Source organism: Macaca thibetana, chromosome 5 (assembly GCF_024542745.1).
Source record: "Macaca thibetana thibetana isolate TM-01 chromosome 5, ASM2454274v1, whole genome shotgun sequence".
NCBI lineage: Eukaryota > Metazoa > Chordata > Mammalia > Primates > Cercopithecidae > Macaca > Macaca thibetana.
In genome coordinates, this window is record NC_065582.1 from 73,587,922 (window position 1) to 73,732,100 (window position 144,179).

Here is a 144,179-nt window from a genome sequence, read left to right on the forward strand (position 1 = left end):
TAATTTAACATTACCAAATATATCAGACCATGGAACATCAAATAGGTATGAAGATGAAATTATAGGGCTTTGATTTCCAATTCTATTACCCTCATAACTAAAATGAGCAAAAATACAAAATGTACAAATTTTGACATACCAAATAGAAATACCAACTAAAATTTTGGTGGTCTCAACAGAATTCACAAGTAAAACGGAGAGTTTAGGGAAGAGTAGACTATGAAATTATCTTTTTTAAATCAACTTTTAAAAATAGCAACGGAATAATAAGACCTTCAATCAGTAGACAGAATAATCAATAAACATGGCAAAAAAGATAAAGGAGAAGAAAGTACAATTGATGTTGAAATAGAAATTAATAGTATCAACCACCCTCTAGGCCATAAAACTAATATATCAGGAATTTGAAAAATAAACACAATCTAAGTCTCTGCCAAATGTATGGTAAATTTTGCTAGATTACTAGAGGAAGTAAAAAATTTGTTTCCCTGATGAGATACTTTGGCACAAATATTGATGATTTTTCTTTTGCTAGTTACATATTCATAACCACTGTAAAAGAGGTGATGAGACCATTCCAAGATGGCTGAATAGGAACATCTCTGGTTTGTAGCTCCCAGCATGATCAACGCAGCAGATGGGTATTTCTGCATTTCCGCCTGAGATACCTGGTTCATTTCATTGGGACTGGTTGGGCACTGGGTGCAGCTCACAGAGGGCGAGCCAAAGCAAGACAGGGCATTGCTTCACCCAGGAAGCCCAAGGGATCAGGGTATTTCCCTTTCCTAGCCAAAGGAAGCTGTGACTGACTGTACCTGGAAAAACCGTACACTTCTGTCCAAATACTATGCTTTTCCCACAGTCCTAGCAAGCAACAGACCAGGAGATTTTCTCCCGTGCCTGGCTCAGTGGGTCCCACAACCATGGAGCCTTGCTTGCTGCTAGCACAGCAGTCTGAGATCAACCTGCAAGACTGCAGCCTGGCGGGGGAAGGGGCATCCACCATTGCTGAGGCTTGAGTAGGCAAAAAAGCGGCCTGGAACCTCGAACTGGGCAGAGCCCACCGTAGCTCAGCAAGGCGTATTGCCTCGATAGACTACACCTCTGTGGGCTGGGCATAGCTGAAGCAAAGGCAGCAGAAACTTCTGCAGACTTAAAAGTCCCTATCTGACAACTCTGAAGAGAGCAGTGGTTCTCCCAGCATGGTGTTTGAGCTCTGAGAATGGACAGCCTGCCTCCTCAAGTGGGTCCCTGACCACTGTATAGCCTAACTGGGAAACACCTCCCAGTAGGGTCCTATAGACACCTCATACAGGTGGGTGCCCCTCTGGGACAAAGCTTCCAGAGGAAGGATCAGGAAGCAATATTTACTGTTCTGCAATATTTGCTGTTCTGCAGCCTCTGCTGGTGATATCCAAGCAAACAGGGTCTGGAGTGGACTTCCAGCTCACTCCAACAGACCTGCAGCTGAGGGCCCTGACTGTTACAAGGAAAACTAACAAACAGAAAGGAATAGCATCAATATAAACAGAAAGGTCATCTACACCAAAACCCCATCTGTAGGTCACCAACATCAACGAGCAAAGATAGATAAAACCACAAAGATTGGGAGCAACCAGAGCAGAAAAGCTAAAAATTCTAAAAACCAGAGCACCTCTTCACCTCCAAAGGCTCACAGCTCCTCACCAGCAACGGAATGAAGCTGGACAGAGAATGAGTTTGACAAGTTCACAGAAGTAGGCTTCAGAAGGTCAATAATAACAAACTGCTCCGAGCTAAAGGAGCAATTCAAACTTATAGTAAGGAAGCTAAAAACCTTGAAAAAAAGGTTAGATGAATGGCTAACCAGAATAAACAGTGTAGAGAAGACCTTAAATGACCTGATGGAGCTGAAAACCATGGCATGAGAACTTGTGATGCATGCACAAGATTCAATAGCCAATTTGATTAAGTGGAAGAAAGGGTATCAGTGATTGAAGATCAAATTAATGAAATAAAGTGAGAAGACAAGGTTAGAGAAAAAAGAATAAAAAGAAATGAAAAAAGCCTCCAAGAAATATGGGAATATGTGAAAAGACCAAATCTACGTTTGATTGGTGTAAATGAAAGTGACAGGGAGAATGTAATCAAGTTGGAAAAACACTTTTCAGTATATTATCCAGGAGAGCTTCTCCAACCTAACAAAGCAGGCCAAAATTCAAATTCAGGAAATACAGAGAACACCACAAAAATACTCCTCAAGGGAGCAATCCCAAGAGAAACATAATCCTCAGATTCACCAAGGTTGAAATGAAGGAAAAAATGTTAAGGGCAGCCAGAGAGAAGGGTTGGATCACCCACAAAGGGAAGCCCATCAGACTTAACAGCAGATCTCTCGGCAGAAACCCTACAAGCCAGAAGACAGTGGGGGCCAATATTCAACATTCTCAAAGGAAAGAATTTTCAACCCAGAATTTCATATTCAGCCAAACTAACCTTCAGAAGTGGAGGATAAATAAAATCCTGTACAGACAAATGCTGAGAGATTTTTGTCACCGCCAGGCCTGCCTTATAAGAGCTCCTGAAGGAAACACTAAACATGGAAAGGAACAACTGGTACCAGCCACTGAAAAAACATGCCAAATTGTAAAGACCATTGATGCTATGAAGGAACTGCATCAATTAACAGGCAAAATAACCAGCTAACATCATAATGACAGGATCAAATTCACACATAACAATATTAACCTTAAATGTAAATGGACTAAAAGCCCCAATTAAAAGACACAGACTGGCAAACTGGATATGGAGTCAAGACCCATCAGTGAGCTGTATTCAGGAGACCCACCTCACGTGCTCACACAAAGGCTCAAAATAAAGGGATGGAGGAAAATCTACCGAGAAAATTGAAAGCAAAAAAAAAAAAAAAGCAGGGGTTGCAATCCTAGTCTCTGATAAAACAGACTTTAAACCAACAAAGATCAAAAGAGACAAAGAAGGCTATTACATAATAGGAAAGGGATCCATTCAACAAGAAGAGCTAACTATCTTAAATATATATGCACCCAATACAGGAGCACTCAGGTTCATAAAGCAAGTCCTTAGAGACTTACAAAGAGACTTAGACTCCCACACAATAAAAATGGGCGACTTGACCACTCCACTGTCAAAATTAGACAGATCAATGAGACAGAAGGTTAACAAGGATATCCAGGACTTAAGCTCTGCTCTACACCAAGCAGACCTAATAGAAATCTACAGAACTCTCCACCCCAAATCAACAGAATATACATTCCTCTCAGCACCACACTGCACTTATTCTAAAATGGATCACGTAATTGGAAGTAAAGCACTCCTCAGCAAATATAAAAGAACAGAAATCACAACAAATTATCTCTCAGACCACAGTGCAGTCAAATTAGAATTCAAGATTAAGAAATTCACTCAAAACCACTCAACTACATGTAAACTGAACAACCTGCTCCTGAATGACTACTGGGTACACAACAAAATGAACGCAGAAATAAAGATATTCTTTGAAACCAATGAGAACAAAAACACTACATGCCAGAATCTCGGGGATACAAAATGAAGGCAGAAATAAAGATATTCTTTGAAACCAATGAGAACAAAGACACAATGTACCAGAATCTCTGGGACACATTTAAAGCAGTGTGTAGAGGGAAATTTATAGCACTAAATGTCCGCAAGAGAAAGCAGAAAAGTTCTAAAATCGACACCCTAACATCACAATTAAAAGAACTAGAGAGTCAAGAACAAACAAATTCAAAAACTAGCAGAAGGTAAGAAATAACTAAGATCAGATCAGAACTGAAGGAGACAGAGACACAAAAAAACCCTTCAAAAAAGCAATGAATCTAGGAGTCAGCTTTTTGAAAAGATCAACAATATTGATAGAGCACTAGCCAGAATAATAAAGAAGAAAAGAGAGGAGAATCAAATAGACGCAATAAAAAAGGATAAAGGGGCTATCAGCACCAATCCCACAGAAATACAAACTATCATCAGAGAATACTAGAAATAGCTCTACGCAAATAAACTAGAAAATCTAGAAGAAATGGATACATTCCTGGACACATAAGCCCCCCCAAAGACTAAACCAGGAAGAAGTTGAATCTCTGAATAGACCAATAACAGGCTCTGAAATTGAGGCAATAATTAATAGCCTACCAACCAAAAAAAGTCCTGGCCCAGAGGGATTCACAGCTGAATTCGAACAGAGGTACAGAGAGGAGCTGGTAACATTCCTTTTGAAACTATTTCAGTCAACAGAAAAAGAGGGAATCCTCCCTAATTCATTTTATGAGGCCAGCATCATCCTGATACCAAAACCTGGTACACACACACACACACACACACACACACACACACACAAAGAGAGAATTTTAGACCAATATTCCTGATGAACATTGTTGCAAAAATTCTCAATCAAATACTGGCAAACTGAATCCAGCAGCACATCAAAAAGCTTATCCATCACAATCAAGTTGGCTTCATCCCTGAGATGCAAGGCTAGTTCAACATATGCAAATCAATAAATGTAATCCATCACATAAACAGAACCAAAGACAAAAACAACATGATTATCTCAATAGATGCAGAAAAGACCTTTGACAAAATTCAACAGCCCTTCATAATAAAAACTCTCAATAAACTAGGTATTCATGGACCGTACCTTAAAATAATAAGAGCTATTTATGACAAACACACAGCCAATATCATACTGAATGGGAAAAAACTGGAAGCATTTCCTTTGAAAACCAGAACAAGACAAGGATGCTCTCTCTTAGCATTCCTATTCAACATAGTGTTGGAAGTTCTGGCTAGGGCAATCAGGCAAGAGAAAGAAATAAAGGATATTCAATTAGGAAAAGGGGAAGTCAAATTGTCCCTGTTTGCAGATGGCATGATTGTATATTTAGAAAATCCCATTGTCTCAACCCAAAATCTGCTTAAACTGATAAGCAACTTCAGCAAAGTCTCAGGATACAAAATCAATGTGCAAAAATCACAAACATTCCTATACAACAATAACAGACAAACAGAGAGCCAAATCATAAGTGAACTCACATTCACAATTGCTTCAAAGAGAATAAAGTATCTTGGAATTCAACTTACAAGAGATGTGAAGGAGCTCTTCAAGGAGAACTTCAAACCACTGCTCAATGAAATAAAAGAGGGCAGAAACAAATGGAAGAACATTTCATGCTTGTGGATAGGAAGAATCAATATCATGAAAATAGCCATACTGCCCATAGATTCAATGCCATTCCCATCAAGCTACCAATGACTTCACAGAATTGGAAAAAACTACTTTAAAGTTCATATGGAACCAAAAAAGAACCTGCACTGCCAAGACAATCTTAAGCAAAAAGAACAAAGCTGGAGGCACCACGCTACCTGACTTTAAACTATACTACATGGCTATAGTAACCAAAACAGCATGATACTGTACCAAAACAAATGTATAGACCAATGGAACAGAACAGAGGCCTCAGAAATAACAGCACACATCTAAAACCATCTGATCTTTGGCAAACCTGATAAAAACAAGAAATATGGGGAAAAGATTCCCTATTTAATAAATGGTGCTGGGAAAATTGGCTAGCCATATGTAGAAAACCGAAACTGGATCCCTTTTTTACACCTTATACAAAAATTAATTCAAGATGGATTGAAGACTTAAATGTTAGACCTCAAACCATAAAAATCCTAGAAGAAAACCTAGGTAATACCATTCAGGACATAGGCATGGGCAAGGACTTCATGACTAAAACACAAAAGCAATGACAACAAAAGTCAGATTAGACAAACGGGATCTAATTAAACTAAAGAGCTTCTGCACAGCAAAAGAAACTACTATCAGAGTGAACAGGCAACCTACAGAATGGGAGAAAATTTTTACTATCTCCCCATCGGACAAAGGGCTAATATCCAGAATCTATAAAGAACTTAAACAAACTTACAAGAAAAAAACAACCCTATCAAAAAGTGGCCAAAGATATGAACAGACACTTCTCAAAAGAAGACATTTATGTAGCCCACAGATACATGAAAAAATGCTCATTATCACTGGTCATCAGAGAAATCAAAACCACAATGAGATACCATTTCACACCAGTTAGAATAGAGATCACTAAAAAGTTAGGAAACAACAGATGCTGGAGAGGAGGTGGAGAAATAGGAACGCTTTTACACTGTTGGTGAGAGTGTAAATTATTTTAACCATTATGGATGAAAGTGTGGCGATTCCTCAAGGATCTAGAACTAGAAATATCATGTGACTCTGAGATCCCATTACTGGGTATATACCCAAAGGATTAAAAATCATGATACTATAAAGATGCATGCATACATATGTTTATTGTGGCACTATTCACAATAACAAAGACTTGGAACCAATCCAAATGTCCACCACTGAAAGACTGGATTAAGAAAATGTGGCACATATACACCATGGAATACTACGCAGCCATACAAAAGGATGAATTCATGTCCTTTGCAGGGACATGGATGAAGCCGGAAACCATCATTCTCAGCAAACTGTCACAAGGACAGAAAACCAAACACCACATGTTCTCATTCACAGGTGGGAATTGAACAATGAGAACACTTGGACACAGGGTGGAGAACATCACACACCTGAGGCCTGTCAGGTGGTGGGGGGCTGGGGTAAGGATAGCATTAGGATAAAATACCTAATGTAAATGATGAGTTGATGGGTTCATCAAACCAACATGGCACATGTATAACTGTGTAACAAACCTGCATGTTGTGCACATGTAACCTAGATCTTAAGCTATAAAAAAAAATTTAAAAAGGTGACGAAATCTTGATGCAACGTTGCTAAGAAAGATTTTCAGTACTCTATCTGCCACTGACTTAAATACTTTCTATACTATAACTATATTGAATTTAATTTAATAGAAAAATTATATGCTGCATATTTTGGGATGATAAAACTCTGTTGACTAACCATATCTATTAAGATGTTAAAGCAGCAATTCTTCAATAAAAATGTGAAATCAACATTTAGTTTAATATCTTCATCCATATTGACAACTATAATAATATTAAGTGAAAATATTATTGTTCATGATCCAGAAGGCTTGTACTTTGAGTTCCATGCTGTGACCATATGAAATTGTCTTTCTTTAGGAGAACCTGACTGCATTTTTTAGTTGGAAGGAGAGTAAACTGAATATTTGAAGACTCGAGGTAAGTCAACATTGGTTTTCAGAGTTGTTCATAAGTATTTTACTTCTCTTTACTTTTTCCAGAAACATGTAAGGTTTTACTATCCAATTGCCTTTTATTTGGATATGGTCATATATAGTTAGTCCCGGACAAATATAATTAGAAAAATTTGTATGTTTGGCATTTAAAATAAGTGGAAATAATATATGTGTGTCATCTCTCAAGGAAAATTTTAAAAACTAGTAAATACATGGTTTCTCATGCTTCCCCTCCCTCTAACACTGCCACATGCAGTATTAGAGATCTTGACTCCTCCATCAATCTGGATCCAAGATTCAAGATAATATGAATTAGAGGCCTTAGCAACCTCTTAGTGGACATGCTATAGACATGAGTAATAATATCTTATCTTCATAAGCCACTAACATTTTTGAGTGCTTTACCAAAAAATATCTAGTATACACTAATTGATAAAATAATTATTATTTTCCAGCAATTGGCATTACCTATATATACTAATTAAAATCAAGCTTATTGGGAGGCCGAAGTGGGTGGATCACAAGGTCAGGAGTTTGAGACCAGCCTGTCCAATATGATGAAATCCCTTCTCTACTAAAAAGTACAAAAATTAGCCAGGTGAGGTGGTGTGCATGTGTAGTCCCAGACACTCAGGAGGCTGAGGTAGGAGAATCACTTAAACCCAGGGGGCAGAGATTTCAGTGAGCTGAGATCACACCACTGCATTCCAGTCTGGGCAACAGAGTGAGACTCTATCTCAAAAAAAAAAAAAAAAAAAAAAAAAGTCAAGCTTAAGAGAAAATATAGAAAGAAAAAATATAGAGTTAAGTAATAAAGTACAAACTATAAAATAAGGTTTGGTAAATGATTATATATGATATACATATGATATATTTTACATGCATATGTTCATAAAAATGTACGTATGAATGGCTGTGATATAAATATATGAATGGATATATACCAAGGTATTAATAGTGATTATGGATATGAAATGAGATAATTAATTTTAGTTATTGTTCTGTTAGCTTCTAGTGTATCATCTAAAGTGTTTCAATAAGTGACAATCAGAAAAAAAAAAAAAAAAAAACAACCTTAAACAAATACTTTTCCTATTAAGCATTCAATTTTTATATCCAAATTAAAACTTTCATTTTCCTTTTTAGGTTTTAGATATTTGGTTTAGCTCAATATATAGAAAAATTGTAGTCTATTTTTATGTATACTTTCCAAAATGAGTTAAAATATTATTGATTTTACTATTTCATTACTTTGATAAAGGAATATATCAGTAAGGATTGTGTAAGTATTATAAATGGACCAATACATTTTTAATAGATAACATATAGTGTTAGAAAAATGTCTTGGGTTCTACTAAAAATAGGTTTTATTTATACAACTTTACTGAGGAAAAAATTAAACTTTTGTGACAATCCTATACTCTTATTAAAATAAGTTTGATTGGGATAAAACTGTATTATGGAGATCAAAATAAATGATTTTTTGTCACATTTTAAGAAAATGCCTGTAAAGCACAAGAACGATGCTGGATTAATGTATGCAGTCATGCAAGAATTGCTTCAAATCTTGAAACAAATGTATAGGAGGTGTAATAAGGAAAGGAATAACTTTAGGCATTCTTAGGACTACTGATGATGTTTTCCAGGCCTGGTCAATATAGTAAACTACAATAATTTGCTGGATCTGCTCCAAAACAAGTGATTAAAAAATTATGAAAGAAAGGAGCAAATATGAATAAGAGAAACTAACAAACCTAATATGAAAGACTCTTAGAGAAAGTAAAGGCTGCCTTGAAGTGGAATATGTATTGGCTAGTTGTAGAAAGTAAAAAGTTTCCTCTTCAAAATTTCCCTTCTTCTTTTTTTTTTTTTTTTTTTTTTTTTTGAGACGGAGTCTCGCTGTGTCTCCCAGGCTGGAGTGCAGTGGCGTGATCTCGGCTCACTGCAAGCTCCGCCTCCCGGGTTCACGCCATTCTCCCGCCTCAGCCTCCCAAGTAGCTGAGACTACAGGCGCCCGCCACCACGCCCGGCTAGTTTTTTGTATTTTTAGTAGAGACGGGGTTTCACCATGTTAGCCAGGATAGTCTCGATCTCCTGACCTCGTGATCCACCCGCCTCGGCCTCCCAAAGTGCTGGGATTACAGGCTTGAGCCACCGCGCCCGGCCTTCCCTTCTTCTTAAAGAATAAATCGTTAAGTGTTAGAAATAATAGTTTCCTGTGATAGTTTGCTAAGAATGATGGATTCCAGCTGCATCCAAGTCCCTACAAAGGACACAAACTCATCCTTTTTGATGGCTGCATAGTATTCCATGATGTATATGTGCCACATTTTCTTAATCCAATCTGTCACTGATGGACATTTGGGTTGATTCCAAGTCTTTGCTATTGTGAATAGTGCTGCAATAAACATACGTGTGCATGTGTCTTTATAGCAGCATAATTTATAATCCTTTGGGTATATACCCAGTAATGGGATGGCTGGGTCATATGGTACATCTAGTTCTAGATCCTTGAGGAATCGCCATACTGTTTTCCCATGTTCTCACTCATAGGTGGGAACTGAACAATGAGATCACTCGGACTCAGGAAGGGGAACATCACACACCGGGGCCTATCATGGCGAGGGGGGAGGGGGGAGGGATTGCATTGGGAGTTATACCTGATGTAAATGACGAGTTGATGGGTGCAGCACAGCAACATGGCACAAGTATACATATGTAACAAACCTGCACGTTATGCACATGTACCCTACAACTTAAAGTATAATAATAATAAATAAATTAAAAAAAAAAAAAAGAAATAATAGTTTCCTTAAAGTCTAACTTTCTTCAAGCCTCCTTGCTTTTTGCTAATAACTCTTTGTTAAGCCCTATTCTATGTAGCTGTTGAACATGCTCACAGGCATGTTTCAGCTCACAGCCTATGTCTCTTCCTTATTTGGAAATGTTATTACTTCTTTAAATCTATCATAAGCAACTTCCTCTTTTCCTTTGTTCTTCCTTACCTTTACCTACTTAAAAAAGTTTCAGGTTGTTAGCAAATCGTGTATCAGTTTAGACTGTGAGGTTTGGCTCTAACCAATGGATGCAGGGCACAGCATTAAGGACAACCCAAATGCGTAAGGGATAAATATATCTGCTTTTTCTTTGTTTGGTGTACTCTTGTGGCAAGACTGCTGGCAAGTGTACTCTTTCTGCAGAAAGTACTGAGAGAATTAAATTTATGTTCTTGCTGACAGAATTAAATTTGTGTTCAAATGCTATTTCTTTGTGGCACCAGGGAACAAGCATTTTGCATTTCTAACATAATGGTTGTAACTTGGAGCCAGGGGCATATTGATGCAGCAGAGAAAGGGCAGGTTGAAGGAAATGTGTAAATGTCTGCCCTTGGCTTTTCTTCACATTGTCGTTAAAAATATTGATTATCTTTTAGCCAGTGGCTGTAGTAAAATCAAAGCAGCCTAAAGGCCCTGCTGGAGTCTTCAGTTCAGATCATCTGGTTCTTTCACTTAACCAGTTTCTCCTTGTCCAAACTCCTGAACCTGGTGGATTACAACATAAAAGGTCCATTACCTTTTACCACCATTTACAAAAGGGTTTAAAATGAAATATCAAGGAGAGAAAAGTGTTCTTCACTGCCTCTCTTTCTAAACAAAAGGTGGCAGTTACAGTATTTTCAGCATCGGAATGTAGACATATCCAATGAAACATCAATGAAGAGAAGAAAGTATTGAAGAAAAAGAGAATAAAATTCTAAGACCTAGAGGAAGATGAAAATCGGCAAATTCAAAAGATTCATTGCATGACAAGTAGGCAAGACAGAAAAAATTCCACACCTAAGACACATAACAGTTTACTTATAAATATGAAGCATATAAAGAAAATTCTCAAAGCTTTTGAGAAACAGAGAACATCATCTTTAAAAAAAAACACTCTTATCAGATGGATATAAGATCTTTAGACAACAACTGTGGATGCCAGTATACATTTAAATTATAGAAAAAGTACTATGGAGTAATCATTTGAAAGCATTAGAATAAAAATATCATTTTAGAATATAAACTAGCCGTTAAGAACACGAAGGTGACCTGAATAAACGCAAATATAGTCCATGTACTTAGATAAACTATATCCATGAAACAACCTAAATATCAATATAAACTCTACCAACATTGCAATTATTTGTTTAAGAAACTTGATCAATTTACTCCAAAATTTATACAGAGAAGCAAATACCCACTAACAGATGAGCTAACCTGCTAACCAGAAAAATAAATTTTTAAAAGAGGGATCATCCAACTAAAGTTTTAAAAAGTTAACAAAAAAAAAGATGAATATGATTACATCAAAATTAAGAATTCATATCTGTGAAAGATATCATTGAAGAATCTAATAGATAGTGATATATTAAAAGAATATATTTGCAATGTCCAAAAGCGACAAGAATATGATACCAAGAATATGCATGGAATTCTTATAAATCAGCAAGGAGAGATAAGAAATTTAAAAATAAAGAAAAATTCATAAGAAGATAAATGCTTAAGACTAGAATACATATGAAGAGAAATTCAAACTCCTGAGAGATAATGAAATGAAAGATGAAGAATATGAATACGGTAATTGTCAATATTTTGATTCCCTTTGTACCAGGTCCTAAAGCAAGGTCTCGTTGCCGGTAGTTGTGGGAATTAATCACAAGAGTGAGAGGGAAGTACAAGTGCAGGGGTGTGGAGAGTGGGCCATGAAAGGGAGACAGTCCAATTAAGTATGTCTAAATGAGTAGGTGACTGCTATGGGGGACTGGTGCTTGATCCTGTCTACAGTTCTGAAGAAGCACATGGAATGTGCTTACGCCGAGGTTACACCAAAGTTACACCAAGGAATTGAGAAGTGTGGAATCTATCCACTAACTCCTGTTTTTCATTTGTTGTGAACTCCCCTGTAGACACCAAATCCCTGGCACACACAGGCTTCATTGAATGTGGGTTAAGCAGATTCCAGTGGCTAAATCCTTCAGTCAGAGGAACATAGGAAGCAGGCACTGGAACTGAGTGCCTGTATGGTTGTTGGTAAACTCAGAGATGAGCATAGAGGGCAAGACATTTATGACAGCTGCTACAGTCTACCTCTTGCACTCTTGAAATTCACTCATGGCCCACAATGAGCCTACTGTGTAACTCTTCAGGCTGATAGCCAATCATTGTTGGGTAAGCAGATTGTTCACTGCATTTCTATACTCTCATGACATTTGTTTCCGACTATCTTTATAAGTAAGGTTTGTATAGTAAAGGACTTTTAATGACACAGGTATTGTTTCTTTCAGGGCAAAGGTGGGGCAGCAAATCTTACTGGTCCCTTTAAAAATATTAAAGTGCTTTAACTTTGGGGTTTCTCAGCTATAACACAGACCCATTGTCTGTGCAGCATCCAAATTGCCCTCTCTGCAATACCTCCATGAATTTGGGAAGCAAGAGGCATCAATATAAATATGAAGTTCATGCTGCTTGTTGTGCTGTGAATAATAATGCTCTTTATCTTAGGCTGGGCACAGTGGCTCACATCAGTTATTCCAGCACTTTGAGGGGCCAAGAAGGGTCATTTGAGCCCAGGAGTTCCAGGCTGCACTGAGATATGATCATATCACCACACTCCAGTCTGGGCGACAGAGTGAGACCCCATCTCTAAAATAATGATGATAACATTTAATAAAAAATTTAAAAAATGCCTTTTGCTTCTAACAGAGGACTCACATATGTTCTTCCAGCATTAGAAAACTGTCAGTTTTATTAGTTTCCCAATAAGGTAGAATCTCATATTTTTCATAACCACAATTTTGAAAAAAAAAATAATCTTATGTTAGGGCTAACGGAAGAATCACATATTCTACAGATTTTCCTGGGTCTAAGGACAGAATTGGTTTTTATCCTCTTCTTCCTCTACCACCCATTCAAGATTCCCTTCACTTTTAGTCACATTATTTTCCAAGTGAGGTGACACAGGCCTTTATCTCTGAGAAGTCTAAGCCACTGGTTACCGTGCTTCCCTCAAGCAATATTTAATACATTCACCCACTTACTATAATTACTATATATGAATGCAACAAGTGGTGTCCCCTATCTTCTGATTTATCAGTTTTACTGGTTTAGTGGCATATCAGTAGAAGGAGTCAACATGACAAGGTGGCCATTGCCATTTTAGGTTGAGAGGAACCCTGTGTCCTCTGCTAAAAGTGAATGAGCTTCCCTCAGCAAACCAATCCAAGAATCAGCACCTAAATCCCTTATAGGTTAAAGCTGCAGAAACGAGAAGCACAAGTTCCTCAAGTGGATCATAGTGAGAGGGGCCCATCTTAAGTTCACACCCTCCTTCCTGATGCATCAGTTTGGTGCAAAAGTCATTGTAGTTTTTGCCATTGAAAGTAACAGCAAAAACCATGGTGACTTTTGCACCAACGTAATATATATTTTAGCAAAGAGAAACTTCATGATATATTATGACATTTGGAAAAGCATATATACCACATTCTATAGGGCTATTCCCAGCTTCATAGAGTGTCATCTCTTAGCTGGATGACCTAGCTAAGACTTTAGAGATTATTCCAATATCTGTCATGCTGGAAGCTTCTGAGTCAAATGAAAATATAATGTAACTAAAGGATTCCATGACAATCTGCACACTGTCTCACTTTCTTTACCTTAAAAGTGTTCCCATTGGTAGGAGACAATATCACGCTGAATGGTATGCCGACATATCAGTAAGTCTGTATTCTTTCTGGTAAATGGCTGTGTACCATTTTTTTTTTTTTTTCTTTTTGAGACAGAGCGAGACTCTGTCTCCTAGACTGGAGTGTAGTGGTGTGATCTCAGCTCACTGCAACCTCCGCCTCCCAGGTTCAAGCGATTCTCCGATTCTCCTGCCTCAACCCCCCAGGCACCTGGGACTACAGGCACACGCCACCACACTTGGCTAATGTTTTGGATTTTTACTTGACAAGGGGTTTCATCATGTTGACCAGGCTGGTCTTGAACTCCTGACCTCAAATGATCTGCTCGCCTCGGCCTCCCAAAGTGCTAGGATTACAGGAGTGAGCCATTGCACCTGGCCTGTATCATTTTTTCTTTTAATCAAGATCAGAATATTTTGTGTTTGCCCCTATAGGTTTATTGAAAAGTTTCTTCTTCACATTTATTTGTTCCCAATATTTCAATATTTTTCCTTCCAGGTACCTGACCAGCTAGTCAATATGTTTATCATTGCCTTAAATTTAATATCTATCACTACCTCAAACTTTGTCTTCCTTCATGAAAAGTTGCTAACCAAGTATACTGCTTGGAATTCAATCCAGTAGGGTATTTCCCCTCAATATTACATTTTAATTCTGTACCTTATGTGGTTGCAGCCCATTTTCAGCTCACGTATATAGTTCACTGACTCTTCCGTGAGCTAGTCCTCAGTATATTCCTCCTCCATGAGCTAATTTATAAACCAGGCTTAGCTGAGGGAAATGTATTGATGCAAGAAATGTAGCTGATGTTGAGTTCTTTTTATGTAGTTTACTTAAGCTCCCTATACCTACTATGGCTGAATCACATGAGTTGGGATAATGTCCATCATATGAGAGATAGTGTCGTCACAGGATCCTTAGGTTGTCCCTTCAGCAGCCAGAAACCTCTGTGGCCAGCAATGCCTCAGGTTGCATTTTGCTTGTGCCTGATGGGCTCCTTCTGCCCACGCAACCCAGCAGGCTGCCCTCACTCACATTACCAACCCAAATCCCATGCCTGCCAAGGGCAAATGAGGTGCAGATCTGCAAGGGGTGTGTAAGCCAGCAAGCGCAGGGTCCAGCCACTGCGCACAGTCAGACAGGCCAGCTAGGGTAGAGTGGTCAGTTCCAGGTGCCAGCACAGGTGCTGGCTGCATGTGAGGCTATGTCTGGGCCAGACGTATCACAAGCAGCTTCCACTGTGGGCACCAGTGTCTAGACAAGGGAAATGCAATGGGGCCTGAAAACTTGGAGATGTCAGGAACTGCAGAAGCTCATAAAGGGTGTTATGGCATGTCACAGTCTTGACTTGGGGAGTCCTGAGGTCTGCGCTTCCAGAAGGGCCACAACTCTTCTCTTCTTCTTGTCCCCCACAACATGACTAGTGGGGGCATGTTTCAGCACTGTTTATGTTACAGCTTTTTCAGTTCCACCATTCAGTGAGTCCCAAGTTCTTGCCGCGAGTCCATGAAGAATGAGGTAAGTGGACAACTGGAGGTTGAGCAAGGTGGAGAGGAGCTTCATTGCGTGACACAACAGCACTCAGAAGCCCCAAAGTGAGCAGCTCCTTTCTGCAGGCAGATCATCACAATGAGTGTCCAGCTGTCAGCCGAGAGGAGACCAGAAACAGATAATGGGTAGCTCCTTTCTGCAGGCAAGTCATCCCGACAAGTGTACGAGTATGGCTGAGTCCAGAGTTTTTATGGGCTTAGAAGGGAGGAAGGGAGTGCTGATTGATCCATTTGTGACCATGGACTGGAAAAAGCACCGTAAGTTCTCACTCTGGGTTGTAGACTCCACCTGGAACTGGCAGCCTGGGACCCAGGCTTCAGGCCACTCCTAGCTTGAAGGTAAGGTTTCACTGAGGACATGTCCCTTCCCTCCTAGGAACCTGTCTACCTTCTGCTGCCATCAACGTGCCATCCATGGCACCCAGGTTGCAGGGACCAAGGGGCACCAGCAGGCCCATGCTGAGCCACCCTCAGTGCCATCCCATCCCTCCACCCTGCCTCTTTCCCTAAGCTCGTGGTTGCCCAAAGTTTCAGAGGGGGCCGAGATGGTGGTGGGGCTGGAGTGTCAACACCAGCCCCCATCCTGAGTGCCTGTGCACCTATCTGGGTCACAATAGTGCCTGGGCTTGGCTTCAACTTTTCTCTGAAATTGAAGAAGGCACCAGGAGTGAGGAGAGGTAGGGAGAGGCCAGGAGTGGGGAGTAGGAACTTCTGAGTCTATGGGGGCAGGGAGGTTTCCTGTGTCTCTGAGAGCACGGGGATGGCCGGGTCCAGAGCCATGACTGGGCAGCTGCAGCTGCCATCAGTTTGGTAGGGGGTGGGACTCCTGCAGGCTCCACAGTGCATGCAGCCCCAGTCATGCCTGCCCCACTGCAGCTGGCACCACCACAGCAAATAACCCAAACGGGCCACTGCTGCCATCACTGTACTCATCTAAACTTACAAATTTATTTATCTGACAATACAGCTTAGGAAGAACAGAAATAGTTTCATAGTTACTTGATGCATCATTTTTAGGTGCTTAGTCTCATCTAGTGCCTAGCAAAAAGCTAAAGACTGCTTTTTAAAGAGTAATGGTAATTATTATTTACTAATAATTTTCTACTGCAGAAGGTATGTCTTTGCTCCAGAACCCTAGTGGTCTGCACTGTAGCCGCCTTTTGTAGTTGCCCTCCACTCCCCATATAGAAACCTGAAACTGTTGCAGATTCATCTCTTCCTCTGGGCCCCATCCAAAACAGGCAGCTCTTTAATACTTCCCAGATTTGATAGAATCTCAGAACAAGAGTGGAACATGCAAGAGGTCTTTGTGTGTGTGTGTGCGTGTGTGTGCGTGTGTGTGTGTGTCAGAAATTAGAACACATTTGCCATATTAATAGCGGCACATCAACTGTTAGAGGCCGTGTGGATAGAGCAGAGTAATGACACTATGTCAGGCCTACTACTCGATCACATTTATATAGCTCACCATTTGCATCAGACTTTTTTTTTTCAGAGATTATACAAAAAAATGGAATGGGGATATAATGGGAACTACTACTACTGTATCCTTGAAGTTTTCTAGGGTTGATCTAATTTCTATGATAAATTTGATTACTCTCCAGGTCAGGGACCCTGACTAGAAAGACCTTAACAAGATCAAAGTAAATCCTATTTATTTTACGTGGTCAAGGAACTGAAGGAATGACTTCAGGTCTGAAATAGGTCTGCTAGCCTATTGGACCCACTATGAAACACTTAGGCCAAGTCTCCAAATATCTAACTTGGACTTACTAATTCATTCATTCAAATGAAAAATCATTATGGCATACATCTCAGATATATTTATTGTTGAAGTCATTTTTTTGTATACTATATAATTATAGTGACAAACGTATTAAGTATCTCTCAGAGAAATGTTGAGGTAATATTTATTTTATATACTTGTGGTATCATTGCAAGGTCCTTCCTTAAGAGATTAAAACTCTAATAAGTGATAAGATCTGTGTCTGAGAAATAGGCCAAATATGGGAACTTGGTGAGAAATAATTATTTTCTTTGTTTATTTTTGTTTTTTTTATTTTTTATTTTTATTTATTTACTTTTTTATTTTACTTTAAGTTCCAGGATATGTCTGCAGAATGTGCAGGTTTGTTACATAGGTACACATAATGAAAATAAGCTCATCATCACTTATTATTAGACAAATGCAAATGAAAACCACAATGAGATACCATCTCATGCCAGTCAGAATAGCGATTATTAAAAAGTCAGGAAATCATAGGTGCTGGTGAGGCTGTGGAGAAATAGGAACACTTTTACATTGTTGGTGGGCGTGTAAATTAGTTCAACCATTGTGGAAGACAGTGTGGCAATTCCTCAAGGATCTAGAACCAGAAATACCATTTGACCCAGCAATCCCATTATTGGGTATATACCCAAAGCATTATAAATCATTCTACTCTAAAGACACAGGCACACGTATGCTTATTGCAGCACTATTTACAATAGTAAAGAGCTGGAACCAAGAAACACATTGATACGTTGTCACTGACACAATTTCTTGAAGACAAAACCTTCCTGGTTTCTATTATTGCTTGCTGACCATTATGGTAATCATATCTGCTTTGCCTCAGATGGTTAAACGCCACTGTTTCTGTTATTCTGAAATAATATAGTTTGTGTCATCAATTTGATGCCTGGTTTTTGGCAATATTTTTACGCTTACAACTAACAGCTTCTCAAGGATGCTGCCAACCCCAATCTTTCCACTAGTGCATTCCTTACAGCTTCAATAAAGGGAAGCCACTTCGACCTTATCAGGGAACATATTCACAGATAGGCTCTCAATTCTCACGTAATAAATGCATGTTATCATGCCCACTTTTCTGAGTTATCTGACTACTTTTGCAATTATTTTTCAAGGCAGCAATGATTACTTCTTTTTCCAAGCTTCAAGGGAGATTGATTATTTGAAAAATGGCTCAATTATCTACTCCTTTCTATACCTACTTCTTTGCAATATGACTTTGCAGCTCCTCCCAATAAGAGGCAGAGTGTATTACTTTACTCCATCAATCTCACCTGCATCTTTGACTTATTGACCAACAGAGTATAGTGGAAGTGATAGTGTGCCTGTATCTAGCATATAGCCATAAAAGATTTTCACACTTTTATTTTTGCTCTTGAACCTCTGCTCACTCATGATCTGAGTGAGTGTGAGTTAATCTCTTGGAGAATGAGACTGCAGGAATCAGCCAAGGAGATGCCAGACCAACTACATTCAGACCACTTATCTGCTAATAGCATATGCCTGAGAAAATGTATTTGACACATATAGGGCCAACCTGGAACAGAAAAAAAAAAAATCTAGCTGCCTCACTGGCTGGTGAATAAATGATTGCTCTTTTAAGCCACTGGGTTTTGTGGTGGTTTTGTTATACAGAATTATTATGACAAGAGAAAATTAGTACAGATCTGTGTCAATAGTGAATTAGAACTGGATAGAGGTATATTTATCAATCCTGACTTATGAGAAATCACAGCCATATTAGTAAACTCTCATGCTAACCAACTTTGTAGTCTTCCTCCTCTTTCTCTGGGAAATGTGATCAAGTTTCACTCCCACACGTGTTCTCCATGTTTCTGCGTTACATGTTGACCAGCTTCTGCAGTTCTTGGAAGAAATGTTTTCTTTTTCAATATAATATAAAGCATACTACCTACATGATACATGCTAAGGCTTTAGGTTAGTTATTGATTTAGAGGTCATAGAGGCAAGAGGAAAAAACTGTGAGGAAAAGCAGCATTAATGTATGCATTAGTCTATTTTATACTGGTATAAAGAACTTCCCTGAGATGGGGTAATGTATAAAGGAAATACATTTAATTGACTCGCAGTTCTTGGCATGGCTAGGGAGGTCTCAGAAAACTTACAGTCATGGCAGAAGGGGAAGCAGGCACCTTCGTCACAAGGTGGCAGGAGGAAGAGAAGGGTGAAGGAGAAACTTCCAAACACTTAAAAAACCATCAGATCTTGTGAGAACTCATTCACTATCATGAGAACTGCATGAGGGAAACTGCCTCCATGATCTAATCATTCCCTTCCTCAACATTTAGGGATTACAGGTCCTCTCATTGGCATACGGGGATTACAATTCGAGATGAGATTTGAGTGGGGACACAGAGTCAAACCATATAAATGTACTATCCACCTGTGATATCATGAGACATATGTATATAGGTTTCTATCCACAGTTCCTGGGTCATAACTCCCATAACCCTGGTTATAGTAAACAGACCAGCTCTCTCTGATGTTTTCCTGCCCTCCTTCCAGCTGACAAAGGCAGAACTCTAATCTGACTGTGGATCAGGAGACCCTCATTCCAGAGGGGGTCTTGGCTGATGCCTTGCAGGAAGGAATGCTGCACAGAGAGGCTGAAAAGAATTTGAACAGACAGGCCTTGTTGGGTTTAGATCATAACTTTTTTGTCCATTCACACTTCTACACAGTTATTAATCATGCCTAGCCAACGAAACCTTTATAAAAGGTCCAATAGGACAAGGTTCAGGGAGCTTCTAGAGAGCTGAACATGTGGAGGTTCCTAGAAGGTGATGCACTTAGGGAGGGCTGGAATCTCTGCATCCTTTCCCATACCTCACCCTATGCATCTTGTCAACTGTGTTCTTTGTTATAGCCTTTGCAATAAGCCAATAAACATGTTTCTCTGAATCCTTGAGCCACTCCAGCAAATTAATGAAACCCAGAAAGGGGGCCATGGGAACTCATTTGAAGCCACTGGGTCAGAAGTTATAGAGACCTGGATTTGCAAAAGGTGTCTGAAAGGGGACAATCTTGGAAACTGAGCCTTCAACTTGTGAGATCTGATGCCATCTTCAGGTAGATAGTGTCAGAATTGAATTGGACGACACTCAGCCGGTGTCTGTTGTGCAACAGATTGATTGTTTGTTGGAAGGGAAAAATCCCCACGTATTTTGGGGGTTACAGAAGTCTGTGTGTATTTATGCTTGTTGTGATATAAGAGCAGAAGTAAAACTGTTTGTTTTTTTTCTAAACACTGTCTTAGATAAGGCCTTGCTTGATCTCCAGGCAGTGTACATTTTGTCTCTTATAGCAAGAGCTAGGGGATCATTTCTACAAGTTTAAAGGACTCAAAAGCATTTGAATTTCAAAGTTCTCAAGTTGATTTATGCAATATTCTTTCCTTGGTCTCCAGTTCCCAGTACTCTCTATCAAGGGCTTAATATTTTTCAGAGAAGGCTAGGGCTGTGAATTTAATAGTTTTGGTGATTCTGCAGCTCTTAAAATCAAAACATGGGTTTTGTTTTCAGCCCATTCTGACTTTTGGCTGCTGACAGCATTGAATCTCTTCAAATTCTGCCAGGAAGGATTTGTGGCTTGCAAAGTGTGCCTTGAATTGATAGGTAACTGACCTGCACCTCAAATTCTCTTTCTTCAAGGTCTTTAGGTCTGTAAATGAGATGTAGCCAACTTTAATATCTTTATAGTCCCTATCACTCCAATATGTTCAAGTGTTAGAGGTATTCAAAAATTGTTGTTTTTCCTTTGTAGTTGTATCTAATTTTATTCTCCACAAATGAAGATCTAAATAATTGTGATGCTTCAGTTCTGAGTACATTATCACCAGCCCATTTCCCACCATCAGTGGGGTACTTGGTGCCTTCTGACTAGTATTTCATCATGATGGCCACTGCTATTACCTTCACGGTATAGATTTTCTTAAAATAAAACAATGAGTAAAAGTTTGGGACTGAAGTCATTCATCTGAAAAGTTATTCCAGGAAGCCCAAGTGAGATAGGAAATGAAGAAACAGGGCTGCTTAATGGGTATGCAAACTGTGCGATCACACAGGGCCAATGCTCAGAAGGACATCACCCTTAGCTCAATACACTGCCTTCACCATATTGAAATTCTTAGTAATTTATCTCTAAACTTGTGTTCTGTGAGTGAACTATATGGAACAATGAAGCATGTACATGAGCCTAAGAGATGTGTGCAATATGTAAGTCCAATGTTCTGTGCTGTCCCATTCACATAGAGCATTTTTCATGTCCCATGAGTACACAATGCAAATACCGCGGGATTTCAATTAGACAGTATGTCTCCTAAGGCCCAAACATTTAAAAAAAGGAAATGGAGTTGAAAATACAAATTCAAATGAACTAAGATATTAATGGAAAAGATAGCATTTCAATTACAGGGGCTGGAAAAGAGGAAAGAGAGGAGGTAGACAGTGAGAGAAGTAGAGAGAGAGAAAATGAGGTAATGAGAGCTTCAAAAATAACGGTGTAACAAGCACATTTTAATTAATAGGTACCACATTACTTAAAATATCTTTGAAAATGCCAGTTTTCTGATGAGCATCTATAATATTTAAGAGTGAATAACTAATAAATTGAACACTTGGTTGTGGAAGAAAATGAGATATTCAAGAAGGATTATTATTTTTTTCCATGAGAAATTAATAAATGATAATACCATAATAAGTTATTAAAGAAAGTCAGAATAGCTTAAAAATCCTATTTTTACCACCTTAATGACTAGAAAAACAAATGTCAACTTGAATTACTATAGAAGTGAAAACAGGTCCAATTTTATGTTATATCACAAAATTATCTTGAATGCAGCAATAAAATAATAAACATGCCTGGGATACAAGTTCTATTAATTCAATATAGTATTCATCTTTAAAGGATGCAAAAATTTAGATATCTGAATAATATGCCTAAAGTAATATATAAAATATTTTTATATCAGATTCATAATTACCATCTTTAAGGAATTATCAAAGAACTACTTAAACCAAAGAAAGGAAACAAAACTCACCCATAATAAAGTCATTATTCAGAAATAACAATTGCTCATTTTGGGTTATATATCATTATAACTTGTTGTAGGCAGAATAAGGGCACCCCTAAAATGCCTATGTCCTTGAAATCTGTGAATATGTTACCTTATATGAAAAAACGGGAGTTTTGAAGATATGATTAAGGTTAAGTACTTGATATACAGAAATAATTCTGGATCGTCCAGGCAAACCAATTAGAAATCTACAGAAGATGAAGACATCAGAGAAATTCAAGATGAGAATGGCTCAACCTGTAATTGCTATCTTCAAAGATAGAGAAAAAGGCCAAGGGCCAAAAAATGCAGCAGCATCTAGAAGCTGGGAACAACTCTCAGTTTACAGCCAGCAGGAAAACAAGGACATCAGTCCATCAACCTCAAAAAATTGAATTCTGCCAACAACCCAGAAAAGCTAGAACCATATTCTCCCCTAGAGCTTCACAAAAGAGACACAACCTACCAATAGATTGATTTTAGTCCAGTGAAACTCATGACAGAGAACTGCAAACTAATAAATGCGTGTGTAAAACCATGTTGTAGTTTGGTACAGTAGCAATAGCAAACAAATAGACATGGCATTTCCTCATCTTTTTCTTCTTGTCTCTGTACAAAATATTGATTGAAAAAAAAAAGGTTGGGTTGTAACTTACACAATATTGTTTTCTGTTTTATTTGCCTTACAATCTTTTGTGAATATCCATCACAAGAAGCCATAATATAATGAATAACAGTACAGCTTCTGGAGCCAGACTGCCTGGGTTCAAATCAATGATCTGCCTTACTTATCAAATCTGGCCTTTTTTTCCTCCTATACAAAAAGAGGAATAAAAATATGCTGCTCCATTGGGTTGATGTGGGAATACAATGTGTCAATACATGTAAAGTAAGTGAAACTGCATTAAGTACACTTTAAATGATAGTGATTCTTAAATTTTATTATTATAACCTGATTTCGTAAATATAAATCTCTAACTACACCTGGTAAAACTGCTGTATAACCTTTCATTTTATGTATGTTACATAATACAATCTTTAACAAAGATATGTAGTTTGTGCAATGTATATGTTTATGTCTTTTACTCTTTAACAAACTACTCCAAAACAAAGTGACTTAAAGCAGCTACTATTACATTACATCAATATTTTAATGGTTTATCTGGTCAGTTATTTTGAATTGGGCCAGCTCAGCTTATCTCTCTAAAGCTTGTTCTTGCATTCAGGTTGGCAAGTAGATGGACTGGTGGTTGGATGTTCCAACATGGTCTCCCTCACAGGTATGGTTTGCAAACTGTCAGCCAGGTTGATGGGGTGACTAAGTCATGTGTCTGCCATCATCTGATAAGCTAACTTGGGCTTCTCAGAGCGGCAGTGGCAGAAGACCCAGAGCTGCAAGGGAGGACAAGCCCTCTGCAAGCACAGTTCAGGCCTCTACTTACATTCTATTAGCTGACATGGCATTGCTGAAAGCAAATCACAAGGCCAGGCTTAGATTCAGTGTCAGAGGTCAGTACACAAGGCAAGGGGGTTACAAATTGAAAAAAGTTATGGCCGTGTTTGAAATCTAGCATAACTGTAGTTTTCTTCTACTTTCGAAAACTTAGTATGATGGACTGTGCTGAATGAATTTATAATCTCAATTTGTCTGGAAAACCTCAGATGTACTTAATCTAAGTCAGATATCTCTAGCTTTGTTTATTTAAAAATATTTTTAATAATTTGGTTTATAATAATTATTAAGTATTATATTGTATAATTTATAATATAGTATTTGGCTAATTTCTTGCAAACATTAAATGTTATATCATTTTAATATTTATTGTGGCTTGTCAGATAATGTGTATAACATTGAGTTATCATTTTCAAATTATTCTCCTCAGTGATTTTTGGGGGGCACATATATTTTAGAATCTATTGAGTTTTTATAATTGAACTACATTTCATTGTTATTGCTTCCATTTTCTTACTCCTCAGTTGCAGTGATAAAATGTCTGTACTTAATTTAAGTGCTGCAGACCATCATGCCAGTAATAGAACATAATAGAAACCACAAATTAAACAATAGGTTAGTAAGTGCATGTGCGTGTGTGTACGTGTGTGTGTGTGTGTGTTTAAAGCCGCTAGGTCATATATACTGACCATAGCATAACAACTGAGAGAATCCTGCACATATTTCTATTATTCACTGCCAGTGTGGTCTGTGCCTATTATTTGGCAATATTAGTAGTTAGACCTGCAGAGACTCACATAAATAAATGTTATACAATATCCAATCACAAAGCAAATTGATTCGTTAGCATATAGTATGAAAAATGTACTAAGAATTCTGGGATAGTTCTATAATTCTGTAATTCTGGTTTCAAGCCTAATGTTTACTCAATCTACATGAAATCACTATAATTTTTTAAAATAACTATTTTATTATATACAACTTTTCCCTCTAGTCTTAAAGGTCTAGGAAATATACAAATGCCTTTAGGCTTAATAATTGCTCTAATGTCATAGATTTACTTGTGCCTGAAATGTTGAGAAAGATATTTAGGCTGAAACAAAAACTTTAAAGTATTTATTACATGGAGAATTCTTCATGTTTTAAAATTATATAGCTTGGTAAAAACACAAGAAAGGGTGTTTATTTATGTTGTCTACACATATTTGAAAACACTGTCAAAATACATGTGAAAAACCAACTAATGCTTCTAATGGCACCAATTATGAATTCTATGTACTTCAACAGTGTGATTTGTTCCCTTTTATTCCACAGTACGTGCATTTTCTGCAAATTACACTTTTAATACTGACTAGTGAGGAGAAAATCAAGAAATTTTGTTTCCTTAAGCAATGTGTCTCTTTAACTCCTTTGTTTTGAAATAGGAACTATAACATCCAGAAACATTTCTTACCTAAGCTTGTACTGTTTTCACTGTGAAAGAGAGTTCTAGATAAGAATGTGCAACAATGACAAATAAAGCAATAAGTACTAAGTAATCTAGATTCCAAATAATGCTTTCATTTTAGCTACAATCCAACATAACTTTTAAGCATAAACACATTCATCCTGGAGCCAATGGGGATACTTGCTATGCCACACAGAGAATAAACACATAGTTAAGACAATCAGTTAAGTGAGAAAAAAAGTAAACATTTATTGAATTAACGTGTTTTCTTTCTTAAAAAATAGAGTGGTTCCTAAACTGCTAGCTCCACTACAGAGCAAAATGTAGCGTAAAGGCACTTTTTTCCCCAGCAAAGTAGAATCGTTTTATCAAGTATTTATTGTAGAGTGAAGTACATTTCTTGATATTATAGCGTTGCTAAGATTTACAGGACCAGATAGAAAACTGGTTCCTTGAAGTATAGGTGTGCCTTGTAATTGTATAATTTTCTCCAGTTTATGTTTGAAGTAGGAAATTTCTTAGGCAGAAATACTGGTGTATGTGTTACACACATGCATATGTAATCTGCGTAGAGTGAGAGTAGCTTCCTCTTGCCTTGAGTGGGTATTTTATTAAAAGAATATGTAATTAACAAAAAATTAGTAAAAGTAATTTAAACATGTTTTGACATTAAAAAGAAATACCTAAATAATAGGTCATTTTTTACAATTCAGTAACATTTATTTAATTATCCCTCTGACCCATCTCTCCTACTCTGGCAATATCTCTCACACACAATGTGGCTGCTTCCGAAAAATCGTATTTACCCTAATTCCAAACTTCTGCCACTAATCACTCCAACTAGTCCAGTTCCTTCTTGCCTCTCTCTGTTTGTCATTTCCTTTTCCAGTGCAAATTCCTTCAGCCTCTCAGTTGATCCAGGCCACCTCTCACTCATTACTTCAATCTATGTAATGAGGTAATGAGGCCCTGAAGAAATAAAACAACGTGCCATTCATATTTGAAGTTTGGAGGTGGAAGTGTTTAAGGAGATTTGAAAGATAAGTAAGCAATAGCATTGTACTGAGCACGTGAGCAAAGGCAGAGGTTATGATCAAATGTACTCACCAAGTTCTCTTCTAAACATTTTGCATTCATCAACTTATTAATCACACAATAACCTAAAGAGGTGTATATAATTATCACTTCTATTTTAGAAATGAGGAAACTCAGACTAGTAAAAGTTAAATACTTTGCCAAAGGACCCATTATAAGTGATATGGTTTACCTTTGAAGTCTAACTCTGGAAGCCATGCCTTTACATGATGAGCTGTAGCACCATATTAAACTCATCTCTATTCATATTTTTTGGTCCCTGTCACACATGACTTACAGGAATCAGCAGGTGAAGCCGAATTAATACTGTGAAAGACGAGAAGCACCTGAAATGGAAAGATAAACTCACACTGTTCTCTCTTAAAGCTGAATGAGGGAAACAAACCCTTAATGTCAAGATAAGAATTTATAATATATTGTTTATGGCTTAATGTTCTGTGTGTTTTGTCTTATGTGTGAAGGTAAATATTAACTTTGGTTGATAGACTCTTAGATTATAAGCATTTATTCAACAAAAGCATCACTATCTTGAAAATCACAATAAATCTCTATCTACTCCTCCATAACTGACAATCAGAAAACTAAAGCCATTTTTTTAACCTGTTTTAATTTTATTTTAGGTTCTAGGATACATGTGCAGGTTTGTTATACAGGTAAACTTGCTTCACAGAGGTTTTGTTTACAGTTATTTGATGTGCTCTTCTATAAATAATACTTGCAGAAAATGATTTTAGAAGACACTTTTAGGATATTAGAAATAGCTGGGTACATTAATCTAATGTTATTATTGTTATAATTACCACATTTAAAATAAGCATTCATTAACCAAATAAAACATTGTAAAACTATGCCAAATATTTTTATATTCACCACAATTTCCTTACATCCTGCTGTTCAGTTGAGATTAAATTTTCATTTGCTAGCCACTAATGCCACTGCAATCACTTGCTATATCTTTAAAATTCTCCCCTGAGAATTATGTATTTGATGCTATCAGCATTTCTGCACAGCACTCTAATAATAGTATAATGTTCAAGTGTCTTTAATTTACTTGCAGAAAGAAGGTATTCAAAATGTAAACATTTTCAATAAATTTGGAGAACTAAAAATTTAGTATTACAGGATTCTAACTTGTTAAGCTCTGGAAACCATTCAGGAAGAATAATTTGCTTAGTCACTCGCCTAAGCAAATATGGTGCACTGATTATGTATTGGTATTTGTGCACTGAATATGCTTAAAATGACTACCTTGCCAACAAAAATGTAAGAATCAAAGAAATTTATTAATTTACAATTAAGCTGGAAAACTTAAGTTAATTACTATCTGACTCTTTACAGAAACTTTTTGCAGAGCCCTAGACTAAGGAATAATGTATGGCAGCCTCCAAGTTTTTACTCTTTCCATAGCCATAGAAGGGTTCTGGGTAGTAACTCTGTTACCTGTCATTCTATATTGAATATCAACACTCAAAATTTGTATCAACCAAGAGTGTGGATTCATCTGAGGCAATCATAAGAGCATAAGATAATTTCTGAAAAATGATTACAGATGTATTTTTAAATAAAAAGGTATTTTTACTATTCTATTAGCTTTAGTCTTCACTATGCATTTGAATACCTACAAATTTGTAAGTACAATTTTTGAAAGGCAGCAAAATATATTGATCACTTTGGCAATGAAAATTTAAACACATTTTTGGCATTCACTCCAGTAATGTAAGACCACCACCCCCCCCCCAAAAAAAAGGAGAGTGGGAGAAAGAAAGGGAGGAAAAGAGGAAGAGAGAGAGAGACACTACTAATTAGTACTCATTTTGAGGTGAGAAAAAAGATAGTCCATACCTTTAAATATTACCAAAATCATAAAAGCCATCAGAAATGGTCTTGATCAAGGTACCCTTTGATTGTCTTAGGAAAGGTTAGCATTTTAAGATTCATAATGTGATTCAGGGCGAACTAGTCAGAAGGTAAAATCACAATACACATTTAGTTCAATTAACAGATAGAAGCAGAAAATCAAAGGTAAGGTAGATAATACTTTAGAATTAAATTAAATCATGCAGGTGGAACTGTCATTACAAATATTATTTTAATTGAAGTTGTTTTGTCTTTTTGATGAGAATTTGAGGTTAAGTTTTTTAATGCTCTAAAAAGTTTGCTCTTTGTTTTCAGATGACAAAAATATATTTTACAAATTCCTGTGACAGTTAATGAAATAGTAATCACATTATTTCATTTCTGTAGAAATGGGTGTTAGCATGCACATGTTACATATTGATAAATTAATTTCCTGTCAGATAAACCATGTTAACTACATCTGAGTGTGCCCTTAGTGTGCAGAGCAGTGTCTTGAACATGTTTGGACATAAAAATATTCAACAAGTGATCTTAATTTCAGATGTGCAAAATCTTGTGTTTAGAGAATGAAAAGACTTTTCCTTTTAAAAATATTGTATTTATTTGTCTTTTGCATCCAACCTTGATATATCTGCCTACCTTCAAATCACTCTTGATATATGACCAATTTGAATAATAACATGAAATGTCAAAATAAATCTTAATTTTTAAAAGTAATTTATATTCAATAAAAAATATGACAAAACTATTTAAGGAGCAATCTTGTTAAAGTAGTCAGAGACATAGAAACAATCAGTCCAAACTTAATAAAAATTAGCTAATGAGCCAAAAAAATTGTGACAGACATAAAAAAAAGTTTGATGCTTTCCTATTTTCTTTTCATTTTTAATATGGGAAATTTAGTTAATGTATAAATCAAATATTATGTTGCCTAAAAATTGTGAGAAAAAATCTGTTAATGTTATATAGAAATCACCACATAAGCAATTTATAGAAATTAACTTTGACTAATTTTATGTATTTTCAATTTATATTTACACAAAACAATTAAAAATATGATTTGTGCATATTATAAAATTATAACATACATATATGTATAAAAATATACCACAAGAAAGCATATCGAGATCATTAAGATCAATAATTATCATAGTAGTACTAAATGGGTAATATTGATCACAAATACTAAAATTCTACTCCTAATAGACTAAAAACTTTAATAAAATTAACTATTGCCTTTTCATTCCACAAACCTATATTTTATACATTTAAAAATCACAATATAATCAGAATACATAAAAATATAAAATAAATAGTATGCAATGTAATTTGCTACCCATGTTTGTTTTTCATTAATGGTTAATGTTAAATAGTAATTTTTTTCTACAAATTATAAAAAGACACAGCATGTAAATATTTAAAATATTTTGAAGAAGTAGGAAATAAATTGACCAGATGCCAGAATTTTTATTTAGAGCAATCTTAGAATAAAAAAGAGCAAATTGATTTTTGTATCTCTCTTACATTACTAATTTTTTTAAAAAAATCTGATAATTTTATTTATTTCTCAGATTACTAGTTTTGAAGAAAAGAAATATCTATACTGTGCAATAAAAAAATGTAACATCTACCATAGCAAATAAAGTTTCATAAAGTTATATTACTTTAGTTCTAATTCTGTTAAGGTTAGTTTAAGATTTAAAAAGTTTTTACATAAAGAAAAACATTTTTTAAAATAACAATTAAATGCAGTGGATGCAACTTGTTTATCTCCTAACTTAAACAAACTTCAACTTGAATTCTGAGACAGCTGGAGAACTTATAATATGAATTATTAAATGATGCCAAATAATTATTGTTAATTTTATTGTATATTGAAAGGAAATTGCAGTTATAAAAGAATATGTCCAAAGATGTAATTTTAAAGAAAATGTGGTTTAGAATTTAAAATATATGTTCTACAACAAAAAGATATTTGGAGGACGTAGGATAAAATGTAATTGTCAAAGCTGCAAGGTGCAATAATGGTGATTTATTGCTTTTTTTTTTTTTTTTGGTTTTAGCTATTTTTGAAAAGATTTATTATATTAGTAAAAAGTTAGAAAAAATATTTTGTGGGCATTATCTTTTACATTCTAGGATGGAATGATTGTTTTAATCTAAAATCCTTTCACCTCAAGTTGGATTTGATACTATTTATACCACAAATTATCTAAAGTATAAATGAGAACAGTAATTACAGCACCATATTGTTACTTTTTGAAACCCTATCCATTCTACAACCACTTTTACCACAATCTGTGATGGCAGTGGACTTTGTTAAAGCTTCTGCCCTTACTAAGTGTGTCAGGACTCTTTGTCATTGGTAGGGTAGTTACATGTGAATGAAGGATTATCTAATTCCATGGAATTGTTCAATATGTACACAACCTTTTATTTCGGGGTTCAACAATTTTGTTTGAGGAACTAGAGTGGAAATACTTGGGGTTTTCTGGATTGATGCTTCTCAAAATCTATTATGCCTAAAAACCACTTGGGGATATTGTTCAAAATGGAGATTCTCTTCTAGATTGTCTAATTTTTGTTCGTAAGTCTCTGAGGATATTTTGTATTTCTGTGGGATTGGTCGTAATGTCATTTTTGTCATTTCTGATTGACCATATTTGGACCTTTTCTTTTTTTTCTTTGTTAATATTGTTAATAGTCTATCAATCTGGTTTATTCTTTGAAGAACGACCTTTGGTTTTATTAATTTTTTTGTATCTTTTTTACTTTCAATTTTATTCAGTTCTCTCATTTTAGTTATTTGTCTTCTATTGCTGGATTAGAAGTTGATTTATTTGTTTTTTTCTAGTTCCTGTAGGTCTGATGTTCGGTTATTAATTTGAGATCTTTTTAACTTCTTGAGGAAGGCATTTAGTGCCATAAACTTTTCTCTTAACACTGTTTTAGATGTATCCCAAAATAGTTTGGTATGTCGTATCTCTATTTTCATTAATTACAAGGAATGTTTTGATCTCTGCCTTAACTTTTTGCTCACTCAAGAGCTGCTCAAGAGCAAGTTGTTTAATTTACATGTCCTTTTTAGTTTTGGGAGATCTTACTGGTATTTATTTTTATTTTTATTGTACTGTTACATGAAAGTATGCCTAGTATGATTTCAATTTTTTAATTTATTGAGATTTGCTTTACAAATCGGCACATAGTCAATCTTACAGTATGTCCCATGTGCAGAGAAGAATGTAAATTCTGTAGTTGCTGGATGGGTATGTCTGAAGATGTCTCTCAGGTTCAATTGGTCAAATGTAAAGTTTATGTCCGGAATTTCCTTTTAAGTTTTTTTATTTCAATAATATGTTAAACACAGTCAGTGGGGTGTTGAAGTACTCAACTATTGTTGTGTAACTATATAAGCCTTTTTGTAGGTCGAGTAGAACTTGTTTTATAAATCTGGGTGCTCCATCATTGGTGGGCATATGTTTAGAATAAATAAGTCTTATTGTTGAACTGAAACTTTTATCATTATGTAATGCCCTGCTTTGTCCTTCTTGATTGTTGTTGGTTTAAATTTTGTTTTATTTGATAAAAGAAAACTGACTCCTCATCCTTTTTGTTATCTGTTTAGGTGGTAGATCTTTCTCTATTCCTTTCCTTTGAGCTAGTGGTTGTTATTATATGTGAGATTGGTCTCTTGAAGACAGCAGGCAGTGGAGTCATCACTCTGGCTTTTAAATAAGGGATTTCGATCATTTACAGTCCAGGTTAGGAAAGATATATGAGATTTTGATCCTGTTATGTTTTTAGCTGTCTGTTTTGTAGACTTGACTGTGTAATTGCTTTATATTGTCTGAGGTCTATGTTCTGTAGCCTATTTTTGTGGTAGCAGGAATTGATCTTTTGTTTCTGTGTTTAGCATTTCCTTAAGGACCTCTTGAAGGCTGGCCTGTTTGTAACAAATTTCCTTAAGTCTGTTTGAGAAAAATTTTATTTCTCCTTCACTTCACTTATGAATCTTAATTTGATGAGATGTAAAATTATTGGTTGTAATGTATTTTTTTTTTTTTTTTTTTTAGGATATTGTCAATAGGCCCCCAACATCTTCTGGTTGTTGTAAAGTTTATGCTGAAAGATCTGCTGCTAGTCTGATGGGGCTCTTGCTATAAGTGACCTGATCTTCCAGATTCCTGAAAACACAACACCCTGTGATTGAACTGGAAAGAAAGTGAAAATTTGAACAGACCAATAACAAGTTACAAAATTGAATCAGTACTCAAAAACCTACCAACTAAAAAAAGTCCTGGACCAACCTTACTGAAACCATTCCAAAAAATCAAGGGAGGGAGGCTTTTTTTTTTTTTTTTTTTTTTTTGAGACGGAGGCTCACTCTGTCTCCCAGGCTGGAGTGCAGTGGCGCGATCTCGGCTCACTGCAAGCTCCGCCTCCCGGGTTCCCGCCATTCTCCTGGCTCAGGCTCCCGAATAGCTGGGACTACAGGTGCCCACAACCTCACCCGGCTAATTTTTTTTTTTATATATTTTTAGTAGAGACGGGGTTTCACCGTGGTCTCGATCTCCTGACCTTGTGATCCGCCCGCCTTGGCCTCCCAGGAGGCTCTTTCTTAATTGATTCTACAAAGCCAAAATCATCCAGATACCAAAACCTGCCAGAAATTTAAGACAATATCCCTGATGAGCACAGATACAAAAATTCTCAATAGAATAATAGCAAGCTGAATCCAGATGCACAACAAGAAATTAGTTCACCATGATCAATTAGGCTTTATTCCTGGGATGCAAGGTCAGTTCAATATATGCAAATCAATGTATTTGATTCACCACATAAACAGAATCAAAAACAAAAACTATATGATCATCTCAAGAGACACAGACAAAGCTTTCAATAAAATTCAATATTCTTTTATAATAAACACCCTCAATAGGTTAGGCAGTGAAGGAACATACCTCAGAATAGTAACAGCTGTCTATGTAAACCCAAAGCTAACATCATACTGAATGATCAATAGCTGGACACACTTTCTTTAAGAAAAGGAAGAGGAAAAGGAAACCTACTTTCACCACTCCTATTCAACATAGTGCTATAAGTCCTAACCATAGCAATCAGGCAAGAGAAAAAGGTAAAAGACATCCAAATAGAGAAAGAAGAAGTGAAACTTTATCTCTGCTGACTTTATGAGTCCAATCATAGAAAACCATAAAGACTCCATCAAAAGGCTCCTGGAACTAATAAATGACTTCAGTAAAGTTTCAAGATAAAAATTAATGTACAAAAATTAGTAGCATTTTTATGCACCAATAATATCCTAGCTGAGAGCCAGATTAAGAACACAATCCCACTTACAATAACCACAAATACAATGAAATATCTAGTAATACAGCTAACCAAGGAGCTTAAAGATCCTTACAAGGAGAATTATAAAACACTGCTAAAAGAAATCAGAGATGACAAAAATAAATGGGTAAATATTCAATACTCTTGGATTAAAATAATACATATTGTTAAAATGGTTATAATGCCCAAAGCAATCTACAGATTCAGTACTTTTTCTATCAAACTACCAATGTCATTTTTCACAGATTTAGAAAAAAAAAAAATTGTGTGGAACCAAAAAGAGCTCAAATAGTCAAAGCAATCCTAAGCAAAAAGAAAAGAGCTAAAGGCATTACATCACCTGACTTCAAATTATACTATAAAGCTACTGTAACCAAAACAGTGGTTACAAAAATAGACACAAAGACAATGGAACAGGGTAGATAACCCAGAAATAAAACCACGCAACTACAAGCATCTAATCTTAAATAAAACTGACAAAAAAATAAGCAATGGGAAAAGGACACTCCCTATTCCGTAACTAGCACTGGGATAACTTTCTAGCCATATGCAGATGAATGAAAGTGGTCCCTTGCATTTTACCACATACAAAAATTAACATAAGTTGGATTCAAGATTTAAATGTAAGATCTCAAATTAAGAATCCTAGATAAAAACCCAGGAAATACTTTCTCAACATGAGTTTTGGCAAAGAATTTATGTCTAAGTCCCCATAAGCAATTGCAGCAGAAGCAAACATTGGCAAGCGGTACTTAATTAAACTAAAGAACTCATGCATAGCAGAAGAAATTGTCAACAGAGTCAACAGATAGCCTACAGAATGGGAAAAAATTTTTTTTCAAACTATGCATCCAACAGAGGCCTAATACCCAGAATCTACAAAGAATTTAAATAAATCAACAAGCAAAAACCAAATAATCCAGTTAAATCATGGACAACACTTCTCAAGAGTAGATGTACCAGAGGCCAAAAATCATATGAAAAAATGCTCAACATCACCAATGATTAGAGAAATGCAAATCAAAACTATAATTTGCCAAGATTTATTTTACCAGTCAAAATTGCAATTATTAGAATCTTAAAAAAAATAATAGATGCTATCCAGGCTGCAGAGAAAAGGGACCGCTTAATACAGTATTGGAGGGAATGAAAATTAGTTCAGCCACTGTATAAATCAGTTTGAAGCTTTGTCAAAGAATTGGAAATAGCTATTATTCAACCCAGCAATCCCATTACTGGGTATAGGCCCAAAGGAAAATAAATAGATCTACCAAAATGACACATGGACTCAAGTGTTTATTACAGCACTATTCACAAAAGCAAAGACATCAATGTACATACTCATCAGTGGTGGACTAGATAAAGTAAAGATGGTGCATATACACAATTGAATTCTATTCAGCCATAAAGAAGAACAAAATCATGTCCTTAGTAGCAACACAGATACATATGAAGGCCACTATCCTAAGTGAATTAACACAGGAACAGAAAATCAAATACCACATGTTCTCACTCAGGAGTGGGAGCTAAACACTGAATAAACATGAAAAAAAAGATGGGAACAACAGACACTGGGGTCTACTGGGGGGTGAGGGATGGAGGGAGAAGGAGGATATAGACTGAAAAACCACTTATTGGGTATATGTTCACTACACTTGTGATGAGACCACTGGTATTCCAAACCTCAGCATCATACAATATACCCATGTACAACCCTGCATATGTACCCTTTGAATAAAAAAAAAATGAAGATTCTTTCTTAAAAAAATTGTTCAAGATTTAATCCCAAGCCTTTAAATTTCTTAAGCTTTCCCTTGATGATGCCAATTCTGCTGGCAATCACACCAAGGATCTAGCACACTTTATTTTTTAATCATTTTTCAGGATCATAAACTGAATTGGTACTTCAGGAATTGAACATCTTTCAATACAATTCCCACAAAATACAACTGAATTTTAGTGAAACTGAATACATGTTGATCAATCATAATGCTAAGGACCTTTTTCTTGACTAGAACATATTAATCCAAGGCCTGAAAAATTTAGTGAGTGAAAAGTGCAAGAAAAAATAACAATTGTGCAAAAATATATGCATGATAATTATTTTACTTTCTTCTTAAATGTAAGGAAACATCTTTTACTTTGGAATTACAGATTTTACTTAGACTTTTCTATTTCTTTCCTGATTGAAGTTGATAAGAGTACATCATAAGTATCTGTCTTTATATGCTTTTGTGTTTATGAATTAAACTTGTTTCTTCAGTTCTTGCTTCCGTTATATATATTTTAAATAATTTTCAGTGAATTGATCAAATCTATCTAGTTTAAACATGTTAATATTATTCCAAGTTGTATAGAATTAAAAGTTTTTCTGGGGTCATTATTTTTAGATACCATAGTGATTATTATATAAATATCTCTCTACAATACTTTTGACTGAATGGAATACACTGAGTATGTAGTTTCCTAATTTATGTACAAAGGATTGCAAATTGGGTGACTTAAAACCACAGAAACTTATTCCTTCACAGTTGTAGAAGTCTGAAATCAAGCTCCTAGCAGAGCATCTCTGTAAAGGTTATATGGGAGAATCTTTACTTGTTGATTTTAGCTACTGTTTATTGCTGGAAATCCTTAGTGTTCCTTGGCTTATAGATGCATCACTCTAGTGTGTGTGTATGTGTGTGTGTGTGTCTGTGTGTGTGTGTGTGTGTGTGTGTGTGACTTCTTAAAGGGATATCATTCATATTGGATTTAAGGTTTACGCTAATTCAGTATGACTTCCTTCGTAATGACATCTACAAAGACTCTCTTTTCATATTAGGTCACATTTATAAGCAATAGGGTTGAACACTTTGACATATCTTTTGTGGAGAAATAATTAAACCTACAATGGTAGGCATAATTCAAAATGAAATAGAGAATTTTTTAAAATGGAGAAAAAAGAAATGAACAATAGCAAAATGTCATAGATTTACTTGTGCCTGAAATTTGAGAAACATATTTAGGCTAACACAATAACTTTAAAATATTTATTACATGGAGAATTCTTCATGTTTTAAAATTATATAGCTTGGTAAAAACACAAGAATTTGAGAAGGATGAATTAAATATATATCTTTTCCATATAATAAGATGTACTTATTCAGAAACTGTCACAGTTCCCTTGGACAGGATACCCTACTCTTAAGCTTTTTTTCCCTTCATATTGAAACTAGCACTAGGAATCCAAAGATTTTTCTGAAGTAATACATTCATGAATAAATTTAAGTAGACTTATACATACTATATATTATTTATGTATTTTATTAATATAAATATATAAAGGCTCTTTTGTAGCCTGGTTAAATTTATTTTATAATTTAGACTCCATTGATTCAGACTGAATTCCTATCAAAATAAATAAAACGTATTTTATTGCGTTTTATTAAGGTTATCCTCAGTTAATTATTCTCAGAACTAGCTTACACTTTTTGAAGAAACAAGGTTCTACACAACTTGTGATAAAAATAGTTCAAGAATAATCTGCTGGTAGAAATTCATTCTATTTACATGATGGTTATAAATATGTAATAACAATCTTATGTCATAAAATCAAATGTTCAGATTAATTTATTACATACAGTGTTATAAATTATAAACATTAACTTTTCTATTATAGCTTTTATGAGAATTTTTGTATCTTGGATTATCTAAGAATTATGACATACAACTCCTGAAACACACTATTTTAACATTTTTATCAAAAAATTTCAAGTTTGTGTTGTTTTTTCCAAAGACTGCAGATTAATCACCTAGGATGTATTTTTTAATGTGCATTGCTTTCGGTTGCACATAAATCTTGTAACAAAGCAAATCTCTATAATTCAAAGAACAAAAACTGCTTTTACTTCAGCATGCTGTTTTCCCCTACAGCCCTGTTGTTGTTGATGACTCTCTCAGTTTCAATTTGAAATAAAAAAAATAAGCTTCCCAAGTTTAAAATCAACATGTCTGTGGTGAACTCTTCTTATAAGAAAACATGATTTCAATAAACTTCTGGATGTTGCTGTTTATTGCAAGAAATGTACTCTTAAATATTAGAAATAGGGACACATGGAATATTTTTTATTATGTCAAAATATATTTAGAGTGTATATTCCCAGTGGATAGTTTAGGAGTAATAACAAATATCATTATTCTATATTAAAATCATATTACTAAGAAATATGAGATCTAGATTCTAGTCTTATTTCCTTTGCATGACAGAGGAGTGAATGTGGGTAGCAAGACCAGTGAAGGGTCTGAGGTTTTACACTACCTGCAGCTAACAACGTGGTTGCATAGGTTAATGGATACTGGAAGAAAACATAGAATTCTTTGCTCTAACAATGACTTTTACTCACAAAACACCAGGTAGTATGAGTTGCATGTTTGTATTGCTTTCCACTTGATCCCAAGTCACACGAGAGCAATGCAGAGTGGCCCAGGTGGAGGCTGTACATGCAATAAATTTACATCCCAGCTCTCTATCCCCAGGCTTAGGAAACCCCAATTGTTATAGATGAGCTGGTGGTAAACCTGCCAATTTGTGCCCATCAGGGAGACGTCTTTATTGGCTTGATCAGAAAAGAAATCTAGCCTCTGTTTGGAGGAAGACACTGTCCAGTACACTACTAAAATATATGCTATACAGACATCTTTGAGAAGATAGTCCAAAAGAAAGTCTTTCTTCAGAAGAACAGAAGAAACATAAGGGACCCATTGAAGATTTTCTTCTAACATTAACAACTCTTTGTTTTTATGCCTACTTGGCTCAGATGAATTTTCTTCATCAGCACTTCACTCAGCTCCTCTGATTGATATGTTCAATAGGAGCTGAAACCTAATCTGATCATTTTTTTCTTGTACAGCATTGAGTAAGGTTATCAACAGGACTCTAAGCAAAAGGATGAGGTCGATCTGCAGTATTGACTTCAGCCATGCCCTCCAGGTCCTGGCTGAGAAAATTGGCTAAACCATCAATATCTACCATATAGCGCCAAGTTACTTACTGACATTTCCATTTGTCCTGAGGCATTAATCTAGGTACAGTAAGATTGCATACATTCCACCTTGGCCTGCAAAGGGGAAGTTGAGGGCACTTCTGCTATCCATAACCACTCTAGCTAGTGAGTTAAAGTTGAACTGAATGCCTTCCAAGACAGAGGTGATATTTCTTTAAATACTTGAAGGTCATGTATGACCTGCCCCAAGATTCAAGTCATTGTGTCAAGTCGAGAGGCAAATTAATGGCTAATTTACCCACAGAAAGTAGAGTCCCAAAGGTGCGCATAGTGCCCCGGAAAGAAAGCAATATTCACCACCTGTTTGGGCTTTCCAGATAGGACCTGCATTAATAGGGAGGCAAAGGAGAAATACTTCCTATATGGTCACCCAACAGGCTGATAGGAGTTAGAAGTCCCAGTTCATTTAGAAGAATTGAGTCTAGTCCTTTTATTAAAGAAATACCTGAGATCAGTCAGTGCCACCTGTCCTGTTTTTCCATGCCACCAGCCAGGTTGCATTCATCCACCCGTAGGAATGATGGAGAATAGAAAACAATTACAACTGCTTTAAACTGGGACCATTTCTGTAGTTTCTGATTGTCTTCCACGTAAGCTTAAGAGGAAAGACAATCAAATGATGGTCAGAAATGTATGTTAGGGATGGCATACCTAGCAGCCAAGTAAGTACAGTTGACTTCTGAATGGCACAAGAATTAGGAACACTGACCTTCCACATAGTCAAATATCCATGTATGACTTTTAATTGTCCCAAAACTTAACTATTAATAGTTTACCATCAACTGAAAGCCTCAGCAATAACAAAACAGCAGATTAACAAATATTTTGTATGTTATATGTCTGATATGCTGTTTTCTTTCAACACAGTAAGCCAGAGAAAGAAAATATTAATAAGAAAATTATAAGGAAGAGAAAATATAGTAACTATTTATAAAGTGGAAGTGGATCATTTTAAAGAACTTCATCCTCATTGTCTTCCCACTGAGTAGGCTGTAGAGGAGGAGAGAAAGGAGGTCCTAGTCTTGCTATCTCAGAGGTGGAACAGGTAAATGAGGTTGAAATGGAGGAAGGAAATGCAGGGACACTTGATGTAAGCTAACAGTAATACATAATAATTTCTATCTGATATTGGCTTTTCAAAAAATATTTTTATGCAGTACAAATCTTTCTTCTACCATTTGCTTTAGTTTCAGTGTTGGTATCATAGAAGGGTCTATGTCATAAAAGAAATCACAAGCAGTCTTGAATAATCAGATCCCTCTGTCACTGTGTCAAATGTCAGTTAGTTTTGTGGTGCTGCTTCTTCTGTCTTTTTCCTCATCATCTAGCACTGGTTTGGAAGCACTCATCTCCATCAAGCAGTATTCCTTTAATTCCTCTGGTGTGGTATCTGTTAGCTCTTGAATTTCTGCAAGATCCATATCTTTAAACCCTTTACCCCTCACTTTTGTTGCCACATCCACAATCTCCTTCATGGTTTTCTTGATTTGCTATGTCATATATCCTGTGAAGTCGTGCACAACATCTGAATATAGTTCTCTCCAGCAGGGATTTATTGTTTCGCCCTTGATGGCTTTCACAGCTTTTTCTGTTACAACAATGGCATCCTCAGTGGTGAAATCTTTCCACTAACTTTCATGATGTTCTGTCTATCAGGGTTTTCCTCTGTAGTGTTGACAATCCTTTCTATAGAGTACCATGTGTCATGAACCTTAAAGGCCCTCATGACTCCCTGATCTAGAAGCTGATTTAGAGATAGTGCATTTAAGAGCATGTAGACCTCTTTGACATCTTTAGTATTGAACTCATGGATTTCTGGTTGGCCAGAGGCATTGTCCAATATCCAAAGAACTGTAAAAGACAGTACCTTACTGGCAAGGTACATCCTGACTTCAGAACCAATCCATAAAAAGCCTTCTCATTATACATGTTTTCTTCTGGTGCAACACCAAAACTGGAAGCTTGGGTTTATCTTTTCCCTTCAAGTCGTAGGCAGTAGCAGTTTCATTTTTCCACTTACTTTCATGGTGTTCTGTTCTAGCTTCTTTGTATAAGAGGTAGGCTTCCCTTCAATTAGTGCAGCTTTGTAAATTAGTGCTATTACAGCACTTACCATAAAGAAGACTGCATTTGGACAAAACAGTAGAGTTGGCTGATCTTTCTTTAAATTCTGGTACTTGTTTCTCTTTCTCACTAATAAGTGTTCTCTGTGCCTTTTTTTTCCCCGCACCCCCCCACCCCCAGGATAAGGCCATTTCTTCTGCATTAAAAACCTGTTCAGGTAGATAGCCTTTTTTCTCAATCATTTTCTTAATGACATCTAAGAACGTGTGTTGCATCTTGCTTAGGAGAATATGCTTCTACTGTAACCTTGAGTTTTTTTTAAAGCCAAACCTCTTTCTAAAATTATCGAATTATCTTTGGCTTGCATTAAATTATCCAGCTTTAGAAGTTTTATCTTCCTTTTGCTCTAAGTTATCATATTATGACTTTTCTTTTCCTCAAATGACATTAGAGTCTATAGTAATGACTTTCTTATAACAATCATCCACCCATAAAAACTGCATTTTTAATATGTGATAGAAAGGTATTTCACAAAAAGTACCTGGTTTTTATGTCTGTTGGCATAGTTACAGTGATGGTTTCATGAATTCACTTTTCTTCTTTTCCTTCAGTGTACATGCAAGGTGTTCAGATAACCAGGAACTAATGATGTCGTTATGCAGAAAAGCATGGTTTAAGGGTGCAAGTGAGTGCCTCCTGATCTGCAGAGAAAAAAAAAAAAATCAGTGTATGTACCAATCTGCAGAAGGATTTGCAGTTAAGTGGAAACTCTCTGGGATGGAATCACACCACATATAAGCCTTCAGGAGTGTATGGTGAAGGGTGGGTGTTCAGTAGTAACAGTGAGGGCCTAGTGGTGAGCCTCTGGGACTCAATCTGCTGAGAGAATGGTGGTGCTGGTATATGAAGAGACTCCCAGGATACTGGATTCTATCTTTAGAAAGCCATACGAAGATCATTGCCAGGTCAAGTCAATACTGCAAGGCTGCCAAGGGACCATGAGTTCTGGACCTGTGGCTTGGGGAAAGTGCCACCATTTGTCCTCACATTCATTCCACTGAACAGGAACTATTGGTGTGGGTGTGGAGAAGGTTGGAAACAGTTTCTCCCATACCTTTTATCCAGAAAGCATGATATATTTTGTAAAGGAGAGATGGTTCAAGGAATTTGGTTTATTATTTCACAGTATTGAAGGATGAGTTTAAAGTTTAGAGATAATACATTGATAACTGACACATATAGCAAGGCTTTAGGAATCTCTCCTATTTTAATTATTCAGTATAAGTTGACTCATCCCAATATGAAAATACCAGGGCAGAGAATCATAGGGTCTCTATAGGTTAGGTGTCCCATTTCAATAAGCCCTCAGTAGCAAGTTGCTTTTTAAAAAAGTAGTCATGTCAGTGAGGTTACAAGTGCAGAACAACAGGTAATTGCTCTATGAGGGAGAAGCCACTGCTGCTGGAGGCTCCAGATGGAAAAACTAAAACAAAGATTTGGACTGATTTCAATACCCAAACAGTACAATGAGAGTTGGGTCACCTTTCTGGCTCTTGACACTGAAGTGGTGGCAGTACTAATGCCACTGCTAAACAGGTAGAGTGTTGTGAACCTGCATAAGCCTTGGAAACTACTTGGCATTCAGGTCCCTGAATTTTTTCAAAGTTATTTAAGCATCCCTTCTGAGAGAGCTGTGGTAACTCCACAATCAGGGACATTGCAACTGCAGCTTCTAACTTGTTAATCAAAAGAATGTCATTTATACAATAAAAACTTTGCAAATCATAGACTAGAAGTGTTTGCACTAGATCCTGACTCACTTGCTGGTGGCAAATGGCAGGAAGTTTGTCTTACTAGCTCTTCAATACCTGCAGCTCTTCCCTGGTAGAGATAATTGTCTTTGGCATTTATAGGATAAGGAAGTACAAGCATATTAAGCCACATAATTTCTACTACACACTCAGACTGAGAAATAACAGAAAGAGAACACTGAAGAAGCAAAATAACATAAATAACCCTCGGAGCATGTTAGTTCTCTTTCTCACTGTAAACCCTTCCAAAACTCACTTTGTTGAAACCATTTACCTTCATACCCAATGGAGCTAAGTAGGTTAATCAATTGAATGCCATTGACTGAGCAAAGCCATAGAAGTTGAAATCTAGGAACGTATGCCCTTCACTCCTCTTGGACATAAGGAGAACTTGGCCCCACTTTTAATCATCTTTCTTCTTAAAGTGACTGATGCTGGGATTGAGAGAAGGGTAAATTTAAAAATGTATAGAGTGAGAGAGTGACCTTGTTGCAGCAAGCAATATTTTACATTTGCTTCCCATTTTGTGCGTCATATCATCTGCCTGGACTTAACAAAGTTATGGTTTTGGCCCAGAAAAGGCTCTACCTCCTCATTGCTGATATGACTTATTTCACTTTTAGGAACTCCTCGACCTTTTTTTATCCTGCTAAGAGGAAAGTGATTAACACCCAAAGAATCATTTGGACACCTTGTTTCAATACTCATTAACAGATAGGACAATGGAGGTATCCTATTTCAGTCTTCCTTGTCCATAACTTCGGAAAGAGCATTCACTACCATATCCCAGGGTGGGTTTTGTATCTTCTACCGCATAGATAGTCTTTATATTTTCAGTTTGAGAAAATCATTTCTCTTTTAGCATGTAAGCTTTGTCACCAAAATTGTCAAAAACTATGAAGTGTCTAAAACTTATGCTATCTGTTAGCTAAAATGTTACCCTGGCACCAAAGACACAACAATGTTGGGTCAGAGAAAGAAGAAAACTGAAATATTGTTCATTGCAATAGTTCTAACATTTGAGTATTAATGGAGCGATAGCATTAAAGATTTTGGAGTTGCCTGGATTTTGCCTAGGGTCCTAGAAAATTTAAAGAAAGAGAATAACAGGTTAGGTCAAACAATGATCAATTTGAGGCATACCAGGACAGCCAGAAAGCCTTTATGGAAATAAAGAGATACCCAAAATATCTGCAGTTGTGGTCAGATTATTGTGAAAATCAAACCTATTATTTGATTTTAAGAATCGTAGAACCACAAAAGATGAAATGCCCAGTCTCAGCATGTTTTCAGTGTTAAAATCAAAGTTACCATTGCTCCATCTCTTTACCAACGCTTGGTACTGTCAGTCTTTACAATATGATTCATTCTAGTGAGAATGTACTAAAATCTTATCCCAGGCTATTTACTATACAAATATTCTTGAAAACATAGTCTGTAATCAAAATATCATAGTCTGTAATCAAAATGCTCAAAGGATAGGCAAAAATGCAAGATATACAGGGAGAATGGCTTTCCAACAGTGGGCAACTCATTTTTCCTTTCAATGAGCATTAGGTCCTCATTTATTAAAAGCTATAAAATCCCAATGCTATTTATTTCACAGGGTTGCTCAGAGAAACAAAAATATCTAATAGATAATGAAAAAAATAATTTTCTATGCTTAAAATATTATTCAAAGGTTAAAAGTAATGATAGCAATACATATGTAATATGTTTTGAATATATGAATTGTATTATTATAAACTTTGGCCTCAATTAGTGTTTTAGAAAATACCAATTTGTGTTGACAGATAAAGAGGAAAAATAAAAACTTCACATTACTTTTGAGATTACTCGAACTTAATGACTAGGGAAGACATTGAGACATTTTGGAATAAACTAGTTATATAGCAACTGAAGAATGAGCAAATTCTTCGGGTGTCGTAATTTCATGAGATCTAACATATATAGTATTGAATGGTTCATCTACTTGTTATAAAAATTAAAATATATAAATATTATATTTGTATGAGAGGTTCATAAATAATCACACTGTTGGGAAAGTGTCTTTTTTGGGGGGGATGGGGAGGGGACGAAGTTTCACTCTTGTCCCCCAGGCTGGAGTGCAATGGCATGATCTCGGCTCACTGCAACCTCCACCTCCCTGGTTCAAGTGATTCTCTTTGCCTCAGCCTCATGAGTAGCTGGGATTACAGGTGCCTGCCACCACACCTGGCTAATTTTTGTATTTTTAGTAGAGACAGGGTTTCACCATATTGGCCAGGCTGGTCTCAAACTCCTGACCTCAGGTGATCCGCTCACCTCAGCCTCCCAAAATGCTGGGATTACAGGCGTGAGCCATCACGCCTGGCTGGAAAAGTGTCTTTTATGTATTTGTGTTAGTAAATACACAGATATCTTTCTTTCAAATATTATTCATTTTTAATATTCATTACCTGTCTTCTTTCTGTTTAGAAAGCATGAAAATTGAAGTGAAAGAAATATAAAATATTTAAATGTAAAATACAAGTGACTGTATGATAGAAGCTTCTCTTTTCAGAACAATGGCAACTATAACTTATTTTTATCACAGTGTGATCAAGTAGTGAGATTTTTCTTGACCAGAGTGTTAAATTGACTTGTTGTGATGTCATCTGCCTAGATAATGAAAAATGTTCCCAAGTCATGATCTGTACCCATGTGTTCGAAACAGGCTTAATACGACTGTGCTGTGGCTGTAGGTTATGTGGGTTACAAGCAACGCTTTTCTTATAAGTTTTCATTTATCTTTTAAGGGAAATACAGGATAATCTTCTTTACCTGTAGAAAGTTAAATGGAATGGCTTCATTTGATTCCAAATATCACAAATAGCAAAAGATTATAGAAACTATTTTCCTTCAGTATTTGTGTTTATATATCAGATTATTTGAAAAATTTTCATATTTGACTGTACTGCTGCTTTTATGTGGCACTTTCATTTGGAAAATAGCTGCTACTCATATTGTATCTTGGACTATGTAGTAAGTAATAAGCTTTCGGCCATTTGACGTTCCTTTCTATAGGAAAAATAATCTTCTCTGTGCTGTTCAAGTTCAGCATGAAATAGCATTGCTTAAAACACTTTCCTGTTCTGTACTGGCTTATGGATTGTAGAAAAGAAGATGAGATCATGTTTCTTCTCTTTTAAATCTTTCTTACACATCTTAAAAACAGCTTTTATAAAGATGAATCATTTAGGAACTATGCTATAGGAGGGCACATTGGTAATACAATTATGGTTTTTGTCTTCTAGAACTGTAAGGTGAAACATGATGTGATTGCTGAAGCTTTTCTTCCAAACATTTTAATGACTAATGCAATAGGTTTCTTCCAAAAGTGCTATTTTTACAATTAAAATACAAGAAAAAATCAACAGAGAAAATTGACGAATTCTACAAGAGAACAGTAATTGGAGGTAGATTACTACCTCATAGGAGAATCTTTTTCAATATAAGTGTTTTCCTGCTGAAACTTACATATTTAAATAAAAAATGAATTAAGTGTAAATTGTAATTGTAAATTTATATGCAATCTAAAATAGACAAAAACCATATTCAAGGGTATTTTCATATCACATTTAAGTAAGGTAGATACTATGCCCCTAACTGATTCCTTCTAGTAGCAAAATGCTGGACTTCTGGACAACACTAAGGAATTCAGTACCAAAGAGTTTGCTTTTCTTTTTTTCTATTGAGGTATAGAATACTTGCATAACAAAATTATTTAAGGGTAAGTGAACTACCATCCCCCCAAAAAATATGTATCTATAAAGAGTTGCCTGTTACTTTATTCAAATGATTTATTACTCAATATTCTAAGCTTCAAAGAACAATATTTTTTTAAAAACATCCACTTCCAATGCAAATTATTTTAATGGCATATTATAAAATGTCATGTTAGTTTTATGCAACGTATTAGTTTTATGGGTTTCTCTGTTCTTTCGTTTCCTCATCTCTAAAGTAGGTAACTAAATGTAGCTGCTTCATTAATATGTTGTGAAGCTTAAAGGAATAAAATAATATTAAAATAGTTTATACATACAAAACACTTAAAATAGTGAAAGACACAAAATAAGGGCTTAGTAAAAGCTTATTATTTACAATGTGATTAGGAAGGAAAAGAATAAATTTTCAATAAATAATGTCCAGCTGTAGTCATAATTATATTTGTTGTAGTGTTGGTAATAGCAGCAGCAGCAGTAGTTGATTCAAAATTTTGTTTTAAAGGGTAGGCATTTCTAAATAATTACATATAACAATTAATTATAGTCATAAGTGAAATGACAAATATTGAAACTACTACAATAGTTACAGATGCAACTCTAAAATGTCACTCAATTATGAAAAGTCGTCCCTATGTTGCAGCAATCTAAATGACAAAAAAAGGTCAGCTTTCTGCACCATAGATCCCTTTCAGAACTAGAGAAGACTGAGGATCTTCTAGCCAAAAAGTCATCTGTTTGCACATCTATCTCTCCTGCAGGAGGAAAGGGATTTTGGAGAGAAAGGATTATTGTGATTTACTTTTGTATTGCTTATTTTGTTTTGTTTTGTGTTAATCAAATTAAGGAACAGCAAGTGCTGACCGACGGAACTAATCACCTACTCTGCTTTCTTTAGAGAGGACTCAAAAGGATACTTTCAACCATTCCACACTAACCCAGGTGTAAAGATGACTTGCCATTGCAAACAATTTCCTCAATCATTTCTGTCAGTCTGGGATCCAGTCTGCGCTCATGTTTTTGCAGTCTTTTGCCAACTCCTACAACCCTCCTACCTTAACCCCAAGATTCTGTCCATACTTTAAATAAAGTTTTCTTTATTTAAAAGCTTTCTTTTTAGTTATTTTTTAAAAATTTCACTTAAGATGTCTCTCACTTGAGATAAAAGATACAAGATACATAATACATGCACAGCACAATAAATTATCCTAAACACCACCAGTTTTAGAATTAAATTATCACTGGAAACGCAAAAGTTGCCATCCTGTACCCTCTCAGCTGCCAATTAACATTCTCTTCTTTCTCCCAAAAGTAGTGGCTATCTTGATTTTAAGATTATTTTACATATAATATACATATGTATATATATATATATTTTAGAATATATATAATATGCACAATACAGATATATATTTATAATTTATATAAAACATTTAGAATAGTATTATATATAGTACACATACAGAATATATATACATAATGAAAAGCACAGTACGTAATTAGACATATTTTATGTACCAATATAAAAAATAAAGAAAATTATGGGTGAACTGTTTATGATTAAGCATTTTAACAAAGATAAAACCCTTTGTTTACAAATGCTATGGAATAAAATAAAATTTATAAATAATAAGATGTTGCTTATTTTTGGGGCAATTTAAAAAGTGCCTAGTGAAACCTTGACTAGCGCATGTTAAAAATAATGCTCCTCAAATTTGAATCAATGGTCAACTAAACTGGCTAATGTCTCCCATTTGAAAATGGAAATAGAGTATTGTATTAGTCAGGGTTCTGTAAAGGGACAGAAATAACAGGATATATGTATATATGAAAGGGAGCTTATAAAGGATAATTAACTCACACAGTCACAAAGTAAAGTCCCACGCTAGGCCATCTGCAAGTTGAGAATCAAGGAAGCCAGGAGTGGTTCAGTCTGAGTCCTAAAACTTCAAAAGTAAGGAAGCCAACAGTGCAACCTTCAGTCTGTGGTCACAGGCCCAATAGCCCAGGGAAAACCACTAGTGTAAGTCCAAGAATGCAAAAACCAAAGAACTTGGAGTCTGATGTTTGAGGGCAGGAAGCATCCAGCACAGGAGAAAGATGAAAACTGGAAGTCTCAGCAAGTCTGCTCATTTCACCTTCTGCCTGCATTTTCTAGCTGTGCCAGCAGCTGAGGGGATGGTACACACCCAGACTAAGGGTGGATCTGCCTTTCCCAGTTCACTGACTGAAATGTTAATCTTCTCTATCAACACCTTCACAGACGCACCCCAAAACAATGCTTTGCATCCTTCAATCCAATCAAGTTGACACTTAATACTAACCATCAGAAGTATATTCTAAATTTTCTTTAAGTGGTTTACCTAATAATTCATAATTTGTATATATGTGATACGTGTGTATGTACTTTTATAACTATGCATAATTATACTCTACATATACATTTGTATATTACCCAATACCTATGTGCTATATTAACATAGAATCCAACGGTAGGTTTTGATTTAAGGAAATGCTGAAGCAAAGCAGATGTTTTGATGGAAGTAAGTCTATATACAAATTGGGTCCAGTTGTAAGCTGAAGTAAGAGTAATAATTTGCTAAGAGTGATCATAGTAGGAAGAAATAGTTTATGGCACGTAAAGTTGTGTTTACAATTGTGAAAGGGAGAAATCAATGGATCACATGTCTTCAGTCAGAGAAAAAGTCTTTAAAGCCAGAACCCTCTGGAGCACAGATAAAATTGAAGGCTCTACTGAGTATATTTAGCAATAGAATGACAGGCTTACCTTGCTCCTGTACACTATTCTTACTAAAATATATGCTAAATATATTACTAAATAGCCTTGAGCTTTTAATTCTCAGGTCAAATGATAAATCTGAATACTTTGCCGTGTCACAGGTCTCCTCATAAGTGGTAATGGTAGCGAAAACAATTTGTCTTCCTTATCAGCTTGTCTCTCTTTGATAAAATACTTTCGTCAGTGGCAAGATGGGAACCTATTTTGACATCTGCACCAGGCTCTTTGTTATTTTTACTTATTCTTTAAACTTACTAAGTTCTTTCAAGATCTTAAATATTCAGAAAGCAAAAACTAGACTGACTTGCTTCCTTTACTTTTTGCTCTGTCTTAGACATAAGCTGAAGAAATGAAATATAAGGCTGGCTAACCTCTTAAATATGATCAGAGGAAACTGATGTTTTAGGAAGAAGAAAATATAGTATTAAAATCCCCAAACAGTGTTTATCCTGTCACAGACATACTTCCTCCTTCTTGGGAAGGTACACATTATATTACTTTCTGAACAATCTCATACTGTCACTCAATGCTTCCTCATCACAAGTTTAGTGGAGTTGCAGTAGTCAATTTTTTTGCAGAGTAAATTCCAATGTCAATGACTCCATCAAACATACTCCCATGTAGCATTGTGACATAATATTTTTTTTACATAATAAAATATATATAATATTGCCTATATTAAATTCAATACTTTTCTCATTCCCAAGAACATCTAATCACACTTAATTCAGATGCATAGTAGGTCCTATTCATTACTGCGGTTAAGTATGAAAGGCTCCAGATTTTATTTTTACATATTTCTAAAGATGTATGGGTAATGCATTGGTGGGCAGTAGTCTTATTTTCATTGTCTCAATGAGTTTACTGTACATGGTTTGTTTTGCTATTTTGATTTTGAAAATTAGAAGCATAGCCTGTTCCACTTTCAATGCCATCCTGACATTTAGAATCCTTTTGACTCCAGTGGGATTATTTAATTATTGTATATCATGTCCCTTTCAGGAGTAATAAAGGTCACTTACCAAAAATCCAATTAAAATTTAAACTTTATGTTAATAATCTGTTACAAAGACATGGCAACATTTTAAAAAGTTACTTTTCTCAAGTCAGGTAGCTCAGCATCCAGATAATTAACAAGTAGGAAATACAATTTCAATTAATGAGAATGTCTTTCCCTTTTGTCTCCCTGGCCTCTTCCCCATGACACCTCACGTAATTGTGCCCCCTTTGTGAGCCAAAAGAGAATATGAATTAAAACTGAGAAAGAAGAGAAGATAATTTTTTTATTCTCTCAAAAGAATACAATTTTAGAATTTGAATTTATTCACGATGCTAGTTCTATTTCCTCCTGTGAAGGTGACTGCTAGAGAAAGAATCAGATCCACTAATGAGTATTTGTAAAGTACCCATCTCATTTAAATGCCTAAATGAAAGAGGAAAAGAATATAACGGTAGTTTTTAGGTAAAATTCTGAGAAATGCATAACTTCCGTAGCTGGTACTTTAGTAAAAGGCATACGCATAATGCTTCTTGGAAGGAAGTTATGGAATAGTGTGTTACTTGAAGAAAGGCAGCAAATACAATGTTATACTTTATTGCCAGAAATAAAGCTTAAAAAGTAGAAATTATCTTCTGTTAATTTTTAAAGAATAAAAAGGCTTTATTCTGTTTCTTGATTAAGGGTATGATATTTTAAAACATTTTAAGTAAAAATTGATTCATATTTTTTCTTCATACATAAAGTTAGAGAAACAGATTTGCTATCTTCTGTGAAGTTTCTACATACCATTACTATACAGCTGTTGGTTTTCGATCATTTGTGTTTCAGGTAGATTCTTTCAAACACTGTTCAAAGGATGAAAGTTCTTATTCATATTCAAGGCAATTGTAAAGAAGACAAAACATTTGGAGATTTTTCAGTGAGGCTGTTTACTTCTTTAGGATAAGTCTAGGAGTACAGATGGTCAAACTTGGAAAGCTTTAGCAATACCACAATAGTGATATTGCTCTGGAAGGTGCTGCCTATTTAATTCTCAACAAAACACTGTCCAAAGTGTATCATTATTAAGTCATGTTTTTTTTCCAAAAATAATTACAGTGAATAGGCAGGAATTTCAGAGTGTTGTTACCTCCTCTACGGTTTTTTAAAAGATTTCTTAACTTTCCTCAGTAATCTGCTCTGAGGCATGAAAAAATCCCACGATCTTACCCACTTTAATCATCCATGCAAAATTAGAATCTATTACTACACTTAGTAACCTTACTTTTCTCATTCAGAATAAAATATAGTATTGAGGATCCTGTTTGCAAATATAAATTTATTTTGTTTTTAATCTATAATTTAAGGACCTCCATAAATATCATAGATAATTTACCAAAACACACACACACACACACACACATGCACACACACACACCACAAGCACTAGAACTCTGACAACAAATAAAATAATAAGACCCAACTAATGAATGAGAATGAGAGAGTGTTTATTTGTGCCAAAAATTAGGATACATATAACTACTGCATTTTAATAAAACCTTATTTTTGCACTTGCTTTAAACAAATTAAAAGTGAAAATACAGTGAATAATTGGGTTTCACAGTCTAAGCAGCGCAAGTCCATTTTCAGCAGAATAAATAAAATGCTTAACCCTAAGAATCATTTGGTTGTAGTTATTATATAAGTGATATTTAACAATTTTGAATAGAATTCTCAAATTAGTTTTATAAAATCTATAGAAAGCTTCTTCAAATGAGCGTTTTTAATATATACCATTGATAGAAGTGGAGTTCTAATATCAAAATGTAAAATGTGAAGCCACATCTTGAATTTAAAATATCCCTAACTCCTACAAGAAGGGCATGAAATGCAAGTCCATGTCAAAAATTGAGACTGAAGCTAAATTGACCAAAATGAAATAATGGATTCAAATTCAGACTGATGAAATTATAGTTTTGGCAAATCAGTTGTAATGAAGCCACATTTTTCTCTATATGATAAATATTGTGTATCTTCACCTAGAAACTACTCCATTAAAGAAAAAGTAAAGTATGGAACAAAATTACAGTTGAGAAGCAAATTGTCATAACTGGCATTTTCTTTCTTCTTTTTTTTTTTTTTTTTTTTGTATGTGTATGTATGTAATTTGGCACAATTCTAGTAATTATTATAGTTTCTATTTTCATAAAATTGTATTTCAAAGAAGCTTACAGTGCTTTCTTAATGGTGATGCAGGATTATTATCCTTAGTTCAGCTAAAGCTGGGGTCCTGTTTCACAACTAGGAAAAATTTGGCACAGAGACACATTGAAAGGTGAGGAGGACTAAGGGAAAGGAAAGCTCTCTGCAAAGAGAAGGGTTCTCCAAGCGGGTTTCCTCCTCACAGTGGAGTGCCAGGACTTCCACACATAAGCTGAAAAGCCCAGGCTCCTCTCTTGTATAAGGTGCGAATTCCTGGTGGCTCCACCCTGTCCTTCCAGTGTGCATGCAGGCCCTTAGTCTGAGCCAGGCCACATTCAGTTAGTTCCCTTACTGCACACGTGCTAAGGGATGGAATTTTTCACCATGGGCATATTTACGCAAGCCCCTTGTGCACAATGACCTAGGTGGGTTGGAGGATAAGGACAATGACCAATATTAACTGCTTCCTTCTGACAGGGAGTGCTGTTTTGGGAAAATGGCACTTAAATCTCCCTCAGGGGCCAATCTAAGGGTCCTCAGTTAAAGGGGTATTGTCTGAGGCTCTGGTTGCATGATCATTTGGAGTTTCATGGCCTAAAAGTGAGAAGAGACAAACTGCTTATACAAACTGAGTTATTAGAAGACATGTATCAAAATGAAACATAGGGTAGGGTAAGGACAGCTCAAAAGTCCCAAGGCTGCTGCCACACCCAGGTAACTGACTATAGTTATGCCTACTAAGATTTGGGTGCATGGGGCTTAGCTTTGCTTAGCTACTGTGGTCTTATTTTCCCAAAGGAAATATCTGGGTTATGGGCACCCTATTTATTCTTATCACCAGGCAGGATTTGCAGGATAATTGCCCAGAACTAGAATATTGATCCAGATTTTTATAATCCTGATTCCTTTTTGTGTCTTCTGAGTTGCAGCCAGAGATAACTGGTTGGTTCACAAGATAAGCAGGGTTAGTCTAAAATGTAGACAAAGAACTTAAAAACAACTAATGAGATTAGAATTTAGTGACAAATGCATGATAACTTTTGAAACATAATTGTTCTCTCTCCAGTCCTCATTTTCATTATAAACAAATCATGATAGGGCCATATTGTTTGCAAAACAAACTTCAGCCTTATACTTGGCTTGATTATTTGCGTAAAGTGCAGTAAGAATAATTATCTTTACATAGGCCTTTTAAATTGATTTTGATGGGACTCTCTTCCACAAGGAACCTCAGATAAAATCTTTTAAACCTGACCCAAGCTGTGGATTTGTGTCATCAAATGCCTATGAGTTGGGTAAACTCCTCTCTTCATGAGTTCCCAAGTACATGGGTTTCCTGGCCCTGTTAGAAAGTGACATGACATTCTTCACTCACCGCAGGTTAGGAAACCTGTACAGGGACGAAGTAGACAAGGTATGAAGCCAGTTTACCTTAAGGGCTTTTATTGGCTTTGCAAGTATACTTGATTCCTTAAAGGGAAGTACACTCTTTCAGTAAAAGCCTTGGTAAAACGACCAGTTTCTGAAACTGTGTTCCTTTGCAAAAGAAAATGGATTCTTATTACACTAATGCAAATAGCTATATTGCCATATGTTAAGAATACTCACACTAGTTTCTAAATTCTGGAGAAATCAGGTAGAAATAAAGAAATATACTCCAAATTATGTTCACAAGAGTATACCTTACTCAATTTTTAAAAGCCGTAAAATAGCTCAAAATAAGTTTCCTTGACTCTGAAAAACAAAACAAGGATCAGCAATGTTTTAAGCCAATGGTAAAAAAAGATTACTTATATTTTCTATTAGTTCAGTCCATTCTGTTAGTTCTTGTTCTGCTTAATATTCATGACCATTTCAGGTCTTCATGAGTCCTGTACTTTTTTCCTCTATTCCAATGTCACAATCTCCCAAGTTATCAGAAACCTGCTTTTGAGAGCATACGTCAAAGTTCTATAGCTTATCATAAACTACCTTTTGAAGAGGATCAAAACAAAATAATTGTCTGTGAATAACAAAATGTCCAGCGTTTTTACAGTTAAAAACATGATTGATAAAGAAATTTGCTTATCTCTGTGGTTTACAATAACAACATAATAACGTTAATTAGGATTGATAGCATATACTCAGACATTAGAACTTTAGAAATCCCATACAATTTTGGAATGTATATTAATGTTATTCACTGAAATATAATGTGAAGAAGATTAAGCATCATTTTGGCAATCCCCCATACCCCAAAATTTCAAATAATCCTGTTTACCTCTCTTTTCGATAGTCCAGGGTCCCTTTGTAGCATCCAAAAACTAGGGGTCAGAAAAGATAACCTTGAAACTGCAATTTGATTTTGGGAAGCCTGTTAAATATGTTAGAAGTTTAAAACACTTGATATAATGAACTACAATTCCAGGTTACTATAAGCTATTTATTTAGCCAAAATAATGACTCAGAAAATTTTTAAAACAAAGCAAAAACTTTTACTCAGTAAGAGGGAAGGCTTAGCTTTCCAGTTTGTCTCTTGTCTTCACTTTCTTTTCTTTGGCAATCTATTTGCAAGGCAAATGAAAATCTTTCATTATCCTTTACTAGTACATGAAAATTTGTACAAGGGAGAGAAAGTCAAATTTTACCCTTACATTAGTTTACCACTAATATCAACCTGAATTTTCTTTTTCCTTGTTTTTTTTTTTTTTTTTTTTTTTTTTTTTTTTGTTTTTTGAGACAGAATTCCATTTTGTTGCCCAGACTGGAGTGCAGTGGTGCAGTCTCGGCTCACTATACCTCTGCCTCCTGAGTTCAAGTGATTCTCCTGCCTCAGCCTCCAGAGTAATTGGGATTATAGGCACCCACCACCACACCCAGCTAATTTTTGTGTTCTCAGTAGAGATAAGGATTCCCCATGTTGGTCAGGCTGGTCTCTAACTCCTGACCTCAAGTGATCTGTCTGCCTTGGCCTCCAAAAATGCTGGGATTGTAGGAGTGAACCATCATCTCCAACCAAACCTCAATTTCCTAATGAAACCTAATAGACAATTGTATCCATTCTTAACCAGTTTGCCCATGAGGTAAGATTCTTATAAGCTTTGTATAACCCTTAAAAAATTTTACTAAAGAGCATATTAGTGCCTTAAGAGAACCTTGTAGTGCTTTTATTTCAATGCACAATTTATGGAAAAATCATATAATACCTTTTTGAATTTAGTCAGTATGTTTATGCACAGAATTTCCTTTGTGAGGTTCATTTTTAGAAATCTTCACACTTGTTTAAACCTTTAGTTTTATTTTACCTAATTTAAAACAGTCCTTTAACCCTAGGTAAAAATGTACATTTCCATGCCTTCTTAAATTATTTTAATAAAAACACATTATATCGTTGTTACATATCTTGTAGGTAAATCTGTTTTCAGTGGTTTCAGTTACATGTTATAATGGTAACACTTAGCAATTTTAACTTTAACAAAAAATCTATTAAGTTGTTTTAAGTATGCACTAGATGCTGATATAATTTGACTCCTTCCAGCATAATTAAGGATGTGGTTAATTCTGTATGTCCTGAGGCCTTACCAAGATGTAAAGCAGGCAAGTCAAACAGTTCTCAAAGGCCAAAGAAGCAGTTTACAACCTTAAAGCATTTAGTAAACCTGGTATCTGACTTGCACAATTTAGACCACCTATTTACATTTTAACAACATTTGCATTTTACCTTTTATCTTTAAGACTGTTTTTATTTCTCAAAGATTAAAGTCACGTGAACTAAAAGGTATTATAGCTTTTACATTTTCTTAAAAGTATATTTGATCTAAATGCCTATTTTTAAGCCAATTAATTAAAGCTCTTTTTATAGGCAAAACACACAACACACATGTAACTACACATAGAAGAAGAGTCAGTAGTTATAAGATATTTCATTTACCAATCTCCTAATTGACTTATTGGCCTCTGGGTGGAGCCCTTTAAGAGTAAGTCTAGGAAAGCATGCAGTTTCTAGGGTCTAATAAACAGAAATAGTCAGAAGACAAAAACAGATTTTGAGAGGAATCTATCTGCCTCTAATTCCTGGAGTCCTATGAGGAAAACACAGTTTTCTACTAAAATGGAATCCATGGCATATTTTCCATTTTTTCCAAAGAGCCCCAGACCATCAGGAATTATATTAGGGCCACTTACATATACATTAATTGTAGCAAGACAAAGTGGAGAAAAGTAATTCAGTCGACTGAGAAGAAAAAAGCCTTTTCCACTAAGACAAGATCAAAGAAAAGCATAAAGGCTTTTTAAATATACCTATAGCTTGGATGTCCACTTTTAATTAAGCTGAGAGCTTTTTAAGAAAATTCTTTTAAATCCCTTGTTACCTCACCTTAGCCGTATCAATTGACCAATATTTCTGGCTTTTGTGCTTTACCAGAAGTAACCTCACAGGTAAAACCAACAAGCCTTAATTAAGGTTCTGACTTAATTGTGAGTGTACAAAATATTTTCAAAGGGAGGTAAACAGTTTTTACAACATCTAGAATCTTTAAGGGCAACTCAGAAAAAGGAAGATTTAAGAAAGGAAGCTCGAAGCTGTTCATAGAGGGGAAGAGAATTAACAAGTGACAAAACTCACACAGCTATTAACCTGAAAGTACTCATCCCCCAAGCCAGGATTGAACCTGGGGCACTAATGTAAAATGGCAGAGGCCTAAAGAAAGTACTGCCACGTGGTTACAGATCATGTTCCCAAGGATGTAAAACAAGATAGAGGCCTGCTGCAAAGTTTGTTACTGACCAGTTTGCTGGACTGATTTGAACACCAGGTTTATGGCGGTCCTAGGTCTGCATCTTATCTTAAGGTATCCTTCTTTCTAACAGAACCATATAGAAAGACATGACAAGCATGTCAGATTGGCTACAGCTTAAAACTAATGTCACAAATCCTTTTTCATTAATCAAAACTTTAAGATAATATAAACAGTGTGATCCTTACCATTCCTTTTACCAGTCTGCACAGGGAGAGAGAGGCCCAAAGTCTGAGTGGTTAAAAAAAAAAAAACCTTTTACCTTTTTGCTAGCATGTTGGGCTTCTGGGTTCCCTTTCCCCAAGCTCAATTCTAAGCCAACCAGTATAAGGTTTGGGAAATTTAACTTTTCCTGGTTTGGAGTATGCATCCAAGGGAAGTATCCTGTAGTATGGGGACACAATCACCTATCTGTGAAGAGAGGACAGAGGAGAAAAAAAGAAACGGAAGGGTTTTTGTTTGTTTTTTGTTTCAAAGTCCCAGGGGCTCAGGAGGGATTTGAGAGAATTATAAACTGAAAATGAAGATGAATGGTTACTAATCAGGGAAGAGGGGATAAGGTGCTCCTCATTCCTTTCTCTTCCCAGTGAATACCCAGAGTATGTGAGGGAGAGAGAGGAGGCATCCATTCTCTTTTTTCCATTCTTGCATCTCCAAGTCCTGGTGACCACAACAGGGTGCCAATATGGGTGTCAATGCAGTTTTCACTCATGTTAACAGGGGATCTAGGGGATGGGATTATTTTACTCTTACCCACATACTGCCCCACACCAACCTCCCGCCCCCCAGCTGTCATAACCTTTAAGTTCCCTAGACCTCATTTATTCCATGGATATTGGCATGACCTCCATGCATGAAATGGGAGGCTTGCCTTCATCAGCAGGAATTAGTCATGCTTACCTGCACTATGCCTTTTAACCTCTGTCATCATCTGCTTCTTGGATCCCTTCAATCCAGTTTTATTTCCTAGGGCTTCAACCCAAAGCTTGGAATTGAGTTTGGGACGAAAGAACTGCCTCAGGGGGTTTCATGGACTCGTTAAGTGTCAGGTGTCCCTCGCCAGACTGCAGCCATCAGTCAGCAGCGTTGCTCCTTTGCTGCCTCCTCAAACAAGGGAGAGGAAGGTATCTTGTGAATTGAGGTCCTAACCTAGTAAAACACCTTTCAAAAAAAAAAAAAATCCTCTGGCATAGAGAAGCCCCCTGTACTCACAGGGCTATGTTATTATGTTGGTGCAAATGCAATTGCCATACCTACCATTCTGATGGCAAAAAAACAAAAAAACAAAAACAAACGAACCAAAAAAGTACCTTTATGCCAACCCATCAACTCCTGGTAGAGAAAATTAAATCAATCAATCAACCAATCAATCAATCAGTCAGCCTAAGTGTAGGGCTGTGTTAACTGCTGACAGTGTGGAGAAAAGGAAAAAGAACAGTCTGAATGCTGGGCGGGGAAGACGCCTGGGGGAAGAACCTCCTATTCTAATGCAAATGGTTTTCTCCAACAAGGAGAGAAACTTTTGCTGTCTCCTGCTTCCTGACTCATCCAGAGGGGGAAACATGCCATGGGCATCTGGCAAGAGAGGATGGTCAGCGGAAATGCTGGCCAGCAGGACACGGAGGGTCCTTGGGGAGGAGGAGTAGGGGGCGGGAGCCACCACTTCCCCGTCCGTTACGCATGTGAGCCCGTGGCCTTTGGGGTAGGGGGTGGAACACCCCAAGTATTGTAAAAGAAAAGATCAATGTCATTACAGTCCTGGAAAAAAAAAAAAAAAGGAAAATGCCAAAGAAGTGTCTGGGTTGGACCAAGGCCAACATTCCCAACCCCTGAGAACAACGGTAAGAGTGGACTGTGTCCCTGCCCTCAGAAAAAGTCTGAGGATGAGAAAGCTCAGAAACAAAAGTAAAAGTGATTTTTGTGTCTGCATTTTACTCACCCTTCTGATGTGTCCCCGTACAGACCACCAAAATGATTCTGGATTTTTGTTCCTTAGTTCAGCTAAATGCAGGTTCTTTTCTCAGGACAGGGAAAAATTAGGCATATGAACACATTGAAGGGTGAAGAGTTTGGAATTATCAAGTGAAAGGAAAGCTGTCTGCAAAGAAAGAAAGGGGTTCTCCAAGCAGATTTCCCCCTCACAACGGAGTACCAGGACTTCCACACAGGAGCTGAAGAGGCCAGGCTCCTTCCATGCATAAGATGTGAATTCCTGGTGGCTCCATCCCATCCATCCAGTACACATGCAGGCCCTTAGTCTGAGTCACTCCACGTTGATTTATTTCCCTTACTGTGCATGTGTTAAGGGGTGGAATTTTTCACTGTGGATGTGTTTAGGCAAGCCCCTTGTGCACAATGAACTGCGTAGTTTGGAGGTTCTTGGGGGACCCTCCCCTATCTGCCTAGCCACTTGGCTGTCTCCTGCCTCTATCAGTGGTATTTTACTTTTAACAAATCTGGATTCTGTCAATTGCAATGATTTAAGTAGTTTTCATTCAGAATCAAAATGCAATAAAAGTAGTAATATTTCCAAAGTGAGATAATTTGCAATGTCATAAGAAAACACAGAACTAATTCATTTACCCATCTTTCTATAAATGTCTTAGACATGAATTAATAACAAATTAGAAAATTACAATTTTTCCTATTCACTAGATATTGAGTTCTGACAATAGAGCCATATTTCAAAATGCTTTTTAAAAATATGTTGATAATGTTACAATTATATAAACATATCATTTGTATTCTCATATTTTGATACTTCAGCAGCACTGAAAAGGAAAGGTGGCAGGGAACTGAACATCTAACATGGGCACAGTTTTTGCATTCATAAATAATCATTCTCATGATAAAGAAAAAGAGGCTTAAGGAAATTAATGAAAACTGAGTCAAAATCACATTTAAAGACAATGGTAAGTATTCCAAAGCAGGTGTATCCCATCATAAGGCCTGTGCTCTTTCAACAACATTAGGAATAAGAATTGATTTTGTTAAATGCTTAGACTAGTAATGTGAAATACTCAATTGGTCCTCAATCCCTCCATTGCTTCACTAGTATTAGACATTTCTTTATACAGCCAGTATGCATGAACATGACATCATAATTTTTCCAAGTATTAAGTATAAATTCATCACAATAAATCTGATTTGAAACAATTCTTTGTCAACTAATTTTATAGATATTTCAAACATTAAAATAGAGATTCAAAGGCCACCAGAGGTCTTGGAGACAGGTAGAATTTTTAAGGAGTCTAGAGAAGGAAAATCTATGTGACACATTTGGTATGCATTTAGATTTTTTAAATGTTTCAAACCAATAGTGATGGTGGGCATAGAGAGAGACAGGGATATGGATGTATAATGTGAGTTCTTTATCTAGATAGAAGCATCACATATTCTGGAATTGCAGAGCATGAGATGTTAGCTCTGAAGAACCTATTACCAAAAACAATTATAGCACTTCACAGATGTTTGTATACTCCACAGATGTGTTTACCACACTAACACAAATGACTGCAATATGTGAGGAAATGCTTTTTTTAAAAATACTAATTAAGTGTTCTAGTTCTTCTCATTAATGAAGCTTATCATTTCCCTCTCCGTTTTATTTTTTTGGACACTTGAACTAACTTGAAACATAGATAAGAATATTTTAGGGGAAATAATCCATGTATACTCTCCTTCATCTCCCCATTACATGTTGAAATAAGATACAGAAATTTGGTAGTAGGTTTACATATCAGTTTTCTTTTTATTTTTTCTATTTTTATTAGTCATTAAGGCACTCCTATTTTGTCTCACTCAAAATCTGCAGATCCTAATGCATGGTTTTCTTTATTAACTATTATTAAATTCTGTCATGCAATATGTCTAATTAAGGTTCAGTCATTAGAATTAATTTTAGGAGAAGTATTCCTCCCAGACATAGTGTCCTAAAATACTTGATAGAGATGTTCTTAATTTACACAATATTTGGAGTACTTGGTTTCATTGCTTGTTGAGATATTTAACCCTGTTTTTTTGCACTATGATTCTCAATATAATGCAATGTTTAAGGCAAGTAAAATTTTTCTTATGTTGTATAACATATTTAGAAGATTATGCAACATAATAAGACTGCAGAAAAAAAAAAGATCATACTCCTTTTACAGTTTTATTTTTCTTATCATCTCCATGGGATTCCACCTTAACTATTCGGGAGGGGGGGGGGACTTATCTCCACATCAAAACCATTTTTAGTTCCTTGTTACAAGCAATAAATTCCACCTGCCTCCAGGTGTCAAGTTATTGAGCCATTGTATGCTGGCACAATATCACAATATTACATACACACACACACACAGATGACACACTAAGATGTGATGTAGCACAGACTAGGAGTAGATCACTCTGCCAGGGCACTCATACTGCTTCCTCAACATCTCCTGGGTCTTAGGGGTAGAATAGACTTGCAGAGAAAGGCAAAGCGGGGTGAGAATTGCAATTTTCCCCACCCGCTGTGTAAACCTGTGGATTGGAGAATTAGGCTTATAATGTGCAAAATTAAAAGAACAGTAGGAAGGAAAAGGCATGTTTTAAAAAGATTTTAAACTTGAAATGTAGGCTTATTTGATAACACATATAAGGCTAAAGTTTAATAGTATTAAAAGAAACAACAAAATGCCTTTGGCTCAACATTATTCAAGTTGTAGGAAAGAACAAAGAAGACACTTTCAATTTTGTATGTACTGTATTTTTAAGTAGATTTGTTTCAATGTAAAACTGACATTTATGACTAGTAGATTTTGCATTTAAGAATCAGAGAAAGAAGGGATTCAAACTGTGATTTCCAATTTTGCTCTAAAAATGTGGCACAAAGAAATAACTATTCTTACTTAAACTATAATTTCCCAAGCTGTAGGCATAAACAATTTTAGAAGAAACCAGATGAAATAAATGATAACACTGAAACACCTTTTAGAACTAAAAAACCCTGCCCCAACCTGTGTGTGTGTGTTGTGTTTGTGCGTGAACATTTAAAAGTGCTGAGTGAAAAACAGTAATGACCTTTCTTCATTCTGTTTCAATGAATAGAGTAATTTAGCTGTCAGTATTATTATTAGAATGTAAAAGTAAACACATAATATTTTAAAATATTGCCTTTTTTGTCAGAAATTCCTTCTATTCTTTAAATGCTAAGATAAATCCCCTCTAAAATTGCACATTTGTTTTCCTTCATATTATATGTATGTATATTTGCTTACATGAATGTGTAAGTATAAGGGTATATTACGTATTATATATACACATATGTATATAAATTAAATACAATAATTTTTTTCCTCCATTAATTTCTCTTCAGAAAATTATCAATATAGATGTTTTATGCCACAGAAAACATTGCCCAGGAAAAAGTCTTAGAACATAAGATTTTTAACATCTTAGAACTTTTAAAAAATGATTGATTTTTGAAATGTGCTTTTAATTTTTTATACGTAGTAATTGAACACCATTATTGCATAACGAAATGCCTTGAAGTTTTGTGGATGAATTGTATATATATATTTTGGATTTAGTTACATTGCATAATGCAATTAGTTACATTTTTTTTTTTTAATTTGAAACATACATTGTTCCAAAACATGACACAAGAGCACATACACTCAAATTGAAAACACAGTAAATCAAACAATTTCACCCTCTCTTAATGGTAATCTAGCATGTTGCTTGTGTAACTGTTAAAAAAGTAAATTATACAATTATATCTCAAAAGTTCCTCATGAAAAGGACTTTAAAAGTCTAGGCCCCAACATACTAGACTAAAAATCAAAATGGAGTCACCCCTGATAAACTTCAACATCACCAAATCCAAATAAACTCAGCTATTACCTGACCTTCCAAAATATCAGGAGAAATAACAGCCAATTACCCAAACAGGCCAGTTTAAATCTTCAATGGGCATTGTAAAGAAGTTCCCGCTGCTTTAATCCCTACACAAAAGAAGGCTGAAGTAACCTGATATGAGCTATCAGTCATTATTTTATTGTTTTGTCTTCCTATCTCTGCCTTACAAAAAAAAATAGCTTTGAAAAGACTAATACACTCTTTGTTCTTTGCTTCTGCTTTCTTCAGTCCTTGCCTGTCTATAAATCTAACTTCTTTTGCTCAGCTCATTTGAACACTTATTCTATTTTATTAAATGAAATGCCCAATTGCAGAATCCTGAATAAAGCCAATTGAAATGCTGAAACTAAAAAAAAAAAAAAAAAAAAAAAAAAAAAAGTCTTATTCATTTCAGACATTTTTAAAGTACTGATTAATAAAACAGATATTGAAATAATCTATGAAAGCCATTTTTTCTTTTCCTAGTCAACAGTATATGAATTTCATTCACATAGTTGCTATATATAATTAAATCTTCCTTTCTCCTTTTCCGTAGGTACATTTGGAAAACACTAGCTCAGAATAAGTAGGAACACTCTCCTCTAGCGGACTAATATGTTTTAGAGTCAAAGATTTGTCAAAACTACTTTAATTTGATAAAGGTCCTTCAAAGAAATGTGGTGGTAGCTCCATTGAAAGCAAGTTGCTTAAATGTAACAACCAGTCATAACAAGGAGGTAGAATAGCATACTACCCGCTATGTGCCAGAAAGAGTACAGCTTTGTGATTTTCTTACAAATAAGCTATGGCAAGCAAGGATTTGTATTGAGTGTTACAGAATAATTGAGAATTCCTTCTATTGTCTTTATACGTTTTAATGGCATGCCAGAGAACCTTTATCTGATGGAAGTAATCACTAGCTATTAGTCAAACAAGCAGGGTGATAGCTTATTATCTAAGCATGTATACTTTGACCATTTTTAACTGTTATGGCACATGAAATGATTGAAATAATGTCAGAAAAAATTTTAAGTTTGAACAACTCTAGTTTACCATCTCATGACAGTTCATGAAATCAACTCTTCCAACCTTGAGTTCTGAGGAAGCTAAAATGCTACTAAAGTTGAAGCAGTACTAATGATGATATTATATCCAGCACTTCAGTTCAGATTTAAGAAAAGTTGACAGAGAATCAATTCCCAACATATATAAACTGTGCTGACTATCCAGGTGGGCTCTTGTAATCCTGTTAAATCTACTTAGATCACACATTTTTCTATGACGTAACTCCATTTATCATTACCTACTCCAAAATCCTTTTGAAATGACATTAGGGATCCATTCATAAGGCCTTGTTAATGTCAAATCATGCCTTCAATTGATAGACAGGATGAAAATATGAACTCCTTGTCTCAATAGTGAAAAGTAGAACCAAGAGGCCATGGTAGGGTGAGAGAGCAGTCATGCTCCGTGTGTCCTTGTAGAGTATTGCAAAACCTGTTTATCTGCAACCTAGTCAGAGAGCAATTCCTGAAAACAATATCAGAAACAACTCTAGCTAGAAATTCCCCAACTGACCACCAACAGACAAGCTGGTGCCATCCCACCAACTACCTGGAGTTAGTCAATTAAGAGAGAATGATGATATGGGGCTAAAAGATCATTCTGTTAAGACTCTATACTTCACTCTCTTCTATCCTCTCTTGACCTGAGATTTTTAACTTTATAATCTCTAACTCTCCAATGCCCCCCATCAGAGTGCACTTTTCTTCTGCCCTGAAGTTGTTGAGGTAGTGTGTCCCTAGTCTCCAGACTGCTTTTAGAAAATTAAGTTTTCCTTTTTCCTCTGGAGAAACCAGTGGTCTTTTGTTAACTCTAATCATTGCATATGTGCATCCAATTGACAAGTCAAAGCCCACATATATGATGTATGATGTGCAAAATTTTACAGTGTAATGTAAGTGACAGTTTCTGTGAAAATAATTTGTAAAAAATATTCTGTGAAATATTTTGCGTATGAAATGAATGTCAAGAATTATTATTTTTATTATTTACTTTTTTCTGACTAATATACTATTTTCAGGTTTGAATTAAGACTGTAATTACCACTCCTTTTTTGTTGTTGCTTTGAGACAAGGTTTCACTCTGTCACCCAGGCTGGAGTGCAGTGGCACAATAATGGCTAATTGCAGCCTCAATCTCCCCAGACTCAGGTGATATTCCCATCTTAGCCTCTTGAGTAGATGGGACCACAGGCATGTGCCACCACTCCTGGCTTATTGTTTTTTTTTTTACGGAGATGTGTTTTCTCCTGTTGCCTAGGCTGCTCTTGAACTTCTGGGCTCCAGACATCTACCCTCCTCACCCACCCAAACTCCTGGGATTACAGTCTTGAGCAACAGCACCCAGTCCATCATTTTTTTTTTTTTTTTTTTTTGCTTTTTGTTTGTTGGTTTATGATTACTTTCTACATACTTATTACTTGTTGTAGTCTTTCTATACTTTCCAGTGAGAATTGGATCTCTTGCTTCTTGCATTGTCTTCTTATAGTTTTATTTTGGTCCTAGGTAATGTATCTTTTATTACTTGATTAAAATTTAATTAAGTCAACAATAGTACACCTTTTGTTAAAACATTATTTAGTCTGGGTGTGATGGCTCATGCCTGTAATCCTAGCACTTTAGGAGGCTGAGGCATGTGAATGGCTTGACCCCAGGAGTTTGAGACCAGCCAGGGCAGCATGAAAAAACCCTGTCTCTACATACACACACACACGAAATAGCTGGGCATGCATGATGGAGCATGCTGAGTTGGGAGAATCACCTGAGCCCAGCAGGTCCTGGCTGCAGCCAGCCGTGATTGCAGCACTGCCCTCCAGCCTGGGTGACAGAGTAAAAGCTTGTCTAACAATCAAACAACACGAAAACGTTATTTATTAGGATTCAAATTTCCTCTTTTCTCCTTTTAGTCATATTTCACACTTTAGCATGTTTTTAAAATTTTTTTTTCCCTTTGGTGTCCATATCAAAGCAATCTTTTGGTTCTTTTACATCTAAGAAGACTTCTTATCATACTCCTTTACATATTTATTTGAAAAATATTTATATTTCCCAATTCATTCTAACATTATGACCTCTTTTGTATCTTTCAATCAGTTACCATGTGTGGACCACTTTTTGTTGTTATTGTTTTAATTGTAGATTATTCTGTAATTTTCCTAATTGAACAGAATCTTAATATAGAAGAGACATACAATGTTTACAAATTCAATGCAAACATCTCATTTAAACTAGGATCCTATGTTACCACTCGAAAGCATAGAAGAAAAAAATCTCAAATTGAACATGTGTATGAATAATCACATTTTCTTCTCTCTACACTTGAATTGCCTTTGAAAACAAATAGCATTTCTTTCCTAATAAGCAATTTCTTTTAGAGGGAACACCATTTACCTTCTTCACACTTCTTAACATTGGTTATTTCATCTCTATTCAACATAACACACAGACTCCAAATCTTTTTCTTATTTTGTGTTTTTAGCCTCCATCATTACCATCATAAATATTATTATTTAAAAAATTATTATGAAAAATCAGGATAGTATTAGTGTCAAATAGCAGATGAGATTTTTAATTTAAAATAAAATAAACTAGAAACTAGAAAGCATGTTAAGTTCTTAGGAAATGATTTGCAGATGAAAAATATTCAAATTTTAAATTAAGCTAATTGTTACTCCCTTAGTACAAATAAAACAAATAAATACAGAATTCACAGTAATCTGTACCTCATTCTAGCTTAATTTACTTTGTAATTCCTTTTCTTAAAATGCAAGTAAGTCTTGTCAAAACAATGTTTAATTCAATTTATTTTTTTTCTGAAGGTTTCAAATAGGCAATTACATATATAACTATATTATATAATGAAAAAGTATCCATAAATGAATATGATATATACATATAACTACCTATTAGCTTTGTTCCTCTATATATTTCAGGTTAAAAATTATGGAAAAGGGCACATATATACATACATTTAATATGGCTTATACATATGTATGTTTATATGTATGTGTATATGTGCCCTAAGCCATATTATGTATGTATATACGTATCTTTTGCGTAATTTTTATCCTTAAATATTGTGTCTGTTTTAGACCAAATTCTACCTCTCTCTCTCTATTTATTTATTTATTTATTTATTTATTTATTTTGAGAAAGAGTCCTGCTGTTACCCAAACTGGACTGCAGTGGTACAATCATGGCTCATTACAACCTCAGCTCCTGGGCTCAAACGTTCCTCCCACCTCAGCCTCCTGAGTAGCTGGGACCACAGGCATGCAACACTATGCCCAGCTAATGTTTTATTTTTTTGTAGAGATAGGTATTGCTGTGTTGCCCAGGCTGTTCTTAAACTCCTGGACTCAGGCAATATTCCTGCCTTGGCTTCCCAAAAAGTGCTGAGATTACAGACCCCGTGCCCAGCTGATTTTTAGAATATATATTTAAAGTCAGACTAAATGAGCTGGACACTTGGCTCAAACCCTGAATTCATTACAACCAGTTACTCTGTTACTTGGTGCCTTGTAATATTTCTTGGAATGGTTTAATGGGTATAAGCCATGGTCTTGACTTATTAGTCTCATTTTTAGAATTAGGTCCACAATAGACACAATATTTCAGGTCAAAAATTATGGAAAAGGGACATATATACACACATATGTATGTATAAATTATGTATGTATATATACACATGCCCTTTTCTATAATTTATAACCTGAAATATATGTATTTGTGTGTGTATATGTGTGTGTATATATATGTGTATACATACATACACATTTACTAAATAATTAGGGTTATAGGAACAACAAAAAAACCCATAATCAAATACGATATATACATGTATCATCTATTAGTTTTGTTCCTCTGGGGAATCCTAACATAGTACTAAAACATAGATTTTATTAGAAAACTTATGTGTTAATCTCCTTACCATAAATTATAATAATGAAAATATGCACATTAAAATATTTTTTAATAGAATGCACTAGTGAAAATATATATGTAGCATACTACCTAAGATTAAGTAACATCTGAGCTGTTGTAATATATATTCTGGCATTACTTTTTATAGATATTCATGTATTTAAAATTGTTCTGTGATGAACTTATAGCACTTGTATAATTAGAAAAATATCATTTTGCCAGGCACAGTGACTCACATCTGTAATCCCAGCACTTTTGGAGGCTGAGGCAGGAGGATTACTTGAGCCCAGGAATTTGAGACTAGTCCTGGCACCATAGCAAGATCTGTATCTACAAAATATTAAAAAATTAGCCTGCCATCATGGTGTCTGCCTGTAGTCTCAGCAACTTAAGAGGATGACGTGGGACGATCGCTTAAGCCAAGGAGGTCAAGGCTGCAGTGAGCTATGATCACATGACTAAACTCCAGCCTGGGTGATGAAGGGAGACCCACCCTGTCTCACAACAAAATAAATAAAAGATGAAAAACACCTCATTTTGAAACTAAGTACAAATATTAATAACTAAGAAATTACTTTACAAAAAAAAAAAAAAGAAACCTACATACAAAAAAAAAAAAAAAAAAGCTCCTTAGAAAGCTACTTACAAAAAAAGGTCTATTTTTTAGATTCTATTTATATGAATTAACTTTAAGGTGAGTTAACCTGAGATAAAATTAGTAAACTACTCCATATCCTTCTACCGAAATCAACTACAATTTTAAATAACATAAAAGGAGGGAGGAATATTTAACATCAAAACTAAGAGAAATCTGTAATAAAATATACCTGACATGTACCAAATATGCCTGACATATACCAAAAAATAAGAGTGGCTGCTGAGAGTTGAAAAACCACTCTCTGCATCCTGCATCAGAAGTTTTCCCTGGAAAGAGTTGTCACAATAATAAAGCATCTATTCAATAATACCTTGACTAATTTGAGAATAAGGCCATAGATGGGAGCAAGACAATCAGAGAATGCTGCTAAAAGGTCCTCAGAATATACTCCTTCTATAAAAAGATAAAAAAGAATATATAAAACCTAACAGCTTGCTGTGAAAAAAAGCAAGGAAGATAGAGGTCACAGAACATAAAAACACAATTGTTTAGGGAAAAATCAATACTTGTGTGAGAAAATAAAGTGTAGGAAGTCTACCAACATCTGTCTAATAGTGGCTTCTGAAAGAAAAAAAAGAATGATAGTGGGATGAAGGAAATAATCAAAATAATAACAGAATAACTTTTCACAGAGCTAAAGAAAGACTTTAGACTACCAAATGTTAGACTAAATGATCCTCATATACATAGATTGATTCTTCTGAAATTTTGAAATTCAAATAATAAAGATAATTTCATAAATTCTTCTAGAGTAGGAAAACAGATACAAGATGACAGACTATGTAGAAATAAACAAGAAAGCATATGCAGTCAGAGCTCCAACTCCTCACTCAAAGTCCAACTGCCAGCACCTGAGTTTCTTTGTCTAAGATTCTCAGCTCATCAGAACCCATGCCAGGGAATCCAACGCCCCGTTCAATGCATGATAAAAACTGGGGAGTAAATATCCCTAATTTCTCACTCCTCAGGGGGAGTTACATTGAGGCACAACAGTTACACTGATTTTCAAGGATCCTCTGTGGGATAAGGTTTCAGATACCCACTGTGATCATTCACTTGATAACAAACCTTTTATTGGTTGCCTTCCCTTTTCTCTCAGATTTCCCATCTACACTGCAAATATTTTTAGATTCGTCTCCAAAATCAACTATTTGAAATAAAATTCTTGCTTAAAAGGGTCCTTTGGGAAAACCGAAACTAGGGGAAAAAAATGCTGGGAGAGGAAGTGGTCATTGGTGAATTTAGAAACAACAATGTCTGCACAGTTCTCAGGAAAAATTATTTTCCACATAAAATGCCATGTATTCTCAATTAGTAAAAGGATAAAATGAAAATAATTGATAACATGCAAGCATCCAATATGTTTCCGGAGTGCTGCAATATGACTGGAAAAAAAAAAAGAGTCAAGAAAGTGTAAGATATTAGAATTAAAGAGTAGCCAAATTTGCAACTTAAAAAAATCCCAGGACAACAGCCATATAATGCATGTAAAAACAAGGAAGTATATTAGTTATTTGTTTGATTAAATAAACATGTTAGTGGTTTATTAAGTAAAATTTCTGGTATAATAACAAAAAATAGAAAATAATAGAAATGCAAGTGTAAGAGGGATTGGGGGAAGAAGATGAACAAGAAACTGAAAATTCAAAAATGAGATAAAATATTCCAGTCAATTGAAAAAGAAGATATATTCCACCTGATCTTGAAATTTGAACCAAGTAGCATAAGCTCAGTAACATACACATATTTATTTCTCTATGATTCAATCATAGTATTTCATTTAGAGAAAATAAAGTATATATAATATGGAATTATATCTGAATCTGGGAAAGCTTAATCAAATCTACTGAACATAATATGTCAGATGAACCAAAAATAGAAAATGAGAAATGTGAGCAAGAATTTGAAGAATGGCAGGGAAGGAAATTTTGTTTTCAATAATATACCCATCTATATGGTTTAAAAGTTTACTCCCAGGTACATGTATCACTTTTATAATAAAAAAAGAAGCTATTCATTTCAAGCGCTAAAGATTAATGGTAATTATAGCAATAGAGATAAAGATAATATAAACACTTCCACCACATCTTAAGATTAAGCAGCAATCACGGTTTGTTTTGCAATATGATTCAGCAATCTTGTTAAACTTAATCTAATACTATAATCCATGGCATTCCCACAACCCCAAAGATAACTCATATTTTGTTTTACATTTTGAAAAATGGCTTTGAAACAGAATATCAGGATAGAAACACAAGCCTTTTCTATTTGGAAATTTGATGGAACAGTGTATTAGATAAGGTCAATTTATCTGAGAGATGTATATTAGTTACCTATTTTTTTTTAATTGCAAGATGCAATTTTTATCACTTATTCCATTCAGAAGCACATGTCATAAGGTGACTCATGTTTTCAAATCATCTTAGCACAACTAGCTTTTCTCATTAAGGCTTCACTGACCTAAACAAACAATCTACTTTAACGCATTCCCCATATTTCTCTCCTATTATCCAAATTTTATTTATTATTTTATATATTTTTTTACATTGCATGTATCACTATCTGAAGTTCTGTTATTGGTTTTACTTAAGTGTTATCTACCACCTGCCACTAAAATGTAAATGCAACAAGAGGAAATAATTATTATATCATATTTCCTTCATATTCCCAGATTCTCAGAGCCGCACTCAACATGTACAAGATACACTATCGAACACAAAAAACAGCTGTGAAATGGATGAGTCATGCAGAAAAAGAAACATTCTTAAGATACTACTAATTAATTTTTTATTTAATATTCCTATCTTCATTTCTATTTTAAACATTGATAAGAGAGACAATTTAAGAAAATATAAGAAAATATCTTAATATCTAATGAGATGTGGGTTATTAACATTATTTAAATAATAATTTTAAGTGAAGCAAATCTTTTTTTGTATAAATATAAATTTTCTTTTTAATTTATTAATTTTAGTTTGATTCTTTTTAAGTTTGTAAACTTATTTTAACAAAATACCCGAAAAACTTGGGAACAAGGCAAATATCTGAGTTGCACATCGTGACAATATCATGTGGGCTAAAGACACACTTCATTTTTTTACAGGATATTAATTAGGGATGTATCTGATCCCATAATCTTGTAATGACATTTCTTTATCAAGTTACCTTTAATTACACAGTTTTCAACTGCTCTTTGAATTGGTCTAAATGTTTTTCTGGATCTCTCCTTTATTAATATCTACTATAATAATTAAATTAAAATATTTGATGTATTTTTATTTTATATTAGCATTAGTTATGATTTTAACGTTTTTGAAAAATTATACTTTCATAAGTATAATTAGGTACACATTAAATAATATGTATAATATTTATGCTGGTTTTGAAAAAAATAATGAACACTTAATAGAGTTACCCACTTGAAGAATAAGAACATTACCAATAGCAATAAAATGTCACCCAGTGCTTCTAAATCATGCCTGCTCTCCATCTTAGAAGCATACACATAATACTCTAAATTTTGATTGATGTCTCCTCTTCAATATCTATCTTTCAGTTTTTGGATGCCATAAAGTTTATTCAAATGAACTCCAAAGAATTGAACATGTGAAAATTTAGATTATTGAATTAATATATATTTTTGAAAAATGCACACATATTTATCATAAGTAAGGCCTTGCTTGCACTGTTGCCTTTAGCTTTCCCCGGTCCTTTAAAAAATGCGAAATACTAAAGCAGTCTAGATTTGGAATAGAATTCAATGCTTTAAAAGAGACTTTCTAGTCACATAGTCAAAAATGAGTTAATTAAGAGAAGATAAAATATGACATTCTTGTTTGAAGAACATATATGACCTTAGACTACATTTAATAATATATCATCAACAGTGAAAAAAACATGATATATTCATTTTCTGCTAGGTAAATTTAATTTAGCTCATAAATTTTCACTGGCTTAAGAAAAGTGGAACCCATTTGGGAACAGTGATAATTTCTATATCAGTTAGAAAGATATAACTTGGGAAATTTGTAAGGGAAGATGATCTCTATAAAAGAAATATCTAGAGAATTACAATTTTAGAAAGCAGGTAGATTTCTATAGTAAAAATGTAAAAAATAGAACTTGGAGAAATGGAAAATATATTTAGGACTGACTTGTAGCAGAAACAACTAATAGGGAAGACCTGTCAAATATGGAATGATTTGCCATAAGATTTCAAGAGTTTCCTATCTTCATACATTTTCTAGCTAAAGATAGGAATCGCATTGTTGGGAAGGTTTTCACATATTTTATGAAATGAAGCTAAATACATTTGAAAGAATATTTTAATCTTGGAGATTTCACATACTTTTGTATATTTTGAGTTTCATGTCATTAAAAAATGATGTATTGTTAGAAAGATGAGATAAATACGGTTCATAATAAATCTATAATAAATTCTATAACATGGTAAAAAATTGATACTAACCCCACCATTAACAAATAGCATGAGTGTCTTATTCCGAAAGTTATTCCTTAGGAGCATTGTTACACCATTTGCCACATGCAAACAATAATGGTTCAGAGACCAAAATAATACAACTTTTTAAGTGTATCCTTTATAGTAAGCAAATATAATTTTTAAAACTTGACTAAAATGGCAGATAGGGTCTATAAGAAAGCTAAAGCATATTGTTTCTACTACGATACTATACAGGCAAAAGGACATTTAGATATTTTTCTAATACATATGAAATCTATTGATAATAAATAATTCCAAAAAATGAACTAATTTGTAGTTATAAAATAGATCAGTATGAATAAATGATACATACTAATAAAATTAGTAATAAAAATTTGTTACTAAAATTAGTGCAAACATTTATTGTATACTTTTCTATCAACTGGTAAGAAACTACCATACACATGATAGAATTTGGTTCTATTTGAACATATCATTCACAGTGGGTAACTGATTAAAACAACTGAGTGGTTCTTTGTTATTAAAAAGAACATCAGATATGTGTGTAGGGTGATTATCAGTAATAATCAATATTTTAGAGAAAATTACAGTGTTATCCAGCAAAATCCCAAATATGTGTCCTCTACTATGTGGAATAAGCATGTTCCAGAGAATCTATGAGGAATAAAATATTTGATAATCTGAAAATTAGTTTTTATGAGCCTATTCAAAAAGATGAAGTGCAAAACTAAAGGAAGTAGTTAAAAAATTAATTCAATAAGGAAATCCACTAAGGGACACTTTTTCTGATAATAATTAGACTTTACTATAGCCTCTTCTTGCCAAAAGTCAAGGATTTTATACATCTCTTGTCACTCATAGCCTCAGAGTTAACAGAATGCCCTTCATAGGCTGTTTCTATTTCAAATTAGCTGGGATAACCCTGGGTTTTGGCTTCCTCATAACAAAACAAGGATACAAATAGCTAAGGTTTAAAATAGCTAAAGAATACTAAGGAATATAACACAAGAAGCATGTATGTTGTTATGTAAAAATACCTAATTTCCATTACTTTTACTTTTAAATACTAAAAACAGAATTAAATATATATATGAATTAAATTTTCATATACTTAATAAATTTATATATAAATGTTATATAATTGTGTGTGGTATATGCATTGTATGTTTTCCTTTAATTTATTTTCAGCTGCATTTAGTATATTGGTTCTATTAAGAAATACTCATTATGACAGAATATTTGTATTAAATACAAAAATATCCATAACTGTAAATAAAATGTATTCTATAAAAGGCTGGTTTTCCTTTTGTAAAATAGGATTGAAATTTATGTTTACTCTTTCCATTGTACCCAAACTTGAGTATATCATTCTTCCAACAGAAGTGGCAAGGCCTAAAAATCAAGTGTAAAAACTGTGGTAAACATAAAAGGACTGAAAAAAGCAGTAATGTGGTTTGAGGAGGAAACAGCCCATAGTAGAGTATGGCCAGACCCCACATATATTTAGATCAATTAAAGTAGAACTTTCAACTTGTGCTCTTTCCTTACCACATCTGGATGTCACCAGACCCTAGTTAGGGTGAGAGGTTGTAGTAGTAGATTTTTATTGAAATCATACTTTTTTTCTAGTATTTTCTCTGTATCGTTTTGCAAACTCTCACAGACATGAACACATTCAAGATGAGGGAAACTCTTGAGGAAAAGTAGTGTTTGATTCAAGAGACAAGTTTGTTTGGTTTTGCAATTAGGTTTTAAAGTCAAGACTGTAGGAATAGGAGCTTCCCAAACTATGACATGCCCATTTTTCATTAAACTCACTAGAAGAAACAGAAGTCAGGGCCTAGAATTTTCATCTCACTAATGATAGACTTCCATCAAAAACAGCTTAAACTCTAGAAGAGGCCGGGCGCGGTGGCTCAAGCCTGTAATCCCAGCACTTTGGGAGGCCGAGACGGGCGGATCACGAGGTCAGGAGATCGAGACCATCCTGGCTAGCACGGTGAAACCCCGTTTCTACTAAAAAATACAAAAAACTAGCCGGGCGAGGTGGCGGGCGCCTGTAGTCCCAGCTACTCGGGAGGCTGAGGCAGGAGAATGGCGTAAACCCGGGAGGCGGAGCTTGCAGTGAGCTGAGATCCGGCCACTGCACTCCAGCCTGGGCGACAGAGCGAGACTCCGTCTCAAAAAAAAAAAAAAAGAAAAAGAAAAACTCTAGAAGAATAGGAGTCACGTGGAATATAATGATATTTCAGAAAAGTTAAAAAAGCATAAAATAAAATTAAAAAACTTGAAAATCTTACTTTAAAAGAACCTGAATTAAAGATCACATGGAAATGAGATTTCACATGAGCATAATAAATATCTTCAGGAATATAAGGAAAGATTTTGAAAACCTGCACATGAGAAAGCAGATATAAAAAAACACCAACTGAAAAGAAATAGGTGTGAAAAGTTCAATCATTGAAATATAGACTTTAATAATTGCTTGGGAAACACGATAAATATACCAGTAGATAACAAGGAATCATAGGTAGATGAACTCTCCAATGAGGCATCAGAAGTTGATAAGGAGATAGAAAGTACTGAAAAACAAAAACACTGTTGGATAATCTAAACGACATGAATCACTTGAAGATTCACACAGAGATAAAATAAATAGAACTGAGAAAGTTTGAGGGTAATATGCAAGCTAATTTATAAAATTAAAGATGCAATCTTCAGATTAAAAGAGCAAATGGATAATCTAGCTATTTCACATTAAATTTAAGATTCTGAAATAATAAATATTAAGGTAAAACGGAAAGCTGGACCTCATAAAAAAAAAAGCAAACAATGAAAATATTCTATGAAATAGGAGTTGAAATTAGAAAAATTAGGAAAACAAACACAAGCTCTTCAAACCTCTGGTAAGACTCATCAAGAGAAAGAAAGGAAGTTGGGGAAGAGTGAAAATAAACTCAGGATGTAAATTTGGAGGCTACTATAAAACAATAATATGACTAAAAATTTTGTAAATAAAGTTGATAAGCTAATAAACTAATAAAACTTCTGAGAAAGTATACAATTTAGCTATTATCACAAAAAATTGAAAACATTTGATTAGATGAGTATATATATATTTTTTTTTCTTGCTAAAAGGTTGAAGAATTTCTTTAATTTTTTTTTTTTTTTTTTAGTTTTTTAGACACGTTCTTGCTCTGTCACCAGTCTGGAGTGTGGTAGCACAATCATAGCTCACTGCAACCTCAATTTCTTGAGCTCAAGGCATCCTTCTGTCTCAGCCTCCTGAGGGGCTGAGACTACAGGTGTGCATCACCATGCTCAGCTATTTTTTTTTTTTAATAGTAACAAAGTCTTGTTATGTTGCCCAGGTTGGTCTTGAACTCCTGAGCTCAAGTGATCCTCCTGCCGTGGCTTTCCACAGTGTGTTAGGCTTATAGGCGTAAGACATCAAGTCTGGCCAAACACTATAATAACTTCTAACAGACTTTAAGAGACCAGTTTTTCCAGAAAAGAAAAAAAGAAGAAAGAGCTGTTTCCATAATTCTGTGATGCTTATGTATTCTAGGTCCCCAAATCAGATATCAAAATAAAAGAACATAAGAATATAAACTCATTTTATTCTAAAATATCTGTTGCAAATACTTAATTTTTATTAAATAGCCATTCTTCTTCAATAGTAAGCACATAATGAACAAAAAAGTCTATGAAAATATTAAATATCTGTTTCATATAGATATGATCATGTGATTATATTCTGGCTAAAAATATATAGGTAGAAGTGGTTTGCACAGCTTATAGGAAATGTTCTCATAAATGGAAAGTTGGAGGCCTTCTCACACTTTCTGCTTAATGGCTTACTGGTCGTAACTCTAGTAGACATGTTGGACCATGAGTAGTGGTTTGGAATGAAGGCCATTTATAAGGAAGAGATAATGTCAGCGAGAATTGGGAATTTGACTTCATGGAGAATAGACCATACCAACTTGGAGCCTACCAGTTCTCGAATTTCAAAACATGAGAGACAAAATAAAAATTAATCTTTTATTTATCCACCATTATTTAGGTTCATCTGTTAAGTGTAGTGAAACCTAATCTAAACTAATATAAAACTATTTTTTTAAAAAATTACTTAGTACTAGAATACAATTAAGGTTAAAGTTTGAGTATACTGTAGAGTTTATCCCAACAATAAATGAAAAACATAAAATTAGAATATCTATCAATATATGGGCCGATATTTAGATGGTAAACAAGTGTCTCAGGTTGCCTGGGCCCAAAGAGTTCCCTAAGATGCTGGACTTACAGCGTTAAAATGGGGACAGTCCTGTGCAAATAGGAATGATTCGTTTTATCCATTTAGTCTATAAAATGGACTAAAGGAAAAATATATGAATTTAATATACTTAGAAACAGTGTCAAATAGTATAAATCAATTATTTTTAATTAAAAGCAAAACTAAATGTTCAGTTCTTTTTCTTTATGTGGCAGAGACGTTTATTTCAGAACTACATGATCACTGAAAATACCTAGATGGAAAAAATAATAGAAAACATAAAACCTTTCTGAAGGTCTTAGAGAATTATCAAAGTATTGATAACTTTCAAGAAAGGAAGAATAAAATCCCAGAAAAGTGGGCCTAATGGGGCCTATTTGCCTGCTGGAGGCATTAACAAAGAGTCCAGAAAATGACCCACAATTTTATAGTCACTTGATTTATATCACCTGGCCAAGATAGCTCTCCAGAGAAATGGAAAGGAAGACCTGGATCAATTAGGTACTCTTATGAGAACAAAACAGAAAAACTTGACCATACACAAAAATCAATCCTTACCAGATTCAGATATAAATGTAAAGGTATAAGCAAAAAGTTTCTGAAAGATAACATTGTAGACTTTGAATTAGATTCCTTAATCATAACACAAAAACACAAATTATAAAGAAAAAAATACTGTGTTCTACTAAAGAATGCCATTAATAGAGTAAAAATGCAAACTATGACACGGAGAAAACATTTTCAGCATATGAAACTGAAATGTATATAATTTATATACTAGTTTCAATATTTTATGTATTATATATCTACATCACCCCAAATATATATTATCCCCATAAAACAATATAAAAATGAAAGTGATACAGCAAAAATTAAAAAGCCAGACAATTTGTATATTCTAATGCACAATCAACATTTGAAAAGATGCTCAAAATCATTTATTGTCAGATAAATTAAAATTAAAGCCAAAATAAGACACCACTATCCAAAACCATAATTTCTAAAATTAAAATGTTATTATACCAAGCATTAACAAAGACATTGAGCAAAAGGAGGGCAGTTTGGTAAAATCACTTTGAGGAATTCCTTGTATTTTATGGCATACACTAGGATACAACAATTATCCTTTGTAGGTGTATCTCCAACAAACATTTATTAATATGTGTGTCAAAGGATGAAGACAAGTATATTCATGGCAGCCCTTTTTCAAATAGCCCCAAATTGAAAATACTAGCTACATTATAATAAAAAATTTTAGCTTATTTCTATTGTGGAATATGACTTTTTAATGAAAACACTACATCTTCATTCAGCATGAATAAATTTCACAAACATAATTTTGAGTGAATAAAGCAAGATTAAAAATTCATTTTGTATAATTTTATTTGCATAAAGTTTAAAACAAACAAATTAATATATAGTGAGCACAGTTAGGTAATGACTGTGTAGGAAATCAAGGAAGACCTCTAATGTCCTTCAGAGGGTAATGTATCATTTCTTTCACCTCAATGGTGATTAGACATGTGTGTTCATTTTGTAATTATTCCCTACCTTTAGAACTGTACACTTTTCTATCTGCTAAACTTCTTTAAATTAATTTTAGATGTAAATATAAATAAAAGTTTCTGAGTCACTAAAAACAACTGCAAATTAATTACATCAATTTGTGTTGAAGCAAACAGATCAGTGAAACAGAATAACAACATAAGAAACACCTTTATTACTGTCAAAACTTCCCATATAATAAAGATAGCAGTATAAATAATTGACAAATTTTTGGTATTGAATATGCCATATATATATTATACATATATTTGTGGAAAAAGATATCTTCAGTCTAAGTATCATAAGGCATGAAATAAACGAAGTCAACAAAATTACGATTTCTCTTCATCGAAGAATCATTTAGTCAAAGAAATAAACAAATGTGGCAAAAGCAAAGTCAAAGTAAAATAAGTTAGAGATTCTTCTCTAGAATATGTAAGAAGCACCTGTTAATTTACCAGAAAAAAATAGTGAAGTTGTAAAATAGGCATAAGATGTGAATTATCAATTTTCATAAGGAGAAACATAAAGTTTCACCTAATACACAAAACAGGTTTCATAGGTCATTCATATTACAACTGTACACCAACTGAAATGGCAAAATATCTGGAGTTATAAATGCTACTGAAAGATTAGTTTGGTAGAACCATTCTAAATATAAATTTAGTATTTTTGACTGACAAATTAAAAAGTCACAGGTCTTATGTGAAGCAGCCTGTCTATGTGCCTGGGTTAACAACTCACTCTCTGCCCTCAACAAATTACGTGAAGTGCATCTGCTACTAACAGAGAGGTGACAAAGGACAACAGAAACCTAGGATTCATGGTCAGTGGTCCTCCAAGGCTCAGAAAATCTGTGTGGGGCATATACAGACAGTCTCAACTGCACATGCCCCATTTGCACCCCAGCTGAGAGAACCCAGAAAGCAGCTCGCTCTGAGTTATGTACACCAAGGGTAACTGGGCAACTTGAGGTCAAAATGCACTTTAAACTTTTTTTTTTTTTTTCCTTTCCCTTCGGTTTCAAGAAATAACCTTGAAGCAAACTGCAGAAGACTTTTTTCTCCGCTTTAAAATAGACTCCATGTCCCGCCTTTTCTCACCTCAACTTGTACCTTCTTAGAAGTTCCAGGAACTAATACTGATACACAAAAATCACGACTGGAGACCCAGTGGCAAAATTTCAGAGTTTACTTCAAGGAAGTAGTTTACAACTCTGACATTTCTGAGATGACAGCAGTCCGAGATCCAGGTGGACTGTTACCACGATAGCCACAGTGCAAGACACACAGATGCTGTACTCACAACAATCCCTGCATGCATTCCTTATCAAGTTTTCTCTTTCCAGATCCCTGCTTTCTTCCCCAAAATTGAAGTGGTTGCTTTGGATGGGAATTGGACATTTCCCCATTACTACTTTTGGGTAGTAAAGTCACTTTCTTTCTCCCAGAACTTGCTCCTAATTGGACTCCGTGAGTGGAGAGCATCCAGACCTGCATTCAGTTACACAGGATGTTGGGAAGTGCTGGGCTAATGCAATGAAAGACATCGGTTTCTGGGGAGCGGGGTTGGGGACCTAGAGGACTAAAGCAGGGCCTTAACTCTTCCCGCTAATTCCCGCTTAATGGAGGATATTACATTCCCAGCACATTCCACAGGTATTCTTGAGAATTATAAGTGAGAAAGAAGGAAAACTAGATTAGTTCAAGGCCACCTGGAGAAATCTCCTGCACTTTACAACACCGCAAATTCATCATGAACTTACATCCCTGACAAATTCATGCAAATTACTTACATCTGTAAGTAGTAGAAAGATTGCTCTATTTTTGGTGATATAGATTTGGGGGCAACCTAGCTGACTACTTTTTGAAGAATGATTATGTAAAATATTTTAGATTTTATACCACTGATGTTATGCAACATTTAAAAAGAACAGGCTAGATGCACATATTCAAAAATTGTTAAGTGAAAACATTATGAGGGAAGTAAAATTTGAAGCATATCTTATTTACATAACTTTAAAACCTATAAACATGAAGCAAAAATATATAGCTTAAAAATTTATGTACAGATTCAAAGGTATATCAAACAAAATATAAGAGGTATGATTGTAGGTTAGGAGTAGAAAGTTAGAAACAAAGTAAAAATGTATTTTTTAAAAAGTTTTAGCACATAATATAGAATAGCATAAAATTAGGATTATCACAAATATCTGCACCTGAGTTCCTATACATGCAAATAGATGTAAGTAGGTGTTTCTGTGAGGATCTTGAGATATTATCTTACATAAGAAGAAAAAAAATTGAATACATAAATTAACAGTCCATTTGATGACAGGTAATGTCACACACATTCTTCTACAAGTAGAATAATAGTTGGCCTAATTAAGACGTCTATAAATTACATTAAGCTGATAATATAATGAAATTACTTAAAATATATTAAAAAACATATTTTAAGTGCTTTTTTGGGTAATTTATATAATCAAACTTTATGATAAAATTATAAACATAAGATTATAACATTAGTATTTATGTATTCATTTTAAATATTTGTATTTTATGTACTTATTGCTTTCTTATCTTCTTCTTTTTTTTTTGATGTGGACTCTTGCTCTGTCACCCAGACTAGAGTCAGTGGCTTGATCCTCACCTGACTGTGCTTATTATTTTCTATGTAATTAGTCAGCACTAAGATAAAACTAAATATAATTTTAAAAATGAAGTAAAAAGAAATAAAATTAATGTTTTCTGATTTAAAAAAAAAAGATAGCACTAATTCTTATCTATTAAACCCATTAAGCATATTATTATTATTTATGATTTGCTTTTTTCTTTTTTTTGGAGATGGAGTCTCACTCTGTCACCCAGGCTGGAGTGCAATGGCATTATCTCAGCTCACTGCAAACCCCGCCTCCCATGGTCAAGTGATTCTCCTGCCTCAGCCTCCCGAGTACCTGGGACTATAGGAATGTGCCACCATGACAGGCTCATTTTTGTATTTTTAGTAGAGATGGGGTTTCACCATGCTGACCAGGCTAGTCTTGAACTCCTGACCTTGTGATCCGCTCACGTCAGCCTCCCAAAAGGCTGGGATTACAGGCGTGGGCCTTGATTTACTATTTTTATTTTTTCATGTTTCTTTAGAATTTTAATCTATATGTCTCATTGAAATATTTAAAACCATGAAATAAAACACATCTGTCGTAATGTTAACAGTAACTTCCCAATACAATCAAATTAAAAAACATTTATTTTAGACAAAAATATATGTCTATGTTTAGAAAAAGAGAACTTGCCTTTTTGAGATCAATAAATACCCATTTGAAGTAAAATTTGGCAATATATAAATTAATAGTGTGTTATTATGATACACAGTACTACCAAATTGTAATTTCTTTCATTAGAAATTGTTTATAAAATTGCTTATACTCAAAATGGCAACATGTAACATTTCTTGACTTTGTATTTTTCTGTGTTGCTAATTTAGTTGAAATTGTTTGGAGTTAATATAAAAAGATATGTTTGCAAAAAAAATCACACACTTTTCTTTCACTAGATAATCATTTTTACTCATATCTGCAAATGTATACTGTGTGATTCTACTTTGCTTATCTTGGAAAGGAGTATCTATATTAGTAACATTCAATAAAGCCTTGAAAATCTCCTGTGATTGAATTAATATTCACTTAAATCTGCCAAAATCTTCATATTTGGTATCTCCTAGAAAACAAAAGTTTATCGTAAACTATTATTGCTACTAATTGAGAAATCTGTGGATTATTATTAACTCCGGCCATGTTTTTCAAAAGTTGTGCCAGTCTCTCTGGGACAATATTTAAATCAATCAATCAAAACAGCAAAAAATAAATTAAACTATAACTTTTGCAGTCATATGTCTTTATTGAAAATAGATAAATATTTTAATGTTTGCTAAGAAAATGCAGGGATAATTAAAATTGGTAAGGTATTGACATCAATACCTTGCCATCTATTCTAATACCATTTTTCAGAGCACTTTGTACTCCTACTATTCTTCAAATTCTTTATTCCATAAATGCTTTTTTTTTTTAAGTAAAAGTTTATTACATTTCGGGGATTTCTATTTGACTGACTTTTGAGTATCTTAACTAGATTATTTTAGATAATCCAGACTTTTGCATTAAGATATTTGGCAAAAGAGTCAACACATGAATATCTATTTTATTTTACTTTTAAGTTAAACCACTTACAGTGAGTTTACCTTTAAAAGAGACTGAGTAGGACTTCTCATTTCAGCTCCAACATAAAAGGAACTGAGAAGTCTTCACTCTCATTTATATGTCAATAAAAAATTACACAAACAAAATTAGTGACTTTTCCTGGAACCATTAGAAAATTTGAGTTGTATAGAACAACCCATCATTCCAACAGCTGGAGAGATAGGTGCAGCCAGAGAGATGTACCAACTCAGATCTGTTTACTTGCAGCAGAAGTGGCTGGAGCAATAAACTGATAGCAACATTAAATTGTTATTTTCATTAATTGGTAGAGGCTGAGTGATAAACCCCTGGAGGACACCACATTTTCATGGGTTTTCACACCAGGAAACCACCCCTATCCTGCGTTGGGTTTTTATGGTGAGGATACTAGAAAGATTCCCTCAAGGCTCCAGCAGTAACTGTGTGATATACTGCCAAATTCTTCTCAGTAACAGAGTCCTATTCTCCAAGGAAAATAACTTTGTCAGAGTGCAATTCAAAACTTTATTCCATGTGAGGAAAGGGAATTGCTTTGCACTCAAGCTGTCCCCGGCCTTCCTGTTTTTCCAGAAGGTTTTTAAAAAAATGGATTGAGAACACTACAGTCAGGGAAAATAGTAGGGTTCGGTGGGGGGTGAGAGGGGTAGGAAGAAAGCTACAATTGGGGAAGTAAAAGGAAACAAACTAGTGAAGCTCACAAACCTGATACACAAATCATCAAAAAGACTGATAACAGATGTGGAACACTGTGCCTACCCCACACCATATTACCAAAGTTACTGAGTTCCATTAAACTAACAGTGGATTACAGCTGAAGAGATGAAAGAGACAGTCACTGAAGGAGAGTCTTTTGGGAAGCTTAAAGTCAAGAGGACACAAAGGGAAGTTGCAGCTCTTGGACCCTACAGTTAAAACAAACATCAAACATAGCCCAATTAGTATCCAGAATAACATAGATTTGCACAATAAAGATCTATGTACCTCATTGTCTACTAATCAACACAAAACAAAAAATCACAAGGCATATCGAAATGCAAAAATATGAATGTCTAATGAAATGAAGCAATCAGTAGAATCAAATTTGTTGTGATATAGATGTAATTATTTGGCAAGATATTTAGGGCACTTAAAATAACTATGTGTCATAAGTTAATGGCCCAAATATAAAAGCATATAACATGCAAGTTTGGATGGGTAATGTAGGCAAAGAGAATGAAACTCATATAAATAATCAAAAGGAAGTAATATAAATAAAAAATGGGGGGTGGCCAAGATGGCTGACTAGAAGCAGCTAGTATGTGACTCTCATGGAGAAGAACAGAAGGGGTGAGTAAATACAGCACCTTCAACTGAAGCATCAAAGTACGTACATTGGGACCAATCAAGTAAATAACTCAACTTGAGGAGAATGAAGAAAAGCAAGGTAAGACAATAGCCCACCTCGGAGTGACACAGAGCCAGGGGAACCTAAACCACCCAGAAGAGTGGTGAGCAAACAAGTAACCCTGGGGACCCGTGCTTCTCCCATGAATCTTTGCAACCAACCTTCAGGTAGGGAGATTTCTTCATGAGCCCACTTTATCAGGGCTTTCAGTCTGACACACAGTCACATGGAGTCTCAGTAGAGCAGCCACTCAGGCACACATGGGGAGCCTTGGATACCTAGACTTTCCAGGCTTCCCAGCAAAAGCAGCTGCAAGTTTAGCAAAGAAGGAGGTTAGACCCCTATGTATACTCCCTAGGAAAGGGGCTGAATCCAGGGAGCTTAGCCGTGGCAGTCTGCAGGTCCCACTTCCATGGCACCACACAGGACAAGACCCATTGACTTAGAATTCCAGCCAGCCACCAGCAGCAGCATTACATCTCTCTGAGATGGCGCTCACTGGGCAGGTCCTCCAGGCCTGGGCCTCCATCCACCCCTGCTAAGGTTATTGAGCAAGTAGCAGCTCTGCAACTCCCTAGAAAGAGCCCCCAGGGGCAGCTGAAAGCCTCTCTGCCACTTCCTCTGCAGTGGAACTGTCCTTGTTACCCTCAGACTAACAAAAAACTAAAGGCCCTAAGTGCCTTATCCACACCTTTAACAAGCTGTAGTCAACCCAAAGAGAAAAGACCAGTCCAACTCCTATGGGTTCTATCCACCCACAGCACTCATTACCAGAAAGGGAGCCCCTGACTTGGGCCAAGAGCACAGACCCTCTATCCTGGACTAATTTTACTGAAAGATTACTGACCTGCATCTCACTGGGGTGGAGCACCCAGGAAACAAGCAAAAGACCCTTGGCCACAACCACTACTAAGGTCCCTGCTTCTGTTGCCTCCAAGTTGGGAAAGAAACTTAAACATGGAGATTGTCCCAGAGCTGCAGCGAGCAGTTCAGGGGTGCCAAGTCACAGTCTATAGCTAGAACTCAAGGGGGAAAGGAGCCCACATGTTCAGATCATTAACAGGAAACAGCTGCAACTGTGAGGAAACTTAGGAGAGCCACACAACCCAACATGAGTCTACCAACTGACCAGTATGCTTAAATGCCACCTACTGAATCATACCCCAAAGCTTCAACATCAAAAATACCTCACTAATATATCCTCTGTGAAACCAAAGACAAGATGTCAGCTCCAAATAAAGACCCGGCACAATGGTTTGGGTACTGTGAAAACATCCAATAAAGAAGTTTATGAGTGTACTCAGTCTATACTACAGTTAAAGAAATACTCACACACAGAGATGAGAAAGAACCAACTCAAGAACTTTAGTAACACAAATAACCAGACTTTTGTATGTCCTCCAAATGATCACAACAGTTCTCAAACAAGAGTTCTTAACTAGGCTGAGCTATCTGAAATGACAGAGAGAGAATTGAAAATATAGTTAGGAATGGAGATCATTGAGATTCAAGAGAATGGCAAAACCCAATCCAAAAAAACTGAGAATCACAATAAAATGAAACAGGAGCCAAAAGATAAAATAGCTGGTATAAAAAATAACCTAACAGTTCTGACAGAGCTGAGAAACATAATACTACAATTTCACAATACAATCACAAGTTTTAACTGCAGAATAGATGAAGCTGAGAAAAGAATCCCAGAACTTGAAGTCTGTCTAAAATAAGAGAGTAAGACAAAAATCAAGAAAAAAGAATAAAAATAAATAAACAACATCTCCAAGAAATATGGGATTATGTACAGAGGCCAAATCTATGAATCACTGGCATCCCTGAGGAGGAGAGGAGAAGGCAAGCAACTTGGAAAACATATTTCAGATACCATCCATAAAAAATTCCCAAACTTTGCTAGAAAGGCCAACAGTCAAATCCAGGAAATGCAAAGAAACCCTGCAAGATACTACACAAGTAGATTATCCCCAAGACACATAATCTTCAGATTCTCTAAGGTTGAAATGAAAGAAAAAATGTTAAAGGCAGCCAGAGAGAAAGGACAGGTCACCTGCAAAGGAAATCCCTTCAGGTTAACAGCAGACCTCTCAGCTGAAACACACAAACCAGAAAACACTGGGGGTTGTGGGGGCTATATCAACATTCTTAAAGAAAAAAAATTCAACAAAGAATTTTATATTCAGCCAAACTAAACTTCATAAGTAAAGGACAAATAAGATCCTTGTAAGAAAAGCAAATATTGAGGGAGTTCATTACCATCAGACCTTCCTTACAGCAGCTCCTAAAGGAAGCATTAAATACAGAAAAGAAAGACTGCTACCAGCTAATAAAAAAACATACTTGAATACACAGATCAGTGACACTATAAAGCAAGTACACAAACAAGCCAGCATAATAACCAGCTAACAACATAGTTACAGGATTAAATCCACACATATCAGTACTAACCTTGAATGTAAATAGGCTAAATGTCCCACTTAAAAGGCACAGAGTGGCAAGCTGGATGAGAAATAAAGACCTAAGAGTATGCTGTCTTCTAGAGACCCATCTGACACATAATGATGCATATAGACTCAAAATAAGGGGATGGAGGAAAATCTACCAAGACAATGGAAAATATGAAAAAGCAGGAGTTGCAATCCTAACTTCAGATAAAACAGACTTTAAACCAATAAAGATCAAAAAAGAAAAAGAGGAGCATGAAATAATGGTAATGGGTTCAATTCAAAAGTAACTAACTATCATAAATCTATGTGCACTCAACATAGGAACACCCAGATTCATAAAGCAAATCCTTAGAGACCTACAAAGAGACATAGATTCCTACACAATAATAGTGGTAGACTTCAACACTACGTTGACAACATTAGATAGATTGTCAAGGCTGAAAATTAACAAAGGTATTCAGGATCTGAACTCAATATTGAACCAAATGGATCTGTTGACACTCTGCAGAAATCTCAACCCAAACCCAACAGAATATAAATTCTCTTCATTACCACATGACACATACTCCATGCTCTAACACTAACCACATAATTGCACAAAAAACAAACCTCAACAAACGGAAAATAACTGAAATCATACCAAACACATTCTTGGACCACACTGTGATAAAAATGCAAGTTAATACCAAAAAATTGCTCAAAACCGGGCAATTCCATGGAAATTAAAAAAAAAAAAAAACCAACAAACATACTCCTGAATGACTTTTGGATGGACCATAAAATTAAGGCAGAAATCAAGAAGTTCTTTGGAATCAATGAGAACAAAGATAAAACATGCCAGAATCTGGGAAACAGGTAAGGCAGTCATAAGAGGGAAATTCATAGCATTTAATGCCTACATCCAAAAGTTAGAAAGATCTCAAATTAACAAGCTAATATCACAACTCAGAGAATTAGAGAAACAACATCAACCCCAAAGCTAACAGAAGACAAGAAATAACCAAAATCAGAGCTGAATTGAAGGCAATTGAGAGACAAAAATCTATTCAAAAGATCAAGAAGTCTAGAAGTTTTTTGTTTTTGTTTTTGTTTTTTTAAATTATAGTTTAAGTTCTGGGATTCATGTGGTGAATGTGCAGGTTTATTACATAGGTATACATATGCTATGCTGGTTTGCTGCACCCATCAACCTGTTATCTAAATTAGATATTTATCCTAATGCTATCCCTCCCCTGGCTCCCCATCCCCTGACAGGCCCCGGTGTGAGATGTTCTCCTGCCTGTGTCCATGTGTTCTCATTGTTCAACTCTCACTTATGAGTAAGAACATGCAGTGTTTGGTTGTCTATTCTTGTGTTAGTTTACTGAGAATGATGGTTTCCAGCTTCATTTATTTTCCTGCAAAGGACATGAACTCATTTTTTTTATGGCTGCATAGTATTCCATGGTATTTATGTGCCACATTTTCTTTATCCAGTGTATCATTGATGGGCATTTGGGTTGGTTCCAAGTCTTTGCTATTATGAATAGTGGTGCAATATACATATATGTGCATGTGTCTTTATAGTAGAATGATTTATAATCCTTTGGATATATACCCAGTAATGAGATTGCTGGGAAAATTGGTATTTCTGGTTCTAGATCCTTGAAGAATTGCCACATTCTTCCACAATGGTTGAACTAATTTACACTCTCACCAACAGTGTAAAAATACACTCTCACATCCTCTCTGGCATCTGTTGTTTCCCGACTTTTTAATGATCGCCTTTCTAACTGGTGTGATATGGTATCATATTGTGGTTTTGATTTGCATTTCTCTAATGACCAATGATGATGAGATTTTTTTCATATATTTATTGGCCACATAAATGTCTTCTTTTGAGAAGTGTCTGTTAATATCCTTCACCCACTTTTTTATGGGGTTGTTTGTTTTTTTCTTGTAAATTTGTTTATGTTCCTTGTAGATTCTGCATATTAGGCCTTTGTCAGATAGATAGATTGCAAAAATGTTTTCCCATTCTGTACATTGCCTGTTCACTCTGATGATAGTTTCTTTTGCTTTGCAGAAACTCTTTAATTTAATTAGATCACATTTGTCAATTTTGTCTTTTGTTGCAATTGCTTTTGGTGTGTTTTTCATAAAGTCTTTGCACATGCCTATGTCCTGAATGGTATTGCCTAGGTTCTCTTCTAGAGTTTTTATGGTTTTAGGTCTTATATTTAATTCTTTAATCTATCTCAAATTAATTTTTGTAAAAGGGGTAAGGAATGGCTCCAGTTTCAGTTTTCTGCATATGGGTAGCTAGTTTTTTCCAACACTATTTATTAAATAGGGAATCCTTTCCCCATTGCTTTCTTTTGTCAGTTTTGTCAAAGATCTGATGGTTGTAGATGTGTGGTGTTATGTCTGAGGCCTCTGTTCTGTTTCATTGGTCTATATATCTGTTTTTGTACCAGTACCATGCTGTTTCAGTTACAATAGCCTTGTAGTATTGTTTGAAGTCAGGTAGCATAATGCCTCCAGATTTGTTCTTTTTGCATAGGATTGTCTTGGATATACGAGCTTTCTTGGTTTCATATGAAATTTAAAGTAGATTTTTCTAATTCCATGAAGAAAGTCAATGAGCATGGAATGATTTTCCATTTGTTTGTGTCCTCTCTTATTTCCTTGAGCAGTGGTTTGAGGTTCTCCTTAAAGAGTTCCTTCACATCCCTTGTAAGTTGTATTCGTAGGTATTTTATTCTCTTTGTAGCAATTGTGAATGTGAGTTCACTCGTGATTTGGCTCTCTGTTTGTCTATTATTGTTATATAGGAATGTATGTGATTCTTTGCACATTGGTTTTGTGTCCTGAGACTTTGCTGAAGTTGCTTATCAGCATAAGGAGTTTTTAGTCTGAAACGATGGGGTTTTGTAAATATACAATCATGTCATCTGCAAACAGAGACAATTTGACTTTCTCTCTTCCTATTTGAATACTCTTTATTTCCTTCTCTTGCCTGATTGCCCTGGCCAGAACTTTCAATACTGTATTGAATAGGAATGGTGAGATAAGGCATCCTTGTCTGGTGCATGTTTTCAAAGGAATCCATCTAGCTTTTGCCCATTCAGTATGATATTGGCTGTGAGTTCGTCAGAAATACCTCTTACTATTTTGAGATACGTACCATCAATATCTAGTTTATTGAGTATTTTTAGCCTGAATGGGTGTTGAATTTTATCAAAGGCCATTACTGCATCTATTGAGATAATCACATGGTTTTTGTCATTGGTTCTGTTTATGTGGTGGATTATGTATATTGATTTGCATATGTTGAACCAGCCATGCATCCCAGGGATCAAGCCCACTTGATCATGGTGGATAAGCTTTTAGATGTGCTGTTGGATTTGGTTTGCCAGTATTTTATTGAGGATTTTTGCATCGATATTCATCAGAGATGTTGGCCTGAAATTTTTTTTTTATTGTGTCTCTGCCAGATTTTGGTATCAAGATGATGCTGGCCTCACAAAGTGAGTTAGGGAAAAGTCCCTCTTTTTCTATTGTTTGAAATAGTTTCATGAGGAATAGTACCAGCTCCTCGTTGTTCCTCTGGTAGAATTTGACTGTGAATCTTTCTGGCCCTGGGCTTTTTTTGGTTTGTAGGCTATCAATTACTGCATCAATTTCCAGACTTGTTATTAGTCTTCTCAGGAATTTGACTTCTTTCTGGTTTAGTCTTGGGAGGGTGTAAGTGTCTAGGAATTTATCCATTTCTTCTAGATTTTCTAGTTTATTTGCATAGAGGTGTTTAAAGTATTATCTGGTGGTAATTTGTATTTCTGTGGGAACACTGGTGATATCCTCTTTATTATTTTTTATTGTGTCCATTTGATTTTTCTCTCTTTTCTTCTTTATTAGTCTGGCTAGTGTTCTATTTTATTTTATTTCATTTTTTTTTTTCAAAAAACCAGTTCCTAGATTCATTGATTTTTTGAAGGGTTTTTCATGTCTCTATCTCCTTCAGTTCTGTTTTGATCTTTGTTATTTCTTGTCTTTTGCTAGCTTTTGAATTTGTTTGCTCTTGCTTCTCTAGTTCTTTTCATTACGATGTTAGGGTATCAATTATAGATCTTTCCCACTTTCTCATGTTGGCATTTAGTGCTATAAATTTCTCTCTAAACACTTACTTAAGCTGTCTGCCAGAGATTCTGGTACATTGTGTCTTTGTTCTCATTGGCTTCAAATAACTTATTTCTGCCTTAATTTCGTTATTTAACCAGTAGTCATTCAGGAGCAGGTTGTGCAGTTTCAATGTAGTTGTGCAGTTTTGAGTGAGTTTCTTAATCCTGAGTTCTAATTTGATTGCACTGTGGTCTGAGAGACTGTTTGTTATGATTTTTGTTCTTTTGCATTTGCAGAGGAGTATTTTACTTCCAATTATGTGGTCAATTTTAGAATAAGTGCTATGTGGTGCTGAAAAGAATGTCTATTTTGTTGATTTGGGGTGGAGACTTCTGTAGATGTCTATTAGGTCTGCTTGGTCCAGAGCTGAGTTCAAGTCCTGAATATTCTTGTTCATTTTTCTGTCTTGTCGATCTGTCTAATATTGACAGTAGAGTGTTAAAGTCTCCCACTATTATTGTGTGGGAGTCTAAGTCTTCTCTTTAAGTCTCTTAAGAACTTGCTTTATGAATCTGAGTGCTCCTGTATTGGGTGCATATATATTTAAGACAGTTATTTCTTCTTGTTGAATTGATCCAATTACTATTATGTAACGCCCTTCTTTGTCTTTTTTTTATCTTTGTTGGTTTAAAGCCTGTTTTATCAGAGGCTAGGATTGCCACCCCTACTTTTTTTCTCTTTCCATTTGCTTGGTAAATATTCTTCATTCCTTTATTTTGAGCCTATGTGTGTCTTTGGAAGTGAAATGGGTCTCCTGAATACAGCACACTGATAGGTCTTGACTCCTTATCCAATTTGCCAGTCTGTGTCTTTTAACTGGGACATTTAGCCTATTTACATTTAAGGTTAATATTGTTATGTGTGAATTTGACCCTGTCATTATGATGCTAGCTGGTTATTTTGCACATTAGTTTATGTAGTTTCTTCATAGAGTTGACAGTCTTTACATTTGGATATGTTTTTGCAGTGGCTGGTACCTGTTTTTCCTTTCCATATTTAGTGCTTCCTTCATGAGCTCTTGTAAGGCAGGCATGGCAGTAACAAAATCCCTTAGCGTTTGCTTGTATGTAAAGGATTTTATTTCTCCTTCACTTATGAAACTTAGTTTGGCTGGATATGAAATTCCGGGTTGAAAATTCTTCTCTTTAAGAATATTGTATGTTGTCCCCCACTCAATTCCGGCTTGTAGAGTTTCTGCAGAGAGATCCACTGTTACTCTGATGGGATTCCCTTTGTAGGTATCCTGACCTTTCTCTCTGGCTGCCCTTAACATTTTTTCGTTCATTTCGGCCTTGGTGAATCTGACGATTATGTGTCTTGGGGTTGCTCTTCTTGAGGAGTATCTTTGTGGTGTTTTCTGTATTTCCTGAATTTTAATATTGGCCTGTTTTGCTAGGTTGGGGAAGTTCTCCTGGATAATATCCTGAAGTGTGTTTTCCAACTTGGTCCCACTCTCCCTGTTGCTTCCAGGTATACCAATCAAATGTAGGTTTGGCCTTTTCATAAGTCCCACATTTCTTGTAGGATTTGTTTACTCATTTTCATTCTGTTTTCTCTAATCTTGTCTTCAAGCTTTATTCCATTAAATTGATCTTCTATCTCTGATATCCTTTCTTCCGCTTGATCAATTCAACTATTGATACTTGCGTATGCTTCATGAAGTTCTCATGCTATGTTTTTCAGCTCCATCAGGTCATATATGTTCTTCTCTCAACTGGTTATTTTAGTTAGCAGTTCATACAACCTTTTATCAAGGTTCTTAGCTTCCTTGCATTGGGTTAGAACATGTTTTTTTTAGCTCAGTGGAGCATGTTATTAACTACTTTCTAAAGCCTACTTCTGTCAATTCATCAAACTCATTCTCCATCCAGTTTTGTTTCTTTGCTGCAAGGAGTTGTGATCCTTTAGAGGAGAAGATGCATTCTGATTTTTGGAATTTTCAGCATTTTCGCACTGTTTTTTTCTCTTCTTCATGGACTTATCTACCCTTGATCTTTGATGGTGGTGACCTTCAAATTGGATTTTTGTTTGGGTGGTCCTTTTTGTTGATGTTGATGTTATTGCTTTCTCTTTATTAATTTTCCTTCTCATAGTCAGGTCTTTCTTCTGCCGGTCTCCTGGAGCTTGCTGGAGGTCAACTCCAGACCTTGTTTTCCTGGGTATCACCAGTGGGGGCTGCAGGACAGCAAAGATTGCTCCCTGCTCCTCCCTTTGGAAGCTTCAACCCAGATGCCAGCCAGAGCTCTTTTGTATAAGGTGTCTTTCAATTCCTGCTGGGAGGTATCTTCCAGTCAGGAGGCATGGGGGTCAGGGACCCACTTGCAGAGACAGTCAGTCTCTTAGCAGAGCTCAAGCATTGTGTGGGAGATCAGATGTTCTCTTCAGAGCCAGCAGGCAGGTCTATTTAAGTCTGCTGTAGCTGCAACCACAGCCACCCCTGCCCCCAGGCTCTCTGTCCCAGGGAGATGGGAATTTTGTCTATGAGCCCCTGACTGGGGCTGCTGCCTTTCTTTCTGAGATGCCTGGTACAGAGAGAAGGAATCTAGAGAGGCAGTCTGGCTACAAAGGCTTTGCCAAGCTGTGGTGGGCTCTGAAGAGTTTGAACTTCTAGGCAGCTTTGTTTACACTGTGAGGGGAAAAGTGCCTACTCAAGCCTCAGTAATAGTGGACTCCCCTATTCCCACCAAACTCTAGTGTCCCAGGTCAACTTCAGACTGCTGTGCTGGCAGCAAGAATTTCAAGGCAGTGGATCTTAGCTTGCTGGGCTCTGCGGGGGTGGGATCTGCTGAACAAGACCACTTGGCTCCCTGGCTTCAGCCCCATTTCCAGGGGAGTGAACGGTTCTCTCTCTCTGGCGTTCTAGGCATCACACGGGTATGAAAAATAACTCCTGCAGCTAGCTAGGTGTCTGTCCAAATGGCCACCCAGTTTTGTGCTTGAAATCCAGGGCCCTGGTGGTGTAGGCACACGAGGGAATTTTCTGGTATGCAGGTTGCAAAAACCATGGGAACAGCATAGTATCTAGGCTGGATAGCACCATCCCTCATGGTACAGTGCCTCATGGCTTCCCTTGGCTAGGGGAAAGAGTTCCCTTACCATTTGTGCTTCCCAGGTGAGGTGATGCCCCCCCCCTCTTCTGCTCCCCCTCCATGGGCTGCACCCACTGTCTAACCAGTCCCAATGAGAGGAACTGGGTACCTCAGTTGGAAATGCAGAAATCACCCACCTTCTGCTTTGGTCTTTCTGGGAAGTGCAGATTAAAGCTGTTCCTATTCAGCCATCTTGCCAGCCCTCTCCAGAAGTTGGTTTTATGAATAAATTCATAAGACAGATAAGCAGTTAACTAAACTAATAAGGAATAAGAGGCAATCCAAAAAACAAAATTAGAAATGATGAAGGAGGTGTTACCATTGATCCCACAGAAATAAAAATAATCATCAGAAACTATTATGAATACTTCTATGCACAGAAATTAGAAAACCTAGAAGATATGGAATAAATTCCTGGACACATACAACCTTCCAAGACTAAACCAGGAAGAAATTCATTCTCTGAATAGAGCAATAATAACCCCCAAAATTGAATCAGTAATAAGTAGCCTAGCAACCAGAAAAAGTCCAGGACCAGATGAATTCACAGTTGAATTCTACTAGTTGTAAAAAGAAGCACTGATACCATTCTTACTGAAACTTTTCCAAAAATGTGAGACAGAGGGACTCCTCAACTCATTTTATGAGGCCAGCATCATTCTGATACCACAACCTGGCAGAGATATAACAAAAAAAGAAAACACCAGACCAATATCATTGATGAACATCGATGCAAAAATCCTCAATAAAATACATGCAAAAAATCCAGCAGCACATAAAAATCTAATCCACCACCATCAAGTAGGTTTCATTCTGGGATGGGAGGTTGGTTCAACATACACAAATAAACAGAGGTAATTCATTGCACAAACAGAACTAAAGACAAAAAACACATTATTATCTCAATATATGCAGAAAAGCTTTTGATAAAATTTAACATTCCTTAATATTAAAAAGTCTCAATATACTGGGTATTGAATAAACATACCTCAAAATAATTAGAGCCATCTACGTCAAACCCACAACCAGCATCATACCGAATGGGCAAAACCTGGAGACAATCCCTTTGAAAGCCAGCACAAGACAAGGATGCCCGTTCTCACCACTTCTATTCAACATAGTATTGGAAGTCTTGGCCAGGACAACAAGCAACAAAAATAAATAAAGCACATCTAAATAGAAAGAGAGGAAGTCAAACTATCTCTGTTTCCTGATGACATGATTCTTTATCAACAAAACCCCATAGGCCCGGCCCAAAAGCTCCTTCAGCTGATAAACAATGTCAGCAAAGTTTCAGAATACAAAATGAATGTACAAAAATTATAGAATTCCTATACAGCAAAAACAGCCAAGCCAAGAGCCAAATCAGGAAGGCATTTTCTTTCACAATTGCCAGAAAAACAATCAAACACCTAGGATTAAATCTAACTAGGGAGGTGAAAGACCTCTACAAGGAGAACTACAAAATACTGCTTGAAGAAATCAGAAAAGATACAAATGAAAAAACATCCCATGCTCATGGATAGGAAGAATCAGTATCATTAAAATGGTCATACTGACCAAAGCACTGTACAGATTCAATACTATTTCTATCAAACCACCAATAACATTTCTCAAAGTACTATAGAACACTATTTTAAATATCATATGGAATCAAAAAACAGACCAAATAGCCAAGGCAATCATAAGCAAAAAAGAAACAAAACAACAACAACAACAATAACAAAAGACAAAGTTGGAGGCATCACGTTTTCTGACTTCAACATATACTACAGGACTATAGTAACCAAAATAGCATGGCACTAGTACAAAAATAGACACATAGACCAATGAAACAAAATGGAAAGCCCAGAAATAAGGCTGCACACTTATGATCATCTGATCTTCAGCAAAGCTGACAAAAACAAACAATGCAGAAAGACTCCCTGTTTAATAAATAATGCAAGGATACCTGGTTAGCAGTATGTGGAAGTTTAAAATTAGACCCCTTCCTTACACCATATCCAAAATTCAACTCAAGATGGACTAAAGACTTAAATCTAAAACCCAAAACTATAAAAACTCTGGAAGATAACTTAGGCAATACCATGTTGGACACAGAAACAGGCAAAGATTTCATGACAAAGACGTCAAAAGTAATAGCAACAAAAGCAAAAGTTGACAAATGGGATCTAATTAAACTTAAGATCTTCTGCAAAGTAAAAGAAACTTTCAACAGAGTAAACAGACAACCTGCAGAATGAGAGAAAATACTTGCAAACTATGCATCCAAAAAAGGTCTAATATTCAGTATCTATAAGGAAATTCAATATTAAGAAGAAAAAACAACTGCATTGAAATGTGGGCAAATGACATAAACAGACTTTTTTCAAAAGAGGACATACATGTGTCCAACAATCATACAAAAAAAGCTCAATATCACTGATCATTAGATAAATGCCAATCAAAACCACAACGAGATACCATCTCGTAACAGAATAGCCATTACTAAAGAGTCAAAATTTACAGAGACTGGTTAGGTTGCAGGAAAAAGGAAACACATACAATGCTGATGGGAGTGTAAATTAGTTCAATCGCAGTGGAAAGCAGTATGACGGTTATTCATAGTGCTAAATACAGAACTACTATTTGACCCAGCAATCTTATTACTGGTATATACTGAAATGAATATAATTCATTCTATCATAAAGACACATGTGGCACTATTCACAATAGCAAAGACATGGAATCAACTTAAATGCTCATAATGTTAGACTGGATAAATAAAGTATGGTATATATACACCATGGACTACCATGCAGCCATAGAAAAGAATGAGATCAGGTCTTTTGTGGGAACATGGTTGGAGCTGGAGTTTATAATCCTTTGCAAACTAACACAGGAACAGAAAACTAAATACCTCATGTTCTCACTGATAACGGAACTTAAATGATGAGAACTCATGAACACAAAGTGGAGAACAACACACACCCAGGTCTAGTTGATGGTGAAGGGTCGGAGGAGCAGATAAAACAACTGTTGGGTACCAGACTAACAAAGAAAAAAAAGATAGAAGACACCAATTGCCAAGATCAGAAAGGAAAAAGTTGTTATTGCTACTTATTCCATGCATACTAAAAGGATGCTACCTAAAAAAAATGCAGTATCTACAGACTTACAACTTAAATGAAACAAACCAGTTCCTTGAAAGATGCAAACTGTCAAACTCATACAAAAATAAAATAATTTTAATAGGCATATGTGTATTAGAAAAGTTGGTCAAATAATTTAAAAAACCTTCAAAAAGAAAGCACCAGTGCAGATGAAACCATGTTTTCAAACAACTAAAGGAATAAATCAAAGGATTCCTTGAAAGGATGACCTTTCAAACACTTAAAGGAATAAATAACGCAAATTCTCCACAGTCTCTTGAGGTAGAAAATAGAAACACAGGGAATACTACCTATATTATTCTATGAAGCCAGCACCACTCTAATACCAAATTTCAAAGAGAGACTACAAGAAATGAAAACTATAGACAAATAACTATCATGAGGATAGACACAAAGATCCTCAAAAGTATTAGTAAATTGCTTCCAACGATGTTAGAAAGAATTACACACCAAGACAAATAGGATATTTTCCAGGTATGTAAGAATGCTTTATCACTTCAATGTTAATCATTTAAATTAACAGTGTCAACTGGCTAAAGAAGTAAAATTATATGAGCATATTATTGAGGAATGTCTTTTGATCCAATTCATTACTTATTTACTATGTAAACACTCAACAAACAATAAATAGAGAAAATTTCCTGAAACGATAAATAACATTTGCAAAATATAAATAACATTTACACAAAACCTACAGGTAATGTCATCATTATAGATAAGACAGCAATTTTAATTATTTTATTCTAAGATCAGGAATAAGGCAAGGTGCAAAGATTTTCATTCCTATTCGACATTGTGCTAGATGTCCTGGCCAGTACATTGAGACAGACTGACAGGAAGGAAGAACAGATAGAAAGAAGAAAGGAAGAAAGGGAGGGAGGGAGAGATGAAGAGAGAGAGAGGGAGACAGAAAGAAAAACTATATAGATTGGAAAAGAAAGTTTCTAATAGCATTAAATGAGCTTATAAAGGAGTCCCCAACCCCGGGCCACAGACTGACACCATACCGAGACCATTATTCTTAGCAACTGAATTTAAATATAAATATGAATGTGAAAATCTATGTATCATAAAATCATATGTGCATAAAATCATTCACATATGATTTTGTGTGAATAAATTATGTTACTGAAATATTTCTAAGCTTGTAAATACTTTTGTTTTTCTTGAGCTACTTTAACATTATTTGAACTTTTTTACTAAGATTATGTTTGCCAGCTTCATGTTCCATTTTCTGTGATTGTAATTTTTTTCAAAGTTAATTTAATATATCAATACAGTCTCATAATTTGTTACCTTAATAGATTAACCCATTCTCAACATAAAATACTTACTTGACCTTTCAAAGATTTTGCCTTCGCTTCTACTTTGTCTAATATTTATATTTACACACCTGTTATCTATTTGTTAATACTTGCCTGGTGTATATTTTCTGGTTCTATATTTTTACCATTTCTGGTCATTTTGTTTATTTGATATTCCTTATATATAGCATACATTGTATATCGATGTGATTTCTTTAGTTACTTTTGTTTTACTTTAAATTTTTTAAGTCTTAGAATATAATATGAAATACAATCATTTCACACACAATATTTCTAAAAGTATTTTTAACATCTTATTTTTCTTTTTCATATTATCCTTTAACTTCTTACCATGTTTATCTTGGAATTGTTCAAGATGTCTATCTTTTTCTCTCCCTCTTAAAATATGTTTATATCTATTTCTATTCTTTGAGCTATTATACATTTAAAATATATTTAAGCTCATATTTTCTATACATATTTTGAATTAATAACAACACACTATAGCATCCTTTCACTCCATTTCTTCCAGTTCACCACCACTTTCATTGTCATAAACAGTAAGACCTTATTGTTTTTAGTATTTGATATATGATAGAACTGGTATTCTTAACTATCTATCTATTTTTTTATGATATTTGCTTTCTACTACATTTATAAAATACATTTTCATCTTTTGTTTCAAATGTATATTCCCTTAAACATGTTAAGTTGATTTGGCTTCAAAACAAGAATTCTAAATGCATTATGAACTAGCACTCAAGAATAACAGAAAGTAAATATAAATATATAATTACTTCAATATGTCTGAATCAATTAACAATTATTTGTAGTTTTCTTCAGTAATGTTTATTAAATTTGTATTTTATCTTTTCTGTTCTGCAGTGATTTATTTGTTTTACTTCTTCAATATTGTTTTTGTTATTGCTGCTAAAATTTTGAGTTTAGAACCAAGTATTAATGGTATCGACTTTCCCCAAATATTGATGCCAGTAATAATCCAATGTGAAAACAAAAACCATGAGACTTATTGTCATTTTAATTTATCTTGCTTTTGTGATATAACATGTAGTAAGTGCATAAAGTATATTAATTGCATAAAATGTATCAATTATAAACACAGAGCTTTATAGATTTCATATATGCAGATATCTGTACAACAATCTGTCAGATTGATACAGAGAGTATATATTCAGAAACCCAGAAGTTTCTCACATGCTCTTTGCTTGACATTCCCTGCAGAGGAAAACATCATTTTGACTTTTGTCAGCATAAATCAGTGTTATTTGTGAACTTATATACAGGTTCAATCATTAAATATATATTGTTTTGTGTCTGGTTTATTTTACTCCATAACATTTCTGTAAGGTTTATCCATATAGCGATTATTCTTTTTTTTTTTTTTTTTTTTTTTGGTTGCTGAGCAGTGTTCTGCTGTACATATTTACTACAATTTTTAATCCATTCTCCTAAGGTAGAGTTGGAGGAAGATCTCCATGTTGGTGGGACTCAGATTACTGAGAAAATTCTGCCTAGGTGGCTTGGTATTTCTGAAAGAATATTATGATGCTGAAAGAATGAAGGAGATTTTGGGGTGACAAATATAGGAATCTTAAAAGAAATTGCAGGTCATGTGTCTCTCTACCATCACGATGTCTTTCCAGAACCTCACACTGGCAAATCCCATGGGAAAGCTGGCTGAAAAAGCAACAATGCCATTTGCAGAGTCCCAGTCCCCAAAATCCCAAAGCACAGTATTAATGGTTGGATTTATGGTTCAGACTGAAAAGTTTAATAGCCAGAACTGATGGCAGTAGCCTGCTTCCTGTCATTGTGGGGGAAAGTTAAGAAGTAGGTTCAATAAGCTTGCTTCACTGACACTCACAGTCCTCAGAAGCTACTTGAATGTCTGCCCTAATGTCTTGTTTGTCATACAGCCTCTTCAGAGAACTAGAGTGCCATACTTCTACCTCCATTTGTTCTTCCTGTATGGATGGGGGTGAAGAAAACTACGTCAAACTGTGCTCTTCAATTTTATTGAGCTACCAAAGTTATATTACAACATTTCCTAGTTAGTTTGAAAATCTGGTTTGGTTTTTACCCTGGGGGCAAATGTCCTTGCTGCATCTTCTCAGGATTGATAGAGGAAAAAGAAAGATTTGGCTGACATACTGTTTACATTTCAGAATTTTCTCTTGCTCTTTTTATTTGATGACTCCTGGATTTAAAACTTTCAGGTGTCATTTCAAAGAAAATCTTTTGGGTTTCATACTGGACTTTAAGTCGCACGAGTTTCCATTCTTTATGACTTATATATTGGCATGCTCAGTCTCCTTGTAACTATTTTTGTCTTTTCAAAACTTTTATGAAACACATTTGCATGTACACACATGAACACAAACTTATTATATGTATATAATTATATAATTCAGTTTATGCATATAAATGGTATTTTTTATATAATGTTACAAGGAAGGACATAGATAAAATATTAATATATAACTTAACATGTGATTGTATAGATGTATAAAACATATATTCAATAAATGGGGTTTTAGAAAGGAAGGTAGACAGTTGATTTAGATTACCTAGATTCATTTTCACTTTTCCTCCTATTGAAACCACAAATTCTCTTGCAACTACAAAGTTTTTCCAAAATAGAAACTATACCAATGGACTTTACAATAAAAAGCCTAGGGATAAGATAAAACAAAACTTTTTAAATTATGAAATATTGTCGATTGTATTGGGTAAATTGAGTATTTGATAGAAGTGAAAGCATAAAATAGTGGATTTTTAAATTACACCTGTTTTCAGGTATATTTTAATTGTCTTGGGCTTCTAATGCTTTAGACTCATTTTTATGCAATAACTTTTCAAAGCTACATCTCATAAAAGAGACTGCTTTCTGTTATACATGGCTTTGGAGGATAGAAAAAGCAACTAAAGAGAGATCAGTGATTGTCTTCATTGAAGGAAAGCCTTGCTAATTTAGGCATAGTTGCACTAAATCAATGGTTCCCAAATTTTGTACATAAGAGTAACCTGAAGGGCTTATTAAGGCACACGTTATTGGGCCCCTATCCTTTTGTTTCCCATTTTATTCTGAGTTCCAGGTGGGGCTGGAAAATTTGCCTTTCTAAAACGTTCCCTAATGATATTGATGCTCCTGTTCTGAGGACTCTACTTTGAGAACCACTGCAAAAAAAAAATTGTAAATTATATAATACATCAAATAGAAAGATAAGCCTTATTCAGCACAGAATATATAATTAAGATTATTTATAAAATAGTTTATGTACTTTCAGATGTTTTACATATTATGTAATCATACTTAATATTAAACTTCATCTAAACGTACACCTATAGGCCTACTCTCTAACTCTAGAAATGTATCCTTTCAGGAACATTCCCTGATAATATTTTTAAAAACTTATTCTATAGAAAGTTTCTGATGGAAATCTAATGATATAGTGTATAGACTGGTGAAAACAACAAAATCCATATATTCTGAAATAGAAAAACATAGTGATAAAAAAAGAACACAAAGGGATTGTTTCATGTATAAAGCTACATCATTTTCTATTAGTTTTTCTCTGACTACAATTATTATTATATATACAGTCCATATAAATGCCACTTCCAAAAGTCTGTGAAAGGAGAAGACTTAGGAAGTACATGTAGAATTCAAGCCATCATCTTGAATAGGGTAGCCTTTAATTCAAGATGGTATGAAAAGAAGCAGGCTATTAACAGATTTACAAAAGTTAATAAAGTTTTTTTTTTCCATAATGGAGACTTTTTACTTTAAAATCAATGTGGATATTATTTGCTATAACAAAAATGTTCATGATGAATGCTTAGAAATAGTTTAAGATGTACTTGTGAGGCAAATCAAACTAATGCATGACTGTCTTCAAGAACTGCTTTTAAGGCCATACATAACTATGAGAAAGTTTTTGTTCATGCCAGTTGGGGTTTCAATGCTTGAATATCCAATGACTGAGAACGGGAGAATCCTCAGATACAGCAAGAAAAGACTTATATCAGGTGCAGGAAGGTGGAAAGCAAGGAACTGAGAGAAGAGGAGCTGGAGAACGTGATCAGGTGGCCTTAGATTGGGAATATCGTTATCTAGGAACGAGTACTGCTTGAGAATTGAATAACTCCTTCCGGTCTTCTATCAAAAAAGGGATCAAAAGAAATTAATTGACAGTGTCATTATTTAACAAAGAATGTCACCATGGCAATTCAAGAAGCTCATTTGTGTTCATGTAATCTCAAAAAAAGCACAGAAAGTAGTGAAGCACCTTTCAGTAAAATAAATACATTTTTCTTTGGGTAAGTAAAGAGTATCACCAATAGGCAGTACCTGTTTTCCTTAATTTATCAAATTTTTATCTAGGAAAAAGTGAATGTGACTTTAATAATTTAACCTGGAGGACTGGTGGAAAGTGGGAAATAGCAAAGTGAGGGACACATGAATCATAGCCCACGGCACTGAGGCATAAAACGTCCTCTCCTCATCCTCTGCCTCTCCTCATTCCAACACCTAACCTCTCTAACAAGAAGTGAAAAAAGGTCACGGTAATTAGTTTTAATGGAGGCCACATGAAAAGGAATAAAACTTTATTAAGGAAAAAGGAGAAACAAGACTGCTTAAAGAACATGGTGTCCTCCTATAGAAGAGACTGAATATTTTCAAGGAATGGTAGTAGGACTGGTGGTCTAAGAGAATTGAAGAAAATGCCATCAATTGGGCATAAAAGTCAAGTCAGGAATAGAAGCAAGAAATGTCCACAGAGTATTCTTTATTGTGAAACTCTAAGTATTTAAAAGGGGGTTACTCCCCAGAGATATCTAGGTGAAATTCTCAGATACTTAGATATTAAACTATCATTCCTACAGAGAATTAATTTAATTTCTTTAGATAAAGCCTTGCACAGTTAGTCCTGTGGGCTGAGGGAAAAGGTGGACCAGAGGAGGGGGAGCAAATGCATTCCATTCTCCCAGCTCCAGGGAAGCAAGTTTGATGCCTGTGCATCTATTACTACCACAGTCTGTGATTACTAATAGCAGCACAACTGAGAAAGGGCCATTGATAATGATCCATTGCCAAGAAGGAATTTTTTTGAGGGAAAATATTCTCAGAAGATAGTAAGAGAAAGTCTCTCGATTGTCACAAAAAGGTAGCCAAGGGTTCCCTTAGAGTAGGGCTTCAGGAAACTCCTGGAAGAAATAAATGAAGTTTTGCAAGATGTGTGTGCATGAGTGCGCATATATATACAGTCCCACATTCTCTCCCAGATCCGGGGCACACATTTTCAAGGATGCGGGCCTAACTAGATATGCACAGAAGTTAGAGCTCTGCAATGTGGAAAAAGCTAAAAAAAAATTCTATTTCTAATGTTTGAAACATTGCTGGGTTTGCAATAAACATAAACAAATCAAAGGCAAAGACCTGAAATATGAGCAATAAGGAAACACAAAACTAGTGTTGAAGCTACAGATACTTGCTTTGGGATTAAGAGACTAAACTTGTGGCCAGCAACAATGTGTAGCAGCCAGTACTCAGATGCCTACATTAAACTAGGGCCCCCACAGCATGCCACATGGTTGCATCAGTGCCCATTGACTCCTGGACAAAAGCAAACCTAAATTCTTGGGAGAAAGAATCTCTAATTTAGTCTCTTAGTATTATTACAAATTGGTTACAATCTAATATGTTGGACCAGTAAAAAGAGAATAATCAACCATGAAAGAATATGTCTTATTTATTTGTTTGTTTGTTTATTTTACTTTAAGTTATAGGGTACATGTGCACAATGTGCAGGTTTGTTACATATGTATGTATACATGTTCCATGTTATTGCAGCACTATTCACAATAGCAAAGACTTGGAACCAACCCAAATATCCATCAATGATAGAAAGAATATGTCTTACAATGAGCTTCAGCAGAAACTATAGCTTTAGATTATATAAATAATACATAAAGAATTATATTACAAGAATATAAAACATCTAAGGCTGACACATTTAAAAATGAAGATGAAGGCCAAGTGCATTGGCTCATGCCTATAATGTATGCACTTTGGGAGGTCGAGGCGGGCAGATCACCTGAAGTCAGGAGTTTGAGACCAGCCTGACCAACATGATGAAACCCTGTCTTTACTGAAAATACAAAAATTAGCTGGGTGTAGTGGCGGGAGCCTGTAATCCCAGCTACTCGGGAGGCTGAGGCAGAAGAATCACTTGAGCTCAGGAGATGGAGGTGGCAGTGAGTCGAGATCACGCCACTGCATTCCAGCCTGGGCGACAGAGTAAGACTCCATCTAAAAAAAGAGAAGATGATGATGATGAAGTTAAAATCAGCAAGCAAAAGCAGAATGATTAATTGGAAGGTAGACATAAATAAATACATTGGAATAGAGGACTGAGAGACAGGGTAATGAAAATATGAATGTGAGCTTAGTCATATGAAGGATAGCCAGCAAAATGGGATATAGGATCGCGGAGGAGCATATGCTGCACTACAAGATTGTTAGCGATGTTTTAATTCTTACATCGATTGAGGGTTCACAAAGGTTCAATTTAGTAGTCTCATAAGATATTATTCAATCTTTAATAACACAGTATTCTCCCTCTCTCTTTCTCCGCCGCCGTCCTCTTCATCATTATATTGAAACAAGGAGGTACAGACATGCTTGTTAAAGAATTTTAAGATTTTTTCATCGGTAAATGTGTTCTCAGAATATATTTTAATGACAAAAGAGAACAAGAAATGATCACAAAAAGTTAAGCCAAAAATTGAATTCTGCAGAAGGTGGCTTTGGTCTCTTGATTTTTTACTGATTTATTTCAAAACTATTTGATACCCACAATAGCTCGTGTTCTGATTACTAGATATACAGGGATAAATGAGACAAATCCCTAGAAGATTACGTTCTAGGTGTGCTGATATCACATATAATGTGCTGTTAGAGAGTGAATTGTAAGTGTTATGGAGATAACTTTATTAATAAAATGTGTCAGGCAATGTGAGACTGTATTAGTCTGTTTGAACTGCTATAACAAAATATCACAGGCTGAGTGCCTTAAACAACAGAAATGTATTTTTCACAGCTCTAGGGGCTTGGAAGGTGCTAGTGAAGAGGGTTTTATTCTGAGGCATCTTCTCTTAGCTTGTAGATGGTCTTCTCATGCATGTTCTTATGATCTCACTGTATGCTCCCTCTGTATGCGCTTATGTTTGCAGAGGGAGAGAGACCAAGCCCTCCTGTGTCTCCTCTTTTAAGAATGCTAACCTAATCATGAGGAGCCCATCCTCATGACCTCATCTAACCCTAATTACCCTCCAAAGACCTATTCTCCAGATACCTTCACATTGAGTGTTACAGCGACACAAACATTCAGTCCATACCAGAGGGACATATCAAGTATTTTGTTTTAGGAAAAATGAATCATATAGTTCTTTCAGGATTCAATAAGATGTCAAATAATATAATTTCTCACCTTGACTCTACCATTGAAAAATTATTATTTTTCTCTAACTAACTTGTAAGATGTAAGATTTCTTCTTTCATTATGTGCGGAATCCTTAGTAGGGCAGAGGATACTGTACTTCTTCTTTGTCTCTGGGGAATATGTTTCAAGACACCCAAGGGATGCCTGAAACCATGAATAGTACTGAACTCTATATATACTGTGTTTGTTCCTATATACACATACCTAACCTATGATAAAGTTTAATTTATAAATTAGGCACACCAAGTGATTAATAATAACTAATAACATAGAACAATTATAACAATATATCAACATAAATATTGTTACACTTTAGGGTCACTATTAAGTAAAATAAGGGTTAATTGAACACCAGCACTATAAGAACCCAACAATAGATGTGATAAGCTAGAGAGCTACAAGTGACTAATAAGAGGGTGGCGTGTATAGTATGGATACAATGGACAAAGGGAGGATTCATGTCTTGGGTGGGTTGGAATGAAACAGCATGAGATTTCATCACGCTACTCATAATGGGGCAATTTAAAACTTATGAATTGTTTAATTTTGGAATTTTCTATTTAGCAGTTTCAGACTGCAATTGATGCTGGGTAACTGAAATTTTGGAAAGTGAAACCATGGATAAGGGGAGAATACTGTAGTATATTCCATGAATGATATATATATACACACACATATATGACATACACATACATATGTGTATATATATATTTTTTCTAATTTTCTTTTTTGTTTTTATTTTAAAGTAAGGAGAAAGTTAAAATTTAACTTGAGTATATATGATATACCTCATCACACCCATGAGAAGTTATGGTGACATTTAAGATGTGCACTTTTGAGAAAAAAAAAGAAAGATTTGCACCCCATTTCCTAGAAATTATTGTCATCAAAAGTTACACAGAAATCAGCGTAAAATAGGCTGAAATCAAATCATAGTATACATTCCCTGCTTTAGAAATTTTATAATACTTAACATACAAATTTTCTTTCATCACAGAAATATGTTTTTGGAGTATGACATTGAAATGAGACAAATATTTAGTTAAGGTAAAGTTATTTGAGCAGACAGATTAGACTTTAGAATTTTCTTGAATTTAAAATTTCATACTTGGTGCTCAAATACCTTGGGTCCAGGCAAGAAAGGACCAATTAGGGTATCTTGCTTCAGAATATGGATCAAATCAATAAAAAAGAGTAGGTACAGGTACAGTCCCACAATCTTACATCAATAGAAGTAAGACAGAGAACAAGATACAAAAAAAATGTAGGTGGAAAGTAACTTGTCAGCCTGTAATCAGATAAGGGGCCAATTCACTCTCCCCTGTCTAGCTAGCTATCAACAGCAGGATTAGTTCTGTCTGTCTGTCTATCTATCTATCTATCTATCTATCTATCTATCTATCTATCTATCTGTCTGTCTGTCTGTCTGTCTGTCTGTCTGTCTGTCTATCTATCTATCTATCTATCTATCTATCTATCTATCTATCTATCTATCTATCTTTCTATCTATCCTCTATCTATCTCTGCCTGGCAAGAATATTCCTCATTAATTTAGGGAATATTTTGCTTGCAACAGAAAAACAACAGAGGATGGAGAGTGTGTTAGCACAGTTTTTCCTAATTTTTGAAATGCATATGTGGTTGTAACATAATCAACCCTAAGACAGAATTTACTTTTATGGTATTAAAAATCAATCAATTAAGAAAATTATTCATAATAATAAAACTAGCTACCATTTATTGGGCACTTAGTATATATTAGACATGGCATCATATTTTTAAATGCATTTTAATTGAATTTTCATGAAAACAATGTGTAAATTTTACTTGTTTTATTTTGAAAGCTATGAACTAAAAACACAAGACTTAGAGGATTAAATTATAATGCAACAGATCACATAGTTAATAGGTAGTGCAATTGTGATTCAAATACACATTTTTGTGTAGACATTATTTTTGGTGGCAGTTTTAAATTAACACAAAAACTGAGCAGATAGTTCCAAGGGTTCCTACATACCTCATTGTACCTTCCTGCCCTATGTTTTCTCTATTAACTTCCCACATTAGTGCAGTACATTTGTTATAATTGATGAGACAATACTGATACATTACTAATTAAAATCTGTAGTTTAAGTTTGACTCTTTGTGTTGTACATTCTACAGATTTTGAAAAATGCACAGCATACAATGACACACATCCACCATTGCCATATCACACAGGCAGTTTCACTGCCCTAAGAATCCTCTGGGCTCAACCTATGAATTCCTCCTTCCCCTGGCAGAACCCATGGCAACCCACTTATCTTTTCTCTGTTTCATGGTTTTCCCTTTTCCAGATGTCAAATAGTTGGAATTACACAGTATGTACTCCTTTCAGATAGGCTTCTTTCACTTAACAATAAGTATTTAACGTTTTTTTCATTTGTTTTCATGGTTTGATAATTCATTCTTTTCTTTTTATCACTAAATGATATTCTGTTGTACACATACATCAATTTATTTATCTATTAACCTGTTGACAAATATCTTGTTTTTTTCCCCATGTTTAACAATTACAAATAAGACTGCTATAAACATGTGTGGTCAGATTTTTATGTGGACAAAGGTTTTCAATGCATTTAGGTAAATACCGAAGAGAACAATTGCTGGATCAAAGGATAAGAGTATGTATAGTTTCATAAGAAACCACCAAACTGTCTTTCCAAAAGGCTATACCATTTTGCATTCCCACTAGCAACAAATGTGACTTGCTGTTCCTCCACATTCTCACCAGAATTTGGTGTTGTCTGTTTTAAATTTTGATCATTTTAATAAGTGTGTAGTGGTATCTAATTGTGGTCTTAATTTGTAATATCCTAATGGCATATGATATTGAGCATTTTTGCCATCTGTATTTCTTCTTTGGTAAACTGTTTAGATATTTCACCCATGTTTTTGAAAATATGTTGCTTGGTTTCTTACTGCTGAGTTTTGAGAGTTCTTTGTATAGTTTGGATGCCAGTCCTTTATCAGATGTATATTTTGCAAATTCTATTTCCCAATTTACGACTTGTTTTATTATTCTTAACACTTTTTTTGCAGTGCAGAAGTTTTCAATTTCAATGAATTTCAACCTATCAATTTTTTTCTTTCATGAATTATGTTTTGGTATTGTATCAAGAAGTCATTGCCAAACCCAAGGTCACCTAGATTTTCCAAATATGCTTTTATCAATACATCTATTGATTAAAAGCATAAAATATTTCTTTCAAACTTGAACTATTTAATTTTTATGTATTATTTATTTTGGTGCTTTTATTATACATCTGTAGACTTAACTGAGAATGTCATGAGGGTATAAAAGTACTGTAGTTGATGTAAGATTTTTTATTAAAATTTTAGGAACATTTCTACCACATATCAGACAGATGTGGTTTATATTGAAGAGACTGAGCAAACACTCAAAAGAATGGAGGAAGATCCAAAAGCAGTATGTTAAGACATCATACATTTCTTTCTCTAGAGCTGTGCTTACCCACCTGTATGAATGAGTTCTTTTCCTGGTGTATTTTAACCTGGAATCTATACTGGGAAGAATATTACCTTCTGAAACTTTCCTGGTTTTGTGTAACCTAAGTTAACTGTAAGTACACTTCTGATAAGCACTTCAGTAGTTGATCTCAGCACATATACTGGAGTTTTTAGATATTTAAAACTGCCTGTGATAGTTCTGTGATAAAAGGAAAAATAATTAAAATATCAGTCCATACTGTATCTTATACATGGTATAGATATTTTGTCTCCTTCCTCAAAAATAAACAACTAAATTCCAGTCAAAACCATGTTCAGAGAATCAGAAATAAGGCACAGAAATAGAGGCGATTACCCATAAGGAAAAACTGAGATTTTTCTCATAATGAGTTTGTATTATTCAATTATCAATCTGTTCTGAAGAAAACAAAGAATAGCTGTAGGATAATTACATATTTGAGATTTTGCAATAAAGTTTGAAATGTCCTCTAGGTTTTGATTTTTTTTAATCTGTAAGAAGAAACAGACATATCTAGTGTTCAAGTCCAAAGCACTGTTCAAATATTATATGCTGTACCATTTAGAATTTATGTAACATTTAGAGAATCTTACTGAGCTGGAAAATAGAGATATGCCCTTTTTTGCCAATTTGTTCTTCACTCATTTTCCAGTCTAGTAGCAAAATAACTGTTCAGAGAATGAAAGTCAGTAAAAGTGCTGTAGGCTGTTCATGGTTTCCATTGGGAAGAACTAGTAGAAATAGTTGATAAAATTTATAAAGGTCTGAAGTGAGGGCACTTAGTGTCAGAAATGAAGCATTTTTAAAACTGCTTTTGCAAAGTGACTCTAAATATGCTCTCTCCAGATTGAAAACATGTCAAATGCGTTACTTAAATTGATTGAAAAAGCACAATATTATGCAAATTTTTCTAAATTAAGTTCATGGTTCAGTGATCTAAGTACCCTACCAAAAATTAAAGTATGTTCTCAGGAATATGAAATCTAATTCTGTTTTAAGGAATAACTGGTAGATAAGGCCTTGGACAAATCAAAGGATCTTTCTAAGACCTAAATTTCTTTACAGCTGAATTTCTTTTCAGTTACAACAGTGCTATGACTTAATAAAACAAAATTTAATAAACATTTTACCAGGCAATTCTAAGGAGTAGGAGAGTATATCTTTCTAACAAAAATATCCTATGACCCTTTATTCTCTCCCCAGAATCCACCCTCCCCCTCTACAATCACCTACTGCAGAGGATTGGGGAGTTCTCTTCTCCAGATTCAGAAAATACTTCACTCTTAGTATCAGAACAATGGACTTCAAAACTACATTCTGTGTTGCATGCCACTGAGATATTTTTGCATTGCATAACTTATTTATTTGAAAGAAACTATTGTATTTTGTAAAGCTGGGTTAAATAGCATTTTATTGATGAAAAGAGTTAAAAAGCTAGAAAAAAAATGCTTGATTTACACTCATGAGGCAACTTGTATTAAACGATGACCAATAATTTTAGATGTCATGTGTTTAAAACATAGTCTCTAGTCTTCATATTTCTACCCAGTTTTTTTCTTTTTTTACTACACACAGTAGATTTTTTAAATTCAAAGAGTTTGGAGAGTATTAATATTTCTGGTTGTTTTGACTTGTTTACATTTGTTAAGATCTGAAATTTTCTTTGAGCTTATTTATTGTAACATAAGCACAGAGGTTTATATAAAACAGTGATTTCAATGTTAGGACTATTTGGTCATTGATATATACATATATATACATCAAATTTATATATCTGTATAATTTCTGAAAAGAAAAAGAAAAACAAAACAAAACAAACAAAAAATCTTATTGACCTGAAAAGGAACTGAAATACACTGGAATGCATTTTAAATTATCACCAACCAATTAAAATTACTGTTTTCCACCATCTACTATAAGACTCAGGAGGGGTCACACATTGATTTTGGACCTATGTACAGTTTTACTAATAGTATTTAAACGTCATTCTTTGAATTAGCCAAGACTCATTAACAAGCACATTTTCTTCTAGGTAGACAATTATATATGATACTATTAGTAGTATCAATTAAGATAGATAAAGTAATAAACTAATTGAATGCATGAGAAGTCTAATGTCTTTGCCTTCCCTGATAATGGATTGCACTCTATTCTCATGTACAATAAGCCAGACACAGGATCAATAGAATTTTATGCTTAGAAAAACTACTAGCCTGAAGGGTACCAATATCTAATTTAGAACTCATTACTCACATTTTAAGTTAATCAATGGGAAATATGTCATATAATCAAAAAGTTATTTCTGAAAACATGTGCTCATGTCATTTCACTCCAAAATACTGGGAGTTTTAAAGTTTTCATATCTATATATGAGCCGTCTAGCTTATAATTGCAATATAAAATTCAAAAAATTTATCTTGTTTTGTTTTGTCTTTTGCTGTTTATGATATTTTTAAGTTACAGAGGTGGGTTAGTGCAACAACATTCCAATAGTTGCATAACTCGGTTGCTCCTAATAAAATCTGAGGAAAAATGTGAAGTTATTGAAACTTGCCTGAGCGCTCCCTTGGTGAAAGTTACACTGATTTTGATGGAGAAACTAATCTTTATTTTGCAGAGTTTCTGCGAATGATAGTGTCTCGTATCAATCACTACCTTGCATTCAAGTATAAAGCAGCCTTGGGAAAGCTTCTAGCTTCTAGATATTTTCCAATATTCTTGATAGAAGCAATTCTGTGAAAATGATGGAGGTGGATGACAAGTAGAATTCAAGTGAACCTTACGCAGGTAACACACTCAAATGAAGTTAGAGTATTTTTAAGCAAATGCAAAATGAATGAGCTTTGTAGCAATATAGATTTTAACCAAAGCTTTGTCAGACTCATAAGCCTTACTTCTTATCTTACCCTCACAAATAACAGGAGATATCAGAGTAATAGCTTATTGCACAGGAAAGAAAAAAAAGAATTTCTTGTGAGAATATATTTTATTGTGGTAGATATGATTCATAAGCATACAGATTAGTTGTATGAGCCCTTTGGTCTCCAAGCACCGTACTGCTGCTTTCATTCAGTAAACTAAAATTTAAATTAAAATATTTATATTATACTTAAATATGGGGAAATTGGTATGGTAAAATACAATTAGTTGTGAGTATAACTTGTTACAAACTTTCTGGAAAGCAATTTGGTATTATCTACTAAAATGTAAAATTTTAACATATGTTTAACGGTTGACACAGCAACTCTGTTGTGAAGACATTACCTTTTATGAATGTAATCATAAAAGTTAACCAAGATGTATTATGATTTAGCTCAACTTGAAATAACAAAAATCTGTTTATATCTAAAATGTTAATAAATAAACTTAGTAATTGATAATCTAAAGGAGTATACCTAATGAGTTATATCTGCATGTGCTGATATGGAATATTCTTAAGATTTATAGTTACAATTAAAAGCTAAAATATAGAAAAAATATATCTATTTTATAACACAAGGAAAAGTTAATAGGAGAAAATTAGAAACAAACAAACAGATAATAGGAAGATGTGGTTTATCTTTCCAGAGGTAGATGCAGGAGCCATTTAAAAGAGGATAACTTTATGCTAAGGATTATATTGTTTTGTTTTGATTAACTTTTTAATCACATGTATATGCAACTTTTATTTTTTAATAATATTCAAACAATATTTCCATGGGATGATAGGTGGGTATGCCTAACAGAAATAGAAAAGCAATAACTAGTATAAATATACATATTCATAAAACACATTAAGATCTATGTTCATTCTCATATGAAGTTATACAATATATTTTCCTCTATTTAGTATGTTTTGTGTAGCAATGCTATGGTTAATTAGGCAAGCATAGTTGTCAACATCATTCTTTCCTGGATTAGATAATTTTTGTCCTGAGATAGATATTTGACCATTGTGACTTTGAAATCAGAATATAAATTATTGTTTATCAAAACCCCCATAATACCTATTATGATTATTTTGTAAGCAATTTTTAAAAAGATGAAAATATAATGTTAAATATTAATTAATTTATATTTTGGACCACTATGAACTTATAAAATATATAGTATAATGGAATGGATTTAAATAAATATATATTAAATACACATATATATATGTTGAAATTATTTGAAAATTAATAATAGTTTTGAATGTTAAGTCCATGGAAATACACTAAATAAAATGATGATATTACAATTAAGAAAAAGTATTGTTAAGCTTTTATTGAACTATTGGTCAGACACTGAGCTAAGCACTTTAAACACAGTGTTATGTAGAATTAAATCATGAAGCATCATCAAAGCAACCTGAAAGAAAGAACAACTTGAACTTTAAGGATAAGATATGTCAAAATTAAAACACTCATGAAACTTTATGGAATCAGTGTTCTTTTCAATAATGGCATGTTCTGCCTCTGTTAGGACTAGAGTATGTTCTCTGGGGTTCTTATGGTACATGAGAAAGTAGCATAGAGAATACTGGCTTTGAAGAATGACTGTCCAGAATCCTGAATCAACTCTACAAGGCACAGCACACTTCAGGCTGTGTTACACACAGTAAAATCTTTAAATAGATATTGAAAGTCATCTTACCATCCTAATGTGGAAGACATTGCAATGTTTTCATAATTTACTGTTTTACTTTTTTTGTCACCCCATCATTTATCACATCCTAACAAATAAAACTTTACTTGTGTCATGGGATCCTTGGGGTGTCACTTCACCAGCAGGAAATCTCTGTGGCCAGTGGCACATTTGCCCAAGTTTTACTCGGGCCCACTGGGCTCAAGTGGTGGCCACTTGGCCTGACAAACTGTGCTCAGCTTCCACTATCAGCCAGGATCTGACACCTGCCATGGGTGAGCAGGCATTGCAGCAGCATCGGGTGCATGAGCGAGTGAACCTAGGGTCCAGCCACTACACACAGCCCAGCATGACAGCTGTGGAGGGGTAGGCAGCTCCAGGTGCCAGCAAAGGCATTGGCTCTCTGCAAGGCTGCAGCCAGACTAGAAATATTTCAAGTGGGTTCCACTGAGGACTCTGGGGGATGCAGTGGGACCTGGAAGCTTGGAGATGCCAGGAACTGCAGTGCCCCAAAGAGTGTGTCACAGCCCTGGCTCAAGAAGTTCCCAGGTCCGGGATCTTCAAAGGGTCACAGCTCTTCTCTCCTTCTCTTCACCAGCAACATGACTAGTGGGGGCGTGTGTTTCAGTCCTGTTTGTGTTACAGCTCTTTCACTTCCACTATTTGGCAGGTCTTGCCCCACGTCCAGGAAGAGTGAGGTACCTGGACAACTGGAGGGTGAGCAAGGAGAAGAAGTGCTTTATTGAGCAATAGTACAGCTCTCAGGAGACCCCAAAATAGGTAGCTCCTTTCTGCAGGCAGGTTTTCCTGATGAGTGCAGCTCTCAGCGAAGAGGAGACCTGGAGTGTGTAGTTCCTACTCACAGGCAGGTCATCCTGTCATCTGAAGAAGTCTGGCTGAGCCTGGGGTTTTTATGAGCTTCAGAGGGGAGGGAGTGCATGCTGATTGGTCCATGGTAGGCCATAGGTGGACCAGGAAAAGCACCATAAGTTCTTACTCCATTCAGGGAACTGGCAACTTGGCTCCTGCTTCAGGTCATCCCTGACTTGAAGGTGGGACTTCACGAGGCACCCGCCTCTTTCTGCCCAGAAGCCTGTCTGCCTCCTACTGCCATCAACCTGCCACCCATGGCTCCCATGGCCCCCAAGCTGTTCATGCCAAGGGGCAACTGCAGGTCCACACCAATCTGCCCTCAGCCCATTGTTGGCCTCCTTCCCATGCTCATTAGTGCCCAAAGTCTGGAGGTGGACAAGGCAGCAGGAAGCTGATGTGTCAGTGCTGCCCTGAGCCCAGGTACACCCAGCTGGTCACTTCAAAATCAGAGCAGGGTCCTGGAGCAAGGAGAGGCCAGGTGGCAGGAGCAGGCTCTTCCAAGCCTGTAGAGGAAGTGGGGCTTCCTGGGCCCCCAAGAGTGCAGGGATTCCAGGGTCCACAGCAGTGGCTGGGCAGCTGCCACTGTGCCTGGGATGGTGGGACTCCAGGTTCTCCAATCCAGAAACGCATGGGTTTCCCACCTGTTCCCAGCTCCCACTGGCTCTGTGGAGTGAGCAGCCCTAGCCACATCTCCCCTGCTACAGCCAGTAACTTGGCAGTGACCACTGCAGATGGGCTGCCACTGCTATCAGTTGGTGATTGAGCTTTGTCTTTTCTCATATTTTCAAATACAATATTGTCATTTTCTGGACTAAGATACATGTTTATAAAATTCTGTTAACTCTGTTGATCTACTTGTTTTGTCAAATTGATGATATAAGGCTTAAATAGGTATTTTAATTTGATAGAAATATTGATAGAATATTTAATGGAAATTATATTTTGGAGAAAATGCTTTATGGCAGAAATCCCAGCCACAGGGCAATGTACAGAATAATGATACAGGAGCAATTTGCTTCCCAAGTTTGTTTTCTATCTACATTTCTTTATTTGTTTCAAAACTTCATTTTTAATTTAATGATGAACATTTAGTTAAACCATATTTAATGCTAAAATTTAACAAAAATATAGTTGGTTTAATTTTACATATATTTTTATTATATATAATTCTGATATATATTAGACTTTTATTATACAAAATTCCTACATATATATAATACTATATCTATTATAGAATTAAACCCTCTACTTGCTATTGTCTACTGGTTCAACTGTCTTTTATATGAAGTAACCAAGGGTATTGGGAGACTTAATTCCAGGAATTTTAGAATCTTCTCAAAATTCAGGAGAATTATCTTGCAAGAGAAACCCATGTCAATAGCTAATATCAGATTTTATATTGTAAATTATGTACTTAGGAAAATTTGATATTTGTAAAATATAATCTCATACCCACAAATATTTTGAACTTTCATATTAAATAGGCATTAATCCAAACATGTAATGATCACTTCAACCTAAGTAGAAGGCAAATGAATATGTCCAGGTAAAGTTCTAGTTAAAGTTTATTATATAAAGATAATAGAAAATAAATGTGCACTCGTAATGATTTGATTTTTGTATAATTATTTTATCTCCAATGGGTCTATCATCTAATATGGATTAGACAGCATATTTACTTGGTTTGTAGAACACACACAAAAAAAGACATGCATTTTTCCCTAGCCGTGTATCAAACAGATATTACAAGTGCTAGAAAGAAGCAAAGAAATGCCAGACTATTTTTAACAATTCAGAAAACATTTGGATGAAATTTGGAAGTTACTTATTTGGGACCCAAATTTTTCTCATCATTTTGGTAGGGGTATTAGACAAAATAATTTTCAAGGTCATTTTCTACTGTAAGATTCATAATTCAAATCCTTAAAGCTAAATACCTAAAGTGATCATTGGCCAACCTTTCCATTATGATTAGTCATATATTTGTTTGAAATAATTTTGCCCATTGGAAAGACAATTTTAATATTAAGAAAAATACTTGATCACTACATAATCTATATATATAACAAAACATGCTTCTATCCCATAAATTTATATAAATAAAAAAAGAAACATAGTATCAATTAAGAAACACATATAATTTTTCAGCTCAGTATACAGTAGGGATTAAAAGGGGATCTATTGGGCTAGATTTCTGGGATTCACACTCTTGCTCTATCAATTATTAGTTATGTGGTTTACGAAAGTATGTTACTTAACATCTCTTAGAAATTGAGTTATCAGAAAATAAGATATACTAAGGATGTAAAACCTCAATAATATATTTGGGATTACTAAATACATGTACTGAGTCACAAGTGGTCCATATTCATTCAACCAAGAATGTCCCTAGAATTATTGGTCTTGATAACTAAGTATTTTGAGATATTTGCTAAACATTTTTAATAACTTATTAATTCTAGTGTTTAAGAAAATTATTGTGAGTTAAATTCACATTAATGTGAATTAGAATTCCTGAAAAGCATAGGCACAATTATATTCACATTAACATTATGACTTAGAACAAAAATATTGAAAAAAACCCCTTATTTTAACCTTTATATTTCAATGAAAGGTATATATTCAATGTGTTACATTTCAAAATTTTCCAATAAAAAAGAATCTTATTAATACATTGGCTTGGGTTCCTTGGGCCCTAAGAAACACCACTCTGTGTGCCTGCACTGAATACAAATGTATACATGAGTCCGAAGTATACAAGTAATATGTAGTTACCACATAGAGGCTTTCAACACTGTATAATTCAACACTGTATAATTTCACTTGGAATTTTTCAATAAGTATATATACTAATAAACCACAGCATTTAATCAACTAAGTGTTACAGGTGATCTGAAAAGGCATGTTAATGCAAATTAGGTCATTGGAGGAGTTTTCTTCAGATAAGGGATTCAGATCCAGGACTTAAAGAAGTAGTGGAAGTAAAATGATGGGGAAGGAACTGGAAATGAAATGAGGACCTTACAGACTCAGCAATGATACTGATTTATAGAAGAACATATTTGAAAGATAAATGAATAGCTTGGTCAGAGCGAAGATATGTCATACAGCGAGATAGATTGTGCAGAAATGCGAAAGGAAATGGGTGTGATTTTATCATACCAGAAGCAAAGAATTTTTAATTCTTTTTTAAGACTGATTCAACAATAAATCTAATGTAATTCTTCAAAATAATTTGTAAACAAAAGGTTGGCCATTTATATTCATTCATTGGCAAATATTTCTTTAATGGGAGTCACAATCTTCTTAAAATGAACCAATATTCATTCAATACATATTTAATGTAAATCTCAAATATTTTCTGTATGTATATACCATGTATACACAAAGTATATCATATGTAAGCCCATTATGTATATGTTTGTAACGATATATTCATACATTTATGCATGTATGTTTGTGTATAAATATATCTTTATGCATTTATACATTACATCACAAATATCAAATTTAATTAACAATTTAACAAGTGATAATATACAGCCACTATATATAGGGGCTATATATATACATATGTATGTGTGTGTATACATGTATACACTAGGGATCACACATTATGCATCTTTCAAATTGTTAACTAAAGTTTGTATTAAAAGCACCTCTTTCTAAATTATTGCTTTTGCTTTATCAATGAAATTACTTAGACTATTACTATAGATTTTTTATTATGTTTATCCATTTGTCAACTTCTGAAAATTCTAATTTTTCACTTTTTGTATTTTGAAATGATACCATCAGGAACATACCAATATATGATCACTATAGCATTTTGGGGGGCTTCTCTTTAATTATTGTATTATATTCCTTTTTAAAGCTTCTAATTATTCATTTTTACCTTAAAATCTTTTTCATTTATGCCAATGTTGTTACCAGAGTTTTTCAAAAATTGGCTGTTGATGTTATTTTTGGTGAATATTTTTCTAGTTAGATAATTTTTTCTTTAGCCTTATGTTGAAAACTTTCACTGAAGTGCCAGTTAGCATTTCAAATCATCTTCTCAGTCATCTTGAGAAATTTCACGATCTTAAAATATCATTTGGATACACTGTCCATTTACTTTTGTCATTATCTTTTAATATTTCATCTTGATCATTTGTGTTAGTCATATTCCTTTAAAAATATGTAGGCAAATTATATCAATAGGCAATTACGTTTCTCAACTTCATCAAATTATGAGGTCACAGTGTTTCTTGTATATTATGTATTCTCTCTGTGTTCAAATTTTTATTTAGTAATAACACCGTTTAATATAAATTTTAATAAAAATCTGGGATTTATAATCATTGTTGGTCTTTAGTATGTCTGAAGGTATCTTTATTTTGCCCCTATCTTGAACATTAATTTGGCTGTGTGTAAGAATTCCACAACCCTTTGAAGATACTACTACCATGTCTTTTATCTACCTCAATGGCTGCTGAGAAGGAATCATTATTCCTTCATTATTTGTATATAATCTGTTCTTTTTGGACAGCTTTTAAATTGTTTTCTTTATCTTGGACATTCTGTAGTTTTAATAAAATTTGTTTGGCATGACATTTATTATTTTTTATCTTGCTCAACCTGAGACTGATTTCTTGATTTGATTCTAGAAAATTCTTTGCAAGTATATTTTCAGGTATTGCTGTTATCCCATCTCCTACAGTTTATTCATTTGAAACTTCCAATTAAAGAATATTGAATTAATCAACTTCGTGCCTTTTATGTGGATGCTCATATTTTTATATACATGCATCTGGCTGAGCTTCTTCTAACTGATTATTTTGTTGTTTTATGTGTAAAGTATAGAGTTCATTTTATCTCTTGCATTTTTTATTTTATGACTCTACACTTTATTTCCAAAGCCAGTATCACCTCTTTTTCACACATGTATCAGATATTATTTGATTTCTCCTTGTTTTTATTTTACGATCTTTTAAAAAATACACGCTATGCTTTTAAATTTTATAATAATGGAACATTTCCCGTATGTTTATTATAAAATCTTTGAAGGAATATAACTTAGAAATTTTGTTTGAAAATATGGTATCTCTGATTTTTTAATTTGTTGGCTACCATTGATTTCTGTATTTTAATATTTTGCAATGCAAACCTTGTTGTGTTTTTTAAAACTCTTTATTTTTACTCTACTCATCTTTTTCTCTTTAGCATTTGTAGGTATAAAATATGACAGGCTCTATCTCACACAGAAGTTCAATTGGCCCGTAGAAGCCAGACTGTTGTTTGTTCCATGACTTTTTTAGATTCCAATGAGCAGTTCAACAGTCTTTTTAAGGCTCTCTCTAATGAGTTCAGAAGACCGTTGTCTTTAAGCAGTGAGTCATCTAACGGCTCCCAGTTCTGTGCCAGTACACTTTGTCTCCTTTTCTACAAACATTTTAAACATATTTTATAACCTCTGCCTGTTTCAGGATCTAAATTGAGCAAGCCCATGGCTTCAGACTTTGTTTTCTGTTTATTTATCTGTTTCTATTCTACTAAGACACAGGTATTTTGTTTGAGAATGGATTTTTTTTAACCTTCACTTTTGCCGTTTTGAATGAACAGAGAGTTTTCAAGTGTGAATTTAACTGTACTCCATAGATCTAGAAGAAGTCATTTTATTGCTAAAAATAATAATCTACAAATAATTGCTTCCTTTTGAACTCTGGCTCTCTGTGCATACAATTCTCTCTATTTTCCATACTGGTTAATACTTTACAATTTTTTTTGCTTGTTTCTATCTTCCCCATTCTTTATGTCAAAATGCCCCATTTAGACAGTAGATTTATTATCTTTATTTTTCTTAACCCATGTCCTTATCATTTTTTCCAATCATAAGGCTATAATTTATATAAATATATAAATGTCACCCATATATTAACTATAACTCAAACATTTCCTCTGCATTCTAGAATTGCATAAGCCATTATCTACTCAATATATCCAGTGGAATATCGAATATGCATCATAAACTTAACATGCACAAAAACAAGCTTCTGAACATTTTGCAAAACTATTTCCTTCAATACCTTCATAAAGCCTTAAAAATTGCCTCTCATAGCATTGTCTCAAGAAGTTCATGGAAATCTTGCTATATAAGAATAAGGTGCACAAAGGCAAGGAGAGTTGAGTTAGGATAAGTAGAATACTACATATGAGAATGTAAAAAGAAAACATTCTGAATTCCCTGGATCATGGTTCAGATACATTTCACAATGTCAATTATGTAGCACAAACAGAAAACTAGTAAAGGCCAAAGCAGGACGTTTAACATCTAATACTTTTCACCAAAAACAAACAAACTAACTAAAAATTATGGTGTTTTCATTACCATAGCTCTGTAGCATAATTTGGAGTCAGATAATGTGATCTGCCCACTTTTGTTCTTTTGCTCAGGATAGCTTTGACTAATCTGGTTCTTTTGTGGTTCCACATAAATTTTAGAATGTTTTTTTATTTATGTGAAGAATGTCATTGGTATTTTCATAGAGATTGTATTGAATCTGAAATATATTTCCATATTTCAGTGTCTTCTTCAATTTCTTTTATCAGTGCTTTAGAGTTTTCATTGTAGCAATCTTTCACTTCTGGTTAATTCCTAGGTACTTAATTCTATTTTTAGCTATTGTAAATGGGATTATTTTATTATTTCTTTTTCAGATTGTTCAATGTTGGAATACAGAAATGTTACTGATTTTTGTGTGCTGATTTTGTATCCTGCACATTTACTGAATTTGTCGGTTCTGGTATTTATTTATTTATTTATTTTTGGTGGAGTCATGATGTTTTTCTAAATATAAGATTATATCATCTGCAAAGAAGGATAAATCGACTTCTTTCTTTCCAGTTTGGATGCCCTTTATTTCTTTATCTTGTCTAATTGCTCTAACTAGGATGTTGAGTACTATATTCTATAACAACGGTGAAAGTGAGCATCCTTGTTTTTGTTTTGTGATTATAAAAACAATGATAGTTTTACTCAGAATGCCAGCGTGTGAACTGTTTTTAATTTGTGAAGATACATACATTTTAAGCCAGAATGTAAATTGCCTATGTCAATGAACATACTGTTGTGCTCTGTTGACTATATATAAAATACTATGTATAAATATACAACATAATATATATGTGTTTACTTATAGAACATGTATATTTTTATTTTTGGAGAGGGATATCAAATCTGTCTTAATATAGGAAGCAATGCATTGGTTGATTATATATTTTTCTTTGCCTTTAAATATACCATACATGTTATTCTTTATATGCATTTATATTTTTACTGCCTATATCTCTTTAGAAACCCTATCTTCTTAAAAAAATTCCTACAATTAACAATCTCCACCAGTATATCTTTAAATTATATCTTTGTCCATTTTGTGCTGGTACAATAGACTACCACAGACTGAGTAATTTATAACGAACAGAAATTTATTTTCTCGCAGTTATAGGTATTGGAGAGTCTGAGACCAGAATCCAGTAAGGTCCTTCTTGCTGTGTAATCAAATGGCAGAAGACGACAAAGCAAAGAGAGGGCCACAGGGGACCTTTACTATTATAAAGGCACCAGTTCCATCCACGAGGGTGGATGGCTCATAACCTAATCACCTCTTAATGATTACAATGGGAATTAAATTTCCACATGCGTTTTTATGGGGACAGATATTTAAACCATAGGAAATGATTATCTATTCTTTATTCCCCCTGGTATTTTTTCATTCCTTTGGCTCTGCAGATTCAGTTCTCTCTTGGGTTTAAAAATATTGTTTTACATTTCTTCTCACATTCTCAGATTTTAAATACAATATCTTATTCTCAGAAAATATTTTCTCATCCATCCTGCAAGTTGCTTTCATTCAAGCCCATACCTCTAGCCTCATTCTGTAACTCTCTATCTCAATCGGCTTCTGATTGTTTCTTTCATAGAACTGCCATGGATATGTTTACTGGTAATCATCATCCATTTCTAGCTAATGTAGGCTGATTCTGCAGACAGCAGCAGAGATGGTGCCTCTTGGCTATAGCAGGTCTCTTGATTGTGGGAGATGCTCATTGTGGTATCCTGTGGAGCCAGCAGCTGTAGAGGCAGTTTGCTGTGTGGTTTCCTAATCCTAGAAAAGACAATGTATTTGTTTTTTTAGGGCTACCTAAACAAATTACCATAAATTTGATAGCTTAAAACAACAGAAGTTTATTCTCACAGTTCTGAAAGCCAGATCTCCAAAATTAAGTAGAGGCAAGACTATTATTACTCCAAAGATTCCAGGAGATAATCTGTTCCCTGCGTCTTCCAGCTTCTGGTGACTGGCAGCATTTCTTGTGGTTTCACCACTCCAATCTCTGTCTGAGTCTTCAGGCAACCTTCTCTTCTGTGTCTTCTGGGTTTAGAGTTCATCCACATAATTCAAGATAATCTCCTTTGAAGATCTGTAAATTAACCACATAAACAAACACTTTTTCTCAAAATTGTGTTCACAATTTTCAGGATATAGAGACCTCCTTTTGGAGGCCACTATTCAATCCACTAAGGCAGTATTCCCCTTGGGTTCTCAGCTTGGCAGTATAAATTAGAGAATCTTTCCTAAAATTAAATTTGGAGTTGCTTTCTTTAGGCCTTGCAATGATTCTTCAACCTCTTATTAATCCATGATAAACTATTTTCTGATTAAATTAGATAGAAACTCTGACAAAAATAGCACTTTTCTAAATTTATATTTATTTCATTAGAGTAGTAATAATTGTTATTATTACTGTATGCCCCACAAATATGTTTCTGAAAGATTAGAGCTATTCTTGTTTAGTTTACTGATGTGATCAGTATAGGGCCTGGTAAAAAATAATTAAATAATTAAAGGCCCCATCAACAAATGAACATCGGTGACCTGTGTATTATCTTGAATTTTCATTTTCTATATTCCATTTTCACTATAATTTCTGTGGCCTTTTTCTTCCTTTTGTCATATTTCATAACATATTGAGAATTGTTCTATTTTGTTCTTTAATTGGCATATGTAAGATCTTAATTCATAAATTTATTTTTAGTAATAGGTTTCAATTTTTTTCTTGTATTTTTAGATTTATTGCTATGTATTCTAGCCCATTCTAACATTTAATTTTTTCTCTATGTCTCATTAAGTTATCTTTTTAAATCTCTTAATGAACATTGCACTCTGCATCTATTAATTCAGAGTCCATGTTTTCCTGTAATTCACTAACACTATAGTGAAGATTTTTTTTTTAATTTACCTTAGTTTACCATGGCAAATACTTTTACTCTTCCACTTCTTCTGCACTTCTGCATTGCCATCTTATATTTTGTGTTTTGCAATTTTTAGAGGCCCCAGAAGAATTATGTGCTCAACACAAATTAGGACTTTATGAAATTTATATTGAATAAATTGACTTTTTAAAAAATAAGGAATGAATGTTGAGTGAATTTGCCTTCTTTACATTCACTGGCCCTTTGATTCTTTTTTGAAACTATTCTCTAAATTCTCAAGATAAAGGGCTAGTGTATCTGCATAATTCCTAAACCAATTTCTTATGGCCTCAGAACTGAGATAAGATCCAATGCCTCCACATTAGTCATCTTATGAATAAAAGATTATCCCTGGGCAGGAATGCCTGGAGGCTTCCTAGTGGTGAAGCAACAGGTGATTGGCCTGTTCCTGAATGCTCCAAATTCTAGGACTTTTTCTGCAGCAATAGCAGCCATGCTGCCCATGTTCCCAACTGTACTGGTCCTGGGTGACTAGGGTCACCAGGATTAGGCCAACCCTTCTGAAACAACTTGTTTCCCTGGTTTGTGTACAGTTTTAAAAAAATATTATAGAGATAACATGAATAGAAATAGCTGACTAGTTGCAGACAAGTGGAACAGCTCCCATGGAGGGACTGAGATGACTGGTGTGCTTTTAACAGATCTTCAGAGGGAAGGTGCTGAGAGTGGACAAAGAAGACAAAGTGGACAAGAAGACAAAGAAGCTGGGCTGCAGGGAGAGAAAGCTGGGAACCCTGCATGGGCTATTGCATGCTAGGACTCTTTTTTGAAACATAATAGCTCTGGGAGAACTGGTGAGTTGAGCTGAAAAAGAACAACCTGCTCTCCCCACAGTACTCTGGAACCTCAGCCTGAAGGGACCACTCAACCACTACAGGCACTTGATGTGGCAGGGAGAGCTGCTTAGAGAAGTGGTAGGGCAGGAAACCAGCTGATGTGCAGCCCAGGAGGTTTGGTGAAAGAGTGTCTGCAATGGAGCATGGCCAGGGATGGGCATCTCCCTAGGCTCAACTTGTTCCCGTAAGAGACGTTGGCCCTAGGGGAACTGTCAGATCTAATCTCTACAGGGTGGTCTTGTACATCAGTTGGCATTGGTCTGACCTGAGAACTCTTTGGTCTGTTTACCAATCCTGGGGCGCCAGCCTGACCATGCCTGCTTACAAGGCAGTCTGAGGTGCCCTGGAGCCCACACCACAGCTTCCATGCCTGGGGGACCTTGGCTAATCAGTGGAGAGCTCCAGCAAGGCAGACCATATGGCTGCATGCCAGCCCCATACTGCAGCCTCTCTGGAGCCCAGAGCAACCCCTTACATCACTTTGCCAGTGAGTATCTGCATAGGCAGGTTTTGCTTTACTTGCTCCTCCAGGACATGGGAATTCAGTATGCTCTTCATCCCCCACCAACTGGCATTGCAGGCAGAGTCTTTGGTGGGCACAGAGCCAGCAAGTCCCACCTCCACTGGTGGTCCACCCTTGGGCTAAGGCTGTGCAGAGAACAGGGAATCCTCCCATACCTTGAATAATCACTCCCGCTTTTGGGAAACAGAGAAGGCACCCAGGTCTACACTGGCCAGCACCCCACCGCAAGCCAACACCACCTGCATTGCAACAGATCTCAGTCTCTAGCAGGGGCACCCCCCTCCCCACTTCCAGCTGCCACTGTGCTGAATACCACAGGGAAGCAGGCACCTCTTCATCCACTAACACTCGAATGCAGCTTCCATAACTCGGCTCCCCAGCACAGCGGACTTCCAACATCAGGGAGCCAGATAATCAATTCAGGTCCCAATACAAGTTCCACAGATGTAGAGCCACAGTTAGAGAGTTTGGAGCTGAGAGTTGGACCCCCAGAAATAAAGCCAGTTAGCTGAATCTACCCTATACTACAATTAAACTCTCAAGGTTATCAAATACGATAAAGGAAATAAAAACCTATTCAAAGGTCAGCAACCTAAAAGATTGAAGGTAGATAAGCCCACAAAAATAAGAAAAAATCATCACGAGAATGCTAAAAACTGAAAAAGTCAGAGTGCCTTTTTTCTTCTATATGATTGCATTATATCTACAGCAAGTGTTTGGAACCAAGCTGAGGCTGAAATAGCTAAAATGACAGAAATAGAATTCAGAATATGGATAGCAATGAAGCTCATCGAGCTACAGGAGTATGTTGTAACCCAATACAAGGAAGCTAAAAATCATGATACAAAAAAACGTCAGGAGCTGAGAAACAGTACAAAGAAGAATGTAACTGATCGGATAGAGGTGAAAAACACACTGAGAGGATTTAATAGTGCAATCACAAGTATTAATAGCAAAATAGACCAAGTGGAGGAAAGAATCTCAGAGCTTGAAGACTGGCTTTCTGAAATTTGTCAGGAAAGAATGAATAGAAATGAATCAAACCTCTGAGAATATATGATTATGTAAATAGATGAAATATAAATGCTGATTGCTTTCCCTGAAAGAGATAGGAAAAATGGAACCAATCTGAAAAACATATTTCAGGATATTATTTATGAGACTTCCGAAACTTAGGCCAACATACAAATTCAGGAAATACAGAGAACCCCAGTAAGATAACTCACAAGAATATCATCCACAAGCCACATAATTATCAGATTCTCCCATATAAAATTGAAAGAAAGATAATGCTAAAGGCAGCTAGAGAGAAAGGTCAGATTACTTACAAACGGAAGCCCATTAGGCTAACAGTGGAACTCTCAGATGAAACCCTACATGCCAGAAGAGATTGAGGGTCAATATTCAACATTCTTAAAGAAAAAAAAATTCCAACCCAGAATTTCATATCCAGCCAAACTAAGCTTCATAAGCAAAGGGGAAATAAGGTTATTTTCCAACAAGCAAGTGCTGAGGGAATTTGTAATCACCAGACCTGCCCTACAAGAGCTCCTTTAAGAAGCACTAAATATGGAAGAGAAAGATTGTTATCAACAATTACAAAAGCTCACTGAAGTACACAGACCAGTGACACTATAAAATAACCACATAAACAGGTCTGCAAAATAGCCAGGCAGTATCATGATGACAGAATTAAATCCACATATATCAATACTAACCATAAATGTAAATGGGTTAAATATCAAATTAAAATACACACAGTGGCAAGCTGTATAAAGAACCCAAACCCAGTGGAATGCTGTCTGTAAGAGACCATTCTCACATGTAATGACACACATAGGCTTGAAATAAAGAAACAGAGAAAAATCTACCAAGAAAATGCAAAACAGAAAAAAGCAGGGTTTTCAATCCAATTTTCTGACCAAAACAGTCTTTAAACAATAATGATAAAAAAGGACAAAAAAAAAAAACAATTATATAATGATAAAGGGTCCAACTCAATAAAAAATTGAACTATCCTACATATATATGCACCCAAGAAAAGAGCACCCAGATTTATAAAGAAGTTCTTAGAGACCTTCACAGAGAAATACACTCCCACAAAATAATAGTGAAAGACATTAATACCCCACTGACAATATTAGACAGATCATCAAGAGAGAAAATTAACAAAGGTACTCCGTACCTGAACTCAGCACTGTATCAAATGAACCTGATAAACATCTACAGAACTCTTCAACGAAAAGAACAGAATATACATTTTTCTCATTACCACATGACATATACTCTAAAATCAATCACATAATTGGAATTAAAACACTTCTCAGCAAATGCAAAAGAAAATAATAACAACCAGTCTCTAAGACCACAGTGCAATGAGATTAGAATTTAGGATTAAGAAATTCACTCTAAACCACACAACTACAGGGAAACTGAACAACCTGCTCATGAATGACTACTGGGTAAATAAATAAATAAAGGGAGAAATAATTAAGTTATTTGAAATCAATGAGAACAAAGATACAAGATACCAGAATCTCTGGGCCACCGTTAAAGCAGTGTTTAGAGGGAAATTTATAGCACTAAATACCCACAAGAGAAAGCAGGAAAGATCTAAAATCAACAGCCTAACATCACAATTAAAAGGACTAGAGAAGAAAGAGCAAACAGATTTGAAAGCTAACAGAAGACAAGAAACAACTAAGATCAGAGCAGGACTGAAGGAGATACAGACATGAAAAACTCTTAAAAAATTAATGAATATCCCTGATGAACATCAGTGCTAAAATCCTCAATAAAAATACAGGCAAACAGAATCCAACAGCACATCAGAAAGCTTATCCATCATGAAAAACTCAACTTCATCCCTGGGATGCAAGGCTTATTCAACATAAAACAACTTAGTAAACATAATCCATCATATAAACAGAACCAATGACAAAAACCACATGATTATCTCCATAGATGCAGAGAAGGTGTTGATAAAATTCAACACCCCTTCATGCTAGAAACACTCAATAAACTACATATTGATATAACATACCTCAAAACAGTAAGAGCTATTTATGACAAACCCACAACCAATATAATACTGAATGGGCAGAATCTGGAAGCATTCCCTTTGAAAATTTGCACAAGACAAGGATGATTTCTCTCACCATTCCTATTCAACATAGTATTGAAAGTTCTGGCCAGGGCAATCAGGCAAGAGAAGGAAATAAAGGGTATTCAAATAGGAAGAGAAGAAGTCAAATTGTCTCTGTTTGCAGATTACATGATTGTATATTTTCAAAACCCCATTGTTTCAGCTTAAAAACTCCTTAAATTGATAAGCAACTTAAGCAAGGTCTCAGGATACAAAATCAATGTGCAAAAATCACAAGCATTCCTATACACCAAGAAGAGACAAACAGAGAGCCAAATCATTTTCACATTCACAATTGTTACAAAGATAATAAAATACCTAGGAATACAACTTACAAGGGATGTGAAGGAACTCTTCAAGGAGAACAACAAACCGCTGCTCAAAGAAATAAGAGAGGACGCCGGGCGCGGTGGCTCAAGCCTGTAATCCCAGCACTTTGGGAGGCCAAGGCGGGTGGATCACGAGGTCAGGAGATCGAGACTATCCTGGCTAACATGGTGAAACCCCGTCTCTACTAAAAATACAAAAAACTAGCCGGGCGTGGTGGCGGGCGTCTGTAGTCTCAGCTACTTGGGAGGCTGAGGCGGGAGAATGGCATGAACCCGGGAAGCGGAGCTTGCAGTGAGCCGAGATAACGCCACTGCACTCCAGCCTGGGAGACACAGCGAGACTCCGTCTCAAAAAAAAAAAAAAAAAAAAAAAAAAAAAAAGAAATAAGAGAGGACACAAAGAAATTTAAAAAAAAAATCATGCTCATGGATAGAAAGAATCAATATCGTGAAAATGTCCATACTGCCCAAAGTAATTTATAGATTCAATGCTATCCCCACCAAGTTACCACTGACTTTCTTCACAGAATTAGAAAAAAACTACTTTAAATTTCATATGGAACCAAAAAAGAGCCTGCATAGCCAAGACAATCCTAAGCAATAAGAACAAAGCTGGAGGCATCACACTAACTGACTTCAAACTATACAAGGCTACAGTAACCAAAACAGCATGGTACTGGTACCAAAACAGATGTATACACCAATGGAACAGACCAGATGCCTTGGAAATAACACCACACATCTACAACCATCTGATCTTTGACAAACCTGACAAAAACAGGCAATGGGGAAAGGAGTCCCCATTTAATAAATGGTATTGGGAAAACTGGCTAGACATACGCAGAAAAGTGAAACTGGACCCCTTCCTTAAACCTCGTACAAAAATTAACTCAAGATGGATTAAAGACTTAAAACATAAGACCTAAAACCATAAAAACCCTAGAAGAAAACCGAGGTAATACCATTCAGGACATAGGCATGAGCAAAGAGTTCATTACTAAAACACCAAAAGTGATGGCAACAAAACCCAAAATTGACAAACGGGATATAATTAAACTAAAGAGCTTGTGCACAACAAAATAAACTATCATCAGAGTGGACAGGCATTTTACAGAATGGGAGAAAATTTTTGCAATCTGTCCACCTGACAAAGGGCTAATATCCAGAATCTACAAAGAACTTAAACAAATTTACAAGAAAAAAACAACCCCATCAAAAAGTGGATGAAGTATATGAACAGACACTTCTCAAAAGAAGACATTTTTGCAGCCAATAAACTCACCATCACTGATCATTAGAGAAATGTATATCAAAACCACAATGAGATACCATCTCATGCCAGTCAGAATGGCAATCATTAAAAAGTCAGGAAACAACAGATGCTGGAGAGGATGTGGAGAAACAGGAACACTTTTACACTGTTGGTGGGAGCCTAAATTAATTCAATCATTGTGGAAGACAATGTGGCAATTCCTCAAGGATCGAGAACCAGAAATACCGTTTGACCCAGCAATCCCATTACTGGGTAAATACTCTGAAAATTATAAATCCTTCTACTATAAAGACACATGCACACTTATGTTTATTGCAACACTGTTCACAATACCAAAGACTTGGAACCAACCCAAATGCCCCTCAATGATAGACTTGATAAAGTAAATGTGACACATATATACCATGGAAATACTATGCAGCCATAAAAAAGTATGAGTTCATGTCCTTTTTAGGGATGTGAATGAAGCTGAAAACCATCATTCTCATCAAACTTACACAAGAACAGAAAACCAAACACCGCATGTTCTCACTCATAAGTGGTAGTTGAACAGTCAGAACACATGCACACTTGGACGGGAATATCACATACCAGAGCCCGTCGGGGGGTGGAGGGCTAGGGGAGGAGAAAAACTTATTATAGGAGAAAAACCTAATGTAGATCATGAGTTGATGGGTGCAGCAAACCACCATGGTACGTGTATAACTATATAACAAACCTGCACGTTCTGCAGATGTATGCCAGAACTTAAAGTATAATTTAAAAAATTAAAAAAACAAAAAGGAAATTCTGACACATGCTACAACATGGATGATTCATGTGGACATTATGCTAATAAAATAAGCCAGTCACAAAAACTTATTTCTTTGCTAGTTAGTTACATTTCATCAAGAAAAATTCTTTAATTGCATGTTTCTGAGCCTTTAGCTGTATAATTTACATATGCTGCCTTTAAAATGAAAAAAGACTCCACAGAACGTTCTTGGGTTATTTGCTTTTATCTTGTAATCTTTACAGTTATTGGGCCATTGCCTTCTGGAGTTTAATTTTGGAGGTCTATATCTTACCTGTTTCTTGTTATTGCTTGTTTATTTTTAGATATACTCTCACTATTACATACCTGACAGCATAATTTCTTGGTCTTCATTTCTAAACCCTTTTACATCTGCATGTTTATTAGGAAAAGTTTTCATAATTATAGCTTTAAATGTATATAAATCTCTTTATTATTTTTGCCGAGGAAATTTTGAACTGTTTCGGTCTAATAAAGTATTTCTATTTTGGTAAAGGACATCTTCTATCATATTATTAATTTTTATTTATTGTTTGTATTTTATTTGATATTCTTCAAGATGTCGAACATTCTTAATAGAATGAAATAATTTCCTGTTTTCCATTACCTGTCATTTTCATTTTAGTTATTCATTTGCTCTTACATTCTACATTTGGAAATATATCCCGATTACATCCCTATACATTTGACTAAAATTTTTGCAGTGTTAATCTGTTTTATCTTGCTTCTAGGTGGATATTATTTTGTTTTATTTTTTGTTTCCTGCAACAATTTATTTTACCAGATACTTTTCTTTTTGCTTCCCTCCTCGGTTGGACATAGTCTATTATTTACTCATTATATCCTTGCCTTGTTTTGTAGAGGCCATACTTTTTATATCCTACATGGGAATGTAAAATAGATTATATATGTAAAATATATGCATATATGTATTTTTAAAATTTTTTAATGTGTGTTTTCCATTTTAGTCTTCATTGTAATATTTCCTTTCAAATACCAAAATTATTTTTATTTACTAATTTTTAATTGTAGAGAAATAACTGTGTTTGTTTCTCAGTGGGCATTGAGGTAATGCTTATTCGTATCCATTGCTTCATTTTAGATATTGCCAAAATCTTCCACTCCATTCTTTAGATTCTGTTGTTTCTGGTAACGAATCATTAACGCAGTTCACTAGAATAAGAAGGTTTTCACCTGCCTACATTGTTTTTCAACTTTAAGCATACTATCTGAAAAATCTGAGTTTTTTCTTGATAAACATGCAGGAAAATGCAAAGGACTACTCTTCAGCCAAGGCTTCCTTAACCCTTCTATCCCAACCACACTCTGTGCTCTTTGATGGCACCTCCCAAGATAAGAGTTCTCCACATAACCTGCATAAGATATTTGTCAAATTCTCTTCAGTGATAAAATGGGTTAGTCTTAGACTGTAGTACCTGGATGTATGAGAAAGTCATGAAAAAATTTTATAAGATAAATAAAAGAAAGAGGATTGAAAGAAGCTTATAAAATGATGATGCATTGGCTACTCAAAAGACACTTCCATAGAGTAGGGGCAGGGTCACATTTTTAACTATTTTCTCAAAATTTTCATCTTAATGGAGGGGAAAAATGTAGTTAAGACCAAAATCTTATTATTTCTACTTCAGATGCAATAGTAAGGGTTTTAAACAGAAAAAGTACACATATATCTATAAGCATTGTTTACCAGTTCAAATCCTTCATCACTTTCACTGGTAAAATTCACGGCTTACTTGGCTTATTGCATATTCTTACTATTTCTCTATGGTATTATTGCTAACAGTTTTGTTGTGCTCAAGGGTACTGTGATTAAGAAATGAGAGTAATTAAATCAGGAACTACTTAACTTCTGACATGCTAATTTAGAACTTAATAAACATCGTAAAAAGGAACATGGGAGGTATGTTAGGACCTTTCACAAAAGTATGTCATTACACAATTTCAGGTGCATGATTACTTAAATTATGCCTTTTAAATATACATAAGAACAAGATTTTACTCTGACCCACAAAGACTCATTTTATTTAATAGCTCATTGTCTTAGTTACGTTTATTGCTCTGGGGAATGTCGTCATTGTAGTGGAGTCAAGACTGATAAGCAAAAATTAATTTAAAACCCATCATGTGCCAACAGCTCACATCAATATATAAACAATTTTAGGAGTCAAAAAATTAAGTTTGAATATTATAGTGACAGAGTATCAAAATGTAGTGATAGTTCAACAAATATCTCAACAGAAAGTTGAGTTTTACTAACAAAGAGATTAAAATGTGAGAAAAGCTATAAGATGTCAATCAGTGCATGGATAACTGAAGGAGGGAAAATCTGACGTAAAACAGAAAGTAAGAATGAAAATCTGTGTGAACCCAAATAAAATGTTCACTACTACAAAATCTGTGTCCTTACAGAAGGTCACTTGAGAACTGTAACTGTTATTGTCAGCATTTTAAATTAATGAATATTATATGAATGAAACTGTGTAAAGTAACTGGAGCATATCGTCTTGGAACCAGTGATCACTCAAAACTACTTACACTGTAGGCCATGCATAAAGAATAAAAACACAAATAGCATATTTTATTTCTATACGATTATAGCCTTGGTGCTTTAATCTTGCGTATGAGATTAAATAGATATGGTTAGCTAACTTCTGGTAATTTCAATGCATTCTTTCTGAAAGTTATCTTTTAGATAAAAAAGTGTGGAAATAAAATTAGTATATATGCATTTCATAGAAGTATTTAATAAAATATTGACATATTGGAAGCCAGTCTGATATTCTCTAGTGAGAGAGCGTCATCAACCTAATTTTCATTCAGCTGTTTCAAATGGCATATATTCTGCAAAAAACTGCATAGACACATTTATCAACTTCTGCAGGCTCTGAATTATAGATTCTGTTTAAGAATGTGTTAGGCGGACGGGTGCGGTGGCTCACGCCTGTAATCCCAGCACTTTGGAAGGCCAATGCGGGCAGATCAAGAGGTCAGGAGATCGAGACTATCTTGGCTAACATGGTGAAACCCCGTCTGTACTAAAAATACAAAAAATTAGCTGGGCATGTTGGCAGGTGCCTGCAGTCCCATCTACTCGGGAGGCTGAGGCAGGAGAATGGCATGAACCTGGGAGGCGGAGGCTGCAGTGAGCCGAGATAGCGCCATTGCCCTCCAGCCTGGGCAACAGAGCAAGACTCCGTCTCACAAAAAAAAAAAAAAAAAAAAAAAAAAAAAAAAAAAAAGAATGTGTTAGGCATGCAAACAAAAAAAAATGAGCTGAGAGCTTTAAAATACTAATTTCATGATGTGTGTAATATTTGTTAAGCATTGCAACTCACAGCTAATTTATTCAGTATCTAAAAGATTATAATGATGAGGAATAGCTTCATGATATATAAAATCTTAATAAATCTAATTTTATTTTACATACATTTATTTATTTAGGAGGTTGATAACCTTTCTCTATTCCTTTTGTTGCCTGGCTAAATCATACTGGAATATTGCTATATTAATATTCCACTTTTTTTCTCACCAATCCTGTCAATGTGGCACAAATTGTTTTTTACCCAAATTGTTTTATTGCACCTTCCGTACAAAAGAAAAAAGGAACAAATTGTATCTAGGCACACTATTGTCCAGCCAAACTATCTCATCCAGTCTTCCATATCATTAGAAATGGTGGATTTTTTTTTTTTAATTTGAATACCAGCCAAAGTGGTATCTGCCATTTCCATTGGGTAGTAGGAAATTGGTATGTCAATTTCACACTTTCTTTCTCTTTTCTGCCAGAGGAAGCAGACATGGCAGTGACCTAGCTTCAACCATGCTTATAGCAACAGTGCCCTAATACAGTAGTTGGAAAACTGCAGGCCACAGGCTAAATCCTTCCTTCTGCCTGTTGTTAAAACGTATTGGAATGCAGCCATGCTCACTCATGACGTGGAGTCTGAGGCTACTTTCCCATCACAGTGGCTATTTTGAAGAGCTACAACAAAGTAAGTACTTCTGGGAAGCCTGAAATATGTACACTTTGTTCTTTTACAGGCATACGTTTCCAGACCCCTGTCCTGGGAAATGGAGGAACAACAGGATGGAAGCAGCCTGGGTCCCTGAAGGAACACACTGAGCAAATCTACACCACTGCCAGGAGTGACAGATAAAAAAGAAACTCATTTTTGTTTTTCAGCCACTGTATTATTGGTTCTTCTAATTACCAACATTTTGGTGTTTTCCCAAACTAAGCCAGTCAGAAAAAGAGTAAGTAAATGAGCAATGGTAAGGAAATAATACAAGTAATCAAAATATCTAACCAGCAGTCTCCTAACTCTGAAATAAGGCTTTACTTCATTCTGGGGAGTTTTTCTCTTTCAGAATAGACATCATAGAGAAACATATTATTTTGCAAATAATAATAATAGCACATTGTTGGATTTTTGTAATAGACACTTAGTGTCTCCTTAAATGTATAATTCACGTGCAGGCAATATAGCTAGCTGATTTTCATAAAAGATCCATTTGCCTAATGAATCCTTATCTGAAGTGCTGTGTGAGTATTAATAAACCTTTTAATGTAATATCGAAAGAATTTTATATGTGCAATTTTAACATTATTGGTCTTAACATAAATAACATATTTTAATTTGTTCAGGGAATATTCCATTTATCTGATGTATATTTCAAGTCACTATTGCCAAATTTATATTATTAAATGCTCTCAGATCCATAAGAACCAGTTATTTAGAGAAAAGTCACAATATTGTTTCTATTTTTAAGAATGATTTAACAGAAGCAGAATGCAGGTGAAATTGGTACTAATTTTGAGACCAATAGAGCTAGGATAAGGAAACCCTACCAGCACCAAACATTGTTCTATTTGTTTTGTGAAACTAAAATCAGTTGAGGAATATTGAATCTCCCGAGCTTCTCTTTCCATATTTCCATTATATAGGCCTTAGCAAGTGGATTACTTTGTGAGGTTAACTAAATATTCCTTGCAATTTCTAACCTCTCTACCTGTTTATATCATTTGCTGTAACTGGGTGATTTTATAATTTCCCCCAAAACATAATAACAGGGAAATGTGTTTTTGAATTCTGGAAGTCATAATCTCCAAAAGTAAATTTAGTCCATGATATTATGTTAATAAGATTCCTGAAATACCAAGCGTTGTGTGCTGGTAATTATACTTTTTTATACACCAAATTCAGATATCAAAAAACTAAGAAGGAGGAAATGGAAAAACCCATTACACAGCAGAGGGATGTACACAAAGTTAAAAGTCTAATGACATGAGAATAATTCAATTCGCTTTGACTGGATTCTGAAAATAATATTAGAACATCACAAGTAACCTTTAGTGGATTAAATAACATAGAAATGGTTAAGTCCATTTCCTCAATATCCAAAATCTCAATAGCACTGTTAATACCGTCCAGCAGGAACAGAATAAAAATATTATGACAAATAAAATGTGTAACATAAAAGACCTGAGAAAGTATTACAGATTATATAGACAAATCACAAAGCCATTCAAATAAGAAGAAAGAAATTTTGATTAAAATTAAAAGGAAACAATACAGTATGATATGGGCAACATGTGTTCATGACTCAAATAAAATATACCATATGCAATGATTAAAATATAACAAAAGTCAACTTATGTACTAGTCATGTTTAATGCTTATTTGTAAGCAATGTGACCTCTTATTTACATAAGGAATAAACAACTTATTGATCTTAATTTGGATAGTTCACTGAATCTCTATGATGAGGGAGAAACAGGGTCAGAAGGTTGGCTGGAGAAAAAGAAAGCTAACCAGCCAGAGATATTGCCCATATCACACACCAAACTAGATGAGTGAAAATAGCAGCTGTTAAACCTCAACACCAGATGGCTTGCACCACGGATACTGAAATGGACATTGAATGCTACTGTTTCCCATGAAAACTAGATTTTCATGGGAAAATCTTCAACTAATGACAGCTTTTAGCTCTAAGTGCATTTTACGTAGTTTTTGCTTTTCTTGCATCATAAATCCTGAAGACAAGTCACAGGCAAGGGCCTCGGAGGCTAAGTAATTTGTGGGTGTCCTGGTTAAAAGGGGTGACTTCTTCAATTGGAGGTAAACTCTATTCATTTACATAGTAAGAATTCTCCCATCCTCCAAAAATGGCATATATGCTAGGAAACCAAAAAGAAAAAAATGTCAGGCCGGGTGCGGTGGCTCAAGCCTGTAATCCCAGCACTTTGGGAGGCCGAGACGGGCGGATCACGAGGTCAGGAGATCGAGACCATCCTGGTTAACACGGTGAAACCCCGTTTCTACTAAAAAATACAAAAAAATAGCCTGGCGACGTGGCGGGCGCCTGTAGTCCCAGCTACTCAAGAGGATGAGGCAGGAGAATGGCGTAAACCCGGGAGGCGGAGCTTGCAGTGAGCTGAGATCCGGCCACTGCACTCCAGCCTGGGTGACAGCGCGAGACTCCGTCTCAAAAAAAAAAAAAAAGAAAAAAATGTCCTGAGTAATCCAAACTTTGGCTTCACAGTGTCAATACAAACCTTTCTTCCTATAGTTTCACTACCCTTGACTATGCTTCCAGTAACAATTCAATTATCCTCAATCAATACGAAGTACACCTCAAGGCCCATTAATTCCACATCCATCTCCAAGCCCCAAATCTTTGGGTAACGGTCATTCTTTCTCTCATTTTCTCATTTCCTATATTCAAAGAGAAAGCAAAGCAAAGAGAAAAAAATCTGAACATAGATAAATATAACATACATATACACACACACATAAAATATAAATATATAAAACTTAGATAGTATGTATTATAAAATATAGACAGATACAGAATATATTTATATATTACATCAATCTATACATGTGTTACATCTATCTGTATGATAGAGGTGTGTCTGTATATAATACAACAGTGAAGAGATGCTCATATGAGATACAGTTGTCATATCACTTCTGTAAGTGGTAACTGGGCATGACTGACATGTTTTCTCTTCTCTGTTATCCATCACTTTTTTGTTTCTATGGGCTCCCAGCTGCGGGTGACTTGCCCTTAGAGTTATGCCTGTGGCCTTAAACTATACAGAGAGTACCCAAATGGCCCAACATATGTAGTTAAAATTTCCTTAACACTAGCACAGTGTGTTTGTTAATAAAATAAACACTCTAGGTTCTCCTCCCCACTCTTTCCTTCCCTCTTTGTGTAGTAGTAACCCTCATTTTTTGTCCTCAAGTAAACATAAAAACTCATGTTGTTCTTGCAAATGAATTATTAATTATAGTAATCAAATGACCTTTCCCACTTTAACATCTTAGCAACAAGATATGTGTATTTTGGCTTTGGAAAAAATGCTTCATATATGGGTCACTAATATGAGCATAGTTTGAATGCTTAGATAACTCCTGTTTTTTTAAGGACAGTACTTTTGGGTGAAAGGATATAAGTATAATAACATCAGAAAATCTCTTGAAAAATAACTTTATTTACTCCGAAATAAGTTCTTGAATGTGAAGCAATGTGGGTGGAATATTATTTCATAATTAAAGCCATTTAATAAGTCCAAAGAGCCCTTCAATAATTCTTCAGAAAAAAGTAAGCATGACAAGCAAAAACAAATTCAGATGAAATATGTATTTTCATGAGAAATATCACTGGCTCCTCCAAAACAGAAAAGGTTTCATTGTAATCAACTGCTGTAGAAAACATGCTGTTCCCCTGAATTATAGTGTTGTATTGATATCATGACTAATTTCTACTAAAGAAAAAGTAGCCACATCATGTGAAGAGAATAACATGTTTTTGAGGTCCTATATGGCTTCTATCCTGACATTAAATTTGCAAAATACAGAGACTCTACTCAGAGTTCTCCCTTCTGCTTAATCTAAAACATCACTTATCTTCCTTTATGCTCTTACTCTGATGTAGCACATACTGTTTTCTGAAATAATATTGTCTATTCTTTGTATTATCTATTTAATTAGCTAAATTGTAAGCCCATTATTTTGCCTGTTTGTTTTCTGTATCTCCTGTGCTTAAAATAGTGCATGATACATTAAAACCCTTAAATAATACTAACATTGGTCATGTGAATGAACAAACATGGCAGAAGACAGGAAAGGTGGCTGAATTAATAATCTGTCAATTTGTCTGGCTAATTTCTAAGAATCTATTCAATAATCAGACATCTTAATGGTAATTCATAGAGCACCTATACTTTTGTGCTACAGATAATTCAAGTGCCTCTTTCCCAAACAATCATGACACCAGTTACAAAATGTTGCTTTTTCAAAGTCTGTGATCATCTAACCAATGAAAAGATAGTAGCTAATAATTTTCTTAGGCCAGGTCTTCTCGGCAAGGGGAAATCAGGGAACACTCCCTGGAATGGTTTTCCCCATTCCATATGATACTAGCTGTGGGTCTGTTGTATATGGCTGGTTTTGTGTTTTATTATGAATGGATTTTGGATATTATCAAATACTTTATCTTCATCTATGAATACGATCATGTGATTTTTCTTCCTTTAGCTAGTTGATGTAATGAACTTCATTAATTGATTTTTGAATGTTGAACCTACCTTGCATATCTGTAATAAATCCCATTTGATTATGTTGAATAATTATTTTTATACATGTTGGGATTTCGTTTGTTATTTTCTTGAAAATTTTGTATTTATGTTCATGACAGATATTGGTCTATAGTTTTATTTTCTTACAACCATTCTGTCTGGTTTCAGTGTTAGGGTAATGCTGTCCTAATAAATTGTGTTGGGAAGTATTCCTTCTGCTTCTGTCTTCTGGAAGTGATTATAAAGAATTGGTATAATATATTCCTTAAATTTAGAATTCACTAGAAAACCTGTCTGAGCTGGAGCTCCTTTTTACTGATGAACAGACATACTCTAATAAATTGAAGTTCTGGCAAAAAGACCATACATATTAAATTTATTCCAAAGCCCATATTTTCTTGCATTTTGTATTTATTCCTCTATATTATGCCAAGTAATATCTGAAACTTCAGTTTCTTCACTATTTTGTAATTGTTGAATCAGGGTTTGAGTCAACCATTAAAGCAAATAAGCTCTAGGGCACTACTCTCCACTAACACTTATGTAATGAAATACATGTTTTATACCTGAAAACCCTGCAAAACAAACACAGAACAAAAGATTAACAGCCGTTGGGCAATTATAATAGTATCAGAGGCTTGCAGCCTTTAGAAGATTATAATAGTATCCGAGGCTTGCAACATAATATTAACTATGTTCCAGATAAAAAATCAAAATTACCCAACATTAAAAAAATAAACCAAGCACGTAGGAAAACAAGACAAATGCTTGACAAGTTTGGCTCCAGGCCAAAATCCTAAAAGGCTCCTGGGTCTGATCTTTCAGGCCCAGATCCAGGCAATTACAAAATCTTTACCTAGATGGTCTCATGGGGGAAAACTGCTCTCCCATAAAAAACTTGGTGCACAATCAGTGGACTTCAGTCCCTGAAAAAGAGTTGCAGTCTAACTCAGGAGACTTCCATCAGAGGCCTCTCCCTCAGCATTGAGCTAATCCCCACTTTTATGCTGATAGACCTACCCCTTACTCAATACCATTCTGTGGGGAAAAATGAAAAACCGGACTCTGGGAGGCCGAGGCAGGCGAATCATGAGGTCAGGAGTTTGAGACCATGCTGACCAACATGGTGAAATCCCATCTCTACTAAAAATAGTTGGCGTGCGCCTGTTATCCCAGCTACTCAGGAGGCTGAGGCAGGAGAATTGCTTGAACCGGGGAGGCAGAGCTTGCAGTGAGCCAAGATCTCGCCACTGCACTCCAGCCTGGGCGACAGAGTGAAAATCCATCTCAAAAAAAAAAAAAGAAAGAAATCTGGAGGTCCCAGTGCTTTTTCCTGTTTAGCCTCTTGCTTTTGCTATATCAATGAGTGACTAAAAGCTTTACTGTTACTTTCATTTTGGCTGTTGCTTTAACTGACCACCTAAATACCTGGGAGCTCAGTTCTCTGCAGCTCAGCTCTTGACAATTCTCAAAGGAAAATGAAATAAACAAATGTCAAACCTTCACAGACAAAGACTTCAAAGTGCCTATTGTAACCAATCAACATGAGATAAATATAATATATATTATAATAATATATTATATATTACATATAATATAAATATAATATTATATATTATATATATATATAATACAAAACAATACATTCACTAGATAGTCTCAATAACAGAATGGAGATAGCAGAGAAAAACATCAGTATACTTGAAAATAGATGAATATAAATTATCCAATCTCAAGAAGAGACAGAAAAAGTTGGAAAAACAAAAAAAGAATAAAAATATATTATCAGAACTAAATTGTAGGACAATATAAAAAAATTTAATATTTTTATTATTTGAGTCCCCAGAGGAGAGAAGAAGGAAATTGGTGCAGAAAGATATTTGAGGAAGGAATGGCTCAAAATTTCTTAAATTTGGAAAAATAGATAAAATATATACTCAAGAAATTATCCAATCTCAAGAAGAGACAGAAAAAGTTGGAAAAACAAAAAAAGAATAAAAATATATTATCAGAACTAAATTGTAGGACAATATCAAAATATTTAATATTTTTATTATTTGAGTCCCCTGAGAAGAGAAGAAATTGGTGCAGAAAGATATTTGAGGAAGGAATGGCTCAAAATTTCTTAAATTTGGAAAAATAGATAAAATATATACTCAAGAAGCTCAGAAAACCTCAGACAGAATAAACTCAAGTAGAACTACACCCAGACACACCACAAACAAACTAGTAAGAAGTCAAAGATTAAAAATAATAAAAGCGGCAAGAAAACAAATGACACAATACATATACAAGAACAATTATCAGAATAACTGCAGTTTTCTGATAATTCACCAGTTGAAAGAAAAGAACCAGCAACCAAAAATTCTTTACCTTTTAGCTGTGATGTGGATATTTTTTCAAATATGAAATCTTGGATAATTTCTCAACAGCTGACTTGCTCTGAAAGAAATACTAACCCAAGTTATTTACGCCAATGGGGAATAATCAGAGAGAATTTGGAACTCCAAGAACAAACAGCAACAGAAATGGCAAATATCTAGGTAAATATGAAATATTATATATTTGCTCTTATGCTTTTATTTTTTAAAATATATATTATTGTTAAAAGCAAAAATTATAAAATTGTCTTGGGGAATTCTCAGTATATGTAGATGTCATGCATATGACAACTGTAATATTATGTGGAGAGGCTAAAGGGACTTATACAGTTTTAAAGTTTATATATTTTATTTGCAGGGATAAATATAAATTTTAGGTAGACAGTGGAAGGTTAAATATAATGATCACAAAAAATACAAAGATATGGTCTGAATCCAGTAGATCAATTAAAATGGATACTAGAAATGTTTAAATAATCTAAATATGGTACGGAAGTAGAGCAGAGAAACAAAAAAATGAGGAGAAAAATGACTAATAAAATGGTAGACCTACATCAAATTGTTTCAACAATCACATTAAATGGAAAGGAGTTCTACAGTTTCTTAGCTGTAAAGTTATGAAACTTTATAAGTAAATACAAGTTATGCATATATATTTACAATATGACTTAGAAATCCTGCTCCTCAGTGTTTAACTGAGATAAATAAAAACTATCTTCATAAAACCTGTATGCAACTGTTCTTAGCAGTTTTATTCATATTAATTTCTAAAAACTGGAAGCAATTCAAATATCTTTCAACTGGCAATTTTTTTCAATCTGATAATTCATAGAATAGGATTCTACAGAGAATAAAAAGAAATAAATATTTATAGATGCAAAAACATAATTGATGATGCTAAGTGAAAGAAGTCAGACTAAAAAGGCCCATTATTCCATGATTTCACTTATATGGCATTTCAGAAAAGGCAAAATCATACAATTGACGGGTGGTTGTGGTGGGCCAGAGGTGAGAGGATGGACTGACTGCCAAAGGGGATTATGAGGGATTTGGGGGGTGAATGTTCAAACTGATCTATGCTTTGATTGTGTGGTGGTTACGTGATTCTATGCATTAGTTGTAGTTCAATGACCTATACAGCAAAAGTGAATTTTACTATATGTAAAAACAGTAATTTCAGAGCACAAATTTAAAAATAAAACAGTGCCTTGGAGAAATATTCAACAAATATGTGCTATAACGGCCACTATTATTCACATAATAATAATGTTAGTATATTTAAATATAGAATGACAGGTAAATGCAACCATTTCTATAAATTTACCTCCATCTACAATTATCTTCTTTGCTCTTTGTCTGTTCTTCCAAACTCCACTCCCACATATGTTTTCTTAAATTTTGTTTATATAAAAGAGAAAAGTCTTGAAATACTTTTGTGAAGTCAACCTTCTACTTTTGCTGTTAACTTTAATTTGCCCATCAGAATATAGAGGTCCTGATTCTAGTTGTATGTATAGAAGCAATGAGCAGTGGTGGAAAGAAAGGTTAGAAAGGGTGATTTCTGGAAGGAGAATTAGCTTTCCCTCACACGTAGTTCACTAACATTAAGTAACTGCACAAACTGCACCTAATGCAAGAAATCATTCCTGAATAATAACCAGCTGTTCAGGTGGCAATCCCCTCTGGGGATCAGGAGATGAGTTACCAGGAGTCTCATTTTAATTCTTAGCTTCTCTCTATATATTCTTAAATACCTTCAATTTTGTTTGTAAATCTTGTGAAATTGAAAATCCTAGTAACATTGCAACTTGGCAAGCAACCAATTGAGACTTTGCATGTGGATTTTACTTACCTTAACTTTACGGTTTCAGGA